Below are 125,822 nucleotides of genomic sequence, written 5' to 3'. Positions count from 1 at the left end.
CTACTAGATCATCAGTCAAGTCACTACGGAGTCAAAAGACATTTCAAACTCCTGCAGCTGTTTACTATGTGCGTATAAATCGAATTGAACAATAAAAATATAAATCTTTTTAAGCAAAATTTAACAGTCTATATCATTTACCAATGCTATTCAGGATAACTGAACTGAAATCACCACCAACTTGTGTTTCTCATAAAACTTCGCGAATGTACCAGACTTGGACAATCCTGCTGATTGCATGATGTTAGATAAATTTAAGCCAGCTGCACAAAAGTTGAAACAGAATAAGTGCTGTGGCAAGAAAATTCTTCTGTGTCAATTCTGGATAGTTAGAGAGTAGCTTTTACCCCACGAGCAACAGTATCTTTGGTCACTACCCTATATGGTTTGTTAAAACTTATAAGCAGTTGGGTTTTTTCTTTCCACAAAATAGTTGTGCACTTAACTTATTCTTGAAGATAACTTATGACGCAAAGTCTCTTATCATCCGGGTAAGGTCGTAGGTGCAGAGGTGCTTGGTGTTTCCCTGCCTTAATTTGCTTAAGTACATGATTGATGGTAATAACACATCCATCATAAGTTGACTGATTAAAATTCGCATAAATTCGGTGGATGGTTCGACATCACTGTCCCGTCAATAAATAAGTAATGTGGCTAAGTTCATTGTGAGGTTTTTAAGTTTAATTTGTTCAACGGAATGAAATTAAATGTTAAGTTCAATGTTAAGTTATTTAGAACTTTCTTCACATCCCATTTTTTAGAGTATTTTAGTGTACATGATTTAAGGCTCAAATACTCCCATTAGAAATCTGCACACCAAAGGATCTTTACCGAATGAGAATCCAGCGTTTGGAAAGATCACCAAAGATAGAGCTGACCGAGTAGTGTTAACAGCACTCTGTACCCCAGCCATAAATGAATAAGTTCGTTAAGAAATTTATTGGCTTTTGCCGTACAGGACTCATGTGGTGGAAGTTTTTGCTGATGAAAAAATTCTTCTCAACGAAACAAATATGACTTATATTGTTTTGTTGTACCTTTACGCCATGATACAAAGAGAATTTCTTTCGCTGCATTTGACAGATTTTGGTTTGTTAGATTTTCCCGGATAAAATGGCGATCAGAATTGATTTTCTTGTAAAGTCGACGAATCTCCTCCGGATGACTGGGGACTTTTAATAGTGTCATCGATGTCTTTAGGTGTATTAGAGGCATTTCCATCATTGCTAGAGCTTTTGGGTATCACGCCTGCGTTAACCAATTTGGAAGAACATGCGTACACACCTTTCGCTTTTTTTTTTATTTTTCCGGTACATTTCCTATAATAATGAAGGGTGGAAAAGCATAGAACATATGTTGAGATCAGAGTAGACTAAATGCGTTCAATGACGTTGCATGAGGGTAAGGCCGTAGGGAAGTAAATTGATAGAGTCTGTCTTTCCAATAAAACTTCAATTATTTACGATCTTTTCTCTAATAGGTATGGAATAAGATGCATTTTTGAGATCGACGCTCACCATAAAACAATGTTTGTCAACTAACTTGATTATCTTACTCATTGAATCCATTCTAAAATGAAGATATGATAAACACTGATTAAATTTTGTAAGATTTAGTATAATTCTAAAAGTGCCGTCATTTTTTAGTCTAGTATATTTAAAAGAACCTTTGACGTTTTTTCGATTATGCTTTTGGTATGCCATTGGTCTATTTTAGAATCTACAGTGTTTGCATGTGACGTCACAGCTTTTCTGTCCGCCATTGTGGGGGAGTTAAGAGCCAACATGGTTTTCTTCAGACTTTTTTTGTGGTGAGGATTGAAAACCTCCTTGTGGTGACCATTGGGCACTAGCATGCTTTGTGAGAAAAGTATTGATAAGTTTTCTTCCTTATTTATCGCATAAATTTCTTACTCTGTCCGTGTCGTTTGACTTCGTTCATCCACGACGTGCTTCATCAAACTTAATACTCTTTAAAGCATCACGGACTTAAAAAACGTAAAATTCTAAAGCATTGAAACTTGGATACTTTATAAACCTTGATTCTATTAGCGTCTACCGCAGAGATCCCACGAAATACTACGCATGCGCACATTAATCATTCTCTACCTTGCTCACCACCATTACAGATGGCGGTTTTGGTTAGATAAGAATAGTCCATAAAATAATTTGCCATCCTGCTGGTAGAACGACAAAAAAGTTTTAACTAACAATACAGGACAAAACACCTATATAACTATTGAGTTTGCGCGAAACTCTTTTTCTGTGGTTAGATAACTTATTCAACAACAAATGGCACAAGTTAGTGAAGCTATTAAGCAAGCAGACGACTTGACGCTCTTGCATAACCATCCTAATCCGACGTTGTCGGGCTTATTAGGAGAAGTGAATGTAGACGATGAATCGGAACAGAAACGGTTTTGTCTACAAGGGAAAATGAGCAAGTCTGGTGGGGCAGGGTATAAACACCCTGCTAAAGCCAACAAGAGCAATCTCCTGGAAGAAAGAAATGACAGGAGAACTGCTCTGGATGCATGACCTTAACAGGAAAGTCGATCAACTAACTGTCTTGATGAGTACTTTTGCTCCTATAGAAAAAGATCTCAAGCAGGCTTATGATGCTGACCGGCAAATAAACGATGGTGATGATATGCCTGAAGATGAAACTGATGACGAACACTCAACCAACAGGGCTGCTGCTGTAGTTGCAGCTACAGATACAGCTTTAGCAAACCAAAGCGATGTTTTGGTAGATGAGCTGATTCACGAAATGACTGAGAATGAGCCAACAGACCAACCATTGCCAACTAAAATTTCTAATATCCTACCTGCATTTTGTCGATCGTCAATTTACAAAATTTGTAGAGAAGGTATCATTGTTAAAAGCATGCATGGACAGGGCGAGTTTATCTCCAATATCTTTCTAAGAGCAAAAAAAGATGGATCCTTTAGAATGATAATAAACCTAAATGAGCTCAACACATTTGTAACATATCACCACTTTAAAATGGAATCTATTCATACTTGTACTCAGCTCATGCGACCTGGGTACTACATGGCATCCGTTGACCTTAGAGATGCCTATTACTCAATACCAACACACATGGAGCATCAAAAATACTTAAAATTTATTTGGAAAGTTAGTCTGAAAAAATTCACATGCTTTGCTCAAGGATTATCTTACGCTTCACGTTTATTTACAAAGATACTCTAGCCTGTATATTCTAAGCTGAGGGAGCTTGGGAACATTTCTAGCGGTAACATTGATGATTCTTTTTTAATGAGCTACTCCTATTCAGAATGCAAGCAAAACGTACGTTAGACTCTACATTTGTTTCAGAATTTAGGATTCCTACCCCGTAATGTTAAATCTGATACGGAACCCACACAGATTTTACAACATTTAGGGTTTGTGTTAAATTCAATAGATATGACTATCTCTATATCCATAGAGAAACACAACAAATTATGCGAGGTTGCCAGGGGGGTGCTAAAATCTGACTCTCCTTGCATACGGGAAGTGGCCAAGTTATTGGTATGATGGTAGCTTGTTTTCTAGGCGTTGAATATTGCCCACTGTTTTATCGTGATCTTGATAGGGACAAAACAACAGCTCTTAAGTCTAACAGGGGTAACTTTGATGTGAAATTGAAACTCTCCCCTTCGGCGCTGGAGGACGTATTATGGTGGATTAATAATGCATATGAGTCAAAAAAACATCTCAATCATGGCAGGATTGACCACGTATTGTATACAGACGCCTCTACCAAGGGATGAGGCGCAAGTACTAACAAACAAATAAAGTCATTCATGATATCCTGATAAATTTTTTCACAAGTTTTAACTATTATGTACGATTTTTTTTAACTTTACTATTATACTTATACTATTTTCACATGCTTAACAATAGATGAAAATGCTGGTGGAGGCACAAACTCGTCAATTACAGCATAAAAAATGACTGACAGACTCTAAACCCTTACAAAAAAAAAATATAGTTTTTAAGAAAAAACTATAGTTTTTTTGGAAAAAACTACATTTTTTATAAGAAAACTGTAGTGTTTAGGAGAAAACTACAGTGTTTAGGAGAAAGCCATAGTTTATAAGAGGAATAAACTATTGTGTTTAGGAGAAAACTGTAGTTTATCAAGGAAAAGTAAAGTTTATCTGGGAAAACTATAGTGTTTAGAAGACAACTATAGTTATTATGAGAAAACTGTGGCGTTTTTCAGACAACTACAGTTTATAGAAGGAACAACTATTGTGTATAGTAGAAAACTATAGTTTATGTGGGAAAGTAAATCCTTTAGAAAACAATTATAGTTTTTATAAAAAACTATGGTGTCTAAGAGACAACTATTGTTTATATGTGTAAAGGAGAAAAATATAGTTCATCTGAAACAAACGGTGAGAAAACTTTAGTGTTTATATGAAAAAACTACGCAGTCGTGTTTAAAAGAAAACTCTAGTTTTCAAACAGTACTAATATAGTTTCTTCACAAAATTAAAGTTTTTGAAAAATACAGTGGACATTTTTTGCATTTGCAAGAAAGTTATAATTATTGTGATAAAGCTATCGTGTTTAGAAAAAAGAGAGAGATTTCAACGATGTTAATACAGTTTGTTTACAAAGACACATAGCTAATATAAAAAATTACGGTTACATCGTTGGCATTAAACTGTAATCAAATGTTCTCATTTTGTTAAAAATATGATTTAAACACCATTGCCAAGGTTTGTTCACGCAAAACAACATGTTCCAATAACACTACAGTATAAAGATTCTTTATTATGTATCTTAAAGGCGTTATACTATGGGAATGCATTATATTTGGATAGGAATATTGCAAGAAGTATGTTATTAACATGGCTTATTTTATACTTAAAAAGCTTACGTGCTGTTTACGGGACAATAGACCTTGTGCACTATTAATAAATATAACCGACAGACAGGAATATGACTACTCCATTTCAACAGAATTAGGCAAACTAATGAGATAAATTTATTTTTTATGGACAACTTTGATACATTTGGAGACGATTTCATTTAAGTTCAATATAACTACCTCTGGTGACTCTATAATCTCTGATATAAAATCAGACGTAATGTTTAAATTAATGTTCAATGTACATTTGATTTCTTACAACGTTGAAAAGGGTGTATGCAATTACGTTCAATTTAGGACAAACACATTCTTCGTGATGCTGTATGTGACAGTTGCATCTTTTCAAGGAAACCAATCCAGTTATTTCATAAAAAATGTTTTACCTTGACGTGTTACTTTAACGTAGCAGTTTTTCCGCTTAATAGATCCTGACCAGAAACATACTGTGCTCCTTGGATCATATTCTTCAGAGTAGCATTGTTGCTCTCAAACAAAAATGTTGATACAGCCCATAGGGGTCCACACATCTCAGTACTCTTAGCCAGGTGAGACAGTTGGTGAACACTAAATGTACAATGGGAAACCCCATACAGCTGTTCCATCTTCACAATAAACAGATCAAGTCCTGCTTTAACTTTTGCCAAGTCATTTTTTGAAATAGAAGTGCCAAGCCAGTGCTACCACTATGTGTATGCACATTTCACCTACCAAAACTTTATTTTCCCCGTACCACCCCTTACGATGATTTTCCTTGTTTCCCCTACACAGCAGCATATTCCCATATTATATAACTACGTCGGGTCAGACCATTGAATTTTTTAGTCTGTTTTTAAAAAATGCATACAAAAAAAGATTTATTGAAAACTAAGAACATCCAGACGAAAAAGGTAGTAATTTGGCGTAGGAAGTAATGACAGGCAAGTGGCGCAAATGACACACTGAGTTTATGCTAAGTTGCTGATCTTCTATTGCCATATATGTTCAGAAATTGTGCCAAAAGAAAGATTCTGTTACAATCACTTGCTAAATGGTGACAACACAGGAAGAATAGAGTATTTTTGGCAAAAATGAGGCTCATTTTTAAACAATTTTCTTTTCTCCCTACAATCCCCCTATAATTGACAGTTTTCCTCATAGGTTTCCCCTACCACCTACAAACCACTAAATTCCCCTACTGTAGGGGATTTCCCTTATGAGTGGCAGCACTGTACCAAGCAGCTTGTGAAGACCCACACGAACAGAAAAAATGGTTGAGGTACGATGTTGGAAGAACTTCTTGCATGTTTATATGTGAGTAAAACAAAACAAACGTTTTGTATTCATTACCTTTCCAGTGTTCGTGTGTAGTTAACGATCTTGGAAGCCGTCGTACTTCTTTTGGAACAACGATGTTCTTGATTAAACTGTCATAAATTGTTTGTTTGGAAGGCTATCCAATGTACCATGGGCTTTCGTGGTTACTGCTGTCAAACCAAAGAGATACAAGTTGACGTGCCACTTCAAGTAGAACACAATGTAAAAAGTCAGGAACAAAAACATTAACCATGTCAAAGTGACTAATCTTTGAAAGCATACTTGGCCCTTTCACACCCATTATTACAGTTTCCTTTTCCAAAGCTTCTAATGCCCACAATTCCATTTCATAATGGGTGCGTTGTTTTTGAGCCTCGTCAAATGGATAAACTCTCGTGCTCCCTCTACCACGCATTAATTGTATTCCTAAAACGTGAAACGTATCCAAATAATATGAATAGAAAGCATAGCATAATCCTGCTTGCAAGTTGTTTATTAAAACACATAACTCATATGGCTTTAACTCTAGTTTTCAATCGACGACTGACGCAGAAATGTCAGTCATTAGAGCCTATGCACCTTGCACAATTTTATTCATTCTCGCAATGCAAAACGAGTTTAAAAGGGCAAGATTTGTATGAAAGTTCTAAAGGAAACAAGTTAAGCCGTATCTGTATTTGGCAAATTTCATAGAATAAATGTTACTTAAATAATTTTCCTCGAAAAATTCCTTGCCGTCTCAAATGACTAACATTTCTGGGTCTCGACAGATAAGATTATGCGAGAAATGTCGTTGAGAGTAAACTCTCAGATTTGGTTAGAATCAAATGTCGCAGTTTAAATCGCATATGATAAAAATAAAACACAGCATACCTGCATGGAGACACCAATCGCACCCACAAACGCCATTAAACTGCTTCGTATTTTTCACTTTTCAGATCTTGCGGGGGCATCAGCAGAGCAAATAGGGACAAAAACCCATATACGATGACCATGGAATAAGAGTCCTAAGACAAATTGATACAGTTTTTTTTAGCATGGATTAAACTTATCAGAACCACGAAAATAAATCTTTTTAATTCATTTAGTAAAGGGGCGAATAACTTTCACTAGTTTGGTAAAAACGGCGCAACAAAAGTGAGCTTGTAGGGCTAAACTTACTGTAGACAAACTTACTGTGTCTTACCTTGCATCACGTTAGGCTGAAATATATAAATGTTAGAATGAACTTTACCTCAGGGAAAAATAGTGGGGAGGGGAAGTGGTCAATCAAGCTCCCTCTTTGGCGCTGTGCTTATTTGGTCTAACATATTGGTAAACTGAAACCTGGTACATGCACATGATGTTGTTACCTTTAGTTGCCAGTTGTTCAGTTTCTTCAACAAAAGGTTGCAGCAGAAGATTCATGTTTAATATGAACTTTGAAAACCTTAATGCTTGTATATTATGATTAAAAGTACACGTTTATTGTTAAAAAAACGTATCATAATTTTTCAAACCTTTTTGCAATAGCAATACTTGTATTTGGCTGCAATGAAAAAAAACAGTTGTTTAGAGTTATGCTTGTTGTTTTCTTAGAGAACTTCTGCCTTGTTATCATATTTCATATAATGAATGATGAAGGCAAACTGTCACATAGTTTGTTTTGTTAGCCAATTAGGTAATCTCATGGCAAGATAGCTCATTTATACGATGAGAAGTTATATTTTACATAACCATGTCATTCTCAACACGTTACACAAAACACAATACTTTTTTAATTATATACCTTTGTTCTTAAACTTTTTTGTTTTAAACATGTCTCGTTAGCTCCCTATTTGCTTGCATCTCTTTTTGTTTGATGCACTAACTGTGTTTAAAACATCCATTCTGTCCACTTCTCTAAGCTCCACTAATACGACAGTATAAAAACAAAATGTTAGTATGATAAAAATTGTTAGATACGAGACAAATAGAAGAACCTTTAGCATAATAGTTTCTATCAGTATTTTTACCTTCCAGATTAATGCCACTGACATCTGAATTTGTTGATTCAGCACCATATGTTGATTGTGTGTCAGGTCCGTCAGGTGTTGTGCCACCACACTCAAAGGGTGAGTTTTGTGTGGTGTTTGCATTTACGATACGTGATGTGTTTGTTCTACCATTTTGATTGTTGGATGTGGACGGTGTGTTTGAGTTGTATCTTCTGGTTCCACATGTTGACGGTCTGCTGCGTTTACCAATTTCTATTTCAGACGTAGACGCTGTGTTTGAATCATTTATGCTGGTTTCGGTGGTGGACCCCAAGCTGTGTCTTGCGATATTTGTATCTAAGATATTGAAGGCTAAAAAAATAATGACTATTATTATTTGGCTTTTCAATGACAATCACACGTTTAGTCAATATACACTTTAGATTTCTTTTTAAATAGCATCTGTTCTTAAATCAATTTTTAAAGAAGCTGATAATGATAGTACTTTGAAACTAACATAACATGACTAAGGAATAGCCAGTCTATTCCATTTGAAATCCTTTCGCACTTGCTTCCATCTGGATAAAATTAGTTGTTAAAAATGCTAACCTTCCGAAAAAACAATCCAAATCTCACTTCCAAGATTACGCAGTTTCTGGAAGCAGTTTCTACTCCATTTGAGCCTCTTCTGATATTTTCACCATTTGCATTTGGTATGAAATACTGGCGTCGCCCATTGACCACCACAATGTCGAGAGACTTAATTTCTTGTCTCACTATTTCTTCATTCGGAAACAGAACTCTGTGAACTTTTAGCAAGGCAAAAAACCATTTCAGTGCCACTGCTACTCCATTAAGTCTTACTCCACTTGAGCTTGACTTAAATGTCACTTTTGGATTTACCCAAGTGAACAACTAGAAATGAGAAATGTCACAATTATTTTATGAATTTGGTCTATGGGCTATGAATTTATTACATACGTTCTTGCAAGATATTTTGTGCTCTATTGACTTCATTATAAAGTCCACAATAATTGGCTGTTCTGTTTGAGGCATTGCATGAGACACTTGCGCTTGGTTGGTCTGGAATCGCTTTATCCACACTGGCAGGATTGTTTATTTGAAAAAAGCGATGGCATGGCTTGGGTAGAGATCATCAATACTTGCCAGCCGTATTAACTATGTTATAATTGTGCAAGTGGTCATTGGCTATTAGTCAATTTTTCATGTTATGTTGTTAATAAGGCAGTTACCTTCTCAGCAATTGCTACCAGAAGTGCATGATTTCTTAAACAGCGGTCGTCGATGTTCGGTGCTTCAAAGGCAAATTGTTGACAGAGCTCATTAGTTCTCGTTATGCAGAGGTATTCGACCGATCTTCTAATTGCCACCATCGTCCGAAAATCACTAGACCCTCTTTCCACTATTGCATTGTTTTGGAATTCTGCGTTCTGTTGATTCTCGATTCTGAGAGGACTTCTTGCTCCTTCTTGAAAGGGAATCAGGACAAGCCTTCCAAGTACTCTAAAGCACGTGAAAAATTGCATTAGTGCAATAAAAAGCAAACCTCTTCCATAAATACGGAAAAATTTACCTGGGGCCATTGTTCAATCCCTCTAAAGTGTCCCAATTGACTGTGAACATCGGAATCGTTCGAGGAGCTGCTTCGAAAACACATTTCCCGTCTTTGCCACTGTTGTAGAAAGAGACCGCAACAATTTCAATAACTGTGGGGCTCTTAACGTCGTCGAGCACGGGAGGTAAAGTTGATCTGCTGCATAGCCTGGGGATGAATCTTTCCCTTACTGCTGAAATAAAGTTTGATCCATTTCCTACAAGACTTAGTGCAGCTTTTAAAGATTTTGTCTTTCCAAGTCGGTTTGTTCCACCTACAAAGGGCAGGGGACAAAATCTTAGAATATCCACAATCATTTCATAATGAAAGCCTAATAACATTGCAGCTATTTTGAAAAAAAAACTAATTAAATCAGTGATCAAGTTTCGCCTGCCCTTCATATTGTTTCATTCAAGTGAATATTGTAGCTCCATATAAAATTCACTATTTAACTACATCAAAACTTAAATAAGCAACAGGTCTACAAATTACTATTATTCTTTTCATGCTAAAATGGGTTCAACATAAATGTGACAAATGTATTTTTACATGAAAAAACGTCAGCAATTATGTAATAAACGGGCGTCACTTGCCACAATATTGAACATATTGTAATGAGCTTACCAATTGTGAATATAGCAGCGATACCATTATGATGCAACATGGATTTCAGAGAGTTCACCATTTCACCTAATGTTAAGGAACATAAAGGCAGGTTTACTTTAGCCCAATGAGTTGCAGTTCTTTCCGATTCCAAGACTGGCTTGACCCATATAATGCTAGTCTCTTCTGCAGTAACGACGACACCATCACCGTTCAATTGCAGGTTTTGCCCAAAACCCAAACGTCTGAATTTGGTTGTCTACCAATGCAGCAAACAGCTTCGTAGGTGTCTCTCACTTCATTGATTCCGCATTTCCTGGAAGCGTTATTTTGTTAAAAGTTCAGGGTTTAAATTGTTCATTGATGTCAATTTTATTCATGAAGTAGCTAGAAGTTACTTCACCGCAAAAAATGGTTAGGCTTATTTCATCTCAACATGAAAGAGTTATCACGCTTGTGTATCAAAATGACGGGGATAGTTTAGTTGTTGAACAAATAGATGTGTGTAAGAAGGAGTTTTTTACAAATCTAGTGCACAAATAAAACACTGGATATGTGAATTTTCACAAGTTTAATATTTCAAATGGATGGCAATATTTCTTTCATGTTATCCATGCATTGCTTTAAGATGGATCATAAATGTCTTTGCTGTTTCTCTAAAACATGAGTGCTCTTTGAAGAAATTTCTTCAAAGAAAAATGTTTCGCTTTTAACATTCCTTATGGCAGCAATGAGTTCTCACTTTCTTTGAAAATGAAACGTCCATCAAGTGAAGTACATCCATTTGAATTTCCTTTATATTGGGCATAATACAAAAGTGTCACATTTTGACGAAAAACATGCACCAGCTAATAAAAAACATAAGTAATGTGATGCAGTGTGACAACCAATCTCTTTGTAGCTACTTCAAGTTTTTATATAATTTTCAGTCATCTTAACGTTTAAACTTTTATACTTAAGTGTTTTTTTCTCCTTAAAATGATGTTTTCCAGCCACAGTAACAAAGTTCAACAGTTTTTAAAGATGCATAATAATGCATCTTCCGTTATCTTGTCCATGCATTTATTGACAATTGTTCAATAATGAAAAGGCTCATAAAATATTCATGTTTTTTATAGCTAGTGCATGCTTTTCGTTAACATGTGACACTTTTGCACTATGACCAATATAAAGGAAATTCACTTGATGGACGTTTAATACTCTCAGTGTAAAAGCATAAAAATACTTTCAGTGTTTTATTTGTATAAAACGCAAATAATGCTTACCATCAAAAACTGTAACAACGTGATATCAGTAATACAGATCTACAACATATCATTCTCTTACTGCCATTGTATACTTCATTAAGCGCTTCAGAAAACCTTTAAATGATACCCACGAATGACAACTATGTAAAACATGTTTCATTTATAAAATCTACTTGCTATTTTAACATTAACTAATCAAGTGACTGTATTGTAACTTACGCGAGTGACAGTTGCCACTGGAGCAAAGTTGAATCAACGAAACAGACATCCGTAGCCTCGATCATTTTTCTTTGTTCGAGATATAACATCCAGTCATCTTTTCCATTACTGTACTTGGAATATCCATAAAGCAAATTACAGCGATTGCATCTAAGCGAAACTTTCACTCCAGTGGTAGTTCCAGAAAAGTTCGTGTGCCTGAACCTTTGCACTTATTACATTTGGAGCATGGAGGTGTAAATACATGCAACTTCCTATCGGTTGTACAAGGAACTTTTAATTTGGAAGCGGACTGTAAAAGAACATTTCAATCTTCTTCTAAATTGGGACATACCAAAGCCAACACTTCTTGACGTACATTCACGGGGAGTACAAGCAAAGAAGACGCAACATTGGCAATAGAGCACACAAGTGACAAACCATACTTCAAAACAAGAACAAACAGAATTACATCAATATTTAGATCATTGCACACCTAAATCACACATCAAAACTAAAAATAAAATATTTCACTTCACACTAACTCACAATGGCAATACACATTTCCTGTACACACAATACAAGGACGTAAGAACCAGATAACAAATACGGCTAACATGACGTTTACTCCTCATTTGACTCTGAAGATGACTACCGCTAAGGTTGTCGAAACGTCAGTCAACAACAACAAAAACAGTCCTTCTCAGGACTTTATTAACCTGGACGATCATCATTTACAAACATATAACGATACTCTAGAGTTCAAATCATTTAATTTGTCATTTCTTATATTAAACTATTTTTGATTTCATTACGAAGATATGATGTCATGTTATTGCAGCGGTTGGAAACAAGTGAAAAACCCAAAGTATCTTGCTGGAAAATTGGCGGCCGTGAAGACACGGTGCACACTTGAGTAACCCTTCTGTATATAATTGTTATTCTGTAGTTTAAGCGTAACATTAGACATTTGTGAAAGTAAATCAAATTTTATTTCTTAATCTAGTGATTTACATAAATGGCTCTAAGGGTGTGTGGGTGGTAGTGTGCCTAATGTAGGCATAAAATTTGTTTGAAGAAACAATCACTTAAATGACTACCTAGATATCGTTTATATGTGAGGCATAAAGGCCCATAGAGTAAATGGTTGGAACCCGGGAGTATCGTTACATGTTTGTAAATGTAGATCGTCCAAGTATGTATAGTCCTGAGAAGGACTGTTTTTGTTGTTGTTGACTGAGGTTTTTGACTCTGAAGATGACTACCGCTAAGGTTGTCGAAACGTCAGTCAACAAAAACGAAAACAGTCCTTCTCGGGACTATACCAACCTGCACGGTCTACATCTACAAACATGTAATCAAAAGTTAATTCTTGGTCTAATGATTTACATAATCGGCTCTAAGAGTGTATGGGAGGTCGTGTGCTTAATATAGACAAAGTATTTGTTTGGAGAAAGGATCACTTGAATGACGACGAAGATAACGTTTATATGTGTGGCATATTGGCCCATCATGAATAAACTTTCTTTGCCAATGGGCACGATTTAATGTGTGACCAATTGTTCTTCGTACTCAGTTTTTCTCCTTCAACACGAAAGTCAGAGTTCGTTTTCTTTTACCAAGGATCTAATTATGTGTACTAAGTTTAGTACACCAAGCTTCAGTTTCTTCTTCTCACCTGTTAAGAAATGTTATGAATCCATATTTCCATTCAAAATTGACGAATGATTGCCCTGATATTCACGAAGTTATTCTCCATAGTGAATACTGTTGTTATTTGATTGAACTCTTCTAATTGCATATAAAGAAATAAGCTTTGTGAAAGGTCGATTTAATTCTAGACACATTATTGGTTTTACATTTTGTTATTTGTACACTCTACAGCATGTAAAAGAAAGTAACCAATTAAGAAAACATCCCTAAATTCATTTGCGTACAAGATTTTTTTAATGTTTTTGGTGGAATAGATGGTTGGACTTTCAAAGGTTTCATAAAATTGTTGGCAACAATAAAAATTTTTAGACTGAACATTATGTAACCAACGAGCAACTATACAACTGCTTGGGCATGCAAAACTGCCGGGGACAAAGATGAAAAACAACACAATGGACCAAAATTTGTCTTATGCTGTTGAAGCTAACAAAGTTTCAGGAAATTTCGCCAATGCTTAATAAATGCTGTACATCCAAATTGTAGATTTATTGTGTTTTAATTTTTCAAATGCCATTTTTTTAAAAACCATTATCAATTATTTATGTTACCATTAATTTACGCTCAAGTTTATGTATAGGATAAGTCAGTAGGAGATTACGCTGTTTAGGGTTACGTTATAAGATTAAGTTTCTATTGTTCTATTTGATACACGGATTAACAACAAAATTTTCTTGCTTCAAACCTTCATCTGGGCAATCAGCACTAAAAAAATACGAAAGTCTTGTGGCGTTAGCCGTGGCAGTCATCCCACTAATTTAATCGTGCTATGCAAGTGTCAGACATTAGCATTATTCATTATCAAATTTTTCTTAATATGAAAATTAGAGCCAAACAGATCATTTTCAAAAATTCATCGTTGGTTTAATTATAAAATATTTATTTAGGGTGACGCTTCGTTTTGACTCGAGACTAATTACAGATAACCAGTACATACAAGAAAGAATATGCTAAACGATAATAGGATATTTACATAAAGTAATACAAGAAAGAATATGCTAAACGATAATAGGATATTTACATAAAGTTATCAGATTAATGTGGATGTGAAAGTGCAAGAGATGAGGATGTTTATGTGGATCATATGGTAGAATGACTGACACCAGAAGAGAGAAAATCAGAAAAGTCCAAAAATACATTTCTTAAAGCCAGTCACTTGATAGCGAGAGACTTGCTTGGCGGGAAACGGACTCGTGTTAAAAAAACAACTGTCCAACATAAAATTCTAATTAAAGCCATTTTGTAAGGAATTATGATTTATTAACAGTAACGTTTCGTCTCTACACTCAAGATATCATCAGACTATAACTAGAATTTTATCTTAGACAATTGTTTTTGATGCGAATCCGAAGAGACCCCACTATCAACTACTATATTGGAAGTATGGTGGCTAGCATAAACAACAAATTAATTCACTCTCATTGTAAGAGTTTTAATTTGTAAGTGAAAAACAAAAACAGGTAGTTTTTCTTTAAAACAAGTGATTATGCACATATTAAGCAATCAAAGCCAAGTCACATGTAATCAAATTACAGTAATGCTGTATGTGTTCTTTGCATACGAAATGATATTCACGCGATGACAAAAAGAAACGTACAAACCAACGATGATTGATTGTCGTTGTTTTTAGGCATCGTAAGTCACGCGGTAACCGTCATGTGAACTCAATCGTGTAATAATGCTTGCATTATATATCTACTTAGGAAGTCGTATGTTGACCAAATCTACATAGCTCAAAAAATAACGGAGAAAAACTAAGGATAATAAAGTCAGCCTGTATTCAAGCTGGCTCACAAATGACATGATAAAAAGACTTCTTATATAATCACTGACCCTATTAGTCGACTCTATATATCTTCTGGATGCCTTGTACAAGTATAAATAGTCAATAATCCAAAGGTCAAAAAGATTCTCTTGTGGTGAAGTAAAAAAAGCTCATTCCCAGTCTTAGTACTTCCACTTTAACTAATTGAGTTTGTGACTCGTGTGTCTGACGTAACATTTTGTTTCTCAATTAAAAAAGTCTGATGATGGTTGTAGTTAGCTATTGTTGACAATTTGTTGAAATAAATTTGAAATACTTTCACAATATCATATACGTACACTGTCAAAAATTAATGTTAAATCAACCAATTTTTCTCTCAGCTACAGATTCAAATAAGTTAATTTATCATATACTTTATTGATCAAGAGGAATTGGTTGTTTCGACTGATTCTCTTACGTTAGAAAAACTTCATTTTTATTGGTAAACAGTTTTAATCAATTGTTGAATGGTTATACTGTTTGCCTTTGTCATTGCAATGTGTAATGACCAATTTATAGTTGGTGAAGTTATAATTCAAAATGACGGATTCGAAAGAGTTATAGCCCAACTCAGTGTTTTGAGCATTTATCCAATTCACTGTTTGTTGCATGAAAGAAAAAAACGCATTTAATTATTGCATACACTAGTTTGTAGACTGCATGAAATTGCTGACGTTTTTTCGTAAACAGTGGAAATAAAAAAAACGTATATATTATTCTCACGCAAAACATAAATCCAAAAACATTTGCCAAAAATTTGTTTCAAAAACCTATTAAAATATTCCGTTGAAACACTAAATGTCTTAGTTAAGCTTGCACGCTTGCTGTTTACGACTAGGATGGAATGCCTTGTTTTGACACACCTACAAATGTCACAGTAACATGACAACTGATAGCTCAAACACAGAAGAGCACTATTGCCTTGCTATTGCCGCTTGTTCGAATTTGTAATTTGCATGTGCTCACGCAAATATTTTCGCTCAGATGTTTTTGATTATTGATAGTAATAACAAAAAGGATATCTTCGCTGTCATATTGAAAACGCGTGTAGTTTAAGGAATCGCAGCAGATATGAGACATCGTTATGTAATTGTAATAAAATACAAGCCTCTGTCATTGACATCTCTCGCACGAATGGAAAATTCACCACTTCCGTCTACCGCAAACCTACTTTCACTGGCCTCTTCACAAACTTCCACAGCTTCATCCCACTTACTTACAAACTTTCACTAGTCTCCTGCTTACTACACCGCATCTTCAATCTTTGCTCTACTTACGAAAATTTTCATACACAACGCGAATTTACCAGAAAGTCAATCACCAAAAACGGTTTTCCCTAACGTATAATTGACCAAATCACACGTCGCTTTCTTAACAACACCTTTGCCCCCAAACTACCTGTCCTGACTGCTAACACAAAGCCCATTCATTTTTGTCTTCCTTTTACCGGCATACACTCCCTTTAAATTAGCACCCAAATCAATAGCCTTTATGCTGCAGCCTTCCCACATATATATATTAAATTCGTTTTCCGCCCTTTACAACGTATCTCTTCTTTCTTCCCCTTTATGGACAAAATTCCCAAACATCTGAGATCTGGTGTAGTCTATTTATTCAAGTGTCGAAGCTGCAACGCCTAGTATGTGGGTCAAACCACACGCCATCTACACACCAGATTTTCGGAGCACTTGTTAATATCACCCAATACAGGCAACCAAGTTTCCCAGCCTGCTTTATCAAGCATTTTTGCTCACATTAACCCAACTGGAAACACCCCAACTTAGACGACTTTAAAATAATCTCCTCTTCCAATGATTCTTATAAACTCTCCATTCATGAGAGCCTTCTAATCAATAAATACAAGCCTTCACTTAATGTGCAAGGAAATTCCATTCCACTTAACCTCTTTTAATTTCTCTTTATTTTACTTCCTAACTTCCTTATCATATAAACCATTTGACACCGCTTCCTTTAGTAGTAATTTAACATCTTTTTGTAAATATAACATCTTGTCTTAAGGCAGATTTCCACTTATTGAAAACCTTCTATAGAAAGAATTATTTCTCTACAATTGACGGAAAGTTCCTGCATCCATTTCCACTATAGTAATCTATGTTTCTTCAGAAAACTGAGCTTGTTACAAAATTAACAATATGGCGGCTTTAAATAAACGACTTTTGATGTTGTATTTACTTAAGAGGAGGCTCAACTGAAGAGATAAGTATAAGAAAAGAGTCTGGGTGCGAAAACTATACAGAGATCGTGATATTAAAAGAGAAATGAATCGACTAATCAAAGATCTTTGGTTATATGGTCAAGTTTTATTTTTTACATATTTCTGAATGACGCCAAAACAATTCGAGGAACTGCTTTAATGGATTGGTCCCTATTTAAAGAAATCGTCTCAACGAAGGAAAGTAATAACCCCGAGTGAACGGATGTGCGTAACTTTACGTTATTTGTGCACTGGAAATGCTTAAATAACCATAGCAATGGCCTATTGAATAAGTCCCACGTCAATAAGTCGAATTATCAACGAAACTTGCGAAGCTATTTGAACTGTAATGCGATATATTAAAAGTACCTACCACTGAAGACGAGTGGAGACAAATGGCACACGATTTTGAATCAAAATGGAATTTTGATCACTGCATAGGCGCAATAGATGGAAAGCATGTTGCTATGCAAGCCCCTCATCGATCAAGTTCAATGTTCTTCAATTATAAAAAAACGCACTCTATAATACCGATGGCTGTTTGTGATGCAAATTAATTGTTTACAATGGTCGATATAGGTGATACAGGAAGAAATAGCGATGGTGGGTTATTCTTGAATAGTGCTCTTGGCCAGTGTATTTTAGAAAACCGATTGCATCTTCCTCCCTATAAAGTAATTGAGCAAACATCTATCAAATTTCCTTATGTATTTGTGGGTTACGAGGCTTTTCCTCTGAAAGTAAACATAATGAAACCTTATCCAGCAGCAGCGTTGGGATTCAAAGAACGAATTTACAACTATCAATTATCAAGGGCAAGGAGAATAATAGAAAACTGTTTTGGCATTGCGACATCACGGCTCAGGTTTTTTTGAAGGCCTATCATTGGAAAAGTTGACACTGTTGTGAAAGTAACCAAGGCTGTTTTTAGCTTTGCACAACTGTTGTATGATAAAAAGCCCAAATCAAGTTGAATCACTCTATCGCCTCCAGGATACAGTGACAATGAGACACAAAATGGATTTGAACCAGGTGGGAATGGAGAAATTTTGTCACTGACTACACTGGATTGATAACCATTGGAAAACTTGGCACAGAAAACTACACAGGAAATGCAAAAACTGTTCGAGACAATTTTAGGGACTACTTCTGTTCTGTAGCTGGTTCTGTATTATGGCAAATACAAATGATAAAAAGCACAACAAATCCTTTTGACCATCATTAATTATAGCAACTTATCTTACAGAATCTCCACAATGCTGTAGATTATTTTCTTCCATGAAATTAGTTGAAATGTTGTAAAATATCAAAATGTGCTTGTAATGCATAACACTATTTATAATTCGTCTAACAATAAGAATGAACAGTTAAAACTAAACATTTTAATGCAATCCCCCAAAATATAAATAACAAACAATAACTCATTGTTCTTCATTAATGAGTTCAAACATAACTTGAGGAATTTTACAACGTGCTTTATTTCTCATTTTGGGGGTCAATTGTTTGATTTGACCAATTATGTTTCGACAAAAAGACTATCTGGATCACCTTGATCATGATTGTTTTCCTTTTTACCCAAATGCAGTGAATCGTCACGTAAAGCTTTGACCAAAAGGGCATCAACCATTTCACTTGTGTCTTGTTTTCTCCTGCGTTGTTCGGAGTAGTTACTACTTGGTTGCGTTTTCTTCATCTGAATACGTTGATCTGGGGTAACAGGAACTGGCGAGACAGGTGAGTTTGACATTAAAGAACTTGAGGAGACATCAGATAAAGCAGGAGAAGTAGTGAGAAATACATTTTCTAATGGTTGTGTTGGAGGTCCTTCATTGACGATGGATATGTTGCCATAGGTTTCATGTGTTGAACAAATCTCAAAATTCATTAAAAAATTCACAATTTGGCAATTTCTTACAACCTGGGGCCGGTTGTATAAAAACGTAGTTAACCTTAATTATAGTTAACGCTAACTACCGTAGTTAACTCCTTAACTGTAGTAACTTAACTGCTCGGCTTAACTACGCTGCACAAAACGTAGTTTGTCGGATAGTTAAGTAACTGCGTAGTTAACTTGCGTGGAAATGGCGTGGAGTGTTGTTTACGTTAAATGGCATAAAGTTTAATCAATTTATGCTTTGTAATGGCGGCTAGTAAACTATAAAATGACTTTAAAATGAAGAAAAATCTCTTGGCTTATGTAAAAATCTTAAAATATGGCAAACTATTGTCGTTTTTACGGATGTTGATGATGCGAAAATAAAATTTAATAAACCATTCACGGTGACATGGTAACCGAATTAAATTGTAGCATATGCTTTGGACTTTTGTCAAGAAAATCGACCCTTATCTTCTGTGTATAACAGTACGATGTTGATGAATAATATGCGTCTCGGCAAGGACTGCTTTCTTTCATGTACCAATTATATATAATGGACTTGGGCAAACGAAACAATGAACTCTTCTCAAATCGATTCATATTGTGTTCTATGTGCAAGGATTTAAATAATTGAATGGCCTTGCTTCTACAGAATTTAAAACTGAGAGATTAAGGGTTACAAAGGAAAAGGTCGTTTCGTTTCTCTTTATAACAGCTGGGTAAAATGCTTGAAAGAAATGTGTTTGTAAAGACATAAGTCAAACATATTTGTAAAAGATGACAGTGATGGACTTTTTATTATTAGAAAACATTTCTTTGGACATCATAGTTAGTTGCCATGTAATCCAGCAACTGTCTCTTCTCTGCTTGTGACATGTTATATTCACAGCTATACACAAAATACTTATTTGTTCTTAATTCTGCCTTGCAAAAACTGAGTTATAAAAATTGTTAGGTATATTTGTTAATGAGCCTTAGCTATGAAACTTCTATTTATACCTTTGTGATTTATTAGCCTTTTTTGTCTAAAGCTTGGGAGTTTTATTTTTTTTCCTACTTTTTAAATAATCAAACAATATCTAGAGCTTTCTGTTTTTTAGAAAAATATTGGCAGGCATGATTGTATGTACATTAAAAATAAACATTTTTACGTGGAAATACTTGATGAAATATCATTAAAACCCACTAATTGACTGTCATGTATATTTTGTGCATTGGATAATGTATATGTATCAAGCAACATGGACCTTCATCATTCATGCTAATGAAATGTTTTATGTATTCAAAAAACTAGCACTATTGTATCTCATGCAGCTGATACACAAAGAGTAGTCATGAATAAAAACTGTTGTAAAGCTCATGTATCTATATGTATTATTATTGGTATATGTAGCACAACATTTATACTGTAGTACCTCTTTGTTTTAACATAATCTAGCTTATTTTCCATGGAGCGAATAGTTTATATGATGCATATGATATTCAATCAGGCAAAATGCATAGGGAAAAACCCGCAATTTGAATATTTGATACATCCAACGCTATAGGATTCATTCCTCGAATAACATTCTTTCTTTTTTCTTCTTATTTGAACAAATATTACGTGGTTTTAAGACAATGTCAGTGAGTTATGTGCACCAATCTTAAAGAAGTGGCTCTATCTCAATTTATAGTCTCGCTTATGAGTTGAAAGAGCTACCGGACGCAAAAAAAAAAATACAAAATGTAATTGCTCTTGTGTAAAAAGGGATTTGTTACGCGAATAAGTTTTTGGCTGTTTTTCGTCAGCAGAACTTGGGATGTTTTCAACACTGACGAATGTAGTACACCGTCTATAAAGCTCTTATTCTAAAAGCCTTTGCCATAAAAGATACATATGTGATTAAAAACTCAAGGTAAAACCTTGTTGATCAACAACATCTCGCCCATAATTGTCTTCGAGAAGCTAAGCCGCCATATTTAACTGTGTTTTAAAAAGTTAACTATGCTCCATAGCATAGTTAACTTTAACTACCTTTTAACTGCAGTAAGCGCTAACTACTTTTTTATACAACCGACTTAACCGCGTGGTTAAATTTAACTAAATTTTAACTACAGAAAATGTAGTTAAAAAGTAGTTAAGAGCTTTATACAACCGACCCCTGGATCACCAAATTTTTCTTCCCTGCGTTTCAAGGCTTTTTTGCAGTTTGCTGTTACTCTTGTCCATTCACTTTTTAAAATTGCTATATCTACGCAAATATTTCAAAAGAAAGGTTTTCCTTTTCTTAAAAACTGCAGTATTACGATAAATTAAATGCATGTACGTCAGTACGTATATGATAAAGCAAATTATATCAACATTTATGTACAAAGTTAAACCAACTTGTGACACGAAGCTGTGTAGCAACTTGTCTCCAAGCTTCATCTTTCTTTAGCTTCTCCTTATATGATATAGCTGAAATGTCCCATAGGCATGGTCTGTCTCGAACTAAATCTATCATCTGTTTGATTAAAATGTTTTTGCTACGACTGTCCAATTTCGTCACATTGATTGTACTTGAAGACATAAAATCAGTTCTTGGTAAAGGACGAAAGTTAACACTGGATTGCGTTGGGTCTTGAAGTAATTCTGCTAAACGACTACCCGATTTTGTCAATAAATTGTTGTTATTTGAATTGTAGACTTCGTTTGTGCCGTCCGTGTTGTTTTGAACTCGCGGGCAGCAATGTTCAGGCAGTAGTTCAGGCTAAACATAGACCGCACGTCTACTTGATTTTGATTGGTTTGTAAAGGTATTTTACAATGAAAGAAAGAAAAAAGTTGAAATTTTTTAACTTTCTTTTTTCCTGGCATAGAAAAATTTTTCCGACCGAAGATAGAGAAACACGACTAGAGCGCATTGCTCAGCCTAAAAAATTTTCCAAGATAGTAAAGTTTTCAATAAGTGGAAATCCGCCTTTAACACCCTATATATTATTTGACTGAAGATGTCTTGAGTAAAGATGAACGTTACAATAAATTCAATTTTACAATTTTTTTGGTCTATTTCTATGGCTCTAATAAAAACTTTATGTTTGGCATTAATTTTTATTACACGAATTCGATTTCCACTTGGCAAGTCTCTCGCTACTATTTAAAGTAAACAAAGCAAAATACGATTTTCTTGTAAGAAATATTATACAAGTTGACAGAATATTGAAGCTTGCTACAAGGTCAAATCAAATTACGAATTATTTGATGAAGAAGTGTTATAACACGAAAACAAGGTTGAATCGAGAATGATGTGAAATCATGATGCTACTTCATAACTAACCCTGTTGAGTTACTTCATTGACTCATTGTCACTTAACAATTCTTCGTCTGGAATTTTTTCATGCTTACCTTACCATACACATCCGTTTCAAATTCTTCTGTTTTATTAAAGCACGAAAGGCATTAACAGAGTTCAATGCAAGAAATGGATGCTTTTTTACAAGAACATCTATTTTTTGAGCAACCAGTAGTGCATTTACATACAATTGTAAATATTTAGCACATCGATTAGTGCACAACTGCCAACTATCTAAACAATGGAGATAGACTTATTTTTGTCAATTTTTCATCCATGTTTGGACGGATTTGGTGGGGCACAGTGACGATTTCCATATCGCTGCTGGTTAATTGGAACGTTTGATGTGTTTCTCCAGACAATCTTTATTAGGAGGTAAGTTGTACCTAGACATGTTAATGCCAATGCCAGGCATTGAGTGGTAAATCTTACATTTTTATTAATTAGCGCAAATTTATTTATGTCCCCCTCCCCTTAGGTGTTTTAAAACCTACCTAACAGGGCAGGGTGGGGAAACTTCTTCGGTAGATACTAGACTTTCTGAAACAGTTGAGGCCTTTCTTATTTCATTTTCAAGATATTAAAGTTTGTGAAGTGTCCAAGTTCCTCAAACACTGATGTCATATTGCATATTTCAGTTGCATAACAAAGGATGTATTTTACATGATGAATTTATCTATTTAATGAAGGGATATTGTGTGATATGATTTTATTGCTTGTACACAATGGTTCGTCACATACAAAATTTCTATGTTTTGAGAATGAAAAGAGATGTTCATAAACTGTTTTACAAAGTCTACAGTCAATTTAAAAGTTCTGTTCAATGTAAATACACTTTAAAAAAGAAAATTTTTGCTTCACAAACACTTGAAACTCATATGTAAAATATAAATAAAGGTTTTTGATTGATTCTGTGAAAATGGTTCTGCTTGGATACAATTTAAAATTACTTGTATAATGTGTTATAAAATTCTGATAAGTCTATTAGTTTTAATTAAAATTATTGGATGTAGATTTTCACGTATTTTTCATTACCTTGCGATATAAAAGCTCTCAGCTTTTGGTAATACTCAGAAGGACTTACATAGACAAATTAGCTAATATTCAATTTGTGTATTACATGTGACATTGCGCATTTGCTACTTTATCTTTGAGAAAGATGGAAAAAAACTACTTGCATACGTAGACTAATATACTTATCATGAGACATAGTGAATATACCCTACTTTGTAAGGTCTTTATTAATTGTCAATGCTTAGGGAGCCAGAGATAACAAAATAATTACATTGTGAATATCACATACATGATGGGAGAATGTAACTGCTTGATTTTGACCAAAATCCAAATACTGCCCTATCCAATTTATTTATACCATCCTCAATCAGCAAAAGCTCCAGAGGCAAAGAAAATAAAACTGGACGGATCGCACCTGGGATTGTCTGTATGTTATTTAAAAAATTTTTATTAATGCATGTACAATTTTGTTGCGATTGTCAAAATATTCATGTTTTTCTTTACTTTTTGATTTTCCAAACTAAGTTGGCGAAGAGTGGATCTGTTAAGTGAGTTATATAAATTGGCTTTCTATGGGTTTTCATTACTTTAGGATTTAAACTCTTCATTAATCTAGTCAATTTTTTTATAGCAATGGCGTGAAGAAAAAGAAAGTCACAGAGAAGAAAGAACGAAAGGCAGAGAAGAGGGAGAATAAATTGGTTTGTCTTATCTTGTTGTTTAGGGAAAGTTCAAAAATCTATTGCTCGTATTCTAAAAGCACATTCTCACGCTCGTTTTTGGCGACTTAAAAATTGTGAATTCTATAATCAATGGCTAAATTTTAGCAAGAATATTTCAAAGTGAGCAATAAGTAGCAGGAAAATTCCATCTTTGATTAATTATAAGATGATTTTAAAGTCACATTGAGTGGGTGTGTGCTTGTGTGAAATTTTACAGTACGGGCGTAAGTTTTGTTTTTTTCCTTTTGTAGTTAAGCTTAATAATCCTGATGCTAACATGAGCGACAGCCACTATGATGACGTTCCATTTGTGGGTTATTATTATTGGTATTGTTTATAAAGTGCGTACGAAAGAAAAATGTGTTATTTAACTATAAATATCAAAGCCCAGCAGAGTGCTTTTAAAATAGCAATTTAATGCATAAAAAGAAATATTTATTTAAAAGTGTTACATTTCATCACAAACAATCATCTTGTTTTTTTTTGTTTTTTTGTTTCTTTTGTGTTCCTACTTATCCCACGTCTTACCATCTTATCCAATAATTACTAACACGTTTTCATCCCACCATGTAATTTACTATTATGTAAATAGCTATTATATATAAATCCCTCTATACCTGTAATTCAATATTGTCTGATGATGCCTTGAGAGTCAAGACGAAACGTTACACTTTTAAATAAATATTCCTTTTTATGCAATAAATGGCTTTTTTAAAAGCACTTTGCTGGGCTTTGACATTTATATTTAAAGTTCGCTTTCCGCCCGGTATATCCCTGGTCACACTTTTGTTATTAGTCACTTCCACGCTTCCTTGATAAGGGATAAGTCACTGAGCTCTATAAAATGGGAGAACTCGAGAGTAGGCGAAATCCTCGACCTTCGGCCTTGGGCTTGCATTTATCTGCTCTTAAGTTCGATCAAATGTCTCCTCGGTTTCCTTGAGCCTGCGCAAACACAGTAAATAACTTTCATTTTAAGGGATTTCATCCCAGGCTGTGTTAAACATTTTCGTTTCGTAAGCACTTTAGAGTAGTACTCTTTTATCATATATTTGTGTTAGTCTTTTGTTTTACATACTCTTAAAAATCATCTCGTTTTTATTAATTACGTCATTTTTTTATTTTGTGGTTTTTTCCAGCGAAACAGACGTATGCTTTTATGCCATTAAGCTCATTCTTCATCAGGTGTAGATATACTTTGGTGGGGAGGTGCCGGAAATGGATAATTTGTTTACAATATGTACATAAATATTACAAGCTGTTAAGCATAATCAATTTTTATTTGTTTTCAATGAAGCGCTTTTCCATAAGATGATTCCCATTCATGATATACATACGAGTGACAGAATTCAACCTTCATAATAGCTGCAAATCTTAACCAAACTAAACTACCCTCTCCAAAATCATTCTGAATACATTCCAGTACTTCAAAACGTTGTGCTTTGCCTTGTTTTCAAACGCAATCAAACATCTGTAGCTCGCTTCGAGGCTTACCCGCAAGTGGGGTGACATAATTGTACGTGGGGTTTGTTTGCGGGCGCGATACACGCCTAGCTTAAGGAGGGGCGATCTGTGAAGCGCAAAATTGGTCAGTAATGTTACGATTTTTGTATAGTATTTGAACTAATATACTGATTTTTCATTGTAAATAATGTTGTCTCATTTTCCCAAGATAAGTTTTGTTTCTAGAGATCGTCCAGGTTACTAGAGTCCTACGTTTACAAACATGTAACGATGCTCTCGGGTTCAAACTATTTACTTTAAAGCATTTTACATGTAATCATTTCATTAAGCATGATATTACACCAACTGAACATTAAATTTCAGCAAATGTGTTTGAAGTACATCGCGTTCCTCCTCATGCAGTAAAATTTGCGCTTTGCACTGCCCTCTTCCCTTACAGTTAAAGATGTCTCGTACCACGCTGCTACTCACATGACAAGCGTGCTAAAGTTTTTGATGAATCAGCATTGTATACTTTCATTGTTGTGTTCATTGCTGTGACCTTTCTTTGATTAGGAACGGTAGCGATCATGTAAATTTACCAATGAAAAATGCAGATGGTAAATCCGTGAAAAAAGTGAAAAAAATAAAAAGAGAAAACCGTCAAACATCACCCCGAAATCCGAGAAAATTCCGAAGTTGAACCGACAGGAAAAGACGAGGAACACAAATTCGGGAATCTTTAAGATATTGAAACTTAAATCGAGTAAAACTGATTTAAGCGTGAAAAAAAAAAACAAAAACTGAACCCGGAATTCATAATTCTGAACACAAGTCCGACAGCTTAAAAAGTTGAATGAATAAAGCATTGATTTGAATACAACTTCCATGTATGCTCAGCAATGTCTACGCAATGTCTTGCTGTCAAGTTATGTTGTCAGTTCAATGGCATGAAGGTTCCGGGGGGAGGGGCACTTTGAGTTTTGATTGGTTTTTATGCCGTCTCTCATTTCCTTTTATTTTCTTTTTTCATTTATGTCAAAAAATCTTTAAGGTTTGTATAACAAAAGCTTTTTCCAATGTTTTTTTCTCCATACCATTTAGTTTTAAAGATTTTTTGGTATTCAGGACGAAGATTGGTTTGCCAAAAAAGCAATCTGTCAACCAAAGAAAACGAAAAGGCTCAAATGACGAAGAGGACGAAGATGATTGCCAGTCAGTGGTATTAGATCAGCGATTACGTTTTTCCTTTCTCTTGTAATGTTTATCAATTGGTTGCAAATTTGAACCATTCGCTGCTGAAAAAAAACAAAGAAGAAATCTGATGTTGGTGTTAAAGATGGCCCGGACAAGAAGAAGCAGAAGACGACTAGAACAAGTAAAGAAACGACAAAGAAAGGAACAGAAACTGTGAAAACGGTATAACTATGTTTAAGACTTTCTTTTGTGGTAAGGAGTTGTTACTCATGTGCGTTTCCATTATAGAAGAAAAAAGAAAAGAAGACTGAGAAATTTTGGAAATGGTAAGTCAAAGTTTTCAAAATGCGTGAGAATACTGGGGACGACTCTTACCTAGTGATCTGTAATATTAACCGGAACACTAACTCCTCCGCCATCTTTGAAGCCAAGACTGATGCTAGTTTTTCTGCGTTTTTAGAAGTTCCATGATACTATTTCGAAAATAAACAACGATATACATAAAATACAGTGGCAGAAATGGCCATAATAAGTTTTATTCCACGAGATTAGTTAATTTGCCTATAAACGCAGATAAAAAGGTTGCTTCAAAATGGACTTTAGCCCAAGTATTAGAGTTAACGTTCCAGTTAATTTTACAGTGTACTGCTCTCACCTCAACTCGTGCTTTTTTGCTGCAGGTGGGAGGAGGAAAAACATCCGGAAGGTATAAAATGCTCATTGAGTTCTATAAGACCTGAAGGAGAAATGGGCCTGGACCCCGTGGTCAAAATTATGGCGGTAATGGCGGATTTGGGTGGTCAAAACTTCCATTTTAATTTTTTTTTAACATTCACTCCCTCCTGATTTCTAGTGCTGTTTATGTGAACGACAACAAGTGAGAAAAAAACAGCTAATACAACACCGACAGCATATCATGTGAAAATAATGCTTCAGAATTACGTGAAAAACACAGTACACACACACATCAAAGTAAAGAAAATCGACGGTAGAGAAACGCATAATTCGGCTGTAACGTTTAAGTTATTTTATGACATTTTAACCTTTTAAAAGTGAAAATCAAAACGCCATTCTTTAGTAGACCTGTCAATCTCGTTAAACGTTTCTATTATTTCATGCTTCTGTGTGTTTGACTGTTTGTAAACAGTTTGGTGCAACTATTTTTCGTGCTCAATTGGATAAATCTGTGTTAAAGTGCTCCTAAGGAAGCGAGAAAATGTTTGCTTCAGTCCTATGACATAAGTCAACTGAATATTTACCATGGATAAGTATCATAAATGTATTATCATTACCTGATAAACTTATTGAAACCTCATAAAGAAACTATGTAGAACTAGAAGAGCTAGAAAAAAGAAAAAAAGGCAAAACACCATGATATGTTGGTTGGAAATTTGTATTTTGTAAACTGCCTGGCAGAACCTTGGGTCTATTACTTAACAGAACTACATTAATTTTCCATTGAAATTACAAATTTGGAAACTAAAATGCATTGGTTTCTCTGACAAAAAGACTCTGTCTACTGCTGCATGAAGGCAAAATAGTTAATTGACAGTGTAAGAGAAGAAATTTATCTAGTTCTATAGATATTATTGTGCATTACTTACAGTCTTTGGAATTGTGTAATGTAAATCAAGAACAAGATATAATTTTTCAAAAATGCCCTTCGAGCACTACTACTCTTCTGTTTTGCTTGAACAACTTACAGCTGCCAATACTAATTATTTTTTTGTAGAAACTAACTTTTGGGAATTAAATGATCAACAACTTGATAAATCTTTGTATTTTCCATCAAGCCTTTGAATTTGTTTCTTTTATCTCTTGGTAAAAAAGTATTAATGAAAGACTTACAAATCAAGTTTCTCAAAAATAGTATTTTGTACAAAGAAACTAAACATAATTGGAAAGGTCACAGGTTGAAGACAGACTTTGCTTCTCTGACTATGTTGCTTGACTATGAGCAATTAAAATTTGTTTACAATTTGTTAAAAGAATTCTTTTTATTGATTTGTAATAATTCTTCATAAGACACAAAGAATTTCTTTGCCTTCTATTTTTGCTTCTTCTACAATCAGCTTCATTGTAACCAATGCATCTGATGTGAATTTGTGTATCACCTGGAATCATACCAAGTATGGATTTCGTGAGATGAGACAACAATATGTTTAATTTTTCATGCATATTAATGATACAATCATAAGCTATTGTTGAACAAAAATTTCAAGGTAGGAGCAAATCTTAACATATTGTTCAACACACTTCTTTTATCTTGGTTTTGAAGTAGTAACCTGTTTACTATACCAATAATTACTTCACTTACAGAAATGCTAAGTTGTACTTTAAAACTGTTTACATAAATCCAACTTTTCAAACCCATTATAATTGTCTACACTATACAGTCTGTCAAATTGAGCAGGCAAGCAGTTTAATAGTTATTTCTATTATATGGCATATAACATAGTTCTCATTAACTTTGCATAGCACTGCATTCAATTTCAACACAACTCTGTTGCAAACTTTCCCATCATCTTTAAAAAATTAATATGAACAAATTCTGCCCAATTTTTTGGAGGTAAACTTAATTCAAATCAGGAGAGTTTAGCTTGGTCATGATACAAGATGGATGCAAAACTCGATAAAAATTGGCAGCTTCGCCACGTCTGGCGAGCAATAAAGTGAAGAACAAACAAGACTGGACAGAAAATACTCTTCAAGTATCGTGTTAAAAATAAAATAGTATAACTACAACTGTGCTACTTACCTGAGTCATGAAATGTTTCCTTTTCTGTCGATATTTCAGCATCTGCAAATCATGTAAGCTTGCAGATTGTTTAATAAATAAAATTTTAAAAAGTGTTTATGTTAGGAAAATAGTTTTGATATTTTTTCTACTACCAACCGTGGTGGTCAATCATGGTGGGCGACAAAATTTTTATTTATTGAGCTCGCGTCTCTCCGCTGACTTTGACCACCAAAATCCGCCATGTTTTGGACCACGCGGCCGCGCGCTAACAATTTATAGTAATTTTGTTGACGTTTCCCCTCCAGGTCTTATAGAACTCAATGCTCACACTAGAACACAAGGGGTCATACTTCCAACGGAGTATGAACCTCTTCCTGATAATGTCAACTTTTAGTACGAAGATAAAGAGTTTATGATCATAACTTTACAACATAGTATTCACATTTATGATAAATATTTAACTTGAAAATATATAAGTTCATTTTATAGCATTCGTTTATTTTCGGTTCTTATTCTTTAGGTGTGAAAATATAACTTTTTCTTAAAAGTGAAGAGGTTAGAATATATTGTTGCTATATTACTTTAAACAGTGTAACCGCCATGGTAAATGGCGATGAGAAGTCGAGTTACTCTGTACTTAAAAAATGTGTCTAAGGTCATGCTTTTCGAACTTTTTTTGCTAGAAGTAAAATGAACTAAACAAACTCCGCATTCTTTTCTCATATCCGAAAGCAATGCTGTTGAGTTCCTGATGCATCTTACATATGGATTTAGGAGAGAGGTGTGCACTCCTCAAGTACAGTTTGACTACCAATTACTTATGCACAAAATACCAATTTACCAAACAATTAAGCAAAGCAATACTGGTTGGTGTTCAATGAAGCATACTTTTAAAAATATCCCTACGATAATAAAAATGTAACATAATTGGTCAAAAAACTCTTGAATGCCACAGCAACAAGTAGCCATTGAAATCCAAAATAGAGCACTCTCACCCCTTTCTCAAACCTACAAAACCATCGTGGATACATTTTTGATGTATCTCTTTACTATTTCGAGTTTCTTTTTCATCATGTGGCAGGATTTTATGCAAAGATGTTGGACCATGAATACACGTCGAAGAAGATTTTTAACAAAAGCATCTTTAAAAATTGGAGAAACGAAAGGCCCGTTTACACGTTAATCAATTTTGGCACGGTACTCCAAAATTTAGGCACGCGAACTCATTTTTATAGCACTTGATTTGCGTTTACACGAGCAAATTTTCTCAGTTTGACAGGCCGTAAATTTCCTCGGGGTACTCCAATTGTTAGCGGGTCATTTTGCTGTAAATGACGTCAATTTGGCGGTTTATTCAAAATGGCGCCTTTCAATATTCTAAATAAAATAAATAAATATTTGGTATGGTTGATTTATATCCGCAAGCGTACGGAAAAACTCCTGAAAAGCAAGTCATGGACTGATGCAAGGAGTAAATCTCTACTTTTTTTCATGAATGCGATTTTGATAGCTATTAACAGTCGTCGAACGAGGGCATTATGGATGAACCCACGATCACTTGCTTGGTTTGATATGGTTGATTCGGATTTTGACGAGCTCTTTTCAATAGAACTCCTTTTTTTCTTTTGTTTCTTTCCTAGTTTGTAAGTGTTTCCAAGACTCTTTTCTCCTAAGTCTGGCTTTGGTTTGTCATTCCCTTTATCATATTCAATAGCTCGATTCTCAGCTACAGTCTGTTGATTTACTTCCACATTAACTAAAGTTTAATTAATTTTAAAAACAATTACTAGATAGCTGGAGCACATATCTTGCTTTGATGAAATAACAAACAGAAATTGTCTTCCATACAAATATTACCTGTTTCATTTGAACTGTCACAATTTGGGCAAGAGAATCGTTCTTCTTCACAGTATACCATCATACATCCATTCTCTGTTATGTGTGCTCCATCACTATATATAACTTTTTCATAATCATATGTCTGGCATTTTTTGATGGATTTATCACCTCTACCATACTTACTGACAAATCTTTAAGATTAAAAGCAAAAAATGTTTTGTGACAAGATCATATTATCATCATTAAGCAAAATGTGAAAACATTTCATTTCAAAATAATACCATTAATGATGTCATCATTTTCATCATCAACATCATCTCTCAACATGTCCGACTGACTATTTTTTTGACTATCAGCCTCAGCCATGATGTCAAGTAAAACCACTGGAGTCACATTAGGTCTTTGGGATAAAAATCTATCCAACTCTTGAAAGTATTTCCATGGCTTTTTTCTCCCATTCCCACTCTTCTTAGCATTGTCTTTTTCACTTTTATATTTTTGCTTCAATTTCTTAATTTTATTAATTACTTCTTTTAGTGTAATATCTTCATAGCCTCTTTCTTGTAATTGCTCCTTTAAAATGAATAACATGTTGCACCTTTTTTAAATAACAATAATGCATTGAACCAAGCAAAATAGTAATGCGTTCGTGGCAATTTATTCCTACTATGTACGAAATATAAGTTGTAAATGAACAACTTACAATAACACGCACTGTCAATAAAGGTTATAGATACGTAAACGTACAGCCTCAATGGCATCAATGAACTATTGAAAGGTGCAGTATTCATATGTTGTACTATGCCTGGCTAATTTCTTTTGAATAGGATACCACTTTCAAAAAAAGAGCTTGGCATAGCAGAATACATGAATATGGTCCGCCAAATAACGTTCAACCAACGCCAGTGCACAGCGTATGTAAAATCTATACGAGTCGATTCACAGTCGAAGCTAATACAATATGTCTGATATCACAATAAAATGGCCTACCAATAAGGACTTGTAAACCTTGCTTTTATCTTTGGATCCTTTTGAATTACCCAATGCAATTTGTATATTTTCGTCGCACCAAAGAGTTATTAGACTTCTTGTTTTTTCATCACTCCATTTCATGCATTTTGGTGTCGCCGCCATCTTTGTTTATTTTAATTCCCGCCATTTCCTTTTCGCGCTTATTATTGCTCATTTTGCTGATATAGCTAAAAACTCGGCACGGTGCCGCTTTTTTGACGGGCCGAGACTACCTCTTTTGGAGGTCCCGGCACGCTAAAATTTCAAGGCACCCGGTCCTTAAATTTTAGGCCTGCTATCCGTTTACACGAGAAAAATTTGGAGAGCCGCACTCAAGAAAACAGGTTCGCGTACCTAAAATTTGGAGTGCCGTGCCAAAATTGATTACCGTGTAAACGGGCCTGAAATGACGGATCGAGAGCGAGGGTCGATTAAAGACTTCAGTAAATGTAATTTCAAAGAAATTCATGCTTGTTATGTTCAGGTAATGATATTTTTTCTGTGTGTTGCATCTCAAGATCTTTTGTGACCTAATTATTTTGAGCGGTAAACTGACATTTTTGATAAGTTGTAAGAAAGTTGACTAGAAGAGTGTCAAAAGAGGTTGGATATTTGTCTACCATCCAAGATAAGATTTTTTTTAATTTAGACAATGAAAGAAGTAGCGCTTTTTATCCCATTGTCTTTGTTGTTTTTTTTACTTCATCCATAACTTGATTTTGAAGGTTTTCGTGCTCTGTAATTTATGAAAAGCAGTTCAGCATGATAATAACGTGTGATAGTTGTTTTTTGACTGAGTACATTTTCTTACAAATTAAGTTCGTTGTATATGAGAATTTATGGATATATGTAGACATAGATTGTCATGCAGTGTTGTTGTTGGATGTATATGGATCTACTTTGAATCTTGGTAAAAAAAATTTACAATATGAGATTGCTCATCTATTTATTAGGTTACGTGATTAGCATGTTGGATCGAGAATATCCAGGGAAGTTACAAGTACGTCATGTTAAATCCAACATCAAGGATCAAGGTAATGAATATGTAATAGTTGATTTGTGATGTGCAGAATGATGTTTTTTGAAAGTATGAGTTTTGACAGTTTAGGGAGAAAAAGATTGTCAGTTGTTTGAAACCTCGCGTAAATTAAAGGTATGTGCAACCATTTTTATTATTTTATGTGATTTGACTCTCCATATTGTTGTGTGGAGAAAACTGTTACATGAATCCATTTAAGATAATCTGAAATGCGACTTTTCTCAGCAATTCGCAAATCTTTGTCTAGAGTCCAAACTCAGAATCCCAAATCTAAACATTCTATTTATGCAAGACTCCAAAGTATGTATTGGGATGCAAGCGATGTCATGTTGATTTATAATGTTTTGGTAGGGTTTAATTAGTCAAATCTGTCAAGGATATAGGAATGATTGGAAATCTAAGGAAATGCGCGTATAAGACAAAGGTATATTCATTGTCAGCTGACGATTTTAACTCATACGAAACCAACGACGTTCCAAAATATTTTTGTGTAAATTAAAAATTAAATTTAGCAATTTTAATTTACTTTCTAATGGTGTTTAGCCATTATAATTTAATTCATATAAGTGTTTTACGATTCTAACTTATTTCTAATTAGTGTTCAGCAATTCTATTTTACTTTCTATACGTAGGTGCTCAAGAATTTAGAATTGTTTCATCAAGGGAAAACTGACGGGACGACCTGTTTGATAGGCCGACTGTGAGTTGAGAAATTTAAAACTATTGCTTGAATATTTGTTGTCGATTTACATCCAACATTCCCTAATATATCTTTAAAATATCTATTGAATAAATCTAACGCAATATCTGTGTTCTTCCTCAGAGAACATCATTAAAAAACATCTCTCAGATCTAATGGAAGGCTTCAGTGCCAAGTTCTTCCGTACATGCAGCAAGATTCTTGGGTTATAATCGCGGAAAGAAAGCTTTCGCCATATTATGTTACCATCAAGTGTAGTGTTATGGACATGGACTGCATAAAAAATTTGTGTTAAGCCTTAAGAAAGAAAAATTTATGTTTGTGAAAAGTAAAATGCGAGGACAGTTAATTATACTTATGACCGTGTGTTAACTATGTTTGCAATTTACTTTAAAGCATTACGTTCGTTTTCTCTCGTATAGTGATCCATTCCAAAGATGTGTGAACAATCCATGTCATATCTTCAGCAAAAGGTAAAGCCTGCTTATGGATATTCGACGCTCATGTGATAAACACGTGATATCATACGTCAACAAGTAAGATTATGTAGTTCAAATAATGTTTATTGAAATAGATTGATGACATGAAAAAAGCCATAAAGAATGGGAATGTTGAACTAAAGGAACTTAAACGTGAAGCTAAAGGAAGCAATTCAGTAAAACTTACAAAGTATGTGTCTTTAAAATACGACGCCAAAGAAACCAGTACACTTTAATATTTCTTAGGATTCTCAAAACTAAACTCAACTTATGAGAATTCTGCAAATGGGTTAACGATATTTTATGTAATTTACCAAATGTCCTACAAGATGATAAAACTTGTATCTATATGCAGTCTTGGAGTTGAGATGTTTGATGTCGTCATGAAGGATTTTAAACAATTGTTTTTTTTAAGGAAAATTGAAAGGAAAATGGTCACCATAGAACGTTTAAAGAACAATTGTTTAAACTGAAAGTCTCACAAACAGATAAGATATTTACGTTTTTGTTGTTACATGTTACAAAATTGGTTGAATTTGTCCTTTAAGTCAATTTGTTCTCTGATTTGCTACAAGTAAATGCATCCTCGTTGTTGCCAATTTCGTGATTTTTATTTTTCAGAATTTCAACAGAATAAAAATTTTGAAAATACTAACGTTTTTTAAAAAATGCTTTTCGCAGATCAACGCGTGTTTTGATAATAAATTATTTATATATGGTCACACTGTGCTTGCTACAATTTTTCACAACTGTGAAATCGTATGAAACCGCGTTTTTCTCTAATCATTTATTTTCATACGAATCTTTTCGTGCAAAATTGGCGTCAAACTATTTTTTTATCAGAACATGTATACATTGCATAATGTTCATAATCATCCTTACATTATTGTAAAGTCATAAAGAAATGGTCACCGGCAAAAATAGTTAAATGTAGGTAACATCATGGAACAAAAGTGGTAAAACAGTAGATATAAGTTACGCAACAAAAATAGATAGTTTACGTATTAACTAGAGTATCCTTCTCTTGCTTTAGTTACCACACACTTTCTAAATCACTTAGATATCCTTTCTTTTTAGTATATCAATCGTTATTTTGGATGTTAGTCATCAATTTTGCATTATAACACAAAGTCCATGAGAGGCTCTTTTGTTGATTGATTGATCTGATGTTAACTTGACTTCTTGAACTGTAAATATACGATTTAGGTGTCTAAAGAACGATGCTCTTATTGAGAAAATTTACAATAAGACGCAACGTCAAAAGTTTGCTAGGGCTATTGATATGACCGAAAAAGGCTTTGTTTTTTGAAAATTTAGTCTGCAGTTAGTGAAAATTTTAACTCTTTGTAACTTTCATTTTAACATATTCTAATTGGACGATTTTAACCTATTTATGTCATTCCTGCTTTTGTTTGAAAGCAGACAATTAAGGTTATTCTTTTGACGTAAAATCAAGACCATTTATTCATCTGACAGGAACAGCATTTCGAAAAGAAGACATGAACGACATTTCAAAAGGACGATGTGAACGACATTTTGAAAAGAATACATGAACGACATTTCAAAAAGTTGTTGCCATACAACTGTAAGCCATACATACTGCCTTACAAAATCCTGTAAAGGCTCACTGCACTGTATGTTGGTGACATCAAGTTTACGTCACAAGACGACTTGTTTTCGTCCATAGAACATGACTTGTCTAACAATGTTATAGCTCAACATGAACCTCAAGTGAATCCCTTTCTTCAACTTGGCAATGATGGTGTCATGGTTACAAAGCATAAGTCAAAGTAAATTATAAAACACATCATCTTGTAAACTCAAGATTTGATTTAAGAAAGCAAGAGACAAGATTTAAAACAATATTTCGACTTTATTTCAAAGACATTATAAAGCTAATTCAAAAAAACTATGTAATGTGAGTTTGGCGCAATAGACGGCTATAAATGTTATTCTATCTCAATCTATTGACATGCTGTAATCTGCTTGGCATGTTTCTCGTATCGCCGAGTGGTACAATATTTGGTGCAGTGGCCCAGCTTTTCCAAGTTAAAAAATGCGTCGTTTTGTGCAACTGATCACTATTTTGAATCCCCAGGTGCATTTATTTATAAATTTGTTGTTGGAAGTCATGTTAAGCTCTCAGTAGCAGTTGCTTTTTTGTGTTTGGAAAGATGAAATATAAACATGGTTAAAGCGCATTCCAGCTCATATCATTAATAAAAATCTTTTCTTTTCAGTGGCAATACTGATGTATAGGATGCTACTGGTCTTTGCATCCTTTTACAGCTTTGGAAAATAGTCAGGATTATAAACGGTCAGTATGCTTATTGATTATCTTTAAGAAGCTGCATTTTTTATTCTGTTTTGGTTTACAGAGAATTTTTTTATTTTCTGAACTATTTGGTTGTTTAAAAGATTGCTCTGTTTGGGAATATTGAAATTGACTACAAAATATATAATTGAAAAAAAAAGAAATAGATCACTTTGCAAATGCAAGTGGACAACTACAAGGTGAAATGTGAAGAACAAGAGGTACCGAACATAATCTTTCTTTATCATTACTTGGATGATTGACTTCTAAAAGATTCCTTTTGATATACTTGATTTAAAAAGTAGTTACAAGCATGACTTAAAAAGCTTGTTTCTATATATCTTAATTATTAGATTTTCTCCTTTTACAGAAAGAGTTGACCAAGCTTCAAATTGAACTTCAAAAAGATGAGAAAATATCGGCAGATCTTGACGAACCAAAACCTGATGATAAATAATTAAAACACTATAAATGTTTTGATTTTCATATAATACGTACATAAAATAGATATATATTAAAGATGAATACTTTTATAGAAAAATTTTATTGTCAGTCACACTTAGGTAGAAATGTATAAAAACTATATTTCTGCACAATGGTGACCTTACAAGACGTTAAAAGAGGTTTTGTTTTAAACTTTCCGCTCTTTAAATACTTTTTATATCACAACTTTGCGTTTATATGGTTAATGGTGGGAATTCATTTATAAAAATTTTGATTCAAAAGGATTTTTTACTCAATACATTCGTTTGTTCATGTTTATTATTTACATTTCATAAGATAATTAAAAGTGAGAAAATCGTTGACGTTTATCATTGTTTGTTACATTTTCTACTGCTTTCAGTAAATGTTGTAAGGTTAACAAAACAATTAAATAATTGAACAATATTATAAAGAAAACGAATAAATTAACGTTTTTCATAAAACATATGAAAGTTTGCAAAATGACTTTTAAATCAGGAAGTGTAATGGCTATAGATATGCATTAAGAGTTTGAGCTCGAGTTTCAGGTTGAAGTACTTTTCAGTAAGTTCACACTTCTCACTTTTCAATGCTTCACTAAGATATTTAGCATCTTCATCACCTATATTATTAAAAAACATTACCAACTTAGTAAGTTTACAATTCTTACTTTTCAATGCTTCACCAAGCTAAGTTATTTATAACCTTCATCACGTTCATTGTTTTGCTATATATACAATGTAGTAAGTTTACAATTCTCACTTCTCAATGTTTCACGAAGATATTTAGCACCTTCATCACCTATTTTGTTATGATATAGATACAATTCAGTAAGTTCACAATTCTCACTTTTCAATGCTTCACTAAAATATTTAGCACCTTCGTCACCTATTTTGTTTTGCATTAGATACAATTTAGTAAGTTCACAATTCTCACTTTTCAATGCTTCACAAAGATATTTAGCACCTTCATCACCTAGTTTGTTACCCGTTATAAGCAATTCCGTAAGTTTACAATTCTCACTTTTTAATGCTTCACTAAGATAATTGGCACCTTCATCACATATATTGCTGCCACTCATTCCCAACATAGTAAGTTTACAATTCTCACTTTTCAATGCTTCACTAAGATATTTAGTACCTTCATGACCCATATTGCCCTCATGTATTAAGAAACTAGTAAGTTTACAATTCTCACTTTTCAATGCATCACTAACATATTTAGCACCTTTATCACCAATGCTGTTATCTCTCATGTAGAACTCAGTAAGTTTACAATTTCCACTTTTCAATGCTTCACTAAGATATTGAACACCTTCATCACTTATACTGTTTTGATATATTGTCAACTCAGTAAGTTTACAATTCTCACTTTTCAATGCTTCACTAACATATATAGCACCTTTATCACCAATGTTGTTATCGCTCATTTCCAACTTAGTAAGATTACAATTCCCACTTTTCAATGCTTTACTCAAATATTGAGCACCTTCCTCACCTATACTGTTGTAATTTATTATCAACTCAGTAAGTTTACAATTCCCACTTTTCAATGCCTTACTAAGATATTGAGCACCTTCATCACCTATACTGCTGCAATCCATAATCAACTTAGTAAGTTTACAATTCTCACTTTTTAATGCTTCAATAAGATATTTAGCACCTTCGCCCCTTATATAATTGTGATCCATTACCAACTGAGTAAGTTTGCAATTCTTACTTGTCAAAGCTTCACTTAGATGCTTCCCAAAATAATTGCCGAAAGCACTCATAGAAAAAGTTAAGCTAATCAAATTTTTCGCTCCCTTATTTAACAAATAGTTTTTTAAAGGAAGAAAGCTATGATTATCAAGAAACTTGCAATCGTGAAAAGAAAGACGTGTTATGTGTTCACATTCAGAAAGAAATTCAAACATTGCGTTTGAATCAACAGGCGTAAAAGAAACTCCATCAATCTGCGTTTTTTGAGAAAAATTCTCTAACTCCGTGCAAGCTGACCTCAAGACATCTTTGTCCTGCAACTCGTATAGGCACTTTACTCCAAGAAAACCAAGGACTTTATCTCCAGTGAAGGAAAACATGTTTGAAATCCAATCTTTAAATCTACAAATTTAAAACACAAATATTATTTTGAAGCCGGTTTTTTTTGTTCAAGAAAAGGTCGTAGGCTATGTAGCTAATGTTGCATGATATGAATTTGATTTGTCAATGCAATAATTCAAGGCCCGTTTTAAACATCCCAATTTACATCTGCTAAATGCATTCGAAACAGATATGATGAAAAAATTCTCGTTTTCTTTTGCTTGAAATTAACGGGCTAAAAATCTGAAGCAATTATTTAATAAACAATTTAAGGATTAGAGTAGCCAGTAAAATTTTAAAAAACAAATTTTGTTCAATATATTTCGTGTTACAGGCACCTTTATTGTTTAAAAAAAAATTTTAGTGTTGTCAACACCGATCACTTAATATTTCTTAAAATTAGAGAAGCTCCAATGGTCTAAATATTCAATTATACCACTGCCTATAAAACTCTTTTTTATCATATTTAATGTGAATAATTTAATAAATGTAATTAAATAAGAATCCCATCATTAATACTAATCAATCAGCAATAACGATGACATTTTCATACTGTCAAAACGTCTTTTGTTTGAAAAATAGTTTTCCTTATTAAATGTGATTTAGGGTTGCTGCCCACCCACTTAGGAATAAATGCATGAAGATTATGTGCAATGAAAATGTAGCATGAAAAAATATCATAGTTTTTTTTTGTAAAAACTGCTTTGACAATGCCTTTTGTAAATATGATAGGACGATTTCCGACAGTAGCTAAGTAAATTAAAAACATTGAATATTCAAAATAACTGTTTAGTTCTTAAGGTAACGTTTATAAATTGCCAATTACTTTTAATGTAAAAGACAAATTAGTTTTTTCAACAGACCATACGAGCGATATGCTATGATATTATTTTATTCAATATTCATTATTTATTTTACAACTATTGAGCAGTATATTTAGCAGACGTTGACACGTGAAGAGTAATCTCCCGAACTGCATCGTGTCGTATAGTTTCATAAAATATCTTTTGGAACTATTAGGTTAGTACTCTTTACTTAAAACAGTTCTTTTAAGAACTATTAACTTATTACTTTTACCATTCACCATAGTATTTGCTATCTTGAAAACGATTTTCAGATTTGTCACCACGATAAAGTCTCTAATTTATTATTAAACTAATATGTACAGTTATTTAATCTATTTCTAGTAAAGCCTAGGGCACCACCAAAGGCTAATTGACAGAGGGCCCACCATAGCTTGCTACGCTACTGAACTCAATCCCCCCCTCACAAAATCAGACAGTATTTTATCGATAGATACATAGAATCAAAGATTCTGTTTTCATCTTGAAGGGTCAAAGTTAAGGGGTGAGGGCGTTGGACTTTTGTTGAATCTACCCACAATATCAATTATTTAGAAATGGCAAACCTATTTTTGCGTTTATAACACTTATATAAAAATTTTCGCGAAAAGATGTGTGTGTGCGTGTGAGGGAGAGAGAGAGAAAAGATAATATGACTGAAGTCAGCCATTTACTTTATTTCGTAACATTTAGAATTGGTGTATACACCATAATAAGTTTGTAACAGGAGCACACACAGTGAGCAATGAGAATGCAGCAGCAAATGAGCAATCTAGAAAGCCTTTACAAGAAACTGAATTAGCTATAGGTAAAATCTCATATGAGCAAGGCTGAATGTAGAAATCTAGTTATTTAACAATTTTCTTTTCAATTTAATTAAAGTATGCGAAACCTTTTAAATATTTTCATCTGGATCCTGAGGCTTTTAGCGCATTTAAAATTAGTTGGAAACCATATTTATTTAATGATCTCCCTCAACTTAACATTATACCTATACTTTTACAAAAAAATCGAGAGGAGAAGACCACGATATTGATAGTAGTTTCGAGACGGCCTAAACAACTTTCGTGGCCATATGTATTATGCAATGCGTATGTATGGCGCGCCGATACAGACAAAAATACTTCTTCTAAAGATGAAACTTCTATTTCAAATTTATTACTATGTTTGATATAAAATTATAGTACTTCTGAAAAGTTTAATACTTTATTGCTGCCTGCAGTACGCCACATGTAATTTTTTGTAAAACTTCATGTTGTCGAATTTCGATGTAAGTTGTAAGATGGCGGACAAAATGATAGACAAACTAATCGAGGCGGTTAAAGCCATAAAAGAAAACCGTTCTGTTGAAGAAAATATGAAGAAAGAAGATTCAAAAATATCAACAGAGGAAGCTCTTGGTAATTTATTTCCAAGCATAAGTGCTGCTTCATCTAGTCGTCAAAGTGAATTAACTTATCGATATAATCCAAAAGCTAACTACGTACCAAAGAAAGGCTATAAACGATATGGCTCCTCTTCATCTTCATCATGTAGTCATACAAAAAGAAAACCAACTGAAGTAAAGTTGAAGTACCTGCTCAAGGACTTTATTTTACTAACAGGTCCCCAGGTGGAGACTGTGCCCCGAGGTCGTTTTAGGGAGTACCTTTATGCAAATGGTTTTGCTGAGTCAGCCGTGGCAGTCGATGATGAAATGACTGAGGATGAAGTCAGGAGCAAAATATCGTGAATTATTAAAGAGAAACTTGCTAGGTTAACTACTCATGAAAATAATTTTGAGTTTGTTCGAGCGATTGGCAATCAAATAGTTAAAGTAAATAATGGGCCTTTCACGGGAAAACTTTTGAAGCATATTTCCAAACAGGGAACAGTTTATGTTAGAACACTGGTGGCAGTACCAAATGCTGGTTTAAAAGGATGGAGAGCTGACAAAAGTGAAGACTCAAGTGATGATGATTTCTTAATGTCACCAACATTTGAAATGAAAAATGACATAAAGTCAGATGTTAAGCAATCTATGCCTCCACGTATTGAAGTCATAGACTGTGACAAAGAAGATAATAATGCGAAACAAGAGCAAATTGATTCGAAAACATCTTTGGCTCATCACGTTTCATAGCATCTGGGTAATTTATTATAGCAGTTTCTATAATTTTGTTTTCAAGTAGTTTGCTATTGAGTTGAATTCGTGTTTTTAGTGAGAGAAGTCATAGTATGATGTAATGATGCTTTTGCCATGTTTTCATCTAAATTATAGTAAAATTTTAGGGTAATTTTCAGCATTATTGTTGCAAGAGTAGATCGTATGGCAAATATTTGGAAATAGTGAATGACAAAGAAGAGGAAGACATGCAATATGCGCTTTTGTTTCTTTGGAGGCAAGTCAAAACATGTAAGTTGGTTGAAAGTTGATCAATGTTTTAGGATGCTAATATTTTGAACTTTGCTTTAACCATTATTTTCTCATCATATACTGATAATTAATGTATTTTAGAGAAAGCAGGCCATTAAAAATAGATGTTAAGAAGCTGTTACAGCAGCATAGCATCATTTGTATAAAAAGCAATTCATCAAATGAAATTATTGTAAGGCGAAGCAAACTTCTTGCAACTGCATTTGTCGCCATGAAATCGAAAAGGTTTGATTGCTGTGAAGATTTGATAATTCATTTCAGTGGAGAAGATGCAATAGATGCTGGAGGGCCACGGAGAGAATTTTTCAGGTGAAATAATGCATTCTATTTCATTCAATAGTTATCGAGTAAGGTGTTGTACAACACGATGGTGGGTGAGATTGTGTTGCATTGACTATATTACGATGAATAATTTTTTATGCCTTTACAATAAGAGCGTACCTATTTTAGACTAGCCAGGCAGGAAATCGTTCAATCTTCAGGTCTCTTTGAAGGATACAATGGATGTAATCTGATTTTTACTCACAATGTGAAACTTCTTGAAGAAAAGCAGTATTGGTTAGCAGGTCGCTTGGTTGCGTTTCATTGACGCAAGGTGTCCCCGGCTTTGGATGTCTTAATTCTGCTGTGCATGATTTAATGTGTGAAGCACCATGTGATGTAAATGACTTTGATGTTTCACTCATACCAGATTATGAAAAAGCAGCTATGCTCTCAAAGGAAAAGTTGTCTTATAGTGTCTCTTAAAATTCCTGCATTTCAAGTAGTGATGCACTTTAGTAATTCTAGAGCTGATAATCATTAAAACATTCTTAAGCTGAAGCAATTGGAAACACAAGAAGAGTTCATTTCATTTGTCAAAGAAAATGCTGACAATATAGCCAGCCGAGGATATCCGTCAATATACTTGGCTAGCTTTGAGCAAAGGGATATCATTATGAAGTCGCTGGTTAAGCAGCACATATTTTACAGGTTATAGGTATGAAATGTCAATAAATTCATGTTTCATTATTTACTTTTATGTTTTATGTTATATTATGTACAGTGTTTTCTGAAATTGAGCAATTTAAAATGGGAATAACTGATATCGGAGGTCTTTGGGACACAATCAAGACACATTCTGATGAATTCAAACATTTGTTCACAGAAATTCCAAAGAAATTTTCTAGAGAATCATTCAAAGCCATATACGAAATTGAGTGGAGTCCAAAAGGTAGTAATAACAGAATAAAAGAAGATGAAACAAAATATTGTTGGGAAATCGTTTTGAAAAAAATTGAAGGTGTGCATTTCATTTATGTCACAATTGTTTTTAAATCTTCATTATCATCAGTCGCCCAGTTGCAGCGATACATTATTGCTGTACCTTTTGATGAAGAAATTCTACGCCAAAATTTGTGTTATTTTTTAGACAATGAGATGTTCTACCAGACTGAAGAAAAATCAATAATTGTTCATTTTCAGCATTTGTTACAGTTTACGACTGGTTCAGAGTCCATCCCACCAACTGGATTTGAAAATTCCTTAACAATAACATTTTACGATCAAGAAGATGGGCAAACTAGGTATTCTTCCACTTGTGCCATGTCACTTGCACTACCAAGAGGATATGAAGACCCAACTATGTTTGAGGAACTTCTTCTAAGATCTTTATTTGACTCATGCAGTTTATATAAAATTTGACATTTCTTTGATACTCAAACATTTCAACTTGTTTTAGCACTGTTCTTGTTAAAAGTTAAGGAACTAAGATTTGTTATGTTCGCTAAATTGGTTTCCAAACAGGATTAGTTAAATATTTGCATACTTTTTACTATGATAAGTTATGTTTTGTGTTGATATTGCTGAAGTGGTTGACTTTATTATGTTATAATTCAATCATTGCAAAGAAAACTATTTACTGCCGTCTGTCTAATATTTCTGATAACTCATTTTGCACTTGTTTATACAATAAAATGCTATAATTGTCATCATCATCCAATGGGTTCAATCTTAGAGTAACTTCATGAAGTTTGTGTTCATCTAGCTCTATTGCAGATCTAGGTACCTCTACAAAGTTGGCAGTTTGAATTTCAGGCTCCGGTTCATTGTCATCAACACCATATTCACAGCCAACTAAGTTTTCATGTAGCATTTCTTGGACTGTGCTGTAATCTGAAAGTGCATTTTGGTAAAATCCTCTGGTCCAAAGTTGTAAAGGTGATTGTCCATGCTCACTGGACAATGGGTGGTTATTCCATTGCATTGTAAAGATGTTTAATGACTTGTTTACACGAGGCAAAAATATATAGTGCAAAGCAAACAAATGAAATTCATTGTCTTGATTTAACAATTCATTGGATTCCCTGTAATAGAAGATGTTCTTATATATTGAAACAACATAGGTGTTAACATCATGCCAAAGACGCTCAATGCGCTGATTATGAACGGATTGTCCAGTAAGAACAGGTTTGCTAGACAGACCATAACGATTAAGCATATGCCTGGCCACAGCAATATTTTCTGTTCCATAATCTGTTCTAATTCTACGTGGATAGTGAAACTTAGTCGTGGCATCAAGGAATAGATCAAGAACAGTGGAAGCTTTATTGTTACATGAAGCTTTTACAAAGACAACTGCACGAGAGTATCCATCTACGCAACCATGGATAACAATTCGCCATCTTATTAGTTTATGCTGGCCATCCAGATGCCTAGAAAGAAAAAAAATTAAGTATAAGCTTCCTGAATATCTTGCTCCAGCAAGAATTTCAATCACCATAAAGAATTTGGCGTTGGTACATTGTATAATCTTCTTTTTGTTATTTTTCTGCACCTCAACATCCAGTTATCAGGATCGATCCTCCAAATCGACTGACGCACTCTCCACCTCTGTACAAAAAATATCTGTGCTCTGATGTAACCCAAAACCATTCTTTCACCTGAATTAGGTGAAGCAGATAAAGCAGCCTTCACAATATCATCTAGCTGATCATCTGACACTTCCATATATTTATTGCTGGTGGATTGAATAACGTAGAGATCAAGAGATCTCGATCCTTCTAATTGCTCTTTTGGTATCAATAGCTGGTGACGGCCTCGACCTTTACTGCAAAATGTTGTTAGGACAATTATATTGTAGGTCATCATATACAGATGTTTCAAAACGATCCATTAAACGACGCACAAGGCATTGAAACATTTTGATTAGAATAGCAATGGTTTCAATCATATTTGCATCTTGTAGTAAAGTATTGCGAAGTTGGCCATATGAAATAACTATAGTCGTGACAAATTGTTCTGTCTGCATATTAAGATGTTCAGCCTCCACAAAGGAAGCCGAAAACATACTTGGCTTTATTTCATGATACAACTCTTTCCCATGTTCCAGAATATTTATAAAATCACTAACTCCACCGTTCTCGCGATCGAGGATTTCAATATCTTCCGCCATCTTACAACCTACATCGAAATTCGACAACATGAAGTTTTACAAAAAATTACATGTGGCGTACTGCAGGCAGCAATAAAGTATGAAACTTTTCAGAAGTACTATAATTTTATATCAAACATAGTAATAAATTTGAAATTGAAGTTTCATCTTTAGAAGAAGTATTTTTGTCTGTATCGGCGCGCCAAACGTGTGGGATATTAGGCAACATTAATTAGTTCTTCCCAACAAGAAAAACACTGTTATCACGCTAAGAAAACCAGACTTCATTCTCTTCATCCGAAATTAAGAATGCTAATGTGCCATATTTTCGAGAACCTTCCAGAGATTTTCAGAAGGAGTTCTATCCATTATCTTGTCATAGTGAAGAATAAGCAAACAGAAACAGTACGCACCGTATCTCTAAACGTAGCTCTGGTACTTTTGTACGAAGAAGTTAGATTTAATTTTGGCAGCTCCCAAAATAGAATTTTTATTAGTTACTAGAAATTCATAAAGACGTTTCTACATATACTGCCTGCCAATAATAACTCATAGATGCATCTCTATTTGCTGCTCACAGCACAGCAGCCACAACATCTAGTCCAGTCATTATAAAGTTTAACCCCCTAAAAATTTTAACAGAATGTGCTTCAATGTTAGTTACCTCAGAAGATCATCAGAAGCAACACATTAAAAGTCTTATTAAAACCTATTTTTGGAAAAGCTCCAAAATTGACTTTTTTGTTCGTAGAAAATTCAATTAACATTTGCATCAGAAATGCCTTTTTATGGCTTTATTCTCCCATTTTATTTAATAAATTCAAATACTATTGTAATTATATAAAACACAAACGTAATAAACAGCATGTCAAATTCAAAGCTCATCGTGGTTGTCGCTTATCGGGTCAAAGGCATCATATAACAAATTGGCGCACAAATTTACAGTGTCCAAAAACAACTTAACATTGTAATCCATGCTTTCGGACCGAGCATTTGAGTGTTACATCCACTTTTACAGTTACAGCCTATGATCTGTAAAAGGCTGTCTGCTGCTGCTGGAAGATTAGTCGTTAGTGGAATCAGTGTAGTTGTCTCGTAGCTTCCAACCCCATTCTTCGACATCAATTTTTTTTCCTTGCCAAAGCGAACTTGAAAAAACACGTGGTAGCTGTGATATTTTGTAGCTGCAGACGTCAGAGGAAGGTTTTTTTCGGCTTGATTTTTCTACTCTTATGAATTAGCTTTTCTTGTTAACGTATGTATCGCAGAGGGTCTATACCCTTTTCTACTTTTCCTTTGTACAGTATGACAAGTGCATGAAAATGTCACAGCAATCAAATTCGACGTAGAAGATAAGAAATTATAGGAGGTCTGTGTCATCTCCAACAAGTATGGTAGATTTTGATTTAGCTGACTCAATTGTTGTTTTTACAATTAGCAAATCAGCGTCACCATTTGCATGTAGTGTCTTGCAGCCATGTTCTCTTAGATAGCAACTTTAAGAAATATCTTCTTGTTCTTCTGGTTTCATAGGAAGAGATATTTTTATAAGACTAATCTTCATTTCTTCAGTTAAAGATACCATTGGAGCTGTCTTTCCTAATAAGCTTCTCATCTGCGTCATCTGCTTGGTAGATGTGCTGTCTATACCCGTCGATTACAATAATGGCTTTTCCATAATTTTTGCTACGTAATGAAAATAAAAAAGACATACTTCTCTTTAGGTTGCAGACCCGGGAGATAATCAAGGTAGTCTGCGCAAAATGCTTCTCTGTCTAAAGCATACTGCCAGTCATTTTTACTACCTGGGCTTTTGACATGAGTTTCATGAGAAAGTCTAGACCAAATGGCACTAGCAAAAACTGGATTGTTAGGTTGCAAAAGCATAAAAGAAGAACAAAAATAGGACGAACGATACGTACACAGTTCATAGCGAAAGAGTGATGGGAGATCAATTTGCACCTGCATATCACCTATCTTTAAGGCAGATTTTGTTGCCAAAGCTCCATCATGATTTTATCTTTTGAACTGGTACTCGAAAAGCAACCTATCCTTCATTAAAGAAAAAATCTTTTCTCCCAAAGTCTTTGCCTTTGTCCTTTGACTCCAATTAAGATATTTAATTGTTAATTATGGGTCGTGAGAAAATGGTGTGTGCTCTTGAAGTGCACTAAGGATTTTTAGAGAGTCCTTTTTTCTCTCTCTCTTTTCTTGCATGAGTAACATCCTTATCCTGTTCACCAGAGCTATATTTTACACCTGTGTACGCTTGCTTTAACCGACAGACTTTAGCAGTAGGAGGCATCGCCAGAAGCCATGTAAGCCGTTGCTGCACGGTTATACCTCTCTCCCTCGTTAAAACACTGGTGGTGGTCTTTAAATTACGCATCAACACTTGTTTAATGATAAGGTATAGTGAGAGCCCTGCCCAGCATTTATTACTCCATCTGACAGTAGGGAGCTCTGTATTAAAGCCTTCGTAGAGTTCAGGTCTATCTTGCTCTAGACAATTCATTGAATGAAGGTATAAACTTGCATGTTTAACGTACAGATTGCACTCAGCTGCATCAAGAACTTGTAAGTGTAGATGCCACTTGCCTAATCGCTCTGCTGTGATAAAAGCACTAAGAATATCAATCATATCTATTTCCATATATTGTAGCAATAATTATGAGGTACGCTTACGCTCTTTGAGTATTGTTTTAGTTCTGATTACGCGTTGTGCAATATCTATCCACAGTTGATATATTCCACTTCTTCCCATGAATTCTTTTTGTCTAGTAGTAGCTCAAAAAGAGAACGCACTTCTAATTTCCAATCACCAGTGACAGAAACAGGTATTAAAAAGAATAAAAATGTCCAGCAGTGAAGTAAAGACCCTGTTGTTTCCTTTCAGCCATTATCTGTTCCTGGAAAACCTTTGAGAAGACAGAGCATGTTATCATTGATGATCAAGTGAGAACGAGAAGTGGAAGAGTTGTAAGGAATCCCTCTCGCTTTCAAGTGGGTGTGAACTGAAAAAAAACAACTATGAGCTAAGTGCTAGATTACAGCATTAATCATGTTATTAAGTTTGAAAATTAGCTAATTAATTGAGGGCATAAATAATGCCATTGAATTAGGAAGTCTTTTTCCATATAGTCATATATTTTCATTATCAGTTGGATACTTGGAAATTGGCAATATAAGAATATTTGTATAAAGAAAAAATATTGCAGTACATAGACTACTAGGGTATCATGTCCTTTCGTTAGAGAAAGGGAGATGTAAGGATTATCATTTATAATTTGAAAAATTAGAATGCTACTTCCGGTTGTTGTACATAAATACAGGCTGACACAGAACTAAAGACACACAATAAATTTGATTTAACTATGTGTGATCGGATCTGTATTCTGTATAATAAGAAGAGACGTTACAGAAACTATATTTATGCCATGATTTGCCTCAATTTAATATTATACCTGTAGTTTAACAAAAAGTTGGCGAGTAGTAGAGCACAAGATTTATAGTATATCCGAGATGGCCAAACAGATGGCCATGCTCCAAAATATGCGTTTGAATCATCAGGCGTAAAAGAAGCTCCATTAATCGTCATTTCTTGATAATCATTCTTTAACTCTGTGCAAGCTGACCCCATGACATATTTGTCCTGCAACTCATATAAGCACTTTACTCTATGAAACCAAGGAATTTATCTCAACTGTGGGAAAATAAATTTGAATTCCTGTTTTTAAATCTACAAAGTTAAAATACATAACTTATTCGTAAACTGGTTGTATTATTTATGAAAAGGTCGTATGTAATCTTGCATAGCAGGTATTATTAATTCGATAATGCAATAATTCAAGGCCCGTTTTAAACGTCCCATTTTACATCTGCTGAAAACATGAAACACAATAGAAATGATGAGATAAAATACCTCATTTTGTTTTGCTTGAAACGGGCCTTAAAATGTGTAGCAATGGATTTTTAAGTGTGCTCCGTGGTCGTGTAGAGCTAGACTGGGTCCGTCCAACGTGAATCTTTTCGTAAGCAAATTAAGGATTAAAGTAGCTAGCAAAGTTTAAAAAACACGTTTTGTTCAATATGTCGCAAATATAAGTCTGTTTGTCGCAAATATATGTCGAAAATACCATAGTGAATGGTAAAAGTAATATAATAAGTTAATAGTTCTTACAAGAGCTGTTTTAAGTAAAGAGCACTTAACCAATAGTTCTAAATTAAACGACACGATGCATTTCGACAGACTACTCCTCAGGTGTAAACGTCTGCTAAATGAAAATTTACAATTTACCGATATTTATAATGCAAAGAGAGAGTGTACGTCGTTTCCAAAAGGAGAGATGACCCTCAAGACAGGAATAAATTAAAAACATAATCCTTTTGTCGGCAGAGGACGGGATTGGTTAACTTAAATAAAACATCTCCATGACGCGTAACTGAAAGATTGAACGGCATTTTTTAATGATTCTAAAATTGTTGTCTGAATAAGAATCAGCACAATGGGAGTTATTCAAGAGATGTTTACTTATCGGGGAGTCACATGAAACGAAACTACTTTTCTTACAATCCCGTTTTGGTTGTTGTCTTGAGGGGACCGTTTCATTTCTGATTGAAGTTGGTACATGCTATTTTTTCCTATCACCTAACCTTTGAGACGTTCTACCTACATAGCGAGCATCACACTCACATTTATATTCATAAATTACACATTGCTTAAAAGTTGTGCCGGTAGAGATTCTTTTGTGGTGGGTCGTGAATAGTTCTTTTCTAAAATATCAAGATAACATTGCACGCAAAAACAAATTCTCCGTAATATTCTTAGTTTCCCTTTCAATATTATCAAAAGCCTTATCCATCCATAGAAGTTTGATAAGCACAGGGCACTTAGCTTGTCCAAAAGGCCTGTTTTGCCCATTTTATATGAATGAGAAAAGTGTTGCAAGCATTATTTCCAAATCTTTTCTCATCCACAATGTAATGGTAGCCGTTAAACTTTCGGTATGCGCAAAGCAATTTGCGCGACATGCTTACATCAAAGGTTACCAACGCAAGTTGGCCTTTTATATATTCTCTATTCTATGTTCTCGTTTAAATTTTCAGATTTTTACACTGACCAATCATTGATGTTTCTTGAAGCTAAGCCATGTAAAGCAGGGGCGAAACTTGAACGTGAAGTGAAGGAAATATTCATATATTCAACTCTGCCCAGCTGATTTTTTTGAAATTATAATCGCTAACAAAACAAATCAGTCAAGCAGTTTTGAATATATAAATATACATCCCTCCCTTAACGTTCTACTTTCGCTCAAGATGGAGAGGAAGTTTTTTCTAACAGAAAAGCTGAAAGGCTATATATGTGCAATAACTTTAGGAAAAATCAAGTGATGTGGAGAGTTTGTGAGAATGTCAGTCATGTTGGATAGCCTAAAATCGATCTCTTATTTATCAAAGTATGTGATTTTTGCCTTGCCACCATCTGGTTACCCACGCAAATTCAAAAAACTTCAAATGTTCTTTTGGCAATTTATTTATATACATATAGCTTAGGTACTCTTTAGCAAAAAGATGAGAACTCGTAATTAGCATTGTGGCAATAACTACAGCATATTGCAAAATAGTTTTAATAGTATACAGATCGTCGTTCTAATGCAAGGTCTGGGAGGCTGCGTACATTAATCTGAGCGCCCCAGCCCTAGTTACCAGTTCGGGCGCACTTCACCTTGAGAAAGCGTCATTTCTGGCGCACTTCACAGTTTGAGAAGGAGTATGCAAATCTAAGTGCCCCAGCCCTAGCTCGAGTACGTAGTTCACATAGTAAGCAAATAGTAAGCACATATATCGGCACAAAAATCAGAAGACAGCGAAGGCCAAACCCAGGACAACGGCAGTAGCCAAAAACGGCCGGCTCACCCCCGCGCCATCTCAGCCGGTCGTCGGGGTCTATTAGTTCCGATGTGATAGTTAGTTAGTACTCGTCGAGAGAGTTCCCCTCGAGAACCCAGTCAAACATTCGGTGATGATCATTTACTCGCTCCCTCGCAAGCACAACTTGCCGTTGCAGTTCCTCGGGAGCAGCCCGGAGGAAGCGGTGAGGCCACCCCCTAGATCTCATCAGCTCCTCAACTAGCTTTTCCCGGTGCCCAGGCGACTCGACATGCTTACATAGCCATTCCACATCCCCGCCGCTCTCGCCACACAAGTGGTAAAGATTACGCACGATTATGCCACCAACAATTTAAATGCTCGGCTAGATGACGCTCATAGTGCCAGTTTGACATGCCAAACATTCCATACCACTAACACTATGTCATACACACCGTTTTATTCAACTACTGGTTTTCCCTCGCAAACAAAAGAGATGTTCACCGCTGTTATTTGTTATGATCACAGCTTCGTTCTGTAGCCCCTGGCGTGGTTAGGGTGATGAAAACTGTCACACCAAGATGATGCAACACTGTCAATGGCGCACAAAGCTTTATTCTAGCGTGAATCGCCATCCGCCACTTGACGCTGGATTTTTTTCAGAGCGTCCATGCGCCCGGGCTGAATGCCCTCCTCACGCTCGCTCGCACGTGCAGCGCCCAGCTGTTCTTCTAGCTCTCGCATCTGTTCGCAGAGAGCTCTCTTTGTCTGGCTTCTAATTTCGTCTTTAAACAAAGCGAAGCGCTCAGCTTCGTGCAAAACGAGCTGGTACTCATATTTTCGCTGCAGTTCCCATCCCGAAGCGCTCGGCTCATGATTAGCTTGATTGTTTGGAGCACGGTCTCAGCGGACGTTCGAATGCGATCTTGTTTTTCAGCTTTCTTGGCCAATCTGCGGCTCACAACCCGACCAGCAAAAGTAGCCGTGCGGCAAACAGCTGCTAGGCCTTCGAGCGCGATCCCGACAGTAGTTAATACGATGGTACTGAGTACGGCCACGCCGCTAACAGCACTGCCACAGTGATAGCAGACAGGGCATTGCCCGCGCCGTCTAACCCGTGCGCAGATTTTTGTACTTTTTGTAGAGCGTTTGGCAGGCTTCCATTTCCGCCTGCAAGCGAGCTTCCACCTCTGAAATCTTCTGTAACCGGTACGTATTTCCGGCATCGCTCGCAGTAGGCAGCGTAGGATAGAGAGTTAACGTCGACACCGGAGGTGAAGAAGAAGGGGGCGCGGTGGGCTCACACGAGGTCATACTGCTCCAATAGCAATGTCACTATAAAACCAACGGTAGCGTCTGTTAAACAAAACCCAATAACAGCCCCGTGTCAACCTCTAATGCAGAGTCGAAAACTGTGAAGGCCAAAACCTGCCCACGTGGCTTGCGCACTTCGAAAGTTGTTTTCTCGACATCGTTCACCTTCAGCCGGACGGTGTCAACATCGTTTACAGCAGCCGCAATCCCCATGCGAAGCACTCGACTCGAGCTGAGAACCGGGCCAAGCGGAGGCCATCCGCTGGCCCCCCTTCTCCGCCTGCAGAGTAATACGCGTAGGAGGGCGTCCTACCCTTCTCGCAGCGCCATCGGAACGATAATACTTAAGTCGCTTGGTGGCCTGAGCTTTGGTGAGAACGGTCTCCAGCTGCGTACGGGTGGGGCGGTCAAAAGCGTATTCCCATACAGAGATCGAGGTCGATGGATCTTGCTCGGCATTTTATTGGCAGCGGAAGCGCGTTAAATTCGCCACAGGAGGTCTCCTTGCTTGGAGCCAAATCTCGACTGCTTGGGTCATACACAAATCTAACGCCATGCTGATACGTTGTATCAGCGGAACTCAAGATAATACACCCTATAGATACGTCTCCAATTGTATCCGTACGTGCCCCGGTTGTCCGAGACTACCCGTGGGACCGCGGCATAGCGAGTGAGAAGAGAGGTGCCATCACCCCACCAAAAGAGATTGAAGTTCCAACCCCAAGCCTCTCGCTGTTGACCGCTGCTCATATGATACCACTAGTTTTCAGCCAGCTCAATCCAGAGACTTTCAATCTGTATCGTGCCATTATTCAGATTCGCACCCTCCCCAAACCGCGCCACCATAACGTCCTGTCGTACGAGATCAGGCAGCAGACTCAATTGTTGTTTTCACAATTAGTAAATCAGCGTCCCCATTTGCATGATGTGTCTTGCAGCCATGTTCTCTTTGATAGTAACTTGAAGAAATAACTGCTTGCTCTTTTGGTTTGATAAGAAGAGATATTTTTTTGAAACTAATCTTCAACTGATTTCTTTAGTTGAAGATAGCATTGGAGCTGTCTTTCCTAATGACCATCTCACCGGCGTCCTTTGCTCTGGAGATTGGCTGTCTATACCAGTTAATTACAACAATGACTTTTTCAAATTTTTTGCTACGTAATGACAATGTAAATGACATACTTCTCTATAGGTTTTAGACCCTGTAGAAGGCCAAGGTAGTCTGTGCAAAAGTCTCCCCTGTCAAATTATATTTCCAGTCTTTTTTACTTACTGGGCTTTTCAGTTGGGTTTCATTAGAAAGTATAGACAAAATGGCTTAGCCAAAACTGGCTTGTTAGGTTAAAATAACATCAAAGAAGAATAAAAAAGGGACGAAGGATACGTACACATTTTACAGAGAAAGAGTGATAGGAGATTGACTGGCATCTGCATATCACCTATCTTTACAGCAGATTTTATTTCCAAAGCTACATCATGTTTTTTTCTTTTGAACTTGTACTCCCAAGGCGACCCAGCCTTTTTTAAAGAAAGAATCTTTTCTCTTAGAGTATTTGCCTTTGTCCATTGATTCCAATTGTGATATTTAATTGTGGGTCTTGAGAAATTGGGTTTTGCTCTTGGTAGACAGTAAGGATTTTCAGAGTACCCTTTTTGTCTCTCTCTTTTCTTACATGAGTAACATCTTATCCTGTTCACCAGAACTATATTTCACACACGTGTACTCTTGCATTAACCGACTGACTTCAGCAGTAGCAGGCATCGGCAGAAGCCATGTAAGCCGTTGATGCTCGGTCATACTTCTCTCAACAATAAACCGCCGCTGATCTTTAAATTACGCATCGACATATGTTCGATGATAAGGTGTGTCGGAAGATCTACCCAGTATCTATTACTTCGTCTGACAACATGGAGCCCTAAATTAAAGCTTCCGTACACTTCAGGTTTATCTTGCTCTAGATAATTCATTGATTGAAGATATAAACTTAGACATTTAACGTACAGATTGTGCCAAGCTGCAGCAAGAAAGGGTAGCATTTTGCTGATAACGTGTAATTGCAGATGCCACTTGCCTAATCACTCTGCTGTGATGAAAGCTCTAAGAATATCTACCATTTCCATCTATTGTAGCCAAAATGCTGAGGTACGTCTGGGCTCTTTGAGTAATGTTTTAGTTCTTATTACGTGTTGTGCAATCTATTCACAGTCCACTAGATTCCACTTCTTCCCATGAAATCTCTTTGTCCAGTGGCAGCTCAAAAAGAGAATGTGCTTCTGATAAAATTTTGCCACCTGTTTTTAAAGTATAATTTAATTAAGATAAAACATGCCATCTTACTTTTAATGTTTCATACCAACCGAAAATTTCTGTTTCACATCGATTTTCATGCTCTGAGCAGGAAATTTCTGAATCAAATTTTGCATTAACATTTCACTTTTAATGCTCATTGCGTTGTTATCTAAGAAGCCAAGAAACTTTTCCAATAAAATTTTGCAATCAAACCAGTGTTGCTTAATTCAAAACTGAATTTCCATATATACATCTTGTCTCTTCATATGAGAAGGGTGTTCAAACCAAGAGGTGACCACGGACTACAACGGCTTTTGCTTTACCGCTCAGCATGTATTCAACCGCATTTGATAGGTATGCAAAATTTAAAAGCACATTTAACCCGGTCTCTGCCAATATATGAACAATAGAGCCAGGAAAGCTCATCTGCTTGCGATATTCGCCAATGTGAACTATTACATTGAGGATAGGACCTTCGGTTGGCTCAGTTTGAGCAATAGGCTGGTCAAGTGTAATATTTGGATACTAGTACCGTGTTTATGAGCATGTTATGCAATGAATTTAAGAGTTGAGTAGATGCATGTTTTTGTTATTTGTGTCCAGGTTTATAATTGGCAGTTAAAACAAGGAGGACTTCTTAGATGATATTCACTAATAATTGTGGACTGCATCATACCCGAGCAATTTGTACGGGCATCTAAGTTAGATAAAAACGACATCTTCCAGAGGAGAGTGATATCTAAACATGTGTCTGGAAGTCTTAAGTGAATCTGTTAAAAATTCAAAGTGCTTTTTGCATCTTCTTTGATGTGCGGGTATAAAATTCCTGACGTAACGACTTTCTTAATATCTTTTTTAATAAGCACTGCTTATTGTTTGGAGTATTACTGTTTTTTGTCTTCCTGACTCGTATTTCTTACTTGGGATATGTGATACTCTTCAAAAATAGAGTCTGCTGTTCTTTTAAGGATACCGACATTGAGCTGAATATTAGCTATAATTAGTTCTTTGCCAAAGTGCTCAACCTACTTTTCTTTAAAGTAGGTATGGCCATATGGAGTTTCGACATCAGAGAGATAGTCAACCATCTTAGCCTGTGGATCTGAAATAGTAAGCCGTAATTTTTCATCATTTCTTCAAGGTATTTTACGGTAGCAAAAAACGCGTCATATTTATGTGTACTTGTGTACTTGGGGCCGTTCAACTGTTTTCTTTTTTTCTAGCGTTTTTATCATAGCAATAGGCAAATGGTGTCTGTTTCTCAGTTCAAAATATAGAACTGCAACTATGGTGATACACTGTGTCTGCGGCTGGAAATTCATTTACCTATAACAACCTAGCTCGCACTGCCTGTGCCCAGTTGTCACCTATGTTTCAACATACATCCAATACCATACCTTTTGTCTCGACTGTTGTCACTCTATGCACGTCTTTTGGATTTTTTTCTTTTTTTTTTAATTAAGTAACAACTTCTGTAGCACAATAGAAACGGTCTTTTTTTGAATGAAAATGAGTTTTTAGCACATCGAGGAAGCGATCGTTTAGGGCTTGTGTTGTTGTCTTCATCTTTTTTAACAACACGTTGAACATTCTGGGGCTTGCAGTAGTTACGGTAGCATGATTTATGAGCTTTTTTCCCAGGCTCAGTGAAAATACGATAACTTTTATTCCGACTTGCTCGATTGAGTCCATCACTTTCTTTTTTTCCAAATGTAACAACATCCGGTGAATGCTCTGTTACAGGTTTTTGCGCAAATAAAATTATTTATAACTAGTTGATCATTATACAAACCGTATAACATAGCTCAAACTATTACACACAAGCCAATGTTTTTCAATTTAATATAATAATATATATGGTAGATTCAACGTCAGCATCAGACAATAATATTCAAAATTACAAAAGAATTGTAGTAGTTTTTTTTCATGATTTAGGGAGAAAATCTTTGAAAACTCTTCGCCATAGTCGAATAAAAATATCCTACCTGTTAAAAGAATTATATGTGAAAGAAATATTTATCCGTGTTTCTATTATTGAAACACTTTGTTTCACATACGAAACGGAAACTAGCGATGTTTATGTCTGGAAAATCAACATGTGACAGGCACTCCCGAGAATATACGTTTTAACTAAAAAATCTTGTTAAACCAGGAGAAACGTAGAATTAAGAAAGCGTTTAAATACTTTTAATGATGTATTGTACATTTAATGTTTTTATATCTTGTGCGTCATATTGCATGATGCAAGAGTATTTAACTGAGACATATGTGTGACAAAATTCATCGTTTCTTAAACAATATTTTAACCACAAAAACAACTTAATTTAAACATTTCAAATATAACATCAATTTAAAAATATTGCTTTCACAATGCATCATTATTTACTTTAATTTGATTTGTTTCAATAAACGTCGCAAGTCTATTTAGCCTTTTTTTTAAGCATGCTGGTATTGTATTTTTTCACATTGGCACTGAAAATCATAAATTTTTGGAAGTTTCGAAAGTTGGAGTTCTTGCAGACCTTAGTGACTTATTTGAATATATGTAACAACATATTGGACTAATACACACTAGAACTAACTTGTTATTCACTACTTCCATTTACAAATAAAATGTACTGTAAGCCGATATGGATAGTCCATGAATACCTTTGAATGAATACCTTTTTCAAAACAAAAAGGCGTTTTGTAAGAATGAAATGTGGTTTCTTACACTATTCCATGAAATTATAACACTTACCATTACCACATACTCATTGCTCTCCATATACTCAAAATGTAGTGATAGTTCATGCAGTATTAAATAAAATAGAGTACTATAAAGAGCTTTATGTGATTTTTGAGTGGATTTAGTGAAATGTAATAAATTCTGTATTTTATTTCTATTAATGTTCCTGTTTTTAAATCATTTTTTAAGATACTTTTCTCATTTCTAAATGACAACTGAGGCTGGTAAATACTTTAGGTTAAAATGAAAGTTACTCATTTTACAAATAAAACAGTAACAGGAGTATTTCCCACCCACTTTTTTATATCAGCTGTCCAGCGTGCAAGGTCATTATATATAAGGTTGAATGCTACATAATAATTGATAAGTAATAGTTAGTTCACTAATAATTAACATGAATATATTCTAAATATATGTAAAATAGAACCTACTTTATTAGTGAAGTATATTGCATTGGAAAGATTTAAACAACAACTCTTTTGCTACAACAGATTAACTAAAAAACTTATCATTTATATTTAATAAAAAAAAACAAAAACGAAAGCATAAACTATACTTTAATGGTAAATAGCAAAACCAAATACCGCTTATTGTGGCCAACCTTAATACATTTACAATTATACTTTGTTACTTACAAACATCCAAGTTTTCGATAAAAGTAGGTTAATATGAGCTGGATTATTACAATTTGCCTCGAAAAATTCGAAAATGCTAAGTTTATTGAAATATTAATCAAATTAAAATTTAACATATGGACAAACTAAAGACAGGAGAGTTAAGCAAGCAAAATCACTCCTATAAAATGAACTATCAAACACTACAATTAATATGGTTGCCGAAACTATGTACAGAAATAAGAAAAGCAATTCAGCAGGTCAAGTGATCATTTGATATAGATTGCTAACAATCAAGTAATTCTATTTTACGGACTCCTTGCTTAACTGTTAAACCTTATGAATTGAACACCTTTGTCTATATTAACATATAACAAATTATGATCTAGCTTGTAATTGCATCATTCATAAAAAATATTTATAACTGCATAACTCTACTGAATGATAATATAAATATTACATATATTTACTTCAATGTAAGAGCCTTGTCCTTATCGTCAAGATCGTTATTTGCCACATACCTATTACTTCCCATAATTCGGCTGAAAGCGTTGTGTGGCTTAAATAATACACAACAGATGTTATAAATTTTGCACCCCACGCTATAAATTAAGTAAGAGGCCTAAGCCTTTATACTTTTTTTTAGATTGTGACGTCGATGATTACAGCAGTAGTATACAGAGCGTCGTTTCTGGCCCACCTCAACTTGAGAAAGCGTCGTTTCTGGCCCACCACAACTTGTACAAGCGTCGTTTCTGACCCACCTCACAGTTTGATACCTATTAGACGCAAATCTAAGCGCTCCAACCGTAGTTCGCGTACGCATGCTAGTATAATTACAGTAAATGTCAAACCCAGGACAAAGGCAGGAGCCCAAGACGGTCGGCCCAAACCCCGCTCCCGCGCGGCCGGCCGTCGGGGTCTATTAGTTCTGATGTGATTATTATTTAGAAGAAGCGTATAGTAGGGTACGTTGTAAGATGAATAGTGAATCCAAAAGAGTACATATGAAAAAACAACAGCAAAAATAAAGAAAAGAAAGAGAGAAAGAATTGAATAATATAATAATAAAACAAAGAGAAGAACATCTAAAATTATAAGCCCGGCTGCTAATACAGACAGGTACGATACAATTAGAAGAAGAATATTTATATAGTATATATAATCGAGATGGACACTGTTAGAGAAATTCTGCTACTACATAAACAGGGTGTTATAAGTGGAAGAGCTCTAAACTCATTTCTTGAAACTTTTCAACCACTAGCATCTACATCAAGAAAGCGTACTAATACAGCTCCACCTGAACCTCCTTCGGCGCCATGTAAGCGCAGACCTATTAAGCCTAAAGACGTAATAGAAATTAGACCGCCTGTTATAACAAAATCTGTAGGTTGGAAAGCTGCGTATGGAAATATGAGCGACCCAGCGTTAATACGCTATAACGCACTTCAGTTTCTAAGTGCAATTCCTTACAAAACTGAAACTCCGACGCCTCCGACGGCTGTTTCACACCTTTGCCAAACGTGAAGTGTTCTTATTCAGCTCTACATAATGAAGGAAAGCTTTCGCACTCGTCTAGCGCTTTGTGTAGCAAATCTTCATCAAAAACCCGTTGAAGATTCGGGTATTATACTTTCTATAGTGAATGTGATAATTATTTTAGCAGTTCTCATCTGTTGAACAACTAATGTTGCATCAGCAGGTAAGTCTAAATCTATAAAATTGCTATAGCTACATTCAGAGTTAATATCAACAATACGATGTGTTTTTGTTCTACTTATGACAAGTAATTTGCTAGGAGATTGAAGTACTCGTTGCGCCCTGCACTTGTAAAACATTTCCCACTTATTGATATTCGGTAGAATCCAGTGGTTTCGATTGTGATTGTAGAAGAATCGTCTTCATCTTTTTCACACATCGTGACAATGTTCCAATCTGAACCTTTTTTTCCAGTGACTGAAGTACCAACTTGAGTGTACACATCTACTAAAATTTCTAGTCGTTTTTTATATTTTTCACGTCTTCAATGATGTTTTACACGACGGGCGCGGTGTTTTTTTGCCGGACGTAGCAAAGCCTCGAGAGGCTCACGCGTAGGTTTATCTACGTCTGAATAGTTCCAAGAAGATATGTCTATTTTTTCAGAACTAGAATTATATTTTAGTTGGAATTTTTCAAAAATTTCCTCTCTATTTTGTCGTAAGTATACTTCTACTGCTCGGCGAAAGAGATCGTTTGTTGATTCAAATTCATGAACCGGAGTTTCAACCGCGTTAGACATTGTAATTCTATATATTACAAAAAAAATTTTGTTAGTCTATTAAGAATAGTCTAAATAGTATAGCTCATATGTTCGCGTCCAGTTAGGGGGTATTGTACTAACATATGCCATTGATTTGTTAGTGGTATCATGTACGAAATTAACATAAGGCCCCCAACTTTCTTCAAACACAGAAAATCTAATGTTGAACCACTCGTTTTAAGACCGTTCAAACCAAATGCTTAATAATGCTATTTCATTATTTTCGAGTGTTTTTCCTGTAGGAAACGTTACTAAAGTTATAATTATTCCCCTCATACATGGGGGTTAAAATCCATTAGGAGAGTTAAAAACATGTTGATCTCCTTGGTCTTCTTTAAGCCCATCAGCTCCTGGTTGTCCTTGAGGTCCTTGACGTCCTGAGGGCCCTGAGGCCTGTAGCTCCAGTATCTCCTTTAGGGCCCTGAGGCCCCGTGGCTCCAGTATCGCCTTTAGGCCCTTGAGGCCCTGTGGCTCCAGTATCGCCTTTAGTGCCCTGAGGCCCTGTGTCTGCAGTATCTTCTTAAGGCACTTGAGGACCTCTAAGGCCTGTTAGACCTCTAATGCCTTGTTGAACTTGAAGCCCCTGAGGCCCTGCCACTCCAGTATCTCCTTAGGGCACTGAGGCGCTGTGGCTCCAGTATCTCCCTTAGCTCCTCTAGAACCCTCATCACCTTTCACTCCTTCTTCTTTTTTTGGTCCTCTAGGACCCGTATCTCCTAGAGCCCCCGCAGCTCCTGTTTTCACCTTTATCTCCCTTAGTTCCTCTTGGGCCTTTAGGCCCTGGTGGTCCTGTTTTTCCATATCTTTTATATTTACTGGATTTATATTTGACCGCGAGAGAAATCTGTGACGAGCCTCCAGCCAGACCCGCGATTTTTTTTAAAAGCTTGAGCTTCACCTTCACGGCGTGCGCTTTCAGCGGCGGCGGCAACAGCTTTTTCTTTTTCACGCTCCAAGCTCTTACGCATTGGAGCGTCGAGTTCATCTTGAATAACGCGTTTACGCTCGTTAAGCCGCCGCATTTAATCTAGAACCTGTTCAAACTCTTCATGTGAGACTTGGCTGAGAATGAGAGCACATGACGTAATACTACCAACAGTCATAAGAATCGTGGCAGCAAATTGGGCTATGCGGTCGTGCTTTTTAGCCTTTTTCTCGAGCTTTTTACGAACAACAAGCACAACACCTGAGATCACCCCGCCAGCGACAGCAAGAGCTTCAAGAGCGGCCTCAGCCGGGGCGCCCACACCAGATAGAGTGAGAGCAATGTGTTGAATTAAGAGAGCCTGCTGATGTGATTCCAGTAGAGGAGTTGGACACTTATCCCGAGACAGTAGTTTTTGATAACATTCGGCTCGATTCAAAAAGCTTAAACCCAATCAAAGAGTATTTCGCAGCAAGTCGACATAATAATGTCACAGCCATATACTTAGCGCAAAGGTACTATGACGTCCCCAAGTATATTCGACGAAATATCGGCTGTATTGTGCTTATGAGAGGTCTTGACCAGCGCGACGTGAGAGAAATCTCAGCTGACCACGCTGATGATATTACAAAAGAGCAGCTAGCGGCGGCTTAACATGAAGCCACTGAAAATAAGTACGACTACTTTGTACTCGATCGTACTGCAGAGGAGGCTCCTATTCGCTATCGGAAGCGTTTTGACGGAATTCTGGTAGTCCCAAAGAGGTAACCCATTCTTTGAAGGCATCATTAAACCTATTCTTGTTAGCTCTTTTATATTTTGGAAGAAGAGGAGTAGCCGCCTGTATTATAGCTTCGACGGTTTCAGCAAGCCAACCCGAGGCGTCGTATTTTTGACAAATCGGAGCAAACTTTGCTATGAAAGAGGGGTAGTTTAAAGGCACTCCAGTAGACCAAGACATATCAGCCGCCATACTAATTACCTGGTTCAATTGAATTACGTTGAGTGGAATTTTGTACTTAGAGCAGATTTTATACATATACTTTTTTACCTTAAAAAAATGATAGTCACTTGACTTCTCGCGAGGTTCTATAGACGTTTTTTCTGTATCACGTGACTCTTCATCCGATTCCTCTGTATTAATAACAGGCGCTGGCAGGGTAAAACGTGGTTTATTATTTTAATATTGTTAATCAATAGATGCTAGAAGCAACTGTATTTCAGTCCATTTTTTGTCCTATTATATACTAAGATAAAAAAATATCTATCTTCATCTCTCTTGAGATTGAAGTTCATGTATGTTCAGGTCAGTTGCATCTATGGAAGAGCGCGAAAAATTAGTCCAAATGTTTGTAAAAAACCGCGCGGAACTCAAGCTGCGCCAAGTCGATTTCAAAGTGTCTCGACAGCACGAAGGAGAACTCTTTGAAAGGGTGTCTGAACTAATTGTTAATGCTGAAAAATCTGTAGCAGAGGCTATTAACAAAAAACAAGACGAAGATATTGAAGGGTTGCAAGAAGTCACTCAAGGGGTTGAGAACACTCACCAGCACCTTGCTTAACGGCTAGATGATCTAGTCCTGTTAACAAAAGACACACCATCTTGGAAGATTATAGAAAATTCAAATTTGCTTGATCGGTTGGAGGTTGGTGAATATATAAACGACGTAGATTTTGAAAATCTTGGAAAATCTATAGGCCCGTCTACAAGAAAAACCTCTTCTCCAGCTAACCGAGAGTTAGGTAAAAAAAAACCTCGAACGTTGCAATGTTCTAAAAGAAAAAAGAAGATGTCACCCCAAACGACTCTTTAAAGCTACACGAACAGGAACTGGAGTGCACTGTTATAATAGCCCATCAAAGCTTATTGACCGAGTTCACTTTTTCTGCTAGTCCGTAGAGGCTGGTAATTACTCTCGTGAGTTGAAGAACGATGTAGAAGCGATTCTAACTAAACTGCTAGACAAAAGTGCGAAATCGAAAAGTTATTACCGAAAAATTAGAAATAAATACTATTAGTTTAGCTATTGTTCATTGTCAATATAAGTAGTAATGGCTGCTGAAGGATTAGAAGATGAAGTTACTATTGAGTTAGACTCAAAAAGAGCCATTTCTTCGAATGGTGGAAAAGAAAATCATTTTGAGATTATCCTTGATCCACCAAATTTTTTAAATAATAACAAAAAATACCAAGTGGCTCTTACCGGGGCTAGTTTGTGGAATTCGTGGAAAAATGTCACTACGAAAAACAATTAACTAGAGTTTGAGATTAGAAGAGGAAACTATAATAGTGATCCATGCACAGGAGAGCTCAGACAAAATTTAATTCAACGGCAAACGATTGCAATACTTCCAGGCGCTTACAGCATTCCCGATATCAATTAAGCTATTGAAGATGCTATGGAATCATTGGGGGTAAAATTTGCACATGAAGATGAGATCGCAAGACCTGATCCACCCTTTGTGCTTTCAGTGATTCCAATATTCCTACATCTAAATCTGCGATTACTGTTAAGGGTGACCTTGTAGTGTCCTTTAATGTAGATAACAGCTTAGGCCCTATTCTGGGGTTTTCTATTACTAGAGTAAAACTTTTAAATCAGAATCGAATTAACATAACAGATATACAGAAACTCCATATTCACTGCTCGCTTATTAATTTAAGTATAGTAAACGGGAATCCTAGTGATGTTATTAAATCGTTTACTCCAAACAGAGGACCAGGACGTTTGTTGGAAATAAGTCCTAGCCCACCGACCTACTTACCAGTTGTAAAAAATAGCCTTCTTACTCGGGTGCGAATGGAAATTACTGATCAATCGGGAAATAAAATCGATTTGAATGGTGAGCAAGCTACTTACACTTTAAACCTTCGCCCGAAAATGTAATTATACACGCTCAAAAGCGGATTAAATTTAAAGCCTTTTATTACTATAAAGGCTCATTTTTTATATGTATATATATAATACTTAATAATGATAATTCAAGCAAGTAGACGTGGTATAGTTCATCGGAAATTCGTCGGGGGGTCATTAATTGGAAACCTCGTGGGCCTTGCTGGTAAGGCAAATAGTGCGCTATTTAGTGCGGGGAAGTCCGCAGCTGCAGCCTTAGCATCTTGCGTAGGTAGGTTTGCTCCAAAAATCAAGAATGTGGCTGTGGCGGCTGGTAAAAAGGCAATTCGTGACACAGCTACAGCAGCCAAAGAGGCTGTTACATTGACTGCAAAAGAGCAGTTCTCGCCTGAAAACGTAAGCAGTCTTGTTGCCGACTTCTCCCGCGGAGATGTTAAAGCAGTGGCAAGAAAAGCTAAATCACGTGCATCTGCAGTGGCTCGTGCTGTGGCTGAAGCTGGTATTAGTAGCGCAAAAACGCGCGCAAAAAGTGCTCGCAGCGCCTTAACGAAAGAAGCTAGATCTAAACTCAATGCACTGGTTGGGAATTCCGAAGCTTGAAAAGCGCGCTGAAAGTCTTACTAGACAACAACTTACTTCTTGAGACTTAGGTATTCTAAGCAACTTAAGTTCTGGTAATGGCATGATCTACGCTTAAAATGTCTGATGAATTGAATATTTAAGATATAATAAAAGAAAAAAATTTTTTGAGATATATATATATATACATACTGTGCGAAGTACAAAACTAAAGCAATGAGTACGGACATCATATCTCCTGTACTTCGACTCTTTGACGAGCCTGTTGTCATACGCTCTATTGAGCGTCTTCAGTACGCGGAAATTGCTCCCCGCGATCAAGATTACGACAAAAAACATGTTAATATAAACACCGAAGAGAAGGACATGCTTTTGTAGTTTCACAAAGCCGTCCTTGAGGATAGGGGTCATGTAGTAACAAACGCTGGGGCTGATTATAACGACGACAACGTCGCTCTAGCAAATGGTGGCCGGAGCCTGTTTCAAACGGTTCAGCTCCTAGTCAACAACAAGTCTGTTGAAGATCTAAATCATTTTGCTCCAATTGCCAACACTAACATGCAGCTTGTGACTTCAACGCTGCTACAAGCGCTTTCTGGTACCGTGACACTGGGACTGGTGCACCTGATCCTAATAAGTTTGTGAAAAGGACCAACGCTCAGTTGCTTCCAGTTGCTGGTGTGCCTAATGTTACTGGTGTAACTGGCGCCCTCTTTCGGCATCACTTTAAATTAGATCTTAACGCAACAGAAAACCCTAACTTCAACATTGGGTTTGCTGCTCGCCGTCAGCTTTGCGCCGGTGCTAAAGACGTCACCATGATGCTTTCCCTCTCCGACATCTTGGGCTTCGTTAAAGACATTGACTCGGCTTTCTTAGGTTTAAAGTTTACTTTGAACCTTACTCGCGACTCTTCTGAAAACACACTACATAGAGCAGATGGGGTTGCTGCTGGAAAATTTAAGATAAATCATCTTTCGCTTTGGGTTCCTTTCATCAGGCCTTCAATCGAAGTGCAGACTATGAAAGAAAGCAAGTTGGTCGCTGGATACACACGCATGCTGTATTTCGAGAAAAGTCGTATTTACCAAAAACGAAGCGGCCCTAATTATACCATTGGATCGTGATTTGTAACAACAAACAGTAGTGAAGAGCTACCAACTCACATCTTTGTGGCTTTCCAAGACGCTTAACGCTTTAACAATCAAGAACAAACTATTTATGTCTGACCATGCTAATGTAAGTCAAATTTATGTTGAGATCAATAAAAGTCAAAAGTATACTTATAAACCGCTTGATGTTAATTACACAGCTGCTAACAGCAATTACAGCAGAGCCTACATGATGTTTCAAGACGCTGCGATGAAGAACAGCGATCCAGATACAGGCTCTCAAGTGAGCTTAAGAGACTTTGTAAGCCTGTTTTATATTTACCATTTCGATGTTGTTCATCATGCTGATGTTTTGAGGAAAAAAGAGGCAAACATTACAATTCGATGGAACTTGAACCAAGCTTTTCGTAGCGCGATGAATGCTGGTGGCAGCAATGCGTATAACATGTTCTGCTTGGTGCTTAGCGAACGATTTATTCAACTTGATGGAATAAACGGTAAAATGAACATAGTTGTTTAGACTGATATGTGATATTTAAGATTAAAAAAATTTTTTCGATTGTTTATATATACGCAAATTGTTTTCCAAGTGCACAAAATGTCGGACATTGATAACGCAATAATTGTTAAAGCTCCCAGACCCGCCATGGAGTGAGTAATCACTCAGGAATTTAAAGGCACTGGTGTTTATCTTCCTGGGTCAAGACGTATAGAAGGTGGTAGCTTTATTGGAAATCTTTTTGGAAAGCTCAAACCTACGGTCACTAAACTCTTACCATCTCTGGGCCTAGCAGCTATATCAGGTGCTATCACCGGCAGCACGCAAAAAGCAGTAGCTGGTAGTGGTATAGTTAGAAGAAGAAGAGGTATCACACCATTCAATGGACCTGAGTATAATAACAGTCTTCATGGTTTCGGTAGTAGCTCTGGTAAGAAAGGTCGTTCTCGATACACAGCTCACGGTGTTAAACTTTCAAAAGATCAGGAAACTACCTTGGCAAAAGCAGTTGGAGACAAAAAAGGAGTAACTTTGCGAATTACCAACAGCGCTCTTGAAGGTCCTAATATGCTTATGCTTACTAACACACAGATGAAGCGAATAGTGGGTGCAAGACCAAAAGGATCTGGAATCGATCTAAAATTGTCTAAGAGTCAGATTACAGCCATGACGCGCCCGCAAAAAGGTGGATTCCTTGGTTCTTTGCTTGCAGGTCTAGCTGCGCCTGTCCTAGGCAAAATCCTTGGATTTGGAACGTCGGGGAAAAGAGTATACCTCCCCGGGACGCGGTGACGCGGGTGAGGATGTGGAAGCCGCTATCAAACATAGATATCAATCGTACAGTAAATGGTAATCTAAACGCAGTAGCTAAAGGTTTTAGGAGGCTGCTCTGAAAAGAAATGCTTCCTAAAGAGCCTCTTAAAGCTGAAGAAAGTGTTATAATCAGCTTACAAGACTTTCTCGATGGCGGTGGGACTCACTGGGTTTGCGCCTTTGCTGATGAGTTCTTTGTAGATTACTTTGACAGCTTCGGCCTTCAACCCCTTGGCGTAGTTAAAAAGGGGATGGAATGGTCAAAATTTGTTGTTCGCTTTCTTCCAACGAGATACAGGATTGGCGCTCCATTATGTGTGGGTGTTACTGCCTTCCCTTCTTACACGATCGGGTTCATAATCGGTCTGCGACAGATATTTTGTTAGATTTCGATTCGCGCCCTTCTGCGCGTAACGAGCGTATTGTAAAATGGTTTGCTAGAGAAACTCTAAGAGCGCGCTAATAACTAACATCAAACTTAATTTTTTTTGCATTACATAGAGATGGCCATCGCTTACTGTTTGTACTGTAAGAAAAGACAACCTGTTGTCAGAGGAAAAATCGAATATACAAAAAGCCAACCTAGATTCACTGGGCGCTGCCGAGTCTGTGACAGAGGCGTCTCTAAATTTCTTGCTATAAGTGAACTTCTGGATAAAAAAGGAGGAAGAATAGGAGGTTTAAATAGTGCGCTTCCATTCGGTATTAATCCAATTGATTTGTCAATCAAAATCGCGAATAAAATCAGATAAGCTTGGTGAACACAACACATAGTCAAGTGAAATGACGGTTGCATTTTGTATGCGTTGCAAAAGACTGCAACCAGTTATAAAGGGAATAGTTGTAAATCAAAACGGCAGCCCCAGACTTGCAGGGCGTTGTGGTGTATGTGGTAGTACTGTTTCTATGTTTCTTTACCAAAGCGAATCTAGTCGTAATGGAAGAAAAATAATCGTTTCTAAGGACGAAAGCGTTAAGGAACGCATCGCAAAGGCGTACTACAGTCCTACGGGGTACTGGCGCGGTCGTGCTGCTATCCCAAAGCTGGCTAAAGAGGGTGGCGTCAGCGAGGATGAGGCTCATGAATTACTAAAAAATCAGGCCATCTGGCAGATCTACTTGCCCACACCAAGTGCTATTCCTCGACCTAAATTTGACATCAGCACCCCGAATGAGGTCCACCTGGGCGATCTCTACTATCTACCTCACGATCCAGTCGGAAGACGCACATTCAAATACGCATTAACGGTCGTCAACGTTGCAAGTCGGTATAAGGAGGCCCAAGCAATCACAGACAAGACAGCAACTCAGGTTGGGAAGGCGTTAAAGTCCATTTATGCCCGTGGGCCTCTTTGATGGCCTAAAGTTTTACAAGTCGACCCTGGCTCAGAGGTCCGCGGGGCTGTGCAAAAAGCGTGTGATGAAAATGGTGTCACGATACGATGGGGTAGCATCGGGGTTCATAGGGATCATGGGATCGTAGAAAGATTCAACCGAACTTTGAAGGAGCAATTGTTCGGCTACAAGTATCATCGCGAGCTGGCTGATCCCGGAACTCGGAATAAAGAATGGGTATCAAGATTGACTGAGGTGGTTAAAGTGCTCAATAATGAAACTACTCGTTTGACGGGCGAAAAGCCCTCCCTTGCGATTCGGAAGAAGAACGTTAAGGCGAAACCCGCTGTGCCGGCGCTTTGTCCATTTGGTTTCAATCAGCAACGTTTGCCATCAGATGTTATGGTGCGGTATTTGTATGCACATGGCGAACTTGTGGGTGGCGAACGGCGTAGGGTGACCACTCCTATCTGGAGTGTGACCTCTACCAGATCAAGCGGGCTGTGGTTGAGGGCGGGAAGCCCGTGTTATTATTTGAGCGATGGGCCCAAGCGCGCGTTTGTGCGCGAGGAGCTTCAAGTGGTGCCCTTTTGGACTGAAACACCGCCGGCTTAGCCGTGGAAGGCATTTATTATTTATTCACTTGCGCACCGGCTTTCCCATGCCCATATGCTAGGGTAGACATCCCATCGGTCGCGATCCAGCGCTTCGTGTCCAGCGGGATCAACAATGTCTTGTTGACGTGCTTGCCAAAGATCTGATGCCCGCGACTGCATATCCATACCGTGGCGGAAGCGCTTTTCTTCGAAGAGCGTCTCTTTGTACTGGGCATGACTGATATGCTTTTTAACGACAGCATTTTTTACACCTTTGGCTTTGCGCTCCTCCTGACCATTGGCTTTCAGGATAGAGTACATCTTGGGCCTGAGCCCCAAAAACTCAGCAATAGGCGCTCTAGCGCACTTGTTCTTCATTTTCCTTAGTACCTTCTTATTAGCTGTGCTGAACAGCGGATGGTCTTTGGGATAGTTGCTGGTGTCGTACTGCCTGGCGTTGCGTCTCATGTCGGCATACACGTCCTCAGTCTGAATCTCCAGCTCAAGGCTGTCGGTGTCGGTATGGAGGAGCTCTACTGACGATCTGTACTGCGCCTTGAGATGGTTGTAGTGCCAGTCGTACATCAGATGCTTCGAGAGGTCGAGAACGCTTATACGCACGAACACTGACCGGTTGAGCAGCAGACTGCTTTTTTCATGTGAACAGCTGCGAAGTCTCCTGCATCGCCAAAGATGAGATGCCCATTGAATGTGGGCTTGGCGATAAGTTTGCGGAGTCTCTCAGTCTCGCTTGGCCGGAGCAGAATCACATCGACACGTTTCGGAAGTTCTCCATCGTCTTGCCGAAGACGTTGTTGTTCAGCAGCTTGTAGAGGTTGACTTCAAAGTCATTCTTTGCCTTCTTCCGCAGTTCGGTGTTCTTCCGGGTGTAGGGCTCCATCCATGGGCTTTGTTTGAAGCGGAGTGTCCTGAGGACCTTTTTCAGGCGCATGCCAAGCTGCAGATAGAGCTGCAGATTCCGATAGTGCAGGACATATCGGGTCTTGTTGCGCAGATTGGGGACCAGCTTTTTAACCTCTTGAGACGCACCCCCATACATCTGTTTGAGGAGATTTTGCTGGTAATCCGATATCCACGTTTTGTCGACCTTCAGGCGTTCTGAAGCTAACGAATATGCATTGTGCTTGTCATGCAGCTCTTCTGTGTACTCCAGATCGATTTCAAAGAATGTAGCTCTTCTCTGCATCTGCAGGCTGGTTAAGGGCCGCCTTTGCATCCTCTTGCGCGACCCACTTGAACGAGCCAGCCGGCAGCGGCTGGGACATCGCCCAGCCGTACAAGTTGTTGGCGTCATAGTACTGGATACAGCTTTGGGGCTTCTCCGGATCGTAGTCTGGCACCTTGAGGTTGTTGGCCTCGGCAAAGCGCCTGCTGGACATGCTGATGCCACCACGCAGGCCCTTCTTGATAAAGAGATGCATGTCGATGTAAGTGAGCAGCTCGAGCTCAACCCCTGTGTGCTTCAGAAGAGCGTCACAGCTTAGGCCTAGGCTCGTGTAATAGTGGGCCTAGTCTAGCTGGTATTGCTCAAGGCACAGCTTTCGGAAGTTCTCGAAGACGTGTGCGAGGAGAAGGACATCGGTCCGAAGGTAGAGGTCGTGGTAGTCGCCGAGTTTTGTGCACCCGAAGGTGTCCAAATTCTTTTTCCGTGGGCGTAATCGCCGTCAGTGATGCCTTCGTCGGAGAGCTTGCTGTAGAAAGCCTCCTTCAGCGGGAAGGCCTCCTCGTCAAATCAGGGCCAGCTGTCCATGTAGTCGTAGGGCTAGATCCCCTTGCGGAGCAGGATGGTATGCCTCTGGAGGTTTGGCTCGTAGTCCGCAGTGATGCGCATGTCTCGCGGGTTGCTGGCTTTTACCAGGCCATCCAGGCTTGAGAGCATGAACTGGGCGTTGTGGATGAATCGGAGCTAACCGATGCTGACGACATGTACTTCTCGGCGTTGTTGGGGATGCAGGTGTCCTTCCCTTCAGTCTCTGCGATAGTCTGCATTATGAGATGACTGTCGTAGCCCCGCAGGTTGTGCAAGACAACTGGTATGGTTGTCGTCTTCGGGCTGAGCCGCAACTTTAGGTTGCACTCATTGTGGGCCGCACCTTGGTACTTGCCAGTACTGTCGCACAGAATCGCCTTCGAGGGGGTTGCCGCAGACGTAGCAATTTGTGACTTTCTTGTGGCTTCCCCAGTCCTTTCGTGTCATGTGCCTAGGCACGGGGTTAGCCAACACCGTCTTGATCTTACGCTCTTCTTCTTGGAGCGTTTCCAGGAAATGCTTGGCTGCGTCGAGCCTTCGGTAGAGCTGCGGCGGCTGCGTTTCCCCGTCGAAACGGACGACTATGTACAAGTAGCGACGTGCCTTGTGTCTGGAGGTTTGCTGGGTGCAGCTCTTTTCAGAGTTAAGCGCGGGCCCCCCGATTTTGCAGACAAGACTCTCGAAGTCGGCGTAGATTATGAAGGGTGCTTTGAGCTGCTTGTGGTTGTTCTCAAAGCGGATTTGGTCGTTTTTTCCGGGTATTGCCATTCTCATGGCGACCGCGACCTGGTTGATGCATCGACATTCAGGATTATGCTCTTCCAGGAAATCCTGTCTAGTAAAGCAACGCTTAGAGAAGTGCAGATGATGACGGCCACTCTAGTTGAGAAGACGGTTGAAGCCCTTGATCCAGGTGTAGTGGTATTTCTCAGGATGATTCGGATCCGAGTTGAGGAAGAGATTCACAATCTTGCGGCTCACTCTACTTTGCTCAGAAGACAAGGAACGACGCCGCCTTCCCACCCGTACACGTTGATAGCAAAGTCGTTCTGACGCTCTACTCGTTTAAGCATGGAGACTAGTGCGGGTGCGCTTACTCCCGCAACGTTAAGGACGTCTTCAGTGCGATACCTGTCCCGCTGTTGCGGATCTTTAGCTGCAGAAAACATCGCAGCCCTTAAAGAACAGTGGAGGCAGTCATCGTAATTGTTTTTCACGTTGACGCTCGCGTTCTTATTTTTGACCGTGGTTGGGAGAGGAAGGTATGAGCCTCCATTTAAAGGCTGGTAGTCAGCGATGTCAAGCCAGAGTGTTTTGACACGACCCACTATCCACCCAGACCCTTCCCGAGTGAACTTTCCCAATCACTCCAGGATTGTTGGGAAGGCTTCATGTAGGGCTTGCAGAATCTCATGCGCCGGTAGCAGCGTGATCTGCTTTGTCCGGAACACTGCAGCTTGAAGCACTTCATGGCCGTTTGCTTCATCCTTCCGAAGCTCAACCTCTACAGCCAACTGGAACTTAACTCCTCGTAGAGCTAATAGCTCCTCGACGAGTTTGCGTGTGATGTAGGGCTGGGCGCGTTTGAGGAAAGCCATCAAATCGCGTTTGGAGGGGTGCCCCTTCGTCACCTGCATTTTCCAGGCTCTCAGATGATAGCTGAAGGCCTTCGTTTCATCCCACTTAAGTTCCGTGGGTGCTGGTGGAGGAGACCTTGTGAGGCGTGGTGGTTTTGGAGCAGGCCTTTTGGTTGGTGTAATCTTTGTTACTCGTGGTTTTAGGGTAGGCCTGCGGGCAACAGGAACGGGAATCTTAGACGTCCTCGGCTTAGGAGTAGGTCTACGAGGCGTAGATACGGGGATCTTAGACGTCCTCGGTTTCGGGATTGGCCGGCACTTTCGCGGTTTGGGGATAGGCGGAGTGACATTTCTTGGCGTGGGTGTCAAAGCAGCGGGCGGTTGAAGAGCCTTGAGAGAGGCGTTCAGCGCGTCTTCGCTGATTACACCGTGTATGAATAATTGTATAAGATCCTTAACAACAACTTCCACCTCAAGTTATATGTTTGTAAATGAAGATCGTCCAGGTTAATAAAGTCCTGAGAAGGACTGTTTTTGTTGTTTTTGACTGACGTTTCGACAACATTATCGGTAGTCATCTTCAGAGTCAAATGAGGAGTAAACGTCAGGTTAGCCGTATTTGTTGTCTGGTTCTTACGTCATTGTGTTGTGTGTACAGGAAATGTGTATTGTCATTGTGGATTAGTGTGAAGTGAAATATTTTATTTTTAGTTGTGATGTGTGATTTAGGTGTGACGTTTTTAGTTGTAGTGTGTGGGTGTCAATTGTGTATTGTCATTGTGAATTAGTTTGAAGTGTAATGTTTTTAGTTGATCGTTTGTTTGTATTGTGAATAAGTCGTTTGTAAGGTGCCGGTAATTGCTGTGATCTGTTTAAGGGGGGTTGTTCCAAGTTGGTATACCAACTTTCTAATGTAAGCCGTTGTCTATAGTCAGTACTGTAAGTGATGCATTTTGCCGAGTCCCAGTCAATGTTGTGCTTTGTGATTCGGTGATGTTCGGCAATGTGATTAGTTTTGTCTTGTTTCTTAGTAGCTCGTTTGTGCTCAGTAAGTCTCATGTTTAAGTTCCTGCCAGTTTCCCCGATTTAGGAGGCGTGGCAGTCGGATCAGTTTATTTTGTAAACTGCACCTTGTCGTTTGTTGGGTTGCTCTTTGTCCTTTATGTTCGTTAGTACTTGTCGTAACGTTGTGATTGGTTTATGTGCGACACGTATGTTGCATGGTCGTAAGATACCCGAGATAGTCTCAGACGTACCTTTGATGTAAGGTATCGTAGCTGTTGTCACTGAGTTGTTCGTTTCGTTGGGTTCATTGGGTTTGTAAGTGTTGCGTTTGATAAAGTCAGAGTTATAGTAGTTTTTGTCAAAACTATTTGTAGAGCGTCCGGTGAATCACATATGATTTGTGCACGTCTTGTAAATGTTCTGATTGTGGTGGCTTTGTGTGATGTAGGGTTGTAAGATGATTGGTCTAGTAGTCGGTCAGTATGTGTTGCATTGCGATAAACTGATTTTCGTAGTTTTTGATTGTCATGTTTTACCAAACAGTCGAGAAAAGGAAGAGTTCCGTTTTCTTCGACATCTTTGGTAAATTGTATGTGGCTGTTCTGTTTGTTGATGTGAGTATGGACAGGGGAGCCCATTGCTGTCCCATGTAATTGTTTGTAGTGTGTTCCTTTGTATTGGAAGTAAGTCGAGGTGAGGCAGAGCTCTAGTAACTCCATAATGTCTTCTGTCGGTAATGGCTCGCCCGTTTCTGTTGTAGTTGCTGAAATTGTAATGCAATCTATAGAGGAACGGGCACTCATGTATTACAAACATGCACTACCTTTTTGATTTCGCTACGTAGATGACACAATCACAGCACTACATGCAGACGAGATTGATGACTTCCATACTCACATCAACAAACAGAACAGCCACATACAATTTACCAAAGATGTCGAAGAAAACGGAACTCTTCCTTTTCTCGACTGTTTGGTAAAACATGACAATCAAAAACTACGAAAATCAGTTTATCGCAATGCAACACATACTGACCGACTACTAGACCAATCATCTTACAACCCTACATCACACAAAGCCACCACAATCAGAACATTTACAAGACGTGCACAAATCATATGTGATTCACCGGACGCTCTACAAATAGTTTTGACAAAAACTACTATAACTCTGACTTTATCAAACGCAACACTTACAAACCCAATGAACCCAACGAAACGAACAACTCAGTGACAACAGCTACGATACCTTACATCAAAGGTACGTCTGAGACTATCTCGGGTATCTTACGACCATGCAACATACGTGTCGCACATAAACCAATCACAACGTTACGACAAGTACTAACGAACAGAAAGGACAAAGAACAACCCAACGAACGACAAGGTGCAGTTTACAAAATAAACTGCTCCGACTGCCACGCCTCCTATATCGGGGAAACTGGCAGGAACTTAAACATGAGACTTACTGAGCACAAACGAGCTACTAAGAAACAAGACAAAACTAATCACATTGCCGAACATCACCGAATCACAAAGCACAACATTGACTGGGACTCGGCAAAATGCATCACTTACAGTACTGACTATAGACAACGGCTTACATTAGAAAGTTGGTATACCAACTTGGAACAACCCCCCTTAAACAGATCACAGCAATTACCGGCACCTTACAAACGACTTATTCACAATACAAACAAACGATCAACTAAAAACATTACACTTCAAACTAATTCACAATGACAATACACAATTGACACCCACACACTACAACTAAAAACGTCACACCTAAATCACACATCACAACTAAAAATAAAATATTTCACTTCACACTAATCCACAATGACAATACACATTTCCTGCACATTTCCTGTACACACAATACAATGACGTAAGAAACAGACAACAAATACGGCTAACCTGACGTTTACTCCTCATTTGACTCTGAAGATGACTACCGATAAGGTTGTCGAAACGTCAGTCAACAACAACAAAAACAGTCCTTCTCAGGACTTTATTAACCTGGACGATCATCATTTACAAACATATAACGATACTCCCGGGTTCAAACCATTTACTTTATTCCACCTCAAGTGTCGCAAATTTTAGTTCTATACTGTACGAGAGATAAATCTCTAAACTGAAATTAATTCAAAATGTCAAAGTTAATTTTAAATGTCAAAGTTGATTCGACAAATACTCTAGCAAATCTCTTTCTTGCTTGTTTCTGTTTATAAACGAGCTTATGATGCACCCTATCCACACTGCAGGCTTAACAAAGGAAAGTTTCTGTCTGTGTTACGACCCCACATTTACGACATGGTTGTGGAAGTCGTCTACCTTCCCTTAATTGCCTCATATGAAGTCCTATGTATTCACCTATGGAGCTTCACCCACATGTGGTGAGTTTGCGGGTAAAAATCACGCACACTTGTTCTTGCCCTGCCTCATAATAATGTGTTAAGACATATACTCTATGAGAGAATATCTCTCTAAATAATAGACCCCGACGGCCGACTGCGTGGGCGCGGGGGTGGGCCGGCCATCTTTGGCTCCTGCCGTTGTCCTGGGTTTGACATTTGCTGTAATTATGCTAGCATACTTACGCGAACTAAAGTTGGGGCGCCTAGATTTGCATCTAATAGGTATCAAACTGTGAGGTGGGCCAGAAACGACGCTTTCTCAATTTGAGTTGGGCCAGAAACGACGCTTTTTCAAGTTGAGGTGGACCAGAAACGACGCTCTGAATACTACTACAGCGTCCCCTTCAAAGTGCAAATTTAATAAAAAAAAAGGCAGCAACTTTGTTTTGAAAGAGACAGACCTCTTACAAAACTCAGCGACATTTTCAAAACTAAAACAACACTCTGCAGAAGAGCATGAAGTTATGCCTTATATAAATACACGCCAACTTTATATAAAATAGCTGCAATTTCTTAAAAATATCACGCAACACTTCTATGCATATGTAGTAGACGTAGTTAGTGTTCCTGCCCTTCCTTTCCAGCAAGACTAAAAACTGTGTAAACAAAACTCATTGAAGACAATAACCTAAACTTTACTAGAAAAAAAAATGAAGACCTTACTTTTGTTCAACCTCTTCTACTATTTTAGTATCTCCAATATAGTCAGATCTCTTCTTGTCTCCAATTAAACCAGCAACAAACTGTATCACCAAATGCCATTTAGGATCTGACACATAATTATCCAAAAACTGTGGAATTTCGCTCAATTTGTCTACAATACATTGCGCAGCCAGAAACTCTTGAATAGTCAAATGTAGGAAACAGTACTGAAAGCGTGATACATCCGGTATACGGTGAAATATACCACAATTTTCTACCTCATGAAAAGCACTATCACTTCTTTTTTCAAAAATCAAATTTCCTTCGGCAATTCCACTAACTGCAATATCTTTTATTTTTTCAATATCTTTTTTGAGCTCGGGTGGCAAAGGAATTATAAGATAATCATTGTTTCTTGGTATTTTACCTGATTTGCAAAGTGGATGATGCTTCCACAGCAAGACTTTGATTGCTCTGTTATACAACTCAGTGATGGTTTTTGGAATATCTTTAGCCTTACATGTTAAGCTCTCTTTTAGGGTCAGACAAACAATGTAACTATTCACAGGAATATAACACAAACTTTTAAGTTCAAGAGAAGTATTAATGTGCTTATAAATGTTTTTGGCTGTATTCTTGTCTTTGCCACAAAACTTGTTGATGTATTCTTTAATCTGATCTTCGAAAAAGCCCAAGATTTCCACAGTCCTGTCAAACTTTAAATCCCCATATGCATGTTCAGCTGTGGGTCGTGATGTTACTAGAACAATGGCATCAGACAGCGTTTCACCTTCAACTAACTTTTTTATTAGTTTAAATACAGAGTTCTTTGTTTCATGGAACTCTAAACGATTTAAAAATAATTCATCGAGTCCGTCGATGATAATGACAGTTTGCTTTGGATAAGTGATTATGAATTGGTAAACTTGAGAATAATGTTTATCTTTTAGTCCATCACACCGATATAACATTTCTTTGAGAGTAATGTCGGAAGTTTTAAGATCACGACATTTCACTAAAACAACAAGTTTATCATGCCAAAATTCATCTCGATTATTTTTCCACTCGTATATAAGTTTCTTAGTCAGCATAGTTTTACCAATTCCCGGTCTTCCAATGACTAAAATAGACCTTGGATACGACGTGCTCTGCTCACCTAGGATTGGTTTAAAAATCTCAGTTATTCTTGTTAGTTTTTTTGCATCATTTCTTAATTCAAGGTAAGAATGAAAGATTTCGTGCCGATTAAAAGTTTCTGGGTAAGCATTCTTTAATTGCCTCTCTGCTTGTAGTATGACGTTGACATAAATATTATCAAGATTTCGCCACTTTTTGTTCTCATCACCAAAGTTGTCGTGTACTTCAAAAACTTTGTTGGTGTAAAGATCGTTTTTATTTTTCTCCAACCATTTTGCACTTTTGTTCTTATTTTCTTCCAACGATTTTTCCGGTTTTTGATGCAAGTAAACTGTACAAAATTTATCCTTACTTTTAAAAGAGTTACCAGTCCAAGCCTTATACGTCAAGTAACACAGCTCCAAAACAGTTAGTGTTATTACAATGAAATCGGCAGATAAAACAACTATAATTAAGGTTTCACTTTTATAGCCGTTGGGATTTACACAAACAATGGTAGAAATGGTGTGATTTAACAAGAAAATTTCTTTCATAGTTGGACGTCTTTTACAGGTGTAGTTAATGGGAAACTTGGCAGAGAAAAGTAATCCAACAAAGACAGACAATATGATGAAGCGAACCACCAAATGAAATATGTAAATGTAAAATGAGGAATTAAACGCAACGTTATTAGATTGATGAATTTCTTCGCTATATTCTCCAAGTAGAGGTTTACTTTGTTCGTTACTGATTTCTATTGGACTGTCATTATCATTATGTTCATTTCGACGCTTTACATAATATCCATAGACAATACTCCAAATTAAGACAATGCCAAAATTCAAACACACCACAAGAAAAACAGCATACTTGAAAGTTAGTCCGTCTTTGTATTGTATGAAACATCTTGATTCAATGTTTTTTAAGAGAGAGCTTTCTTTGGTCTTTGATATAATCTCATTATAACAATTAAATGAAGTATCACCATATAAATCTAATGAAATACCAGAAACGATAAAGCCAATGGAAAAAAAGATAATAAGTATTATTTCTCCAAACCAGTTAAAACTGCTCCATTGTATGTATTCATGACACTTTTCCATTTGTATGCTTAAAAAAAGTATTAAATCGTCAGATTACTTTGAATTCAAAACAAGACGCTGGCATTGGCGTTTAGTACCGTAGCCATCTTACAGATTTACTCCCGCTATGAAAATTCTGAAAGATTACTATTATTCCTTTCTTTAAAAATCCACTGTTCTCACAGTTAGTGAACACTAAAGTATTTGCATAGCAAAGTAAAAAGTCGGGCTGGCTACGCTACTACCTGCGTTACCCACAGCTTTAGGTACAAAGTCACATGCAAAATTCCAGTATTGTATATACTTCATGCAATAATGTACTTCGTGTCTAAATGACTATCGTGCATTAAGATATACAGGAATTTTAGTAAACACATCTGATATTCATAGCAATAAGTGTTGTTTTGTAATTGAATAAAGTGTGCAATCATGTTCTTCCGTTGTCGCTTAAAACTAGGTAGAGCACTGGATTGGGTAGTATATTCATGTAGGTGTGCTGTACAATAATAAATTCTTTTACAAATGTAGCTACGACTCTGTGTTTGCACCATAATCAATAATACGTAGCTGTGCCTCAGGCTACTGGTATTGGTTTAAATATGAAACAATTTGCTATTTGTTTTTGTAATAGCATGGTTTTAAGTACAATTCATCATAAACATGCACGAGTTAGTTTTTCAAGACTGCCATGCTCTTAACCAGTCAGAATTGAGAAATTTTTTCATGTATATTATTACTGGAGGAAAAGGCATTAGCATTTTGCTCTTAGTTTATTTATCCAATATGACCATTTACATTTGAAACAAATAAATGAACAAGAATCAGTGACAAAAGCTCCATACGATGCACTTTCATGTAAATTTTTTAATATTATGTGTTTGACTTAAGTTTTGATCAGCTTAGCTCCAATTACCATCTCTCAAAATAGTAAAGCTCCTTCAGTAAATAGTTTTCTGTAATATTTTAGAACCAGACTTACATAACATCAATTATTTTGATTATATAAAAGGGTAGGGAAAATGGACAGTATTTTGTTTAACTCGGCTATTTAATCAACAGGTCGTGTATTAAATTTTCAAAAAAGTTAACATAACGCAACACAGCGACAAATTAAAAACTTATTGTACAAACGGAACCTTGAATGTTATCAAACCTAAGTTGTAAACCATTTGCTCTATACTTATACGCTTTTTTCGTATTAATTAAGCCGGTTTTCCACTTGCAAACATTTGCGCCAATAGCGATAATTTTCGATCTAAAAAATTTCGTGAGACTGTGTATATTTGTTTTCTACGTGTAAAAATTAATTCAGAAAATGCAAAAAACCAATGCAAAATGGCTGAAGCAAACAGTAATTAGATTTCTGCTTCCGAATAACGTGTTATGATTCTCATTACTGCAAAAACCAGCACGACAAAGCAAACACAACAATGGTTTTTTCTACGTCGTTAGTACGTTGTAACGGTAATGAAAAGGAGAATTTCATCTGCTCGTGAAAGAGCTTATTATTCACGACATATAATATGCTTCCATGAATATCGTCTGTTTCGTTTTTCGCCAAAGAAATTTCTTTCTCTAACTTGGCTTTCTGTAAATTATATTTGTAAGATGATATTGAAATTCGATCATTTCCCAAGCAAAAAACTCCTTAACGTCCGCAAGTACGGCAGACAAACGCACATGCAAAAATCAAAAACCACTAAAAAATCATAAGAACTCAAATCTTGGTAGAGGCGTGATGACGTCTTTGCCGTTTACGTTACAGTTAGCATTTCAGTTTTTAAGAGCAGGAGGCCTTTTTTGTTGTAGGTAAAGTACCGCATGCATTTTAGAATATTTCTATTACAACAAATTGACTTTTGTAACGCAATGTAATTGTTTTAAGTGAGCATAAATCATGAATATGCCTGTTGAGCTATCAACAGAGTTTTAATAAAACAGGAAATACAGCTCCTGACAATGCAAGTCTTAAAATACAAATGCAAACCTACGTCTTAAATTCGATTTTTTTGAAGAAACAAACGTCAATGGCAAATGGATAATTTAGGATTGCCGTTAACCGTAAACGCTAAATTAAAACTTTCTATTTGCGCTTTACATACAACAATAAGAAAAATACAAATATCATTTAAAAATAATGCTCAACTTGACACGAGTTACAAGAAATCGAAATTTGAACATAATGAGAAAAGTGCAAGTCTTAAGGCCTGAAAGAATGAGACGCCAAACTATAAAAGATGATGGACAAGATTTAGTCAGAGATACGCAGACGAAACTCCGAATGAGAGTTTTATATCCGTAAAATCAGATAGTTTGTTTAATTAAAATTTCGGGAGTTGTTCTATTTTGCGTATGTTATATTTTTTGTTATAATAAACATCCACACGAATCTTTAACAAATTTACCGAAGTAAAAACGAAAAAGTCTTCGAAAAAGTCAGTGAAGAGAGGTGTTTATGTAAAAAAAACATACACTCGACATGAGCACAATATGCGCATTCAAATTGTCAATAGTTTCCTACTTCTTAACTGTATGTAGCCTCCTCAAAACATTTGGCAGAAAATTTTGTGAAGAGTTTTGTATATTGTCATGCCAAATTATGTAGAGTGTGACTGTGTCATATTATAGATTATATGATATAACGAATATTAAATTGATGTAAAATAGTATAGTCATGTTAAGAGAACACTTCCTCACCGCAATGCGTCATTGCGGCAGTATGTAGGTAGAAACGGAATGGCAAAGTTGCAAGTCATATGTAAATGCCCAAAACCACTTCCGAATAATTATACATAAATATAGCTTGCAAGATTTGGTTCGGGAGTTCGGTAAAGTTGATGTTATTGTTGTATAAACTGATCATACAAACTTGATGAATTAGAGTCGTATTGCAGAAGGCAATAAATTTCGAAAACGCAGTTCTAGGATTAACGGTTGTCCGTAATCTGAACGAGATCAAATTTAATCATTCCGTATCGCGAAGAACCAACGCTTGGAACATAAAATCGTGCACAACACTGTAAATATTATATTGAAGTGTTAAAATTATATATTTAAAATACAGTCCCATCGTTAGTGTGAAGTTTGAGAACAGTGAACCAGCACACCACGCGTGATTGTGCGAAACGTGGTCCATCAAGCAGGATATAGTAGCAGTATTCAAAAGAACACAGAAATAGGATAAAGAGTTGTTCACGATGTCAGAGCTGACAAGAAAGCGAAAGTCGAGGAGTGGGCACAAATCGTACGCTACAAGAGTTGTGAACAAGGTTAGAAGTATGGTAAACGATAATGCGCCATTTAGGAATGTCGAATTGGAAAAAATGCGGTTTATTCTCGCACAGAAATTAGATACAATTTCGAATTTGGACGATAAGATTCAGAGCTTGTTAGAAAAAGATGAAGATATTGCAGCAGCTATTTACGGCTCATCGGAATACAGTTGCAAAGTTTTGGGAGCGTTGGCCGATATCAACGAAGCGCTGAGCACGCTAGAGACAAAAAAGAGAAATGAGGAACTCACCAACACATCGGCAAGCACGGTATCCAGTTGAGCACGCTGTAGAGTAAACCTGCCTAAACTAGAGGTGAAAAAGTTCTCGGGCAGGATACAAGATTGGCGTTAATTCTGGGATTCTTTTGAAAGTTCAATTTACAACAACTACGGATTGTCTGAGGTCAACAGACTTACCTATCTGAGGGGACTGCTGGAGGAGCCGACCAAGTCTCAGCAATTTCGGAATTTGCTCTGAATTCAATCCACTATGCAGAAGCCCTGAAGGTGTTAGAACAGAGATACGGGAAAAACATGATGTTGCAAAGGGCACATGTAAATGATATGATGAACTAAAGTCCGTGTAGAACGAGAATGATACAACGAGGCTGCGCAAGTTCTTTGACGCCGTAAAGAGGAATTATCGAGGACTCGAGGCACTCGGTGTAAAGGAGAAGACGTATTGCGAGATAGTCGTGCCCAATTTTCTAACAAAAACACCGGACTCATTAAAACTGACAATTACCAGGGGAAGAGACTACATAGAGTCGGGAATGAAAGATTTTGTCGATGCATTACAAGCCAAAGTGGAGCTGCGGGAATGCAACAAATTAGCAGTTGTGGAGAAGGACGAAGATCAACGAAGAAGACGACGGGAACCAGGAACAGCTAGCGGATTGTTTGCCAGCCGCAACAACCGATTGTTTTGTGCTTTCTGCTGTGGGGAGCACAAACGCGAAGAGTGCAAGAAGATAACCGGACGGACAGAGCGTATGCAACTTCTTCGTAAGTTTAAAAGATGTTTTGTTTGTCTAAATAAAGGTCATTTAGCAAAAAATTGTCGCGCACTTACTAAGTGTATTGTATGTGGGGAGGGTCATCATGTGTCTTTATGTGACAAAGGAAAAAGGGACGAAGAAAAGGCTGAAAACCAGAGTGGTAGCGTAGAGAAAACAGAGCTGGTAAATGTGAGTAACGTGCATGTGAGTACAAACACTAGGGTAGCCTTGCAGACTGCGAAAGGAATTCTTGTAGGTCAGAATAGGAAGAGAGTGCGAGTGCTTTTTGACTCGGGAAGTCAGAAGTCTTTCGTGACAAACAGGGCAAAACAAAATGCGAAGCTTAATGTAGCAAGACGAGAATGGTTAGAGGTCAGCCCTTTTGGTGGTGAAACAAATGAAGATAAGATGACGGAGGTCGTCAATTGCAGGATCGCATCAGTTAGGGGTAATTACAAAATTCGTTTAGAGGCATTAGTAGTTCCACGTATTTGTACGGTAAAAATGAGCATATTGAGGTGGATAAGGAGCAGTATTCTCATTTGAAAAATTTGTTTTTGTCAGATTTGTTTGAAAAAGGAGATGTTGGAAGTGGATGTTTTGATAGGAGCAGATAACCTTTGGGCTTTTCAAAAAGGAGAAATAATTAAGGGGGAAAGGATGAACCAGTTGCGATTGATACTTGTTTAGGATGGGTGTAAGCGGTCCCCTGAAAGGGAGCTCGAAAGTCAAAAACGCACATGTTAATTTAGTTTCGCAAACTACAACGCAGAATACAAACAGCATAAACAGGCAAGTGAACAAGTTGTGGGATTTAGGAACACTTGGGTCAGGGAAAACTGACGATGTGCACGAAGCCTTGTTAGATAAAATTAAGTTTAATGGGCATAAGTACTCTGTTAAATTGCCGTGGAAGCAGGGTCATGGGCATTTACCAAGTAACTATGCCAATAGTTTAGCACGCATGAAAGGGCATTTTAAGCGTTTGTCAAATGAGCCTGACTTGTTAAAGGAATATTATAAAATTTTCAGGGATCAACAAAAACGGGAGTCATTGAAAGGGTTGACGAGTCAGAACCGAGGATGAATGTTCATTATCTTCCCCATCAAGCGGTTATACGTAAATAAGCCAAAACAACTAAGCTAAGAATAGTGTATGATGCATCATGAAAGGAAGGTAAGAAAGGGACTTCTTTGAATGACTGTCTTCATGTAGGACCATCATTAACACCGTTGTTGTTTGATATATTAATTAGATTTATGGAGAACAGAGTGGCCTTGGTAGGAGACATAGAGAAAGCATTTTTGAACATAGAAGTAGACAAAGCAGACAGGGACTATTTAAGATTTATGTGGGTTGGAGATGCCAATAATGCTATCTTAGAGGTTGTTGTTTACAGTTTTGCAGGGTAGTGTTTGGATTAAATGCTTCGCCATTTTTACTCAACGCCACGCTTAGGCATGACATAGCGCAATTTGCAGAATCACATCCATTGCTTGCTCAAAAATTGAATGAAGGATTTTACGTTGATGACTTAGTTTCGGGCTGCAAAAGCGCGCACGAAACAATAGATTTATATGAAAAGGCAAAATTTAGAATGTCTCAAGGCGGGTTTAACTTAAGGAAATGGATTACAAATAACGCAAACGTGAGAGCGCATATAACACAGTGTGAATGCGTGAACAATGTCGTGAGGGCGACAGATCGAGACAATAAAACATTCACACAATGGAGTTTGGGAATCCAAAAAAACGATGATTACGCAAAAGTTTTAGGTATAAGCTGGGGTTGCGACAATGATCTGTTCATGTTCGACCTGCAAAAGTTTGCATGAGACTTGGGTGACAAGAAGTTTTCTAAACGAAACTTGCTGAGCCCACTAGCAAAGATATTTGATCCGCTAGGATGAATTAGCTGCGTAATAGTTTTGATGAAATCTTGTCTCAACTGTTGTGCGTAAAAAAGATTGATTGGGATGACAAGATAAGCAGAAAGTACGTCGGTCTTTACACCAAATGGATTGAAGATCTAAACCGTGTTAAGACTATTAAGTTAAGTAGATGCATCTATAGTGGTCTGAAAGGCAAAATCCGATCTTGTGAACTTCACTGGCTTGGTGATGCAAGCGAGAAAGCGTATTGCGCGCTAGTATATTTTGTTTTTCGTACGAGTGTTGGAGTCTTTGTGAAATTGTTAACAGCAAAAACTAGAAGAAGCAATGAAGAAGCTTACTATACCTCGCTTAGAACTAATATCCGCGCTGATGTTAGTAAAGTTAATAAAATCTGTGCGGAAAGCTTTAGTAGGCCAAGTAGGGAAAATAGAAGCAAGGTACTGTTTAGATAGTATTACAGCATTATGCTGGATTCTGAATCGCGGTGAGTGGAAACAGTTTGTTAGCAAGTGTATCGTAGCAATAACACAAAAGGAGAAGTGGGGACATTGTCCAAGAATGGAAAATTCCGCTGATTTAGGAAACAGGGGAGTGTTAGCGCCGAAGATACAAGAGCAATCACTTTGGTGGACAGGACCAAGATAGCTGAGTAGTGTAGCAAGAGAATGGCCGCAATCAGAGGTAGGCGTAACTGGGAAGAGTAAAGAAGAAGAAGAAAAGCCATTGGCACTATTGGTAGTAGATACCAACGAAGAAATAGGTATTCAAAACGTGATCTCTATAGAGAGGTACAGTAGGGTTGCGAAGTTATTCCGGGTAACGGCATTGGTCACACGATTTGTTAGGAATTTGATCGCTCGGATCAAAGGGAAACATGAAGATTCAACCTTCACGGAATTAGGGAGTCAGGAGATAAATAAAGCAAAAAAATTTGGTTGAAGGCTTCACAAGAATTGCTAAAGAAGAAGGATAAGTTCAAGCAGTTAGAGATACAACTCAAGGTAGTAGAAGATGAGGGGTTACTAAAATGTCAGGGTAGGCTAGCAGAATCAGACTTGGAAGAGGAAACGAAGTTTCCAATCTTATTACCAAAGAAAAGTCGATTGACGGAATTAATAGCTGAGCATTGCCACAAAAAGGTATATCATAGTGGAGTTAGGGCAACTTTAGCAGAGATAAGGTCAAGGTTCTGGATTCCACAACGCAGACAGAAGGTAAAATTAATTCTCAACAAATGTGTCGTGTTTAAGAAGTTTGAGAGTAAACCGTATAATAGACCTAATGAAACAAACCTTCCGGCATTCAGAGTAGAGCAAGTGGAGCCATTTTTAAAGAGAGGGGTAGATTTTGCTGGACCACTATTTGTCAAGAATACATCAAGAGGACAGACAAAGTATACATCGCATTGTTTTCCTGTTGCGTAACTAGGGCCTTATATTTAGACCTAGTTAAAGATTTGTCTGCGGATGAATTCATGAGATGTTTTAGACGATTTGTAGCTAGAAGGGGGACTCAGTCAGTAACGGTATCAGACAACGCGAAAACATTCAAAGCAACAGTCAAGACTTTAGAAAACCTCTATAATAATGCAAGTGTGCAAGGGTATTTGGGAGACAAGAGGATAGAGTGGAAATTCATTCTAGAAAGAGCTCCCTGGGGGGGGTGGATTTTTTGAAAGAATGGTTAGGTCAGTGAAGACGTGCTTGAAGAAAGTATTAGGAAATGCTAGGTTAACATTTGACGAACTACTGACAATAATGGTAGAAGTTAAGTCAACATCAAATTTTAGGCCATTGACGTACGACGAGATGGGTGGTGAACCACTAACTCCTTCGCATTTGGTGACGGGAAGAAGGTTGTTGCCCATGCCAGACAATGGGTCTGGAGAAGAAAAGTCTGATGAGGGTTACTGTAAAAAACGGTATCAGAATTTGAGTAAGAAAAAAATGAATTTCTGGAATAGGTGGCGTAAAGAGTATTTGGATTGTTTAAAAGAGTTTCATAAGCAGGACAAGGACAATGCTATTAGGGTAGAAGAGAAGAGAGATGTCATGACTGTTTATGAGGATAATGTCAAAAGAGGAAATTGGAAGACAGGTGTAATAGAGGAATTGGTTTTAGGGAGAGATTGGGTGGTAAAAGGCGCTAAGGTTAGGCTAGTTAACAACGATAAAGTCATTCACCTCAATCGTCCCGTCTAAAAGCTCTTTCATACCGATTTAAAGCACGACGAAAAGGAATGTGAGCAAAAAGAGAATGAAAAAGGACTGAGAAGAAGGGAGGCGAAACATGAGGGTAGATGCAAGAGAGCCGCTGCACTTGATTCGGTATGGAAGACACAGAGTATGCTTGATTAGTTGGACTAATCTATGAGGGGAGTGTGTTGTAAATTGTCATGTCAAATTATGTAGAGTATGACTGTGTCATATTATAGATTATAACATATAACGGATATTAAATTGATGTAAAATAGTATAGTCATGTTAAGAGAACACTTCCTCACCGTAATACGTCATTGCAGTAGGATGTAGGTAGAAACGGAATGGCAAAGTTGCAAGTCATATGTAAACGCCTAAAACCACTTTTGAATAATTATATTGTAAATATAGTTTGAAAGCGTTGGTTCTGAAATCGGAAAAGTTGACGTTAGTGCTGCATGAAATAGTCATACAAATTTGATGAATTAGAGTCGTATTGCAGAAGGTAATAAATTTCGAAAAGGCAGTTCTAGGATTGACGGTTGTCCGTAATCTTAACGAGATCAAATTTAATCATTCCGTATCGCGAAGAACCAACGCTTGCAACGTAAAATCATGCACAACACTGTAAATATCTTATTGAAGTGTTAAAATTATATATTCAAAGTACAGTCCCATCGTTAGTGTGAAGTTTTAGAACAGTGAACCAGCACTTCGCGCAGATTGTGCGAAAAAGAGAACCAATGGAAACGAAAGATAATTGTAACATTACTAAAATTAGTAAAATTCTTGTAATAAGCGATACGTATCTATGGCAAATATAAACCGATTTACATAGTACTTTTAACTTGCTTTTTTTAAATACTCTACAAACCCTATCAAATTGAATAGGCGCAGAACTGTCCAAAAACTACTTTTTACTGACATAATTTAATAAAGCACACACGCTAAATAAGCAAAGGCAAACAAAAGAAAAGCATTTTGCATAGTTCTTCATAAGAACAAACCGAAACAAAACACAATTGCAACATTAAAATTAGCAAATTTTTACATTCAGAAACAATACATTTAACGAGCAGTACAAGTTTACAGCAATAATAAGCCGAATTGCTGACAGTATTTCCATACTTTTAAAACGACTTAAATATGCATTCTTTTTAGACTATAGTCACATGATTTCTAACAAACAATTCAACCTCTATAACATACCAACACATCATCACAAACATACCTTGTTTTGTTTTTGCTTATGTAATCGTTGTTGCTGTTTGTATTTTTAACTTTTTTTAACTGATATTCAACAATACGGCCATTAGTTTCTACAGGTAATCTAAAGTAAATATGATTTTATAGTATCAGTCAAGAAAAAAATTTGTTCAAAGTTTATTAAATAACTTACTATATGGCGAACAATTACATTCTGATGACAATTATACATCGCAAACACGCACAACGATTTTGTGAATTTTGTTTGACAAAACTTTTACGGGCTAACAGTTCCATCTTTCGTATTTTTCGATGTAACTCAAGAGCAAGTTATAAACGTCACACATACCCTTTACGTTGATATGTGGCTAGTGGCAAATTATTTTGTGCCGCGGAATTTATGTCATTTTAAGAACAGATTGTAATGCAAAGCAAAGATACGGTTTATGATTTCTATTGTTTTTTATAATTATGGTAATATGTTTGATTTTAATTTTGAGTATGTTGATTGATAGGTTAAAAAATGTAAAATATAATGCATTATCATAAAGTATATGCTTACTATAGGATTATCTTTACATTCTCTGCAGTGTGTATATACATACTCATATGCATTTATGTAGTCGATTGCAAAACAAGAGAGATTTGATTCAACATTTGCATGTCAGCATGAAACAAATACTATTTTAAATATGCTTTTTTTATTCTTTGTTGAAGACTTTGATTTTGAGCATATTTAATTTTCATTTTCTGTGCCATATATTTTGAATGCACTTAAATCTGATCAAAACCACTATATAAATACTTAAAATCCGAAAGAGAAGTGATATCTTTTTTATGCAGTCGATTGAGAAGCCATAGTATCTTGATTTTATATTAGCACATCAGCGTGATGCCGTGTGGTTGCCGGCTTAGAATTGCGCCAACGTATCCTCTGCGTGTCGTAAAAGACGACTAAAAGGGGTCGGTGTAAGGAAGGGCATCCTACCGTAAAACTTTTGCTCCAACAAAATTCATGAACTTTGGAAAAGAAGATATGGCCCCAGTCCCCGGCAGCCCTTCAGTGGGCAGGGGGTGCGAAGAATCTCCGGATCGAATGGTTGTGGAAGTGTCACCCTTCGGGTAGGCACAGTGAACGTTGGGACAATGAAGGGAAGGAGTGCAGAAGTGGCGGACATGTTGAAGAGAAGGAAAGTTGATGTGTGTGGGTTTCAGGAGGTAAGGTTTAAAGGTGAAGGTACGAGAGTCATAAAGGGTGAAGATAATGGAGCAAGATTTAAGTGGTTTTGGAAGGGAAACGGAAGTGGCACGAATTGTGTTGGCTTTGCGATAAGAGAGGATTGGGCGAAGTCGGTTGTAGCAGTGAAGAGAGTTTCGGACAGAGTCCTGAGAGTTGATGTAGTTATTGAGGCCGTTGTGGTGTATGCTCCGCAGGTTGGGCGAAGTGCGGAAGAGAAGGAAAAGTTCTACGACAGCGTGTATGCAGTAAGAGCAGACATTAGAGGGCGATGTGTGATGCTTGGTGATTGGAACGGTCATGTGGGAAGCGTAAACTGTGCGCATGGAGGTTTTGGAGTTGGTGATATGAATGCTGAAGGCGAGGCGATATTGGAGTTAGCAGCGAGTTGTGGGATGGTGGTAGTGATTACGTGGTTTATAAAGGAAGAAAGCAAGCTTGTGACGTATGAATCTGGTGACAGTAGGACGGTGGTGGATTATATACTGGTGAATGAAGAAGAGAGGAAAAACGTGAAGGACGCAAAAGTTATTGCAGGAGAAGAATGTGTGACCCAGCACAAGCTGCTGGTCATGGACTGGAGAATCAGGAAGGTGAAAAGGAGAAAGGTTGAGGGTAAAGGCAGGCTTAAGCTATGGAAGTTACGATCGAATGAAGGGAAGCAGTGTATCCGTGACGAAATTGCGACATTGAATGTTGAGGGTGAGACGGTGGAGGAGCGATGGACGTGCTTGGAGAAGGGTGTTTTAAAGGCAGCGGAGAAGGTATGTTGTAGAAGTAAAGGCGGTGTAGTAGAAGAACAGGCATGGTGGTGGGATCAGGGGCGAAACTAGCATCTTTTAAATGGGGGGGCTGGGGATGAAATTGCCCTGCAAGGACATAAGATGCCCTGCAGATCATATGGAACAGTATTTACACTATATATTTTTGGAATACATATTGTATTTTTGTGGCAGAACGCACTTTAGCGTACTATTATATCTTTAATGGCAGTTTTCGCATCTTTGCAGTTGCCCAATTTTTTAAAATAATATTTAAGTCAACATTGTCCGTAAGATCTTTTTCACATGCAAGAACGATTAAGTCATTTAATCGCGTATCTTTCATTGTGGATCTCAAGCAGTTTTTGACAATCTTAAGCTTGCTGAAACACCTTTCATCTTTTGCCACGGACACTGGAGCGGTAAGCAATAGTTGATACGCCTTGCACACCGTTGGAAAGACGTTTTTGTGTTTGAAAGCAAATAACGCAACGTCTTGAAGGGATTTAGGTTCTGATTTAAGTTGTGATGACACAATATTATTGAAAATTTCCAACTCCGACAGCAGTATTTCTGCATCAACATCTTTTACCGCCGGTGGAAAAAGACTATACATTTCATTAACTGTTTCAGCCATCGACCTTTCTAGCGGCAGCTGTAAGCTCTCTCCAAGAGGTTTTATTTTGTCGATGCAATCTTTAATGTTATCGGTATACTCGGTAATAAGTGAGTCTAGAACCAAGTACATTTCCTTTCGGTAGAAGTCTTTAAATGATATTTCTGTTGTTATTTCGGAATACTCGTTAATTCGTTTGGGTGGCTTTCTTGATCGATGATGACGAGTGTATTCTGCCATTACGTCTATTCCTACTTTGGTTCCAAATGCAACCATTGCCTCTATCTCCGAGTCTAATCCGTTCTCGTCACTTCGAATTTGCCTAAGGTTTTTTACTGTAGCATCAATCAGGTTAAGTGCATCTACTATATTTAGCTCCTCCTCCTGCAGTTGTTTGGTTAGGATTTTTGTTTTTGTCATTATGATTCGCATGAACATAAGAGCAAAAAGAAAGTCAAAACTAAAAAATTTCTTTTTTATTCCATCGCCTTTAGCTTTTACTTTTGATTCTACATCTCGAGCATTAATAACTTTCACAATAGCATTTGGTATTACCTTTATAACTTCTCCAGACAGCATCAATGGACTCAGAATTGTAAACCCATCTCGTCTTTGACAAGTTTCGAAACTTTAAATTGTTTTCAACATCTTTGCAACTTTCTTCTATAATTTTATTTCTTTTTGTGCTTTTGCTAAAAAACACATATACGTCTTCTAGAGCGTCGTACATTGATGTAATTATTGAGCTATGTTTGCAACAATGCTCGTTGAATGTATTAGACCGATGTCCCTGGCACGGGATGTAAGGCACTTGTCGTTTTAAAATTTCTTGCAACACTTTTTGAGCACCATTTAGTCGTCCAGACATTGATGTTGTGAAATCGTATGTTTGAAATGCAAGCATATCTATATCGATTTCATTTTCCATTAAGGATTTTATGACATCTTTAGCCGTTCCAGCACCAGTTTTATCAAAGGTCTCTTTCATTTCAACCAGTCTCTCGCATGGGATGCCCATTTGGTTGACATATCTTACAGCAACGATAAGCTTGTCTTGATTTGATGTATCAGGTGTAGTGTCTGCAGACACTGAAAATACACCTGCTGACTTAATTTCAGCACGAATTTCATCCCTCACAGATTGAGCCAGCAAATGAAGCATCTCATTTTGTGCCTCTGAGCTTGTATATGTTGTACTGTATGGCCTGAGGCGCTGATCGTCCAGCCACAGCTTGAGAACAGGACAATGTCTTGAGAGAAGATTTACAATCTGAATGAAATTTCCGTCCTTGTCATCGCCTCCTCCTCTGAATGCCAATGACTGCCTTGCTAGAGTGCGAGCCACATCAAGTAGAATCAACATAATTTCCTTGTTCTTTTCTTCATCTGCTTTCTCTTGGATCAATACTTCCTTCATTTTCGCATTCATCATCACATCAATATGGCCAGATGTTATTGAGAAACGAGCAAAATCAGCCAGAGCAGCTTGATGGGACTTGCTACTGAAGTGTTTATGAAGTTTTCCTTTCTTGTTTGCACCAACGCTCCTCATTTTCTTCCATGATCGTACACCATTTATCCATGCTGGATCACTTTTTTCTCGTCCTGGCCCGCTTGGAAATAATGAGCATACAAAGCAATATGCTTTATTTTCCTTCTGACTGTACTCAAGATGAGGGAAAGAGTCGTACCAGGATGCATTAAATTTGTTAGGTTTATTTTTGGCTTTTGTTTCATTTACAGGAAAAGACTTCAATCTAGGTTGACAGGGTCCTTGTTGCATGAGAAACTTTCTTTGATCGTCATTCATATCTCGTGGCCTTTCGCTTGGATCACGGGAAGTAAATTTAGTGTTTTCTTCTAAAACTGGGCAACCAATTTCAATTTCATCTCGCTGTGCTTTGTTGATGACAATTGAACAATTTTTTACCAGTTTCACAGACAAATCTTGTATTTTTTTTGCTATGTGCTTCACTTTTTCTGAAAAGCGCTTCGCGTTTACGTGTCTATCATTATCTATTATCACTTCATTAAGAATATTCTCACACTGATGAAAAAGTTGTGATAGAACTCTTAACTGTCCAGCACAAGTGATCCATGTAATATCTTATTGGTTATCTGAATCACAGTTTGATGACTTTTCACTTTGTGCAGCCTAAACGTATAAAGACATTGTAAAAAAGACACATCCAGTAAATTAAATACAAAAATCTGCATTTAACAGATGAATAAATGACACTTGAAAGATTCGTATTAAAAAAGATTCGTATTTTTATTCTGAACAATCAAAAGACTAATGAAATTAATCTTAACGTCTACCTCTTCATTTGAGCTATCATCACTCAGCAAACAACTGTTTTCTACTGCTCCAAATCTCGCTGCGTGACTGTTAACAGAAGTGTCGTCGTCAACAAATAATGGCTCTTCAATAGCCACACAAAGTTCCACTTCATCGTTTATATTATCATCTACCATTGCCTCAAATTCTGCTATTTCATGTGTACCAGACGTGTTGTCTTCAATAGTAAACGGATTTTCTGAAACAGCACATGACTTCAACTCATCTTTGTTTTTTTCTTCATACACAACGACAGCTGTTTCATTTATCTCGTTAAGGCTGGTGCTGCTTGACTCTAAAGACGTCGTACTTTTCTAAACATTAGTTTAAAACAGACTTTATAAAACAAGTCCTTTGTTACTGCACTTTTATGAATTTCAAAACAAATTTTAACTTACATTGCACGAGGCAAATGAGAGTCTTTTTTGTGACGGATCAACGATGTTAATAATTTTGCCCTTTCCTTTGTGAGTGGAATTATTATGTTTAGAAAAATTATCATTGAACATTTCTTTATTACATGCAGAACACTTAATTTTTTGCCGATACGGCCGTTTTCTCTTGTTCTTGATAACTTTGGAATTTTCTGTTATAATCACAATAAATACCAATCACATTTACACATTTGTTGGTTTCGGGTTTTTTGTTTAAATAATTGCTATTACTTACCATTCATCCTTGACTTTCCTTGTTCGTAAAATAAACTATACAAACACTAGCTACTAAAAAGCTTCAATCAATTTAAATCAACAAAATTTATCTTAGTGTTTGTGTATACTGATGTAAAAATATAGTATGGTGTTTCCACTTAAGATATAAAAATTTCAATAATTTTGATTACGAACACTTCCGATGATGATGCATATCTGCCTTTAAAATGTCCGCCAAAACAACAGGAAATTTATAAAAGGAAAGTTTCCTTGATGCGTACCGTTTACCGTTCTTACCCATGAAGTGCAAATCCAGCTTAAATTAAAACTGAACTACATTTTCAAACTATGTGGATAACTGTTTGCACGTATCCTAGTGTTTAGTTTTGTAATTAGCCCTGCAAATCCAATCGTTGCCCTGCAACGTTAACATTTTGGGGGGGTTAGTTCCCCCCCATACCCCCCCTTAAATTTCGCCCCTGGGTGGGATCAACGAGTCAGCGAAGTGAATGGCGCGAAAAAGTTGGCATTTAAAAGGTGGAGAAAGTCGCGGACTGAAGCAGATAGGATCGATTACATCCGATTCAAGAAAAAGGCGCGAAAGGAGGTGGCTAAAGCGATAGAAAGACATCAGAAAGAGCTTCTCGTGAAAATGCAGGAGAATGGACGAAAAGCGTTGTTTAGAACTGCTAGAAGGAGCAAGAAGGAGAGGAACGATATTTTGGGTGCTCCCGGCGTGCAGAACCACGATGGGGAGTTGAAGGTGTTATTGGAAGACAAGTTAGAAGTGTGGAGGGCGTACTGTGACCGTTTGATGAATGTAGAGAATGAGTGGAATGGAGAAGTTGAAGCAGATGAAGTTTTTGGGCCGTGGGAAATAGTGACTGTTGATGAGGTGGCGGCGGCTCTGCGCAAGATGAAGAAAGGAAGGCGAGGACCGAGTGAAAGCGATATGTTGGACAATGAACTAGCGTGAGAATGTGTAGAGCGAGCCTCAAAGATGCCGAGTACATGGAGAAAGAGTCTAGTGGTCCCGCTGTACAAAGGAAAGGAGCAGCGACGGTATGTGGGAATTACAGGACTATTAAGCTGATGGAGCATGCGTTGAAGATAGTAGAGAGAGTGTTTGAAAGAAGGTTGAGGGAAGTTGTTCGGATGGGGGAAGAGCAGTATGGATTCATACCGGGGAGAGGAACGACGGATGCGTGTTTTGTGTTGAGGCAGTTGCAGGGAGAAATTTTGGAGAAGGACAGAGAATTGTATATGGTGTTTGTTGATTTGGAGAGGCATTTGATAGAGTTCCGAGAAAGGTGATCGAGTACGCTGCGTAAGAAAGGTGTGACAGATAATATGGTTCGGGCAGTTATGGAGACTTATGAAGGTGTAGAGGCGGTGGTTACGGAGGAAGGTGTTAGATCTGGTGTTTTTGAGGTAAAAGTTGGTGTTCATCAAGGTTCAGTCTTGTCGCCGTTACTGTTTGCTTGTGTGATGGAGGTACTGACAGAGGAAGTGAGAAGAAAAGAAAGAAGCTGGTGTTTGTTGTATGCAGATGACATTGTCTTGGTGGCGGAGTCGAAGCAGAAAGTCATGGAATGGTACCGAGAATGGAAAACGGCAATAGAAGTCAAGGGACTGAAAGTGAATGAGGCAAAGACGAAGGGCATGAGATGCTCGAGGCAGGTGGAGGTGAAGGACAGTGATAAATGGCCATGTGGTGTGTGTGGGAAAAGAGTTAGAGTGAATTCGATAATGTGTGGAAATGCAATAAGTGGGTTCATGGAAGATGTTCAGGTGTCCGTGGTGCATTGACAAGAGTAACTGATTTTGAGTGCGGGACGTGTCGAAGTGGTGGGCGAGTCGCGATTGAACGGTTTTGAACTGGGTGACGTGAGTTTGGAAGGTGTATCGGAGTTTAAATATCTGGGCGATGTGTTAAATGATGGTGGAGGGTGCGAGCAAGCGGTGAGGAACAGAGTTCAAGCAGCGTGGTGGAGTTTTAGAGTTGTCGGGAATGTTGTGCGGAAAGTCGACTTCGTTGAAGAAGGGGAGAATTGTATAAGGCATGTATTAGAAGTGTTTTGGGATATGGAGCAGAGTGTTGGGCGCCGAAAGCAGAGGACCTAAGAAGATTGGCGTCGACGGAAAGGAGAATGCTTAGGATGATGTGTGGTGTAACGTTGAAGGATAGGATTCGAAGTGAAGAGATTAGAGAAAGAGTTGGTGTTGAGTGTATCGAGAATTGGGTAAGGCGCCAGCGTTTGAGGTGGTTTGGGCACGTGGAAAGGAGGGAAGAAAGTGCTGAAATTCGTAGAACGTTGCATATGAATGTTGATGGAGTCCGCAAACGAGGTAGACCGAGAAAGAGATGGATGGATGCTGTGAACAGTGATATGAAGGCGATGGGTATAACGAGAAATATGGCGAGAGATAGAGACGTGTGGCGTGGAAAAATTCATGGACCGGTCAACCCCGCTGGCGGGGATTAATACTGGCCGGTGTATAAATGTCGTTTGTTTGTGTTTGTTTGTGGCGTGAGGCAAGTAATATTTGCTAAAAGCTTGAATAAAAATAAATGATAAATGTCTTTTTATTTAGTGTTAGTGACAAGAGGACAATTAAGAGTGAAGCACATCTATTTTTCCATCAATGTCATTTCGATTATACTAAAGACAAATCAAAATGATCATACAGCGTGTTCGAAAAAAACGGAATCCGCTTAAATTATTACGTACACATTAAATGAAATCTGCTTGAGATCACTTAGTCTGCAATGGAGATTTGTTCTGCCTGTTTTATTTAATTCCACGTTTTTCTATGTTTGAAGCAACTAATGAAAAAAAAAGGATTACGTTTTCGCGGCTTCACATTCTAATAAATGTCGCTTTTTTATGTTACAAAGATTTAATATTATTCGCGCAAGTTATAAGGGTCACATATATCCTTTGCGTCGATACGTAACAAATTGTTCCACGGAATTTAAATCATTTCAAGGATATAGTAACTAATTGTTAAGAAAACAGAGAAACGCTTATAATTTTGGTTTTTGTTTAGGTATTAATTGTATTATTACAAAATGCATTCAGCAAGCTTACTATATAGGACTCTTAGCTTTTTATGGGAATATTTAAATGTATATTTTCTCTCGGGTATATCTATACTCATACAGGCGTAGGAAATACGATCATTGGGTGGTGGGGAGGAAGCTTATATTTATACATGCATGTTATAATCTGATTTTAAAATACGCATATTATGCTTGTATGAGTATTCTCCACAATTATCGATCTTTCTACGCCCATGCATCATGAGGTGATGTTTTTGCATTGATTTAAGATTTCTTAAATAAACATTACGAAGCGTTTTCCTTCCACTTCACCTTACGGCTGACATATGTTTTACGTTTTTATAGGCAACTCAATCCTACGAAATATGCAATTCAAAAACAAAATCGAACTGTATCACACAAGAGAAATAAAATTTTGAAAGACATCACCCCCCGTCAAGTGGCATGCGCAGAATTTCACGATGCTCGCACGTGATCTACATGTTATTTTTAGGGCTGTGTTTTGAATTAAGATCCAATATGTTGTTATGGGAGGTTTTTCCCTTACGGATAAAGCTAATGTTTTCATTTTTTCGATTGGTACTAAAATACAATGTATTTCGCTACGATACTGCAATCAAGATACTTATGAAGTCAATGAAGCGGGTCTTATTAAGCAGAAAAGCAACGACACTTTGCAATGGCACCGATATTAACAGAATGTCCGTGTACGAAATATCTAAGATAAAAGACACTGCATTGCATCCAAACTTGACAAAACTGAGGTTATAATCTTATTTTTTCATCAATGATCAGGAAGACTTGCCGAATACTTTTAAGATTCGGCGATAAAAAGCACATAAGACGGCAAAATATGGCTGAAAGCGGGTTAAAGAGCTAGGTATGCGAAATATATTTTATCGTATGCTAGCAAAAACAATGTCAAATGCTTGAAATAACGAATAATTAGAGTTGAACAATTCAACATCAGCTGTATAATTACTCTTTCAAAATAAATTCGCTTTGTGAGGCATATACGTCATTGAATCATAACACAAAGTTAGCGAAATAACACATAATGCACAATTATACAATACTTCTTCAGGTAATCTATAATAATTATACTTTATAGCATTATAGTATTATAATTAATTGTAAAGGTACAAAAAGCTTAATAGATCGCCATCAATTTACATTTATGGACTGATTTATACATCGTAAACATACATAATGAGTCAGTTTATTTTATCTCACAAACCTTTTACTGATTGACGCTTTAAGTTTTCAGGTTTTCGCAATTGACGTTCTTGGCAAATTAAGCACTGTATGTATATCTTTTGAGTCGATACGTGGCATGTTATTTTGTGTCACGGAATTTAAATCATCTTAAGAATAGATTGTTATGCAAAGCAAAGATACGGCGTATGACTTTTATTGTTTTTGTTTAGGCAATAGATGAACATAACTTTGAGCAAAATTATCCATAGCAAAAAATGTTTATAATAATGCATTATCATAGATTACTTAGACACGTTTACACTATACCGGATTACTATCGTAGCAAGTTAATTTCCTTTTCACTAAAAGGCAGTGAATTTGCTCAACGTCAGAAACACAAACAAATGGACTAAATTTATCAACTTAATAAGTGTAAGCGCAGCTTTAGTACAGCTTACTTTAAACATTTGACGTTATTTGCAGTGCATAAATATATATACTTAAATGGTGTAGGTTGATTGTTAATTTTTGGGGGGAGGGTTCATACTTAAATATGCTTGTTGTAATGTAATACAAAACAATGGCCTTTAAAAGAGCTTGCTAATTATGAAAAGTTGAACTCTAGCCTACACAATTATCAATCTTCCGTACGCCCATACAGTTATGTTGAAATGAAGTCTGTTGTAAAGCAAGAATGATTTGATTCCACACCAGCCAATTAATGTTAGAGACAGTGGCGTGCGGTGACCGAATTTAGTAGGCAAGCGCTGGGGGTGAGGTTCGCGGCAAGCCGCGAACCTAACTAGCGGGTCTGGGGGCATGCTCCCCCAGAAAATTTTTGGATTTTGAAGGCTACTGGAGCGCATTTCCCGCTATTTCTGGGAGTACTTTGTCGAAAAAAATGTATCTGTTATGACTGAAACAGTATTGAAAAAATCTAAAAAATTCAAAAACTTTTATAGAGTATATATCACAATTACGGTTTAAAAGTATTACATGTGGTATTGTGATATAAAGTCGTTTTAAGTAAATGGCTACGAGTGCATTTCTATTGTAGTGAAGAAGTAACAGAACGAAATAGTCCAAAATCCTACAACAGATTTACTTAAATGTAAATTCCATCCGTCTTTCCTTTGCGCAAAACTCCTTTATAACGTCCTCATAGAATCGTGGCTTCCCCTGCAAACTTACCAACATCTCCTTCTCGATTGAAATTGTAGCCAATGCAGAAAGTCGCTCTTGCCCTTGTGTACTGCGAAGATAAGTTTTGATACGCTTGAGAGCCGAAAATGATCTTTCTGCAGAGGAGGACGTACTTGGCATAGTAAGAATGAGCTGACACAATCGGTACACCTCTGGAAAACAGGCTTTCAAGTCAAGTTCGATTATTTTTGATATAATATCAAAAACAGGTTTCGGTTTGAGCTCGGCAGATGCGTATTCAACGATTAGTTCACTTTTTAGTGCTTGAAGATTAAAGAATGTTCCATATGAATCTTGCAACCATTGCAGCACTCGTTCGGGAAAATTCCGGCTGTACAATACGTGCTTTGAATGATCCAACAAAGAAACGAATGCTCTGCTGTTAAGACTTTCGAATCTAGAGTCAATCTGCACGACAATGGTATCGACTACCCAGAAAAACATTTGACGGAAGGACGCCTTTACATCCTCTTCACTTTGCCCGCGTTTCAGTGCTACTTTGACGATACTTGACGTAAAACTCCAATAATCTACGAATTTTGTTCGTTGTTCTTGAATCTTATCTTTCGTCTCGCAAACTTTCGTGACACAGAAGACATTATCGAACTGCTTACTCTGAATGATATTATACAAAACATCCGTAAGACCAAATATTTCTGAAAATATTTTAAGGCAGAATACAAACTGGAAATCTGCAAGAACTTGTCGGTAGCCCCTCGCTTCGTTTAACGTCGTATCGTCAAACTCGTCATCATTTTCGATGATGTATTCGAAAACTTCGAGCAGCTTTGCTCTTGTCTCCAGTACAGCATGGATTAACCTGCTCTGATAGTGTCATCGAACAGCTGTTCCAGTGGGAATGCGTCTGCCGACAACTGTGTCCAACAGGTATGTTCTCTTGGACGAGGCGTAAAAAAAGGATGAAAGACCAGTGACGGTTTTAAAAAATATACGACACTCTTTAGTTGACGAGACAGCTTGAACAAGGACCACATTTAATGCGTGTCCGCAACAGTGGATAAAAAGAGCATGTTGATAGTCTTCTCTTACTCGTGTTTGCAAACCGGACAGTTCTCCTGACATCACACTCGCACCGTCATACGTTTGGGCAATCAGTTTTTCGCCGCATCCGTACTCGTTCAGGGTTTTACCGACTTCTTGTTTCAGTCTAGCAGCAGTTCTATCCTCACTTACATCGGTAAATCCAAGAAAGCGCTCCACGGCTTTACCATCTGGGTTGACATAGCGAACTATAGTTGTTGGCTGCGATAAGGTCTTAACGTCGGAGGCTTCATCCAGGGAAATAGCAATAAATGGGCTCCTCATCACTTCATCTTTTATTGCTCTCAACATAACGTCCTTGACAGCAACAATCAAATCGTTTTGGATACGATTAGAAAGTCCAGAAAACACGGGGTTGCTGTATGAAGATGCTGTTCAAGCGTGGGGTCATATGCACTTAGCAGTTTTATCAATTCGACGCAATTGCCCCTGTTGGCAGACTCCTCCAGCTCCACCCGACCTCTGAAAGAAAGTTCCTGATTGCCAAGAAAGCAAACAACATCAATGAAACGGAAAGTACTTCTCTATTTTTGTGCACCATCAAGTTGTGAGCTGAGATTTGTTGACGGGCCTGTTCGTCTAGTTGCATGTCGATGCGTGTACGCCCAAAACTGGAATTCATTAGGCAACTGGACAAGTGTACCTTCGTTTTCTCCTGTCTGTTGACGGCATTACACAGGTTGGCCAAATCATCGTATCCCTTCTTGCACCGGACTGTCTTGTCTGTTGAGTTGAAAAAAAGACACGGCCAGCAAAATAACTTATTCAATTTTGAGGAGCCAGCCATCCATTTGTACTTGTCGTAATTTGACGTCTGAAAACTTCAAATAAAGACTTTACCACTTAGCTTGGATGTTGTATGTAGTCCTTGCAACTCAGGAGTGGGACGGCCACTTCGACGATCTCTCGTTTCTCGGAAAAAGGTCTCAATCCAAATGAGAGGGATAACAGTGATTCCACAATGCATTCAGTCATGTTGTAAAGGTGTCGTGAAAATACCGAATGTAGAAGTAGAACATAAAAGGATGAAAATTCCTATGCTATATATTTTATAGGAACATCAATCTTATTTATTCCTCACATCAGTTACATGATATCTACCGGATACAAATATCAAAACTACTACGCAAAAGGAAGCTCTTGTCAATATCATAATCTTGTATTACATGCTACAGATTATATCTTCTACATACATAAATTGCTAGACAATAGGCGCGAAATGTATTGTAGCAGTCGTGATTATAACAATTAAAAACAGCCAGTTTCGCGCACAAAATTGGCACGGTGTGTTACAAACTGAGGCCATGGCGTTGTTTAATGTTTATATTTTGGTATAATGACGTCATGGCAACGTGTTCTCCCGTTCTTCAAAATGTGTCTGGCACTGACTCGTACATTTCAGAATATCGGAGAGTCGTGTTTATTATTTAGTATCTTGTACCTTTTATTTTTAGTCATTAATTTACGAATTCAACGACACAAGACTGACAAGAGCATAGTGTTTTGGTCATAATGCTAGTCATACTTTACCACAACACACGTTTGCGTGCATTTCGATATCTCTGCAGACTGCGGCCCTGCTTGTTTACGCACATTGTGCGCAGAAAATAATAAAATAACCAGTAAAGCACCTACTACTTTGAATTAGAAATCAGAACATTACCTTTCGCTCTCAGTCATCTTTTAATAAACGATAACATTAACGGCGTGAATAATTCGGATGTCCAATGTGTTGAATATACGAACATTATTCGTGCGCTGATATGTGTTTAAAATTGCGAGCGTACAAGACTGTTGACCAATCGCTATCAAGCGGCGCCCTTAGAAGCGCCGCTTGCCTTTTCTCGATATTCCTCGAATAAGAAGCCTCCAAATCAAGATTAACGCATGCGCAAATGTTCAAATTAAGCTCCGAAGGCAAGCGCGCTTGCCTTGGTTAATAAATAAGAAATTTTTAAGGTGTATTTAATCCACTTGACTCATCTTACAAGTGTAGCAAAGTGAAACCAAAAACCACGACAGTAAATCGCGTATAAAATTATAAATAGCAAGCATTTCAATTGTAAAGACAATTTAGACAAAAGATTACATTGACATTGTTTAGAGCAGAAAAATTTAGACTGATTTTGCTCAGAGATTGATCCAAAAAATTTTTGTTCGGTAAAATGCTTAGGCAAGCGGCGCTTGCCTACGCTTGCATGACCGCACGCCACTGGCTTCGTGCAAAATTTTGAAGCGATGCAAGCAGTAGGATGGACAGCAGGACGGCTTCGCCTTAAGAAGGATGCTGTATCCACGATTTTTGAATACTCTGTGAACCCACAAGTGTAGCATCTAAAAGGAAGCAGCCAACAAATGTTAGAACTGCATTTGAGAAGAGACGAAGGCAAGAGTTGATTATTATAGTTATAGTTAGCAATATTTGTTTACATTTATCAAAAACTAAGCTATTAGCATTACCAAATTGAGGACAATTTTATAATTTTAGATTATTGACGACGGTCTTGCAGAACATGACGACTTTCTTGTAGGCGACGACCACGATGTGTCGACATCGGCTCAAAATGTTTGTGCGTTTTACCTCAAAGGAAGTTTGTCTAAGATAAAAGATGTCAAAATATAGGTAGACAGCGAAACACGAACATATACAGTGGTAACTAATTCAGAATAATGTCTTTTGATCTTTTCTTTGTTATTTTAACTCATAGAAGCGTAATGTGAAATGCCAAGCAGACATACCAATCCGTCCGGAAAAACACGTAAGGTCAAGAACCACTCAAGCAAAAGTGCAAAATATGATAAGTAGAGGTATAGACTTTCCAATTCGGCAGTTTTGATTTTTGTAAAAAATCCAGCAATACGATAATTTTATGCTAAGATACGGAGGTTGAGTAAATTTCAACAAAAAATCACAGCACACAGACGACGTCATGTGAAATTGAACATTTTGAGAATACAGCTGTATGGTCTGATACAGAAAGCACGTCGACGATGAGCAATAGCTACAATGGATCAGACTCTCACTCGTTTTCTTCACTCTCAGGCATAGGTCCAATGTCATGTGTGTACACGACCATAGCCGTTTTTACGACAGCTTCGTTTGTACACAATGTGGCAAACTGTTTCTCTTGTGTGATGCAAATTCGATCGCCATGTATCACAGGATCAGTATTGTTTACCTCTTGGCAACATATACTTTCCCGTCCTGTACTCATGACCACAGAAAAACCACACTCACACCTAAAAGATAAAAACATTGTTTTTACTTTTGGAAAAACAATGAAGCATCAATTGAATGCAACTAACCATTCAACATTTCCAATTCTGTGAATGTATTTATCTTCGCTTTCCGATGACGGAGAATTGTAATCATTATGACCACCTTGCGCGTTGGCCTAAGGCTCAAACATGTAAGGTTGTGCCTCATTGTTATTGATGATAATATCATAATCGGCTTCTTCAGAAGAATGCATTAATTTTTGATAAATAAAAAGCAGTAATAGCAAACTACCGAAAGCCGTGCAAGTCGTAGAACGATATAAGTACGATGTTTGTTTATGTCAACTAATACGTCACTCTTTTCCAGTTCCCAGACTTAAACAATCTCACGGCGTTTTAGCAATGGTCATCGAATAACGTGTTTCTACCGATTATAACCCTAAATATCTTTTGAAATATTTTGCGGACGACTTTGAAACTTGGTACGTCTTATATTCACGCTATAGGCATTATAATAAAATAAAGTTGTCTTCTAGCTTGCATGTGTCCTTGATAATAGAATTATAATGTTTAAGTAACCATTTCAATATAACATAACCAAATACAACGTGCAGTGCAATAGAACAGAATAAGAATACTAAAAGATATAGAATGTCAACAAGACAAAGAACCTAATATAAATATAAGTGTTAATGCCAAAGTCCATGATCAATTATTTAATCATGTATCATCATTATAGATATGAAGTTCCGGTATCATATTTCTCTAATAATACGTTTATATCCCAATACTTGAAGTCACTCAGTGGAGAGCAGGTCAATTTCGTTGGGATCATGTTTTCTCGTGAAAGGAATGTCATATGAAAGAATGTTATATGCAGTGCGGTGTTTGAAATTAAATGAAAATATGATCTTCGCATTTTGCTGAACAATTTAAGCAATTGTTTCATGACCATGAAAAATTCAGGTTACTCAACGGGATTTGAACCCATGACCTCATAGCTCAGTTGGTTAGAGCACTGTTCCGGCATCGCAGAGGTCATGGGTTCGAATCCCGTTGAGTCACCTGAATTTTTCAGGTTCATGAGAAAATTGCTAAAATTGTCCAGCAAAGTGCGAAGATCGTATCTTCATTTAATTTCAAACACCGCACTGCATATAACATTCTTTAATATACAATCTGGATAAAACGATTATTAATTTCTAGCATGCAATTTATAAAAATTGTTATAAAATTTGCAAATAGTATAATAGCAAAATGAAAAAATAATTGCATACAAAATCGTTGCATCATAGTACTTAGTAGCTAATAATGATCATATTTATACATCGTACGTAAGCACCTAAAACACGCCTAATGATTCTGTGTATTTTGTTTTACAAACCTTTCACTCATCGATGGTTAAAACTTCAGCTTTTTATGTTTATACTGTTGAGCGTCATATGTATCCTTTGTGTCGATACGTGGCAAATTATTTTCTGCCACGGAATTCGAATCATCTTAAGAATAGATTGTTATGTAAAGCAAAGATATTGCTTATGATTTCTATTGTTTTCCACACGTTTCATTTTGAATTTGGAGCAAATTGAATGATTTGTGCAAAAAATGTAAGTTTTAATGCTTTATGCCCGTAATAGGACTCTATGTTTCTGCAGTGCGTGTATACTCATTTACTCATATACTTTTATGAAATCAACAAAAAACATTTGGCAGATTTTGTCACGAAAACCAACGGAAGCGAGAGGCATTGCTGCATCGCGAAAATCTTCAAATTCATAGACCATATATATACAACAAGCGATACAAGTTTATACCACCAATAGACGGATTTGCTTATTTTGCTGGTCGATATTTCTATACTTATAAAATGACTCAAATATTTGAACAATTCAACATTAGCTGTAGAATTACTCTTTCAAAATAAATTCGCTTTGTGAGGCATATATATCATTGAATCATATCACAAAGGTAGTGAAATAACACATATTGCACAATTATACAATACTTCTTCCAGGTAATCAATAATAGCAAGATTATAATTAATTCAAAATGTATAAAAAGCTTAATAGATCGCAATTAATTTACATTTATGGACTGATTTATACATCGTAAACACACATAATGATTCAGTTTATTTTTGTCTCACAAACCTTTAACTGATTGACGATTTAAGTTTTCAGGTTTTCGCAATTGACGTTCTTGGCAAATTGAGCACTGTATGTATATCTTTTGAGTCGATACGTGGCATATTATTTTGTGTCACGGAAGTTAAATCATCTTAAGAATGGATTATTATGTAAAGCAAAGAGACGGCATGTGATTTTTATTGTTTTTGTTTAGGCAATAGATGACCATAACTTTGATCAATATCATCAATAGCAAAAAATGTTTATAATAACGCATTATCATAGATTACTTATGCCCGTTTACACTATACCCGATTACTATCGTAGCAAGTTGAATTTCCTTTGTACTAAAAGGCAGTGAATTTGTTCAACGTCAGAAACAAAATCGAATAGACTAAATTTATCAACTTAATAAGCCTTTACTCCGTTCAATTAACCCTTTAAAGCAAATGAAGATGTCGTGATGAGCGAATCCCCGGTACAGTGTAAACGCAACCTTAGTACAGCTTACTTTAAACATTTGACGTTTTTGCAGTGCATATATATATACTTAAATGGGTGTAGGTTGATTGTTAATTTTTGGGGGGAGGGTTTATACTTAAATATGTATGTTGTGATGTAATAGAAAACAATGGATTTTAAAAGAGCTTAAATTGGCTAATCATGAAAATTTGAACTCTGGCCTACACAATTATCAATCTTCCGTACACCCATACAATTATGTTCAAATGAAGTCTGTTGTAAAGCAAGAATGATTTGATTCCACACTAGCCAATTAATGTGAGATAAGAATTGTTTAATACAAACTTCAAAGAAAAGAAATAATCAAATATTCTTTTATTCAGTTATTCTGTGTTAACAATGTGATGACACGAATTTAAGCCATCATTCACATCGATTTGTATAGCCGTTAGAAAAATTGTTGTGTTCATTTGTGATTTAAAATTTTAGCTGTATCTATGAAGATCATTGATATCTCCTATCATAATGATAGCAGGGTTTAAAAACATAGACTGTGAAATTTGTAACAGAGATTTCAATGTAAGTTTTATAAATTGCGCCATCTTGGATAAAATTTTTAAAAAATTATCTCGAGCGGTAGTGACGTCATTGGCTGGTGGGCAGTCAGAACAACAATACAATATACTTTGTGATTGACTGCGTTACAACACATTTAAAGCGTATTTTACGGGATTTTTTTGCTGTAATGGATGAGGTTCTGCCCTAATCAACCGGGTGAGGTTCTGCCCTATCAATATGAACCTGAAGTGAAGGCCGAAACAAGCGAAGAAAGCGGTTCCGAACAGGAGAGTTATCAGAGCGACTTGTCCTCGTCGGAGGATGAAATATATGCTGAATTTGATAAAGCAAATGCTTGGCGCCTTCAAACTCTTAGTTGGTGTAAGTGTGGACATTGTACTTTGTCAAAAAAGGCAATCGAGTGTTTGTGTTGCCACGAAAAAGCGCTTGAATACGCTGAGTTGCTTGACAACACACCAAGAATTTAGAAAGACGTGTGTCGGCATCTTGAAGAAAACTGGCTCCTGTCTGATGAGGATCTGGAGAGAATACACAAGCTGTATCGATTAGTCGCACTTCAAAGATGTTCTAGGTGGATTTTCAAATTTTGGGAAGAAACAACGAAGACCATTTCCTGCTTGTGTTTATGCTAGCATACGAAAACGCTTCGCGTCACCAGACGGACTTTATACACATTTTAAATAGCATTTTAAATACGCATGTTATCTCGAAAGACCGTAAATTTAGTCTTAGACAGACGCTCTTTCATGTTCTTTGTTATGATCTGCAATTGCGATGCCATATCATTGTGAAAGGATTGTCACGAACTGCGCAAAAGCAAAATGCATGAGTGATCCACCCAAAACTTGTATTCATTCATAAGTTATAAAGTTAATCGAAAAGTGTACTTGTACATTGTGCACGCAAACACGCACGTAAAACATTACGGATAAACGAAACTCTACAGTCAAGAACAAAACATAGCGGCTTAGAGCTTATCACCACTACATAATCTTTCAAAGACTCTTAGTATACAAATAATAAATTAAACGTATAACTCATTTGTTGGTCACAGGTTTGTAATATGGGAAAATGGAATATTTCTATTGCACGAAATGTGCAGTGTATAAAACGCGCTTGTTGTTGTCTGGGCTAACACTTGGTATGTCGACAAAGCCTAGTTGTAAGATCTGCTAAAATAAACGTTTCCACGTCTTATAACGACTAAATATTGGAAAAGTATATAAGCGTGATAAACTACACAACTTTTGTTAATCTTCACAACCGCCGACTGTTGTTTTGTTTTAAAATTCCAGTGAACAAATGTGCTATATATTATTATAATACTATTATTTTATATTGTGTCATTCAGTGGATACCAGCCAATGACGTCAGGAATGTATTCCGGCATAATTTAGCATAAGCCTTTTTTTCCAAAATGGCGGATAAGGATTCAACTTTATGTCAAATTTTCTCAACAGCAAAATTCAAAAGAGACACGAAAACACGAAATTAAGTATTCCATAGCTATCTATAATAAACGTATGAAAAAAAATTTTTTGTTGCCAATGTCCTTTAATTTACATTTATGGACTGATTTATACATCGTAAACACACATAATGATTCAGTTTATTTTGTCTCACAAATCATTAACTGATTGACGGTTTAAGTTTTCAGGTTTTTGCAATTGACGTTCTTTGCAAATTAAGCACTGTATGTATATCTTTTGAGTCGATACGTGGCATATTATTTTGTGTCACGGAAGTTAAATCATCTTAAGAATGGATTATTATGTAAAGCAAAGAGACGGCATGTGATTTTTATTGTTTTTGTTTAGGCAATAGATGACCATAACTTTGATCAATATCATCAATAGCAAAAAATGTTTATAATAACGCATTATCATAGATTACTTATGCCCGTTTACACTATACCCGATTACTATCGTAGCAAGTTGAATTTCCTTTGTACTAAAAGGCAGTGAATTTGTTCAACGTCAGAAACAAAATCGAATAGACTAAATTTATCAACTTAATAAGCCTTTACTCCGTTCAATTAACCCTTTAAAGCAAATGAAGATGTCGTGATGAGCGAATCCCCGGTACAGTGTAAACGCAACCTTAGTACAGCTTACTTTAAACATTTGACGTTTTTGCAGTGCATATATATATACTTAAATGGGTGTAGGTTGATTGTTAATTTTTGGGGGGAGGGTTTATACTTAAATATGTATGTTGTGATGTAATAGAAAACAATGGATTTTAAAAGAGCTTAAATTGGCTAATCATGAAAATTTGAACTCTGGCCTACACAATTATCAATCTTCCGTACACCCATACAATTATGTTCAAATGAAGTCTGTTGTAAAGCAAGAATGATTTGATTCCACACTAGCCAATTAATGTGAGATAAGAATTGTTTAATACAAACTTCAAAGAAAAGAAATAATCAAATATTCTTTTATTCAGTTATTCTGTGTTAACAATGTGATGACACGAATTTAAGCCATCATTCACATCGATTTGTATAGCCGTTAGAAAAATTGTTGTGTTCATTTGTGATTTAAAATTTTAGCTGTATCTATGAAGATCATTGATATCTCCTATCATAATGATAGCAGGGTTTAAAAACATAGACTGTGAAATTTGTAACAGAGATTTCAATGTAATAAGATTGGCATCTGTATTGTGATATAAACATGTTTAAATGATATTTTTAAATTTTAAGGTAAGCGTTTTGAACATAACTCGATGTTCATCAATATAAAGCTTTGTTGAATTTCACATCTTTTTGAGTTATACACATATAAAACAAACTTCTAAATGTGCATTGTTTTTGCAATCGTCCCTAAATAGCTTATGTTTATTTGTATTAACAAGATCATCATGCAGTAACTGATCTTTTAGTCATGTCTCACTAACAAATGGCTCATGTCTCACCATGTCAATGTCCTGTTGCTAGATGAAACATGCATTAATTAGATGTTTCTAGTACAATTGAGATGCATAGTAAAAAGTGGCTTTTCGTATATTTAAGAATTTTCTTGATAATCTACATTTGTAAGGTGTGTTCTGATTACATTCAGGTGTGCCATTTAGTTTAAACATAGATGGTATAGGAACAGTATATAGAATATACAAAAGAGTCACTCGTGTCGTAATATCTGATGTGCTCACGCATGTTGTGCCGTGCATATTGGCTGCCATAATCCAGCAAGATATTTATTGCTTTTCACTTGCGCCCAACCATTAAAATGACACAACGTCATTTCTTGTATTAAAATATTTTTGATTTCCTTAATTTCGTAATAGCACGATTGAAATGATGCATTTAACGTAAACGGCAACTTTTTTTAAATTTTTTATAGCAGACATGTTTCGCAAACTTATGCCATCTTCAGTGCGGTATGATGAATGAATATTTAAATGGAGTCAATATATAAAGAAATATGATACACATTGACGTCACGCACGCTTTAGCAATTGTTGCTGGTGGAGCATCTAGACGACAAACACATGTGCACACTTTATTGTTAATATGGCTAGTAACATAAAGTCAGCGCTTTCTAGGTCAAGAAAAGGTTTTCTGCCTGGATATATAGAAAATATTCAGTGTAAGGATAGTAAAGTGGGTTACAAATTGAAATTAGGACATTGCAATGGAGATGATCCGTACGAAATACCAAAAAATCAATGGCTCGACGATATCGATCTGTGGCCTGCTCTCAGCTACATTCATGTTGGCATGTATTTATTATTTTCGTTTAGTCTGTGCACGAAAGAGCAGTTAAAAAACCATAAGAGTCTTAATAGCTATCAAAATTTTGTGAATGGATGGTTGCGTGAAGTGTTGGTAAAAAAATATGGCGATCATTGCTTGCTTATTGCTAAGGTAAATGCTTCTCAGTTGTCACTAAAAACATTGCACATTGGCTGCACTCGTGCTCCAATGAGAATGAGCGCCTTGTTTCTTTTTTCACTACACCAGGTTAATCAGTCTTAAAGAATGTCGAAGAGGCCACTTGCTCCTTGGGTTATTGAACAGAATTCATTACGAAATTTAAATATACGTAAATGTAAATAAGTATGCCCATTATTTAAGGAGCCTTTGCATTAAACTCCAGCAGTGTTGTGTAAAACCTCCTTAGGTTAGTATATAGAAGATATAATAAATATTTAATAAAACTTTTACAACAATTTACACAACACTCAGAATCTCGGTGCTCTCACTAGTCAATCCTATCAAGTGTCTTCCGCATCTTATGCTGTGATGGAGAAAGTTTTAAGACCAGAACGTTTTGACACCAATCCTAACGCTCAAGACGCTGCTAGATCGTGGTTGCACTGGTTTGCTACTTTCCAAAATTTTGTAGCTGCTATACCTAACGAAGAAGTGAACAAATTAAAGGTTCTAGTCAATTATGTTTCTGCCGACGTTTATCAACTTTTCTGTGAAGCGACAACCTACGAGGAAGCTATAGAATTGTTAAAAAATCTCTATGTTAAGGTTCCTAATGAGATATTTTCGCGACATAAGTTAGGTACTCGTAAACAACAATCTGGCGAGAGCCTGGATGAGTATTTGCAAGAATTAAAATCGCTAAGCAAAGATTGTAATTTTCGGAACGTGACATCAAATCAATATCGAGACGAAGCTGTACAAGACGCGTTTATAGCAGGTCTTCTTTCAACTAACATCCGCCAACGTCTTCTTGAGAATAAAACATTAGACCTTCAGACAGCTTTTGATCAAGCCCGAGCCTTAGATACAGCACAGAGAACTTCTGAAACTTATGCAGACGGAATTCCAATAACAGCTGCTGCTCTATCAAACAAGGACGGGGAGAATTCGTTTATTAATCAACGGGCATTCGAAAACCAAGATAAAACTGATCAATCTGACGGACATCAAGAGAACAACGGCATAGAAAGGTACGTTGCCGCCTCTTCTAGATCAGCGAAATGTTTCTTCTGCGGTAATCGACCACACCATCGTTCCGCATGCCCGGCTAAAGACGCCTATTGTTATAAATGTAAAAAGAAAGGACATTTCCAAAGAGTATGTAAATCGGTCGCTCCTTAGGCTTCGTATATAGCATTAGCATCAACTAAACATACAGTAGCAAAGTCACTAAAGAAAGCCTGTATTGATGTCTTGATTAATGGAAAATCTTGCGAAGCTCTAATTGATTCGGGAAGTACACATAATTTTATACATCCTAAAGTTGCAAGTAATCTGGTATTGAACGTTTATACAACTCAAGAGAAAGTAACAATGGCTGCATCCTCGTTTTCTTCTAAAATTCAAGGCTATTGTCTTGCAGATATTATACTTAAAGAGCGAGAGTATGCGAAAGTAAAACTGTTTGTCTTAACAAATTTATGTACGAACGTGATATTACGTGATTGCCACGAAAACCAAGGGAGGTGAGAGACATTGCTGCATCGCGAAAATCTTTAAATTCATAGACCATATATATACAACAAGCGATACAAGTTTATACCACTAATAAACGGATTTGCTTATTTTGCTGGTCGATATTTCTATACTTATAAAATGATTCAAATATTTGAACAACTCAACATTAGCTGTAGAATTACTCTCACGCCTGGCATTTTTGCATGCCAAAACGCTAGTTTGTAAGTCATTGTGTCCAGCGGTTTTTGCACAAAATACTTGATTAAAATAATTAATTAAGGAAGATGGCGGCTGTTTTCTAATGTGCGATTTTCAGCAGAAGAAAAATTACATCAAGAAGACATATACAACAGCGCCGTTCAACAGCCACCTTCCTCTTTAACAAAAGTTGAAGAGGCAATTTTCGCATTGCAAGTGACATGCAATGCGAAAATGTGGAAATTGTCTCAAAGCGGTGTGTTGGGCAAGTGCAAGCTACGCTTCAACTTGCAGGGGTCGACTTCGACACACAACAATAGTTCGCTGAGATTGATGGAACTTTCTATCAATCCAGCTAAGCTCTTAAAGGAGGAGTCACGAATTTGGCTAATGGGGATTCATCGACGACTTGGTGGCAAAAAAAGTATCAAAAACCCATATTATGGGGAAATTACGAGGGTTACTCCGCATGCTTTTTTTGCTACCATACCATGCGTACTGTTCGCACTTTGGATAGTTTTGTGGCTCCTTTCTGTTACCAGGTTGAAAACAAGAAGGCTGAGGTGATATCCTTCACCTCCATGCGCCTTTTGAATGAGTTGCTTGTTTTGTTGTCTGGCTTGTCCAAGGAAGATGTTGCTGCTTACCTAAGGCGAAGTTTTAGCGGACGTCGCAAGGGTCAAACAGCAGCAGTTATTGTAACCGAGGTGAAAGACTTTGTTTATTCAATGATGAGCCTTCCAGTTTCTTATTTTGTACATAAAAACAAACAAACATAAAATTTGCCAAACAGCAAAAGAAGCAACTCATTCAAAAATTAAGAAAAATATGAAAAATTCAACCTAATTCATGTCATCCCTCTAAAAACAAAGAGATCTACAAATACCTTTTAAATTTATTTCAAATAAAAAAGTTGAAACCTGACTAACAACTGAGCCATTTATTAGCTCTTGGTAATTGTTGCATTGCCTGCTTTAAAACCAAAAATAGGGCAAACTAGCACATTGCCTGCGAATACTAGACAGTAAATTTTTCAATGAGGACACCACACTCTGGCTTCTTCGAGTTTTTATTAAAGTTGACAAAGGTTTTAAAAATTAGTTAAACTACACAAATATCAGTCAATGTAAAATTCAGATAAGTATAATATATGCAAATTTGATTGTATGCACATGTAAAGCTTGCATGCTCTAACATGTACATATTCTGGTAAGATTAAGTTGCACAGATTATACTTGTCCAAATGTGATAAAAGACTAAATAGTTTTGTTACATTATATATATACAATTACAATATTACAACTTACCCAAACAATATACTTATTTTAATATATTTGTCTTCATTCAGCTTGTACATAAAATTACTTTGCTTTGTAACAAATCACAAAAAAAGCAAATGCCAAATCAAAAAGCAATTGTTAAATAATTGTTTTTTTGTAGAATGATTGCTATAAGCAATTACAGGGAGACAGTTCTCTGAACAATTAGCCCCAAAGAGCAGGAAATTTTCATTGCGGCTCAACATGCCATGTCCAATGTTTAGAAAACTTACCAGCCAAGAGCATGCTGAATCATCTCTTCCAAAAGGGGCCCCATCTCCACCAATAGCAACATGAAATGAGTTTGGCTGATTAAAGTTGAAAAGTTTATACTTACCAATGTTCAAATAAAATTCTGCAAGCTTAACAAGAATATCTTCTATATCTCTGTAAAAACCATTGACCTTCTCACACTCATCCAACCCATTGCACAGATGTTCACGAATACTAAATAACTTACCAATATCAATAGATTTAATGTATTGCATTAATCTATCATAGGGAACCAGCTGAGTGGTGGGACATTTAGCAACACTAACACGTTTAGCCCTCTTACTACCACATATCTGCTCATATGAGCTAGCCTTATAAACTCTTCTATACTTTTCTTTGCCCATAACTCCTTTGCTATAATACACAGCAATCGATCTTAACATATTCTCATCTGATCTTTCGAACTTCTTCAAATCTTCTTTGTAAATTTTTGGAAAAACCTTGCTCTTAAACTTACTGCACTTTTCTAATCCTTTTACTATATCACCCACTTTGCACTTATTTTCTAATGTCTCCAACATTCCAATTGCACCACGCTTTGTATCATCCTTACTACCTCCATGAATGGCATTAGCCGCCAACATAGTCTCCATCCTGTGTGTTCGACCAGTGGACTCCACACCAGCTTGCCCAGTTGGTCTGTTTCTTCGTCTAACAACTGCCTTCCTGCCTATGCTAAAACCTTTCTCCTCTTGTTCCTCCTGCCTACTTCCACCTTCAATGAACTCTATCCTGATGCTATCTAACTCTTCTACTTCATTCACCAATTTCTTTACCTGTAAAATTTATGAATACAGTTCCAGCACAAAAATGGCATACATATTCTGATATAAAATACAAGCACAAACAGTTCACACTAAAAAGACAATTAAACTGAATTAGTACGCCTTGGCGCTAAATATATCGATTCTGTATAAAACAATCTTTCATTAAAAAATAAGCCTATCAATACAAAATTCGACACATCATGTCAAAATATTGCATATGTTATTGACTTATTGGCATAAGAAAAGATCGAGTAAGCAAAGATCATTTCAAATAAAACTACTAAACATTTTTTACCTTATCATCAAGACGTTTAAGTTTCTTAGACACACATTTTGCTTTCTTTTGCTTGCTCATATTTCCTTCCCATGCCAATATTTTGTTGCGCATGTATTCCCCAACATTGAATCGTTTGTAATTCGTTGCCTTGCGGAACGGCATGATTGACGCTAAATTATCCCATTTTCTTCAAAACAAAAAACATACGATTGTAAGAAGACTATTTATCTTACCAAATATCCAAAATTTAAACAAAAGAATGATCGGATAAAGAAACCTATACAAGCCGAAGTTAGAGTAAATTATCAAATTTCGCCAAGCGACGCCATTTCGCCAAAAACCCTCGAGCAACAAGCTCGTCTGTTGAAAAACTATATGTGTAACCATAGCAAATGAGATATCAAAATGATCCTCTAGTTATCCTCTATAACACTCTTGTGTTCCCAAGTAGCTAAAGGAAAACGTTTGCTGGAAAATCATCGACAAAAATAAGGAATTTGCCGTTCGATAAATTCGTTACCAAGCTTCGAAAAATGTCGCGCGCCGGCAATAAAATTTGGCACATTCTAATTCTCTAATTTTGCGCACAAAAATGCCAAGCGTGTCTTTCAAAATAAATTCGCTTTGTGAGGCATATATACCATTGATTCATGTCACAAAGGTAGTGTAATAACACATATTACACAATTATACAATACTTCTTCAGGTAATCAATAATAAATATATTTTCTGGCATTATAGCAAGATTATAATTAATTCAAAATGTATAAAAAGCTTAATAAATCGCAATTAAAGGACATTGGCAACGAAAATTTTTATGGCATATTTTTGAACCTTTGTGATGTCTAACAACTAAAATAGAAAAACTTTTTCTCAAAAATATTTTGTTGCTGAGATATTTGCAGCAAAAGTTTTATAAATTGCGCCATCTTGGATAAAATTTTTAAAAAATTATCTCGAGCGGTAGTGACGTCATTGGCTGGTGGGCAGTCAGAACAACAATACAATATACTTTGTGATTGACTGCGTTACAACACATTTAAAGCGTATTTTACGGGATTTTTTTGCTGTAATGGATGAGGTTCTGCCCTAATCAACCGGGTGAGGTTCTGCCCTATCAATATGAACCTGAAGTGAAGGCCGAAACAAGCGAAGAAAGCGGTTCCGAACAGGAGAGTTATCAGAGCGACTTGTCCTCGTCGGAGGATGAAATATATGCTGAATTTGATAAAGCAAATGCTTGGCGCCTTCAAACTCTTAGTTGGTGTAAGTGTGGACATTGTACTTTGTCAAAAAAGGCAATCGAGTGTTTGTGTTGCCACGAAAAAGCGCTTGAATACGCTGAGTTGCTTGACAACACACCAAGAATTTAGAAAGACGTGTGTCGGCATCTTGAAGAAAACTGGCTCCTGTCTGATGAGGATCTGGAGAGAATACACAAGCTGTATCGATTAGTCGCACTTCAAAGATGTTCTAGGTGGATTTTTCAAATTTTGGGGAAGAAACAACGAAGACCATTTCCTGCTTGTGTTTATGCTAGCATACGAAAACGCTTCGCGTCACCAGACGGACTTTATACACATTTTAAATAGCATTTTAAATACGCATGTTATCTCGAAAGACCGTAAATTTAGTCTTAGACAGACGCTCTTTCATGTTCTTTGTTATGATCTGCAATTGCGATGCCATATCATTGTGAAAGGATTGTCACGAACTGCGCAAAAGCAAAATGCATGAGTGATCCACCCAAAACTTGTATTCATTCATAAGTTATAAAGTTAATCGAAAAGTGTACTTGTACATTGTGCACGCAAACACGCACGTAAAACATTACGGATAAACGAAACTCTACAGTCAAGAACAAAACATAGCGGCTTAGAGCTTATCACCACTACATAATCTTTCAAAGACTCTTAGTATACAAATAATAAATTAAACGTATAACTCATTTGTTGGTCACAGGTTTGTAATATGGGAAAATGGAATATTTCTATTGCACGAAATGTGCAGTGTATAAAACGCGCTTGTTGTTGTCTGGGCTAACACTTGGTATGTCGACAAAGCCTAGTTGTAAGATCTGCTAAAATAAACGTTTCCACGTCTTATAACGACTAAATATTGGAAAAGTATATAAGCGTGATAAACTACACAACTTTTGTTAATCTTCACAACCGCCGACTGTTGTTTTTGTTTTAAAATTCCAGTGAACAAATGTGCTATATATTATTATAATACTATTATTTTATATTGTGTCATTCAGTGGATACCAGCCAATGACGTCAGGAATGTATTCCGGCATAATTTAGCATAAGCCTTTTTTTCCAAAATGGCGGATAAGGATTCAACTTTATGTCAAATTTTCTCAACAGCAAAATTCAAAAGAGACACGAAAACACGAAATTAAGTATTCCATAGCTATCTATAATAAACGTATGAAAAAAAATTTTTTGTTGCCAATGTCCTTTAATTTACATTTATGGACTGATTTATACATCGTAAACACACATAATGATTCAGTTTATTTTGTCTCACAAATCATTAACTGATTGACGGTTTAAGTTTTCAGGTTTTTGCAATTGACGTTCTTTGCAAATTAAGCACTGTACGTATATCTATTGAGACGATACGTGGCATATTATTTTGTGACACGGAAGTTAAATCATCTTAAGAATGGATTATTATGTAAAGCAAAGAGACAGCATGTGACTTTATTGTTTTTGTTTAGGCAATAGTTGACCATAACTTTGAGCAATATTATCAATGGCAAAAAATGTTTGTAATAACGCATTATCATAGATTACTTAGGCCCGTTTAAACTATACCGGATTACTATCGTAGCAAGTTAAATTTCCTTTATACCAAAAGGCAGTGAATTTGTTCAACGTCAGAAATACAATCAAATGGACTAAATTTATCAACTTAATAAGCCTTTACTCCGTACAGATACCCCTTTAAAGCAAATGAAGATGTCATGATGAGCGAGTGCGGTAGAGTGTAAACGCAGCCTTAGTACAGCTTACTTTAAACATTTGAGTCTATTTGCAGTGCATGTATATATGTATATTAAATGGGTGTAGGTTGATGTTTAATTTTCGGGTAAAGAGTTCATACCTTAATATGCATGTTGTAATGCATACAAAACAATGGATTTTAAAAGAGCTTAAATTGGCTAATCATGAAAACTTGAACTCTAGCCTACCCAATTCTCAATCTTCCGTACGCCCCATACAGTTATATGTTTAGATGAAGTCTGTGGCAAAGCGAGGATGCTTTGATTCCACACTAGCAATTAATGTGAGATAAGCGTTGTTTAATACAAACTTCAAAGAAAAGAAATAATCAAGTATCCTTCTATTCAGTTATTCTGTGTTAATAATGTAATGACACGAATTTCAGCCTTCATTCACATCGATTTTCATAACTGTTGGAAAAATTGCTGTCTTTTATTGTGATTTAAAATTTACCTGTTTCTATGAAATTCATAAATATCTCCTGTCATAATGATAGCTGGGTTTAAAAACACAGACTGTGAAATTTGTAACAGAGATTCCAATGTAGTATCATTGGCATCTGTATTGTGGTATAAACATGCTTAAATGATATTTTTAAATTTCGTGGCAAACGTTTTGAACATAACTCGATGTTCATCAATATAAAGCTTTGTTGAATTCCACATCTTTTTGAGTTATACACATATAAAACAAACTTATCCATGTGCATTGATTTTGCAATCGTCCCTAAATAGCTTACATTTATTTGAATTAACAAGATCATCATGCAGGACTGATCTTTTAGTCATGCCTCACTAAAAAATGGCTATGTAAGTGTCCTGTTGTTCGATGAAACATTTATTATTTAGATGATTCTAATACAATTGAGATTTGTGGGAAAAAGTGGCTTTTTGTATCTTTAAGAATTTTCTTGATAATCTACAATTGCAAGGTGTGTTCTGATTACATTCAGATGTGTCATTGAGTTTAAACATATATGGTATAAGCACAGAATACAGAATATACAGAAGAGTCACTCTTGTCGGAATATCTGATGTCCTCACGCATGTTGTGCCGCACATATCGGCTGCCATAATCTAGCAAGATATTTAGGGCTCTTCACTTGTGTCCAATCACCAAAATGACCCAACGTCATTTCTTATATTAAAATATTTTTGATTTCATTACGAAGATACGATATCATGTTATTGCAGTGGTTGGGAACAAGTGAAAAACCCTAAGTATCTTGCTGGAAATTTGGCGACTGCGAGCACACTTGAGTTGCCCTTCTGTATATAATTGTTTTTCTGTAGTTTAGGCGTAACATTGGCAATTTGTAAAAGTAAATCAAAAGTTAATTCTTGTTCCAGTGATTTATATAATCGGCTCTAACGAAGTATGGGAGGTCGTGTGCCTAATGTAGGCATAGAATTTGTTTGAAGAAAGGATCGCTTCAATGGCTACCTAGACATCGTTTATATGACTTCTTACTCAATTTTTCTCCTTCAAAACCACAATGATAATATTAAGAGTTCGTTTTCTTTGACCAAGGATCTATATATGTGTGCTATGTTTAGTACACCAAGTTTCAGTTTCTTCTTCTCACCTGTTAAGAAATTTTATGAATCCATATTTCCGTTCAAAATTGACGAGTGATTGTCCCGATATTCACGAAGCTCATTTCCATATTAAATACTGTTTTTATTTGATTGTACTCTTCTAATTGCACATATAGAAATAAGCTTTGTGAAGTTTATCATTTAATTCTAGACACATTATTGGTTTTATCTTTTGTTGATTGTACATTCTACAACATGTAAAGAAAGTAAACAATTAAGAAAACCTCCCTAAATTCATCAGCGTACAAGATTTTTTAAATGTTTTTGGTGGATTAGCTAGTTGGACCTTCAAAGGTTTCGCTGGCAGGAAATTTGTTGGAAACAATAAAAATTTATAGACTGAGCATTATGTAAGCAACAAATAACTAAACAACTGCTTGGGCATGCGAAACTGCAGGACAGAAATAGAAAGCAACACATTGGATGAAAATTTGTCTCATGCTCTTCAAGCTAACAAAGTTTCAGAAAATTTCGTCAAAGTTTAATGAATGCTGGACATCCAAATTTCAGATTTTTTTTTGATTTTTTTAAATGATATTTTTTAAAAACCATTATCAATTATTCATGATACCATTCATTTAAGCTCAAAATTATGCATAAGATTAGTCTGTATGAGATTACGCTGTTTAGGGTTACGTTATTAGATTAAGTTTCTATTGTTCTATTTGTTATACGGATTAACAACGAAATTTTCTTGCTTCAAAACTTCATTTGGGCAATCAGCACTAGAAAAATACGAAATTCTTGTGGTGTTAGCCGTGGCATTCACCTCACTAATTCATACTCACGCGTGTTTCCATTATAAAAGAAAAGGGAAAAGAAGGTTGAGTAAGTTTGAAAATGGTAAGTCAAAGTTTCCAAAATGCGTGAGAATCCTGGGAACGACTCTTACCCAAAGCGCTGTAATGTTAACGGAAATGGTAATTGCTCCGCCTTCTTTGAAGCCAATACTGATGCTAATTTTTCTGCGTTTTTAGAAGTTCCATGATACTATTTTCAAAAATAAAGAACGATATACATAAAATACAGTGGCACAAATGGCCGGCCGTAATAAGTTTTATCTCACGAGATTAGGTAATTTGCCTATAAACGCAGATAAAAAGGTGGCTTCAAAATGGCCTTTAGCCCAAGTATTAGAGTTAACGTTCCAGTTAATATTACAGTTCACTGTTCTCGCCTCAACTTGTGTTTTTGTGCTACAGGTGGGAGGAGGAAAAACATCCGGAAGGCATAAAAAGGCTCACACTAGAACACAAGGGGCCATACTTCCCAACGGAGTATGAACCTCTTCTTCATGATGTCAACTTTTACTACGACGGTAAGAGTTTATGATCATAACTTTATAAATTAGTATTCATATTTATAATAAAAATATTTAACTTGAAAATAGATGAATTCGTTTTATAGCATTCGTTTATTTTCGGTTGTTATTCTTTAGGTGTCAAAATAGAACTTTCTCCTAAAAGTGAAGAGGTTAGAATATATTGTTGCTATATTACCTTAAAGAGTGTAGTTTCCATGGTAAATGGCGGTTATATGTCGAGTTACTCAGTAGTTAAAAAATGTGTCTAATATCTTGCTTTTTGCGCTTTTTCGGCTGTTTTATGGGACCCTGTGTATTAGGAGTAGAAAGAAAATGAACTAAACAAACTCCGCATTGTTTTCTCATATCCGAAAGTAATGCTGTTGAATTCCTGATGCATCTTAAATATGGATTCAAGGGAGAGGTGTGTACTCCTCAAGTACAGTTCGGCTATCTATTACTTATGTACAAAATACCAATTTACGAAACAGTTAAGCAAAAGCAATACTGGTTAATGTTCAATTGAGCACACTTTCAAACATATCCCTATGATAGTAAAAATGTAACATAGTTGGACAAAAAACTCTTGAATGCTACAGCAACAAATAGCCATTAAACTTCAAACTAGAGCACTCTCCCCTCCCCTCCCCCAAACCTACAAAACCACCGTAGATACATCTTCGATGTATTTCTTGTATGGCTACTGCATGATGGGTAATCATCGAGAAAGAGTGGGGTATTTTAAGATCGAACCTCCCGGGCTTTTTCAAGGAAGAGGCAATCATCCGAAGCAGGGAAACTGAAGAAAAGACTCCAGGCTAAAGATATCAGCATTAATATTGGCAAGTTAGTAATTTCAATCATATTTGGCGTTTGTTCGCACAAAAGAATTGGAGTTTTTCAACTCCTCCACGAAAAATCTAGATTGTCTTCTTAACAGGTAAACAGGAAAATTTGTATTTCGAAAATAACTATTCAAATTTTTCTACACTGTAAAACTAACGACGTCACGTCTCTCTTTACGTAGAGATGCTAAAGTTCCCGATCCTCCCAACGAGCAAAGATGGAAAGCAGTTCAGCATGATAATAAGGTGTGATAGTTGTTTATGACTGTGTACTTTTTCTTACAAATTATGTTCGTTGAATTTGAATATTGATGAATATGTGTAGACATTGATTGACATGCAGTGTTGTTGTTGGATATATTTGGATCTACTTTGAATCTTGGTAAAAATTTTCACAATATGAGATTTCTCATCCAATAATTAAATTACGTAATTAGCATGTTGGATCGAGAATATCCAGGGAAGTTACAAGTACGTCATGTTAAATCCAACATCAAGGATCAAGGTAATTAATATGTGATAGTTGATTTGTGATGTGCAGAATGATGTTTTTTGAAAGTATGAATTTTGATAATTTAGGGCGAAAAAGATTGGTGGAAGTATGAAACCGCGCGTAAAATAAAGGTATGTACAACCATTTTTATTATTTTATGTGATTTGACTCTCCATATTGTCATGTGCATAAAAATGTTAAATGACTCCATTTAAGATAATCTGAAATGCGACTTTGCTCAGCAATCCGCAAATTATTGTCTAAAGTTCAAACTCAGAATCCCAAATCTATATATTCTATTTATCTCAGACTCCAAAGTATGTATTGAGATGCAAGAGATGTCGTGTTGATTGATATTGTTTTGGTAGGGTTTAATTGGTCAAATCCGTCAAGAATATAGAACTGATTGGAAATCTAAGGAAATTCGTATAAGACAAAGGTATACTCATTGTCAGCGAAGATTTTAACTCATACGAAACATACGTTGTTCCGAAATATATATTGTGTAAATTAAAAATTTTGATTAACTGTAAAAATTAGCTATATTTCGATTAAAATATCATTAAACATATTTAATTTGCACAATTAAAATACTGGAATATTTTTTGTTTTATTAATGTTTGTACTTAAAAGTCACATTGAATTATGTGAAGTTTTACGGAGGTATTTGTTAATTTATTTAACTAGGAGCTGGTGTCGTTGTTTTTTAACAAGTTAACAGTATTTTTTTTTCTTTATTCCAGAGGTGTAGTGTTGTATTTCATTGATAAGGTAATGGTTTTATTTGAACATTTTGTTCTGCTTTTGAACATTCTTTTACCATCTAGGTGTTTTATATTCCTCCATTAGCTTGCTCTTCCTGCTGGTCACGAGAAGGACGAAGATACCGCTGACACAGTGGGTTGCTGTTCACTAAGATATGAGCACATAAGTATGTTCATTTATTGTACATAATAAGTTTCTCCTTGTTCAATCAAAATAGCTATTATAGTAAACATTCAAATTTGAGGCAAACTCACTCTTTTCACACACTCCTTCTGCATTTTAGCCTCTCGTGATGGGGTCAACGTGTTAAATTAATCATTTTGTCTATTCATACTATTGGTGAGTTGAGAAGTTTAAAACTATTGCTTCAAATATTTGTTGTCGATTTACATTCAACATTCCTAATTTACTTTAAAATATCTATTGAATGAATCTAACACAATATCTGTGATCTTCCTCAGACAACATCTTAAACAAACATCTCTCAGATCTAATGGAAGGCCTCAGTGCCAAGGTCATCCGTACATACAATGCATCAATGACCTTACAAGAACAGCTGGATAAACTTGAATTAGAAAGTAATGTTGCTGCAAGAGTCTTGGGTAATAATTGCGCAAGCAGAGCTGCCGCCATCTCTTGTAACCATCAGGTGTAAAGTTGTGGACATGGAGTGCATGAAAAAATTTGTGTTAAGACTTATAATCCGTGAGCTGTGACCGATTTTCTTTCCTTCTCGTTGGACACCTTAAGAAAGGTCGTGAAAAGTTCAAGACACAACGACTTTTACATGCTTAATACAATTTTACATCTTGTCATCTCGAAAAAGCTGCAGTTATATTGCTACATTACATTGAAATTTTAAAATTTGTAGCTCATTACAATTCCGGAATCCGCATTGTTCCATTGAAACTTCATGTAATCTATATTTTGTGTGTTCGTGCCAGACTTATAAAGCGCTATTCCACTCGGTTAAATTGACAACCTGAGTAAGATTCTTAAAAAATAAATATTTGACACCTGCATTAGGTTGGATTTAAAAAATTTTGCGAAGATGATATTTTGAAAGTTATAAGAGTATTGTGCAAAACAAGGCGCCGTTTTTTTAATGGTACATTGTCATGCAGTTGCGACTGCTAGCGAGTAAGGATAGGGACGAGTTTCTTTCAATTTTTAGACTTGTAGACATTCTAGCTATTTCATATGCTTTTCATTACTGGGAAAATTAATTGCATTGTTAAAAAAAAAACAGAAAAAAAGGAAAATCATTTTTCAGGTGGGGAGCTTCTGGTATTTTTTCATATGCTACCCTCGATACAGTCGACAGAGTAGTCTGAAGCTGCGCACAGATTAAAGGCATTACGTCAACGTAACAGCACAAGCCAACGCAGCAGGGGCTGCGGAAGTATCTCAAAAGTTGGGGGGCACTGACAGAAAAGGGCATGTGCGTTTGCAGCTTACTGTTTTAGTATATTACAGATATGCATTGTTTCATGAATCAGAATTAAGTTTCAAAGTCTGCAAAATATTGGTAGACATTCTTAGAATGCTATGCGTATTCTCTACTGCTCGGCGTGCGTGCTAACAAATTGAACTAAGATGACCACGTGATCAATTTTATTAAG

At 36.7% G+C, this 125,822-nt stretch overlaps 4 protein-coding genes and 2 long non-coding RNA genes across 7 annotated transcripts in view; 4 read left to right on the top strand and 2 right to left on the bottom strand.

Annotated features, from left to right (window-relative positions):
• Positions 1-31,468: 31,468 nt before the first annotated feature.
• Positions 31,469-33,082, bottom strand: LOC124437249. 2 transcript variants are annotated; one of them, XR_006945626.1, is made up of 3 exons: positions 32,658-33,082; positions 31,686-32,240; positions 31,469-31,584 (listed from the first exon to the last, which is right to left on the bottom strand). XR_006945626.1 is itself a non-coding variant. In XM_046987243.1 (2 exons), exons 1-2 carry the CDS (start codon positions 32,799-32,801, stop codon positions 31,932-31,934), a joined length of 453 nt encoding a protein of 150 aa, XP_046843199.1. In that variant the 5' UTR covers positions 32,802-33,082; the 3' UTR covers positions 31,469-31,931. The 2 variants fall into 2 exon arrangements, 1 of the variants encoding a protein (XP_046843199.1); XM_046987243.1 differs by having other exon boundaries at positions 31,469-32,240.
• Positions 33,083-37,667: 4,585 nt separating this feature from the next.
• Positions 37,668-99,433, bottom strand: LOC124437248 (NACHT, LRR and PYD domains-containing protein 3-like). Its single transcript, XM_046987242.1, has 4 exons — positions 99,343-99,433; positions 89,465-89,563; positions 77,692-79,896; positions 37,668-39,774 (listed from the first exon to the last, which is right to left on the bottom strand). The coding sequence occupies exons 3-4, from the start codon at positions 79,887-79,889 to the stop codon at positions 38,400-38,402; spliced, it is 3,573 nt and encodes a 1,190-aa protein (XP_046843198.1). The 5' UTR covers positions 79,890-79,896; positions 89,465-89,563; positions 99,343-99,433; the 3' UTR covers positions 37,668-38,399.
• On the top strand, positions 61,639-89,062 carry LOC124437251. Its single transcript, XR_006945628.1, has 3 exons — positions 61,639-61,649; positions 62,973-62,979; positions 88,901-89,062. It is a non-coding gene; the product is annotated as an uncharacterized LOC124437251 (long non-coding RNA).
• Positions 90,586-96,017, top strand: LOC124436026. The gene is made up of 2 exons (XM_046985950.1): positions 90,586-91,487; positions 95,525-96,017. Exons 1-2 carry the CDS (start codon positions 90,586-90,588, stop codon positions 96,015-96,017), a joined length of 1,395 nt encoding a protein of 464 aa, XP_046841906.1.
• A 23,347-nt stretch (positions 99,434-122,780) lies between the features above and the next one.
• Positions 122,781-125,822, top strand: part of LOC124436025 (DNA topoisomerase 1-like) — a 93,193-nt gene continuing 90,151 nt past the window's right edge. Inside the window, 2 exon segments of the mRNA XM_046985949.1 lie at positions 122,781-122,892; positions 122,895-122,943. Of these exon segments, the coding sequence (XP_046841905.1) occupies positions 122,781-122,892; positions 122,895-122,943 (161 nt within the window).
• LOC124437250 overlaps positions 124,198-125,822 on the top strand; it is a 10,468-nt gene continuing 8,843 nt past the window's right edge. Inside the window, exons 1-2 of the long non-coding RNA XR_006945627.1 lie at positions 124,198-124,366; positions 124,550-124,551. This is a non-coding gene — a long non-coding RNA (uncharacterized LOC124437250). The remainder of the gene's footprint in view (positions 124,367-124,549; positions 124,552-125,822) is intronic.

The sequence above is a fragment of the Xenia sp. Carnegie-2017 genome, unplaced genomic scaffold (genome assembly GCF_021976095.1).
Source record: "Xenia sp. Carnegie-2017 unplaced genomic scaffold, XeniaSp_v1 HiC_scaffold_16, whole genome shotgun sequence".
Taxonomy (NCBI): Eukaryota; Metazoa; Cnidaria; class Anthozoa; order Malacalcyonacea; family Xeniidae; genus Xenia; species Xenia sp. Carnegie-2017.
This window is presented reverse-complemented; position numbering and strand designations above follow the sequence as displayed.

Coding starts and splice junctions, on each gene's coding strand:
- LOC124437249 (XM_046987243.1), bottom strand. CDS start 32,801: ATGGCGGCGACACCAAAATGCATGAAATGGAGTGATGAAAAAACAAGA. Junction 32,241..32,657: donor AGGTTTACAAGTCCTTATTG/GTAGGCCATTTT, acceptor TTCATTTTAAAG/GAGCAATTACAAGAAAGAGG.
- LOC124437248 (XM_046987242.1), bottom strand. CDS start 79,889: ATGGAAAAGTGTCATGAATACATACAATGGAGCAGTTTTAACTGGTTT. Junction 39,775..77,691: donor GTAGAAGAGGTTGAACAAAA/GTAAGGTCTTCA, acceptor TTAAATTTGTAG/ATTTAAAGATTGGATTTCAA.
- LOC124436026 (XM_046985950.1), top strand. CDS start 90,586: ATGAAGGGAAGGAGTGCAGAAGTGGCGGACATGTTGAAGAGAAGGAAA. Junction 91,488..95,524: donor GTAGAAGAACAGGCATGGTG/GTGGGATCAGGG, acceptor TTTCGCCCCTGG/GTGGGATCAACGAGTCAGCG.